At 46.2% G+C, this 121,896-nt stretch overlaps 5 protein-coding genes across 15 annotated transcripts in view; 2 read left to right on the top strand and 3 right to left on the bottom strand.

Annotated features, from left to right (window-relative positions):
• Positions 1–1,552: 1,552 nt before the first annotated feature.
• Positions 1,553–22,215, bottom strand: TEF (TEF transcription factor, PAR bZIP family member). Of its 3 annotated transcripts, none has more exons than XM_082280714.1 (5): positions 21,934–22,215; positions 11,316–11,642; positions 9,610–9,830; positions 8,761–8,972; positions 1,553–6,846 (listed from the first exon to the last, which is right to left on the bottom strand). In XM_082280714.1, the coding sequence occupies exons 1-5, from the start codon at positions 22,034–22,036 to the stop codon at positions 6,825–6,827; spliced, it is 885 nt and encodes a 294-aa protein (XP_082136840.1). In that variant the 5' UTR covers positions 22,037–22,215; the 3' UTR covers positions 1,553–6,824. The 3 variants fall into 3 exon arrangements, with proteins under 3 accessions (XP_082136840.1, XP_082136839.1, XP_082136841.1); XM_082280713.1 differs by lacking the exon at positions 21,934–22,215 and adding an exon at positions 17,265–17,552; XM_082280715.1 differs by lacking the exon at positions 1,553–6,846 and having other exon boundaries at positions 8,657–8,972.
• An 8,275-nt stretch (positions 22,216–30,490) lies between these two features.
• Positions 30,491–77,866, bottom strand: ZC3H7B (zinc finger CCCH-type containing 7B). Of its 5 annotated transcripts, none has more exons than XM_082280180.1 (23): positions 77,636–77,866; positions 71,370–71,430; positions 69,425–69,458; positions 68,848–69,045; positions 67,827–67,985; positions 65,112–65,192; positions 63,578–63,637; positions 62,182–62,224; positions 57,938–58,197; positions 56,127–56,475; positions 55,039–55,148; positions 54,020–54,182; positions 53,774–53,935; positions 52,716–52,921; positions 51,171–51,271; positions 50,309–50,490; positions 46,641–46,726; positions 41,084–41,217; positions 39,398–39,503; positions 38,239–38,347; positions 36,414–36,547; positions 35,465–35,628; positions 30,491–34,707 (listed from the first exon to the last, which is right to left on the bottom strand). In XM_082280180.1, exons 2-23 carry the CDS (start codon positions 71,420–71,422, stop codon positions 34,515–34,517), a joined length of 3,087 nt encoding a protein of 1,028 aa, XP_082136306.1. In that variant the 5' UTR covers positions 71,423–71,430; positions 77,636–77,866; the 3' UTR covers positions 30,491–34,514. The 5 variants fall into 5 exon arrangements, with proteins under 5 accessions (XP_082136306.1, XP_082136309.1, XP_082136308.1 ...); XM_082280183.1 differs by having other exon boundaries at positions 55,090–55,148; XM_082280182.1 differs by having other exon boundaries at positions 55,039–55,145.
• A 3,897-nt stretch (positions 77,867–81,763) lies between these two features.
• Positions 81,764–102,562, top strand: RANGAP1 (Ran GTPase activating protein 1). Of its 3 annotated transcripts, XM_082279968.1 has the most exons (18): positions 81,764–81,830; positions 82,471–82,508; positions 84,080–84,218; positions 85,370–85,497; positions 85,713–85,838; positions 86,411–86,470; positions 87,129–87,308; positions 88,128–88,262; positions 89,426–89,584; positions 89,760–89,873; positions 91,346–91,445; positions 92,155–92,239; positions 92,629–92,776; positions 93,242–93,355; positions 93,673–93,775; positions 95,482–95,570; positions 97,344–97,465; positions 101,782–102,562. In XM_082279968.1, exons 3-18 carry the CDS (start codon positions 84,107–84,109, stop codon positions 101,849–101,851), a joined length of 1,845 nt encoding a protein of 614 aa, XP_082136094.1. In that variant the 5' UTR covers positions 81,764–81,830; positions 82,471–82,508; positions 84,080–84,106; the 3' UTR covers positions 101,852–102,562. The 3 variants fall into 3 exon arrangements, with proteins under 3 accessions (XP_082136094.1, XP_082136096.1, XP_082136095.1); XM_082279970.1 differs by lacking the exon at positions 85,713–85,838; XM_082279969.1 differs by lacking the exon at positions 89,760–89,873.
• A 4,170-nt stretch (positions 102,563–106,732) lies between these two features.
• Positions 106,733–110,036, top strand: CHADL (chondroadherin like; the record flags this gene model as incomplete). Its single annotated transcript, XM_082279986.1, has 4 exons — positions 106,733–106,885; positions 106,978–108,639; positions 109,320–109,486; positions 109,811–110,036. 4 exons carry the CDS (start codon positions 106,733–106,735, stop codon positions 110,034–110,036), a joined length of 2,208 nt encoding a protein of 735 aa, XP_082136112.1.
• A 2,911-nt stretch (positions 110,037–112,947) lies between these two features.
• Positions 112,948–121,896, bottom strand: part of L3MBTL2 (L3MBTL histone methyl-lysine binding protein 2) — a 16,937-nt gene continuing 7,988 nt past the window's right edge. For 2 of the 3 annotated variants that reach the window (XM_082279965.1, XM_082279966.1), the window contains exons 10-17: positions 121,252–121,331; positions 120,572–120,676; positions 119,299–119,446; positions 118,388–118,470; positions 116,470–116,704; positions 115,644–115,709; positions 114,598–114,720; positions 112,948–113,771 (exon numbers count right to left, since the gene is read on the bottom strand). In XM_082279965.1, the coding sequence (XP_082136091.1) occupies positions 113,662–113,771; positions 114,598–114,720; positions 115,644–115,709; positions 116,470–116,704; positions 118,388–118,470; positions 119,299–119,446; positions 120,572–120,676; positions 121,252–121,331 (950 nt within the window). In that variant the 3' untranslated portion in view covers positions 112,948–113,661. The remainder of the gene's footprint in view (positions 113,772–114,597; positions 114,721–115,643; positions 115,710–116,469; positions 116,705–118,387; positions 118,471–119,298; positions 119,447–120,571; positions 120,677–121,251; positions 121,332–121,896) is intronic. The other variant, XM_082279967.1, reaches the window with a different exon arrangement.

Raw genomic sequence — 121,896 nt, 5'->3', positions numbered from 1 at the left:
AATGCCCTTTCCTCATTAGATTGCTGTTTAAGCACCTTTATTTTCACCCATCAGCTGCCAGGAGTGTTTAGGTTTATGTACAAAATAAGCAGTTTGGGACAGAAGATTCATATATAAATTAAAACCATTTATGGCAATACAGTTTTACCCAGCTGCTATACAAGCTTTATTATCTCTTTCATTTCTAAAGAATTTTTCAGTCAGGATGATCTCAAATGCACTTGATGGACTGCTTCAAAAAGCAGCTACATATACAGGAATTATATAGACAACCTCAAGGAGTAGACATCCAAGAGATTAAACAACACGCAGTAAAACTAAGATCAGATTTATATCTTCTATAAATACTATGTAATTTATCATCCATCCCACTGAACGAATGGGACAGATCAATGTCACATCTGAAGACAAAAAAATACTTTTATCCAAGAGGCAACAGAATTTCAGGCCAAATATAGCAGATAGGAGTTCCCTCAAACGATTTAGTTAAAAACTGTATGTGTCTGAAAAAGCTTTACAAGAAGAGTTTTCAGAATAACTTGCACATATGCTTAGCTGTTTCATAGCTATTTTACAGCCTAGAGACACTGAAAGAGGAGGAAAAAAAATAGAAGAAAATAAAAAGAGATGCCATTGTCTCTGCCCACTACGAAAGATGTGGCTTTGTCATTTATGGAACACTACGGACACAGCTGTCACCAGAAAAGAAACTGCTCCAGTACAGCATTAAAGACAAAGTTACATTATGGCTGGAGAAAGTGTCATCACAGGCTAATCTCTTTACATGAAGGCTGATGGATTAATCTCACCTCCTAAAAAACCCAAGCGTTCAGATTTCCTAGCAGACTGCTCATGATTCTCACTCCACTATTTTCTACTTTTTTAACACGAGATAGAAAAGGTAATGAAAGCTGATGAAAGTTCCAGCTGTGTAGCATCCAGAGAACATGTGCTCAGCAAAACCACACGTCATTAATCACTTTCTCTCTCTCTCTCTCCACACCACAACAGGAAACCTGTGTCGTCTATGTACATAATGGAACTAATAAAGATGTAGACTATCTAGGCCACAAATGAGCTTCAGTAACAGTCACTCATTGTTTCACTGCAACTTGCTGCAGTCTGGCTGGAAGGGTGGAGACAGATCTGTGTGACCCAAAAGAGAGAATAGTTTAAAAAAAACACACCCAACAAAAACCAACCAGCTTTAGTTTTCCTCAGTCACTAAAGTTTACAAATAATTTAATATTGCTACTTTCCAAACGCTACTCACAAACAAATCAACTGTCCAGCTAAGAGGATGGGAAGAGTAAAATTATGAATGTAATCAGTGACTACTGTTAAAGAAAGACTGGAAGAGAATCAATTCCCTCAAAATCTTAGTTTCTCTGCTTAAGTAGCTCATTATGATTTTAAAACATTTTTTGTTGATAGAAAGCATCACAACTAGACTAGAATTCCACAACATCAATCTTTGTTTTGATTTCTGTAGTTCTCTAGGAAAGAAATAATCCCAAATCAAGCTACATGAAGCATTAACAATATTCAGGTATTACAATGGAAGCACTTATTTATTACTTCATAGAACAGATTAGTTTTAAAAGTGTATTTACATGTTCTAAGTTATACAAAATACAGTATTCCAATAATCATGTTAATCACCGTATTTCAGACAACTTCACATAAAAGTGCGGAGGATGCATCCATCCCTGATCCTGGCCAGTAGCGAGCAGTCACCCCAGCACGACAGGTGAGAGCTGCTACTGTGCCCCCTCAGGAAAACAAATCCCACCATCCCTTCTCACTGAAACGTAGCTGCAGATCTAGGAAAACATTCAGGCAGGTACACGAGCAAGGTTTGTTGAGACCCACAGACCAAAATCACATGCCTTAATTTACTAGACGTATGTGAAGTACATTTTTAATTTTTTACAGATGTTGTACAGCAAAGGGCTTTTGCTCATGCCTTAGTTAGGAAAATGAAGTAACAAGGGTTTTGGCTATATAACAGGCACCCAAATTACACTTAATATCAACAGCCCTAGAACTACAACTGGATAGTGTGTTAAGGACACAATTCTGCAGCTGACTGCCTGAGCAGAGCTTCACATTCGAGAACAGATCCTGTGAAGTCCACATGGTTCTCTACAGATATAGGGCTCCTCCCATGCAGAAATGACAGCAGAATTGAGGCCTTAAAAGATTGGGGCCTCAGGTAGTAGTTTCCTCATGACACAGCACTGACCAGTTCACATCAGCAGGTCACGTCCCAGTGCAACAGCACACTTAGTTGAAGCAACAGCTATTTCTTTCATGCCTTTCTGCAGTAACTCTCCTCCTTATCTGTATATTCCTTTCACTTCCTTCTGGACTGTGGTAGTAGGACCAAGAGAAGGAGATTCCCAAACAAGTTAGGAGATTGACCTAAACAAGTACTTATCTTCTGTATGATGCTAAACTGAGGGGATCCAAATTGGCCTAAAATTGTAAACAGTGAGGTGTCACTCACTCAGGTCAGACTCTTGCTTTACTCTCCTTTTCCTGCCTTCATTCTCTGCTCTCCTTGCCAAGTATCTATGTCTATCTAGCTATGTATCTTCCTCAAAGGATTCCTTTTTCTCTGTAGGTGTCTGAACTTCAAGAAGTTTGCATTCCAAAAGTGACTCATGAGGGACAGCATACTATCAAACTAACAAATTACATCCATATGACAATTTGCATTATCATGAGTTAAATCACTGTAATTTCTCAATTAGCATTATGTTAGCATCTCCACAGATATTTAGTTAAGCCTATTCTTTCTGCCTTTCTCCTTCATGTGACAGTGGCATATATACAGATCAGAGTAATTATCTGAACATCTAGAAAGCCAGTTAGTCTTGTAGTGCTGCAAAGGCAAACACTAGCACTAACAAATGATTTTGCTCTTTAAGGATTTAGGTGTATGTTGCCAAAAATATGAGATTTATGCACTAAGACAAACGTGCATTTCTCATCTTGTGCTTAGCAGCTAAAACTAGAAGGGTGAATAAAAGCCGATCTGGATTTTACAAAAGTCTGAGATACGTTCTCTCTCACTAAAAACAAAAGCACCTGATCACAAGGAACAAAGCCCTTTTATGCTCAGGTGGCTTACAATACTGAAGCAGCAATATTCTTCTCTGTGCAGGTCCATTATTTCTGCTATCTACAAAAAAATTTTTTTTTCCACATAAGTGGTTTTATTACAGTATTCCTAAAGCTGCTGGCCTTCCACTGCACCTCCCGACTTGAAATTAATTTGGTACAATTAGTAGCAGGCCTGCAGATAATGCTGAAAGTGATTTCTAGTTAGAACACCTGGGCTTTCAAACAGCACAGCAAGGAAATGGAAAATTGTCAGAAAAGACATAAAATGTTACTAGAAGAACTGCAAAAAGCTGCTTAGCAAAAAACCAAACAACCCAAAACCATTTATTCTCCAACACAAGTTTATAGTACACTACTTTTTTACTCTGTCCATGCAGGACCAGAAAAAAAAGAAAGCATCTGAATTTTAAAAACTATCAGTTTATCAACACTACACCTGCAATCTGAGATGTATCCACCTGATCCCAGCACAGAATGCTTCAATAAAGCGAAGACACCCGTGACTCAAGCACTTGCTAAAACTTTACAATAACCACATAAGAGTAAAGACTTTTTCCTGTGGGAGTTAATGAGAGCTTTGTTACTAGCTTCAGTGGGAGCAGATCTTGGCAACAGGCGAAAGATTAAGCTTCTGGGGAATTTTTAGCCACAAACCCACTACGTGTAGATTGGGTCATTGTGTATGAAAGTGATACTGTATTAAATATTGTGCATCATTTATTCATAGCTGGTGTCTGTAGAGTAAAACAACACTCATTGTCCACAAATCTCATCCACAGTTTATGTTTTCAAAGTTAGAACTATGAAATGGCCATGTGGTGTCAATCCACTTCCTAATGAAAGTACAGCTCTGTCAAAAACTGCTCTCTTTCCTGGCAATCCCTGCAGTGATGCTGAAAGGTGCACATGCCCTTTATTCTCTCCCCTTGGAGATGGTCCCTTTGTGGCTGGAATGGGGTAGGTTAGCATCAGGCACACTTATCGCCTCTACAGAGTATGTTCCAAGGCTAGAGAACTTCAAACCCTAACAGTGTAAATTCAGCATCTTTTAATACTCAAATTGAGCTAAAAGAGTATTGGTCTTACGATCACTAAGAAAACATACCCAAGTTATCACTTACAGATAGGATTGTCCTCCTAGTCAAAGAACCAAGATGATATAGCTAATTATTTCAAGAGGAGCAGAGAGCTCTGGAACAATAAACTTAACTTCCTGAGACTGCAAAAACTGAGAAAGAAATTCAGCATTGCACAGGTTTTTTTGTCTGGCAATATCTGCACTCCTTTAAATAGTTACTACCTTCTCATCTATCTTTAAAGATACTGCTTCTTAACAACAACAACAACAAATTCTCCAACTACAGAAGTTGAGCCGCACTCACCCCAAAGTGCGACTTTCCAGTTTTGCAACCCGTAGACACATGAATCACAGATTGTGCAAATCTGCATTGTCCTACAGGGAAGCACAAATGCTTGCTAACAGTCTTCTCTGAAAGAAAGATCTAATGAACATTCACTGTTAGTTTCCATTGTGTAAGCTTTTAAGATAACAGAAATAAAACAACAGAATTGCACATGCTAATGTTACTGACTGAGTATTTTGCTGTTAAAATGTCATGATCTAACTAAATCCTGTACCCCATATATAAGTATTTAAAAGATATTCCTAAGCACAGTAGGATCCAAATGAAGCAACTCCTTGCCCAGTGACTTAGCCTTTGGCTTCGTGATCTGAACAGGAAGCATGACGTTTAAGAACAGCCAGGGCTAACTGAAAATTAAGAAATTATAAATGAAGGAAGTTGCTACATTTACATGCTGTCAGGGTTGTTTGTTTTGTTGCTGGTTTTTAATCCATGGTTTGGGCCTTTATCACCAAAGTAAAGCAAAAACCAGTACATACTGAAAATACCAGTCCACATCATCAATACTTGATACAGGTAGAAATATATGCTGACATTTCAGCAACATGGAACTAAGATATTCATCTATTTGATAAAAATATCCTAAGATTATCTCAGAGCTTTATAATCCCAAATTATAATAATACACTCATAGGTATACTTTGGTAACCAGCAAAAAGTTAAAAACACTTTCTTGACTTCAGTACATTGTCCATTATAAATGATAGGTGAAAAACTACATTTAATATATAAGTTCTTTACAAAGGTTATGCTGTCAAACACTGGTTATGAATCCTGGCTTTTGAATTTTTTTTTTATTAAGTTTACAATATTATCTGCTGCTTCTCACATTTTTCTCTTTGCCTTTCTGTTTTGAAATTAGGGGTGGAACCTCTTGGGTAAACACAAAGTCAAAATAATTGTTCAATATGATAGCACTGAGCTATGCTGGTAACTAGTCATGCCTCATAATTTTGGCACTTGTGCTTCAGAAAGCTTTCAAGACTATTTTTCTTGAGGTGTACACTATTCATCAAACTCCAGGCATGAACACACTCCTGTCTTACAAGCTCCATTTTGGCTACAAGCATGGCCCTGTACTCCTTTCCTAGAAAGTAAGTACTATTTTTCTTCCCACAAAGATCTACCTCTCAAGCTTCCTTAATATTAAGAGCAGGTTCTTGTTATGCTGATGAAACTCTTACAGCGGAACTTCCACCTACTTCCTCCATCTTCTAAACACAATAAACATCTCTGCAATCTGTCCAAGCTTTCATTTAGCCTCCCACACCAGCACACAGGTTCTTACACTTAAACTGCCCATTGTAACTGTGGGATATCATTGGCTGTTTCACCTTCAGCACTGCAGTTCTCCTGCAGTCAAGAGACAGAAAATTGTAATATGGCAGCTAATAGCCATTGTTTTCCTGGAGCTAATGCTCATTTGGTAGTTTCAGATTGCCAAAAGACTTGGGGATCAGCAGCTCAGATTAGCACCTTTTCCATGATTGCTAAATCGTTAGCAGAAGAATAGATCCTGTTTCAGCAAGATACCATAAAGAAAGTGAGCCTCATAAACGAAATAAAGGAAAAGGCAGGTTACAGCAGTGTAGCTGTGGAGCAGGAAAGCAACCGAAGTGGTTTACTATTACATGGGTCATTTGATAGAGGTTTATTACTCTCTCTATGGCACACTGTGGTGCTTTCTGGATTATTTCAGTACATCTGCTGTAATCTTCTGCACTGAAGTCTCACACATTACAGGCTGCTGTCTTCCTGGCGTCTTTAGTTCTGCACTCATAGTACTCCACAATATGCTACACTGTACCAGAAGTGAGCTGCAGCATTAAATAAAATTCATTATACTGCAGGGAAAAGAGTCTTAAAATATAGCAGTTCTTTATATATACAGACACTTTCATTTAAAACTCCCTCTCTTCTTCCACTCGAGTGCCAAAACGAAGAGTCACTATTCACACAGGCTGTCAACAGACTTTGAGACAAGAACTTTTGAGTGTCTTGGCAAAACCCCAGTAGGTAAGCTTATTGTAGTTCATAGTTACAGTGAGAAAGACAGATAAGAAAGCCATATACAGAACTAAGGAGACTTTGCACTTTTCATCATGCCCAGCCCTGGGTAGTCAGATGGGGTACTTGCAGGCAAGGAGGCAGGCAGGGTCATCATCAGTTGTTTGTGTTGGGACACCTCATAGATGTCACTGCTCATTCTGAAGACTGGCGATTCATGTGTGCTTTTTAGTTTCTTTGTTTTTAAAAGTCTTTAAAGTTGCATCACTCGGAATCAGATAAGTCACTTTAAACAAAGCAAAGTGTTAAGTGTGACAATTTATTTATAACATACTTCCCACCATCACCACCACAAACCACCCTGTGAAAGAAAAAACCCCTGCTGAAAGGGTGACAATTTTTAGTATGTTTGAAAGAAATTAGACCAACATTGCATCAAGAGCCACTCTAGTCAAATTAAGAGCATAACAGAGGGGGGACAGTTCAAAGCATACATTAAGTGTTGTGGATTAGCCTGCTTCTCCGCTTCGTTAAGAAGTCAACACAAAATTGCTCTAAACTCGTAATTTCCACATTATGTTTAAAAGACAGGCTAGTCTTTAGCATAGAAAATAAACCCTAATGCTTTTTTAATATGTTTTCAGATTTGAATAGAGGAACTACAACTACCCTCAGTATCATCATCCCACATTTGCTCCTTAACATAAATATTATCCCAGGAAGTATAGCCTAAGAGTTCTGACACAGCCACTATCTGAAGACAGCTTCTCTTGTTAAGAGGACTTCTAGACATATACTTCTGGTAAAGCTTCTAGTTCTTGCAGTTGTAGGTCATGTAGAAGGTCTCAACATCACACACAGCATATTTTTTCTTTTAACACCACATACTGTTGAAGCAGTGCTTGGTGCTGAGAATGGATTACTTCCAAGAGGGCAAGTCATGTGTGCTAATTTCCTATCAGGAAACATGCTGGAGATAGAACCAGCAAGCATGGAGAGACCAGATATGCTGCTACACAGGAGACAGTGAGGTAAACTGTTCGTGTTTATAGTGGGTGTAGCTTATCCCATAGTGTGTTCACGAGGCAAAGGACCAAAACTCTTTCTCAATCTCTTGCACAACAGGTAAGGTGCAGTAAAATAACATTGGCTTGTTTACTTCTTTAAAAAAGCCCCTTCTTTCAAAGCATAAGGTGCTGGCCATGTTTTAACAGCTGGGACTCAAGGTTCAGCCTAATGAGCCAGACCTCTTTTTCTAAATCTCCCTTACTTCTCAGTTAAGTGCAACATGCTGCTTTCTCAGCAGTTTAAGAGGGAAGACCCTCTAAGGAAAAAAAGGAGGGGTGGTGGTAGAAATACAGTTTAGAACCCACATCAAATTACTCTGTCCACATTTGTAAAGTGAGTAATCCACTCCTGTTCTCCCTTCTTGGTTTCTGCAAGTTATCCAGGATTAGAACCTATCAAGACATTTAGGCAGTATTGTAATCAAAACTGCACTGACTCCATTCTGCATAACACTCATGGATTAACCTCACAAAATTCTGTTTTTACATGAGATTGAATATTTTCCTGTCTTCCTGTCCTAAAGGTTCCTCTATTCCTCTTCAACAGGAACAGAGTTCTATACAACAGGTACTTTCTAGTGCCTCTGAATGGGAGAGGAAACAATTTCATGATGCTGCCCAGCAACATCTAATTATATCCTAAAATTATGTTTTACACTTTTACTGGGAGGGGTAGGTGGAATGGAGAGGAGAAAAGAGCAAGAGTTTGAAAATTAAAAAAAAAAAAAAAGAAGAAGAAGAGAGCAAGGAGAGTCTCCTAGGCTCTTTCTTCACTTAAAATGAAGGTTAGAACAGATAGCAAAGCCCTGTCCAGTCTGGAGGGATCCACATTTATTCCTCCAGACAGGTGAATCTGTTCTAATTGTATGACATCGGAAAATGTTCTATCAGTGTTAAAAACAAGGTTGTAAATATGGACACTAATATTTTGGACAACACAATGATCAGGAAAGGGCCTGAACAAGTTGTGCCCACAGAAACAGCATTTGTTTGTGTTTTGTTGTTTTTTTTTCTAGTGTAGATGCAAAATGGCAAAGCCTCCATAAACTTTATTTCTGGGAGTCTCTACAGAAGGCAGAGAAGTCTAAGAGGCTAAAACAAAGAGCCCTAACAAGGAAAAGGGGTGTGCTTACAAGGGTCCGTATCTGGTCTCGTATTTAGAAACAATGTTCTTGCATCGTCCCACTTCCTTGCGCAGCTCTGCAACCTCCGTCCTCAGGGCTGTATTTTCTTTCTCAAGAAAGGCTGCCCGAATTGTGATCTGATTCTCCTTTAATCGCCGAGCATCACGGGAACGCTTTGCTGCCACATTGTTCTTCTTTCGCCTTGTCCAGTATTTTTCATCCTGTAGTAAAAAAAAGATGCCAAACTGACAACTGTTTCAGAGACACCTCTTTATTGTATAATGATATTCACACTGACTGCTATATTGAGCAATGTCCTCCATAGGTTTGTAGGGCTCTGACATCAAAATGGAGACAACGCAGTACTGCAAGATTTCATCTTTACATGAGTCTTCTTTCAGGATAAACCAAGTGCATTGCTAGAACTAAGGAGATTAAGAGACTTGGGTATTAAGAAGCTGTCCAACTGAAACGCTTCCTTTACTTAGTTTCAATTCAGGAGTGAACTTTCACATAAAACCACCTGTTCTGTTGTCTGGGTTGCTTAAATCCAGATTAGACACAATACTGGGTAAATACAGACAATGGCCTTCAAAAGTGCAGGTGATGAGGATTTGACTTGATAGCTCTTCTAATTTCTGTGTATAGCATGATCAGTTGCTCCTTGCCAGTAATTAGCTCATGATACCAAAACCTGCAAAACAGCAAGCACAGCAGTTGGCTTGCCAATTCTATTCTTGGCAGTGCTTCTGCCCAATCATGTAGGTAAACTGCATTAGCTCTGTATGTCAAAGTGTTTGGACAAAGAGTCAAACTTTTATCAAGGCCTAGAAGAGTTTGCAGCAATAAATCTGTTACCTTTTGCTCATCTGGGACAAAAACCTTCTTGGCTTTTTTAATCATAGGTTGTGGTTTCAGATCCTCTTCAGTAAACTTGTGTTTGCGAGGATTGAAGAGCTCACCACCAGGCACACTGGACAGCACTAAATCAGCAGGGTCAGGGTTAAAATTCACCTCAACTTCTACGCAGTCAGGATCAATGGGGCTGGGCGTATTTCTCTCATTTTGTGGTGGGGACTCTGGCAATAACAGGAGAAATTACAATATATTCAGCAGGATGAAGAGAATCAACAAAAAAGCCAACTTGTATGTCTACTTATTGCCCTGTTGTGAGAAGTATTTAATAGTATTATTTGGTGTTTCCCTGAGGCGTGATGGGTGCTGTAATGCTGCTGGTACAGAGACCAAGTTCACAGTCCAGTCTGTAATATAACTCTAGGAACATATGCCAGAGTAACAGACATGAGTAGAAAGATGCAGGACAGGAGTTAATACTTCCTTGGCAAAAATTACATGCTTTCCACACATAAAAAGCACCTTCAATAGCAGTAAGGGAGAAAAGTTGTATCAGCCTGAGTTTTGTACCATAGAAATCCTTACAGAAATAAGCCTGCCCAAAGACCCCAGTCCCTGGGACTTTTAAAGGTCAGACCAGTAGACTTCCAAACAAATGACTAAATAAAGGAGAATTTGTTTCAAATGCAACAGTATTCTTCTTCTTTGCCACACCAAAACAAATGCCCCAACAGACTGTCTCACATTGGTAGTGTTCATATGAACTTTATCATATTAATCTATTGTTTACAAAACTTCATATACCTGAGTTGCAAATGTCAGTGCAATGTGCAGTAGTGATCAATAAATAAGTTTTTCATATACCACCTACAAAAAGCTACACCCTGTAACTTATGGAAGGAGTTCCATGTTACCTTTCTCACAGATTCACAAAAGAGGTCCAGAGCAAAATGCTTTCTGTAAAGCTTGCTCATAAAATAGTACTGTGATGGCTATCATGTTTGAACTCCAAATCTAGGGCAAACTGAACTGCCGAATTCTTTAATAGAGAAGATCTCCATACTACAAATGAAGTTTCCTAGTACCATTTAAGCACAGTTTTGTTTTTTTTGTTCCTCCATTCCCACTTCAAAGCACCACAGAACATCAAACTGCATCATTAAAACACCTTTTCCAAGTGCCTGTTTTCACAGTTCCCAGGCTACCACAAAAAAGACTGCTTGATTGTTTTTCTATTTAACATTATTATTTGAGGTACATTAAGTTCGCATAAGTTCACCCAAGCAGACCAAGGTAGTACAAATGACTTGTGACAAGCTATCAAATCTGTTGTAAAGTAACATGAGAGAGTATTTTCTCAACATGTCCAGCTTCTCACTAGATTGGCAGTACCAAGAAAGCAAATACTTTATGTTGCTGTTTCAGCTCTTCTAATTTCAAAAGCAAAACAGACGGCACACTGATAGACAAACAGACTGCACATTGATAGACACTCCTCCTTTCACAGGACAGGAAGAAGGGAAGAAAAGGAGAGGCAGCATCTTCATGAATTGACACATGAACTAAGGCTCTACATTGAGCAAGTTTGTACTGTTTAACCTGCCACAGCTAACACTGACAGGTTAGCATGTCTCCTCTTTGATCTAAAGAGGCATCTCTTAATATGAGAACAACAGAAGTCCCTCAGAGCCCCATATTATTCCATCTACCTGTGCTGGAGGCTGCCTCAGATTGCTGGTAAACTGCAGTGGAAGAGGACGATGCAGGAGAACCAGTGGAAGCACCAGCAGATTCCTTTCCTTCCAGCTCAGCCACAGGCAATAGTGGGTTCTGGTTCAAATCCAGGTGAGTAGGGCTGGAAGGAATTCCATTCTCCAGCAGGAACTCATCCAGATCCATGTACTCCAGGTGGAAAGATTCGCCATCGTAAGGAATAGTTTTGTCCCAAATGGGTGGCATGAGGGAAGCCGAGACTGCCATAGTGCTGGCAGCTGCTGCCTCATCTTCTTCAAGCTTTATTTTCTCCTTCTCTTTATCTGAAAGATACAAGTAGGTCACTGTACAAGCTGAAACACAAGAGAGGCTCCACGTTTAAGAGTCCAACAAAATCCCCATGAAAGGAAATTCCGTAAGTTAATGGTTCTGCCTCAAGACATGATCTGGAAAACCAGACATTGAAAAGCAACCTTCATGTATGGAATGGTCTAACCCCCTGTGATGGCTGGACCACAGACAGCTGAGTAGCCTTGCAGACCAGCATCTTTGCTGTAACAGCTTACCAACGTGTGATGAAGTGCTGCATGGAGCTTATTAACCAGTCACTGCAAAACAGCCTGGTTTTCACATACCCATCTCAGAAGACAACAAAAGTGAGTGTCCCTAATCAGGATTCCACGGGAAGCCATTAAGAAAATTCTGAGGAAGCAGAGTACCTTATTCTATGCACAAAGAAGGAGGGTGCAGAACAATAATTTAAATACAAATAGGAGGGGAATATGGGTTTTCAGATTACATTTGAAAATCAGTCAAAAGGTCCATAGGACACCAGAGACCTGGATGCCTATTGTTCAGCATTTTAGAAGCCTTTCTCTCTGACATGACTCAGCATGTCCACAGAAGGCAATAGCTCCAAGTGCTGCTCACTATAGATAGCTCAGAGTACCTACATACAATTTTCACTCTTTGGGGAGATGTCTAATAAGGCAAACTCCCACATCCCACCCCCAAGTCACAAGAAACTGATGAATTTTTCTCCATTTACTGTGCTACAGTGCACATATTACAGAAAAATGGCTGTTTCTATGTTCCCCATAGCTACTGAATCTTAACAATTGTCTGGGACAGAATCCAAGCAGAAAACTCAAGTTATGGAATAATTACATAATTTAAGAGATAAAAATAAGCTGTCAGAAAAAAAATTTTAAAAATCCAAGTCATTTTCCTGATCCAGTTCTCCATGCAGTTCTATCAGCAGTGAAGGAGGCATTGCAGAAGCAGTGCTAGTACTGCCAGCACTGAGCCAGCGCTGCTGTCAAAAGGAATGGTCTACAGTCCCACCCTAAATCACCTGCAAACTGGGCATTACCATGGAAGCCAGCAAATACTCAGTTCAATAGAACAGGGACTCCAAGGACATACACTAGACCAGTTTGGATATCCAGTATTAACAGAGATTAGCCCAATAAAATGCACCAATCTTTGGCATTAGGGTTTTCTAGACTGGCTGCAATATGCTAAAGGAGCATTTTTCTTTATCGGGGGTGGAAGTGGGGGTGAAACTCTGCTCTAAATCAGAAAAGCCTATTTATATAAAACCTGTTCTGATAAAAGTGGCATTCCTTCCGCTGTTGCCTTAGCTGGTGTGGAACTGAGACTGAAAGAGCTTTTTATGGCTTTAAGAACAGTGCTGCCATACAAAGTAAATTATCTACGTATTCTGAATATTTTATATAAAAGAAGATACTGCTTTTAAACCAAGCAGCTGAGAAAGTATTCACCAGCCACCAGCTTGGGACCAAGAGCAAGTACCTAAAGGACTCATTAAATTCAGACCAGTGGCTCTAGGACCTCAGCTTTGGTAACATCACCTTGCAGCCTTTGGCTTTCTCCTTGCCACTTCACACTGCTGCCTCTGAACCGCCATCTTCCAGTTCCTATTCCTGCCATAAACTCCTTTCTGCAGACAGTTTTGCAACTTTCCTACCCTTCGCTTGGGCAAAGCAAACCTGCAGGTTAACAGTAATGATGCAAATAACCAGAATGTTTCTAAATAGCTCCTACTTGAAGCTAGTAAAGAAACAGCATCTACTCTATATATAAGGAGGATTTCCCTTACTACTGGAGCACACCCCGCTAAAGTGGAACCAACATTTCACCTGTGAAAAGAGATTGTGTATTTCCCCAACACTGCATAGTGCCCAGCACAACCAAACCCAGATTTGCACTGGATGTTGTGGATGATCTCCTAGTAAAGATATCACCAAAACAAATGCAAGCAACAATAATGAATTCTTTGTAAATAACTATTTTTAATTAACATGATAAAAAACGTGTGAAATGTCAAGTCAAAATGTCGACTGAAAAGAAAAAAAAAATCTTTACTCTTGAAAGCCACAGTACACCATTATAAGTTATGCCAGTTTTAATACAAACCAGCAGCGCTTTTGTTTTGCAACATCTAGTACAACACCTCCAAGTGAGGAGAAAAAAAACCCAGTAAGCGATTATTAGATGGAATATAAGGCTTAAAAATATTTTTCAGAAGGTAGACACTGAAAAGACTACACTACTGGCAAATGTGGCTCTTCTCAGATCTATTAATGCCTTCTGGATGTGCACGATCATCCTGCTGTCCTGCAGTAACCTGGAAAAACTGTGGTTCCTCCAATTTCCTCTTGTAATTGTCCCTGGCTCACAACAGATTAGATCCTTCCTCCACGTGAGAAAAGCATCTGAAATTTTTTGTCCTTTTCCTACGAGTTGACAACTCAGCAAGCACTCGGCCCCCAGTGCTGTCTTTGTTTAGCTATACTGTCTCTCTCTCCTCCCTCACTTTTAACAGTATCTGAAACAAAACAGCAGGAGCTAACACGCATATTGGGAGCCCATTTCAAAGGTGGTGCATAATATGGTAAAACCTTTGTATGATTATTTTTGCATTGATGTTTTCCCATGGGCTTGCTTTCAATTCATTTAATCTTTATTTCTGCCACACAACATCCTGCTTGGGTGTACAATATCTAATGAAACACTAATTAACTTCTTGCATCTTGAGGGGAAGTTTCTGCCTACCTCAGCACAGGGACTTGAAGCATTAATTCTCTTAAGATATTTATAGTGTAAACAGGTATTACCTGAGAGTAGAGCTGCAGTATCCTAAGAGGCTCCATTTGCAGTGATTCAAGGTCACCCTGATAAATCTGGACTGTACTTCTGCAGATGATGGCTCATGTCCAACTTAGCCCCCTCATTCTGCTACTGTGACCTATTAACTGGGCTGTACATCTGCTCTTAACAGTGAGGACACCAGTTTATGCTCAGTGATTTAAGCAGACCATTCCAGTTACTGAACTGCTGGAAATACTGCTGTTTTAACCAGAAGCAGCAGCCTGAAAAGAGCTTTATCCCCCATCCTGGTTTTTCCTCAAAACCAAAAAACCAATCACCAAAAACCAACCAAATTATTTTGGGCAACACATTGTCAAGAGCTATCACAGCCACAAACAGAACAAATACTTACTTGACAAACTTCCCCTTGTTCACCAAAAAAATATTGTCAAATTATACTGAAACCACTATATATATATAGGCTGATTGCTCCACAAATCTTTAGTCCCACTTGTGAGGATGGAACAAGGCACGTTGTAGGGTTCCATATCCCTGATGCTCATTACTGTGATGTTTGCTGAGGCATTCCCCCTGCCACAGCAGCATGCAACTGGTGATTAAGGCATCCTTTGGACAGTATGCAGCAGCTCCTTACTAATAGAAAAGACTTACACTCCTGCTCCAGAATATTAATTGCCTTCCCTTAACCCACAGCACTTTTCCGTTTTTTATAAATATAGAATTATTTTTATTTATTTAATCCTTGCAACGTACACAACAACAACTCCCAGCAAGGCTGGTGAGCTATATACCTGGTACATGGCAGAGCATTCAACGGGATGGCATTCTGCTGGAACTGGCTGACCTCCCTCCTGTGTTGCTCAGGAGGATTAGAAAGCTCGCTTGCTTTGACTGGGTAGTCAAATTACCCACAGCGGTTGGAAAACCCACAGGTAGCTTGCAGAAACTATAAATGGACACTCCAGCTAGCTAATATCATTTCTTACAGAATAAGACAGATGACTGTATTTTTGTCACTAGGCATTCCAGACAAAAGCACAGAGTCTTTTCTCAAAAAGTTTGCTGAAACCGCACCACTGGATTAAGCAAATGAGTAGTTTTTTAACATTTTGAGTGTATCACTGTTAAAGGGACAGAATATAATCAAGAATCCTCTAAAGTCAGTCGACACACAAGTCTACTGACAAGCCTTTTGTAAATTAGGAGTAACTACTTGCTGACAGTTAAGGCATTCTTTCTTTTGTCTTGCATATGCAAACAAGAAAAGTATCCAAGACAAAATAAACAGAAAGCAACAAGTTCCACAAAGTGTGAAGTGAAACAGTACAAGGTGAACTAAGGAAATCTATGGAGAAATCTTAAGAACAAGAACAACCTGAGCTTTATCACACCATGAATGGAGAGGGATAATCAAGATGAAATTGACTCACTAGCAAGCTTTAGAGGCTCCAGCTGAACACCTTCACGAGCTGGAATGGGGTCATCTACTAATCAATCTAGTATCAAATGTTTCTAATTTTAGGAAAATGCACTACCTCACAATCGTATTAATTTCAGAACTTTATGTCTCCGTAGGCCACATCACATGATTCTGGACACAAAAATCACCCCCAAGACAAAGTCACCAAACCCCTATCAGCAAACATGCATGAACTTAAAATTGCTCCTGCTGGCACTAACGTCTTTAAAAAGGACTGGGTGCAGAAATATCTTAAGAAATCCCATGATTTTGTAGATTCAAGATTGCTGCAGCAAGCACCCTGCACCATAGCAACATAACTAAGACCTTTATCACAAGCTTTTTTTTTTTTTTTTTTTTTTTAGCAGAAAGGAGAAAAAGAGTCTCCAGAATCACAAAACAGATTTACAGGGTATATTGTGCAATATAAGACATGCAAGGTAGGTAGGATCTTCACTGGGACCAATCTTGCCAACCTTGCTTATGCTGTGGTTTATCCTGGATGTTGTCTACTATGCCAAAAAATTATTTTTAATCTCAAAATTTGTAAGTGTAAGGACTTATTTTATTATACACCAGTACGCTGGGCATTACAGCAGTGCAGATAATCCTGAGCTTTCCTCGAAATGAAACTGATACTCAGAAAGGCAAAAATACTGCCAGATGAGGGGAAGGAGGAAAAAAAAAAAAAAAGGTAAAAAAAAAGCGCGTGCCATCAGCACCGAAGACCATAAGCACCAGCACTGCTATTTACACAGCTGCCGTCTGCATCACCAGTGGTAGAGAGGCAGCTCCAGCCCATGCAGGACTGCATGTGCACGCAGTCACTCATACCCTTATGGATTATCACCGAACTTAATCTGAGGGGATCTGCTGTTTACTCGTGTCATCGGGCAACTTCCCGGCAATTAAGGTCAAGCAAGACTCAAAACCTTCTCACTGCTGCTCCCAGCTACGCGTCTACAGGCGGAGGAGGCTCCAGACAGCCGAAGGACTAAAACCAGCGTGTCACGTCTCGGCTCCTGCCCACCCCTCGCTCCCGTAGCGTTCGGTTTTGCCCAGCGCAGGCACCTACACGGTCCGGAAAGGACAATCCCTGGGAGGCGGGGAGCGATCCCGTGCTGCCGGCACTTGGCTCGGCCGGCCGGGGAGGCGGAGGGAGGGAGGGACGGGGCGGAGGGAAGGGGCCGGGGCGAACGGCCTCTCCCTCGGGTGCTCCCCCCGCGGCCAGTCCCGCCGTGACCCGGCGGGTCCCGCCCTCCGAGCCACGGGGCGGGAAGGGGGCGGTGGGGGTGGATAACTTGGGGGCACCGCGCGCTCCCGCCGCCCCCGCGCGCGCCCCCACGCTCACCGAGGCGCGCCTCCCGCGGCGGGTTCTCCATCAGCTTCTTCAGCACTAGCGGGAACGCGCCCGCCAGGCCCCGCCGCTCCTGCTGCGCGGCGGCCCCCGCGCTCCCCCCAGCTGCAGTGGGCTCTGGTCCTCCCGCCGCCGCCGCCGCCTCCTGGTGCGCGGCGCGGCCGGGCATACTCCCCGCGGGCGGGCGGGCTATCAGCGGTCACCGGCGGCGCGGGGCTGCGGCGGCTGCCCGGGACCCGGCGGCGGCGGCAGCAGCGGCGGCCAAGCGCGGAGGAAACGGCGCAGGCGCGGCCGGCTGACGCCCGGCGCGTGCTTCAGTATTCATGAGCTCCGGGGCCGCGCCCCGGCCCGGCCTCTCCGCGCCCCGGGATTGGCCCGCGCCTTCCGAGGGGGCGGCCCCGCGCGGACAGGCCCCGCCCTCCCCGCCCTGCCCTCCCCGCGGCCAGCGCGGGCACGCGCCCCACGCCCGCCAAGGCACGTGCGGGGGCGGGGCCTCCGCCGGGCTCATTAGCATCCGGAGCCCCGCCCCCTCCACCTCCCGCGGGCGCTGCGTCACCGTCAGGAGGGCGGAGGAGGCGGAGGGGGCGGAGGGAGCGCGCGTGCGCGCCTGAGGCGGCCGCGACCGGCCGGGGGTCCGTGAGGGCTGTCCCGGCTGCGCGACGTCTGCCAACTCCCTCCCGCCCTGCCCGGGCGCCAACGCTCCAGCCCGCCCTTGCATATCCTCGTTTACGATCCCGAAATCACCTTTCCCGCGTGCCCTGGATTTAATCTCCCTCCGTCCCACACGATGCCCGCAGCGGCGTGCCCTACATAACATGGGCAGGGAGAAGGACTTCACTGCGGTGCTGCTATGGGCGGGCTGCTGGGGGAAGGGAGGAAAGGCTGCCTTTCCAAATTATGATCACAAGAAATCCTTGTGATTCTCCAAGCTGCCTCCTTGCTCTAGCAGCAGGGATGCCGTGCTGGGATTTAAGCTTCTGAACACACGAACGGAGCAAATATTGCCAAGTTCATTCCCGAGAGCACAGACGGATACTGAGGAGCATCTCCCACAGAACTGATAAATTTGCAGAAGGGGCATATGCTGCAGCCACAGTCTTCTCCTGTCAGCAGTGGCTGCTCTTGACTCTGCAGGATGGGCTGCAGCGAACCTACCATACAGTGCTTCGAGCCGGGAAAGGGAAGGGTTGTGCTCCCCTGGGATAGGCTCGTCTGCATCCAACAGAGCCGCGGGAGCCAGAGCAGAGGCGCCGCCATACGTGCCAGCAGAAAAAAAGACATCTTCCTCTCAGGTAGGCACTTGGGCATCTGCTTGGTTCAGCTTCCCAGCCACAAACCTCAGACATTTAATTTAAGTGGCAAGGCACGATTTTACCTGACCCTTACTAATAAACCCTGATGGTCTTTGTGGAGAAAAAAAAAAAAAAAAAAAAAAAAAAGATCTGAATTCTTCCCCACATGCCCCAGGAAAAGGAATGAAGTCACACGGGGTAGGTGTTTTCCTCCATTCTTCTTACTGCAGTGAGGACCAGGGGACATCTCCATCCAACCTAGGCAAATGTGGAGCTGCCCTACCCAGCAGCTACTTCTCTTGCATAGGCTGGGAGGCCCAATCTGCTCCCTCCTTCACAGGGAACCAGTGGGACTCCCGATGCTACTCCTGCACACATGCTGCCCAGCACGAAGCTTAGAAAAGAACACCCTGTTATTACAGGCTGGAATGGTGCAGGTTAATGCATCATTTATCAAGGCTGATAAATCCAGCTGCAAGAAGCAGGCAGAACAGGTCACGCTCCACTGCCCAGCATGCTCCAGGGGTGCTACGTGCCCTCCGTGGACCCCCTCTGCCTTGCCAAGCTCAGCTGGCAGGAAGAAAAGGCACATGCGTGAAAGGGAGATGCCACTTCACAGAGGGTAATGAGACACAGATGTCAGACCACACACGACAGAGGCAGCACACACAGCTTGGCAAGGGGCAGCAAGCCCGCAGTGGTGCTTTTGTCTAGGAAACAGCTACTGATACGCAGTAGATAGAGAACACAACCAAGTGAGGTCACAAAGGAGCAGCTTTTAGGCAAGTGGATGCAGCCAAAGTGGGCCAAGCTGCAGGCTTCTCATTCAGTTATGGCTCTCATGGTCACTTGGTTCCATTGTTGTCAATGCTGGTGGCCCCCAAGGATGATGCTGTGCCTCAGTACTGTACAACACTCTTTCAAGAAACAGGGTCTGTGCACATCACCCCTGCAGAGCTCAATGGCAGCTGTTTTGCTGGGTAATGTCTGTATGAAGGGAGGTTATTAAAACCACTCAGCAGCTTTTATTCCAGGGCTTTTCCCTTTATATTGACCATGTTCTTCCTCCAGTACATTTCCACCCGTGCTCCACTGTGCTAAGGTTTGTTCTGCACCACCATGAGCTGTGACTTTACCTGGAGAGAGTCTAGACTATACAGTGTTAGCTGCTCTTCCCGAAGGCAGGAGGGAGGGAGTTCCTGAGGAGCATTCCTGTGGGTTCCCTCTCATCACCCTGCTCCAGCATTAGCACTGCCCTGCCAGCTTGGAGGGAGGCTGCTCTGAGAGCTTTTCCTCACTGCCTCTGGGGATTTGGTACTCAAGCAATTGCCAACAGAAATCAGGCACTGTACCACAAGCTGTACCTTCTTGGTTAAGCTGGGATCTGCCTGAGATTTTTGCATTTTCTTTCACCCTGCAGCTGAGAAGGAAGAGTGGAGGACAATGAGATGTGAGGAGAGGAATGCAGTGGCCATGGCTGTTACTGCTGGGAGTCTTGTCAGGGCCAGATGATGCAGAACAGCCCAGTTCTGGGGTGCAGCAAGGAGGGAGGCAAGCAACCAGTAGCTCACTGCTGGGGACAGGGTGTGAGCGGGAGATGTACAGCAAGCCCCACTGGGAGGTTTGAATAGCAGAATAGAGCATTTCAGAGAGTGGCCTGAGAGACAGCAAATCCAGATGAGTGCTGTCTAAGTAAGAGGGCCATGATGGGAGTGCTGGCCTGGAGAGGGAGGCAGCATAATAAAGACAGTTCTGAGGACTATGGGAAGTGATGCAGAGAGGCAGGGTGGTCCTGGGGCTGAGGAAGAAAGCTGCCACAAAACAGCACTCTCAGCTGCCAAGTAAGTCGCACTGAGTTAAGACTAAATTATTCTCTTTTCAAACCATTGATCTCTCCTCTACACCCTACTCCAAACAGATAGGTCTTGCCAGCACTCCTCCCTTGGATTAATTGAATCCACTTGGCTGTGGAGAGCAGAGATCCCAGAAAAGCAGCCAAACTCAGCTTAGCCACAGCAAGGCTCTGCACCACATGAGCCGCCCTTGGCTGTTACTGCCTCCTCCCAAACAATTCCACTTTTACCTGGGTACAGTTAGCTTGGAAAACATGCCCTGGTCCACACAAACAGTGGGACTTCATACAGTGTGGTATGTAAACACACCTGTTAGTGGGCAGTCTCAGCAAAGAAGAGAGAGAGCTCACAGGAGGCTGCAGCAGAGCAGTGTGACAAAATGAGCCCCTTAGGGGGTAGGGCAGTTCCCCTTGCCCTATTTCCCTTTCCCATAGGGAGCTGTGCATGTGCCATAGAGCTCACTGTATTACAGCAGGTGTAGGCAGCTGCCTTTCCTGACATGAATGCTTTACTGTCACTGCAACAGCCCTTTCTCCCATTGACCCTGGAGCAAGAGCAGGGTCCCTCTCCACACTGTGTGTCTGGCTTTTCTGCTCCTGGGTCCTGCTGCCCCTCAAGACTGCAGAGCTGCTTGCATGTCCTGACAGCAACTCCCTAGAGAAGACCGAGCTCTGTGCATGTTTGTTTCTGTAAGTTCAACTCTCTCATGTCCAGACATAGGCTTGTTAATGTGTTCCCACACATGCCCCCAGCACTCAGCGGTGAACGTTAAAACACAACAACCAAAAAGCAGCTTCTCAAGGGTGTGCAGCATCCTGTCCAAAACCAAGAGTACTCAAGTTGCGTGGTGGGTGCTTGGAGCAGACCCAGCATTAGAGAAGTGGTCAGTGCAGCATGAGCAAAGTGCTCAGCACAGCAAGAGCCCAAACTAAATAACCTCCTGGGTCCTTTCCATTTGTTTTCTAGGATGCTGCACAGAGAGTGGGAAAGCCTAGGAGTACAGAAAAGAAAATGCGGCCTTTACTGTGTTCTCTACCCCAGCTTTTCACTGATAAACAACTGCAGCGTCCAACAAAGTTTCCAGAGAGTCAGCATGCCCCATGCAGGCTGGGCTCTCTGGACAGTCTGAGTCTGGGAAGAGGCAGTGTCTGGAGGCTTAGTGGTTATTAACCATAGGACAACAACGAATGGCAATCCTGGAAGTTGTTTCTATGTGAGTGTGAAGATTTGTGCCCAAGCCTTTTCCATGCACGAATCTTTGAGGGTTTCCAAGAAGTAGCTGAGCACAGAGATTAAAAGGATCAGGAGCCCAGCACTCTTGACTGATTTTGTAATCAATCCTCCTAGCTGCACAACATGCACAGTGCCAGAACTCCCTGTCTGACTTGGACACTTTGGGGAAACACACCCTTAGAAGGGCTTGCAGCAGACAAGATCTGCCCCTTTCTCACCTTGCAACTGAAGGAGGGGAAGGAGAAATCAAAACAGAAACCCCAGCACGTATTTCCTCAATCCTACCTGTCATCTTGTTGGTCCAGGGCAAGGAATACTCCAGTAGGGACTTCAGGACTTCCGGAAAGTCCAGGGCACTAGGGCCCCCAGGGGTGTTGCAGCTTGACATGTCCTGTCCTGTGCCAGCAGGGCTAAGGGAGGGCCAGGTGCCTGGCCAGCAACGTTACACCTCACTCTCCTGGGTGTTGCGAGCCCCGGACTGGGTTTGCTGAACTACTCTGGCTGAGAAAAAAAACACGGAGGAAGAGAAACAGCCTGGCGAAGACACAGCTTACCCAACTGTCTTCACCTCCCCCTCTCCCACTCTGAAGTGGCCAATTGTGGAAATAGCTTGCAGCCTTGCAGGGCGGGGCCGGGCGCCTGGCCAGCGTGGTTTTACAGGGCCTCTCCCAGCCAATCCGGCAGCAAAGAACTGGGCCAGTTATTTAACTTTGCAAAGGCAGCACCCTTTTCCTTCCCAAGGTGTTGTGAGAAATACATGTGTCGGAAGGGGGAAAAAAGCAATTGTGCGCTGTCAGGGGTACACGTCGGCTGCAAACACAACAGCAAAGGGATCCTCTGACGAATCAGCAACAGCAAAGGGATCCTCTGAGGAGCTCCAAGCTGTGCAGGTTGCTACAGGGAGATACACATGCTGTCTGCATCTGCCTGCTAACTTTTTAGCTAAGATGAAGATGATGACATTATTTGTATGTGATGTAACAGTTACTCTGTGTCCCTCCTAAATTAATATTGATAAGGTGTGCATCATCCCCAAAATCCAGGATTTTTCTTCTTAAGAGGCACAGAATTTTATGAGAAAGCAAACAGCCTCCTCTCAGAGCAGTGATGTACAGGAAGAGAGTTCACGAACCCTGCAAATACCTTGGTAACAGCTGGTTAAGTAAGATCTTGAGCACACAAAGCCCCTCCTCTCCTAGCTGTGAAATTTTAGCATGGAGAAAAGGACTGGAGGCAGGAGGATAAAGGTCCGATCCTCTTTATTAGAACCTGGCGTGCAAAGTAGCATCTTACATGTGCTGGGGTCTTTTCTTTTGCTGAGTGTGATATTTCAACAGAAGTGCCTTATTTCTCAGTTTGTTCCTGTCCACTTTGCCAGGCTCAGCCTTACAGTGCCAGTGTGAGTTGCTAGAAATTAGGTATTCCTACACTGGTCTGTGAGCCACAGCAACTGGACACAGCCCAGCAAAACCATACATGGTGTTTGGTCCCATAAAGAAATGCATTTGATTTAACCCAGTAGAAACCAAAAAGGAAGAATTACCTAGCCAGGTGGGATGGTTGAGAATTTCAGCTTAGCTGGAGAAGCCTTGTGATCTAGATCCCAATCTAATCAGGCTCAGAAATCACACAATAGATGGTTTAGTAGAATTCATAATTATGAATTCTTCAGATTTTGAGTCAGTCATAACCATCAGTGGTGAAACCATTCAGGGAAGAACAGTCCCATACTAACCCTGGACTGTTACAGTGTTCTCCACCCACCCAAAGCTGAAGCCAGCAGCAGACTCTGCAGACAGTCAGTGCATTCTGGCTCCTGGGAACAAGAGACATGATCACATCTCTCCTTCCTGGAGTACAGCCTGCCAGCCAGGAGGTCCATGTCCTTTCCTGAAATCTTCCAGTCCATTCTGGAAGACTGGAGTCTCTCAGTCATGCCAGACATTACTGATGTTTGGAACAGCTACTGTCATATATGCCTAGTTTTGCTTCTTATGACAGGCTGGCAAGGGAAAGTGACTGGGAACATGGTAGCTGTCCAGTGCCAGGTGCAGCTGGACCCCCTGGTTTTGTCCCAAGCTCAAACTTGTTATGAAAGCTGGACAAACATCTGACCACGTGTCTGGAGGGACCTAAGGACTTCACAGCAGCTGCTGCAGCAACTGACTGACATTTATGGCTTCAGAAAATGAAGACATTAATTCAGAGAAAATTAATAGAATCATAGAATGGTTTGGGTTGGAAGGTAGCTTAAAGATCCTCTAAATTGTCACTTAGCAGTTTGAATTATTAGCCTGCAATGGACATCTCTAAGTTTTTGTCTAGAGATTTGAGAGTGATGAGATATACATCTCATCTTGCATTTGCCATGTCCACAAAGTCTCCTACCAACACTGTATGTCCCTCTTGATTCAGAATCCCTGAACAATGACCTCCTGCCCACAAGAAGAGCTTGGGTAACATCACTAGCTGGATGCATCAGCACCACCCTGTCTTCAAGCCCCAGGGAATCAGAACCTATACTATGGAATGGAGTCATAGCAGTGGGGAATGTCTGTCTGCCCCTGTGTCCCCAACATGGAGAACAGAGCATTTGAGTTGCTTTAGTGAATGAAGTTGAAATATCTCTGGAAAGCTGCAGGCATGGCCACAGATTGCATCACTTGTGCTGGCTACACTGTTGTCAGATGTGTTTTTATTGTTTTTGTGATCCCGTTTTAGTGGAGGTGCCCGCAGCTCTGCTCCATCCATCACTCAGAAGCCCAGTCAGCCCATAACACCACATTTTCTCCCAGACTCAACCAGCCATTCAACTTCTACTGGCCCTAAGTGGGTGGCACACAAAAGGAGGCACCTAATGTGATGGAAAAGGCCAAACTCCATGAACACCAATTTAACTGGCAGAGACCAGGGCTAACTTCAGTGTATTTTCTGTAGCTCTCTTGCTGCAGCTACCCACACCACCCAGCAGTGCTGGCTGAACCTCTTGGCACATTTGCCTAAGGAGTGTGTTCAGCAGTCCTGAGGGGAGGACTGCGGGTCCTTCAACATTTACCTTGGTCCATACTCTCCCTCCTTTTACATTTTTATTCAAAAGAATTGGGGTTTTTTTAAGCAACCAATTCTTGTACCTTCCTTTCCCCTGGCCCCTTTGCCTTTCTGCAGTGCTCAGGTGCTTCTGCTGGTATCAAAACATGTAAATGTCTCTTCCAAAACCTCTAATTCTACTCCTGTCTCTAATGGGACTTCTCTGGAGAGCTCTGCCATCAGGCCTAAAGGGAATTATAGAGCAACACTGCTGAGGTGTTGCTAGTAGGTCCAACCTTGCTGGCAGTTTGAAACCCCAGAGAATCTTTTCAGACATTCAGACCTCAGATACCACCCTGCTCATTACAAGGAGCTGGGTAAGGGGGTTCTCTGTGCATGTCTCCAAGTTGCCATCATTGTTGCAGCCCCAGGAGTATTCCCTCAACTCCACAGGGCCACTTTCACAGTGCTTCTGGAGCAGTCTTTCCCCTGTTCCCCCTCCTGCCAGTGTCTTGCAGCCACCCTCAGACTCAAAACAAGAGCCAGTGGCACACTTGTGTGCCTCCTTGGTCAGAAACTCCTGCAGATTATTGCTGTGGGTCTTGTCCTTGGTGGTGGCACCTGGCTGCATATCAATTTATGAGGCCACCACTACAGAAGGGAATTTAATTGTTTCTCAGGTGTATCTGAAAGCACAGCTGATGGGGAACACACCAACAGCAGTGATATTTGACCAAAGAAAGGCATTAGTGGTTATTATTACTAATTGCTGTTATCTCAGCTTTCTCCAATAAGGTGAAAGCTTGGGTTGGTAATCTAATGGAATGTGTCCTCTTAGAAAAGAAAAAGTTTTTGTCTGATTTTCTAAGGACGCAAAGCTTATGCAGCAGTATTATCCATCCATCCATCCATCCATCCATCCATCCATCCATCCATCCATCCATCCATCCCTCCATCCCTCCATCCCTCCATCCCCAGAACATGCTACCCACCAAGGGATAAATACATTTAAATATCTTATTCTGTTTGAAAGATCAGCTAGGATGAGGAGAGTCAAATTAATGCCTCCCCAGAGACAAAATCTGCTGTTATGTGTTCTGTATGATCTGGGGCACATACTTTGGCAGTGACACAGTACAGGCAGTAGCCAGCAGTACTGAAAGGACTTGTGGTGACAGACAAGATGACACTCCCCTGAAGTGAATTTGGAAATAAGGACAAAAACATGTAGAAACCTCTAGAAGCTTTGCAAATTCTGCTGTTCTTGAAGCAAGAGTATTTTCCTTTTTTTTCTCCATTTCTTTCAGTCACCCAAGACCATTCACATTGGCAGCGCAGCCATTACTTGGAAATTTCCATACCTCCTCACGTGAGACGTCTTCTGTTGGACGTCCTACAAATCAAGCCTACTCCTCAAAGTCTGTGTGGAGGCTCCAGGCCCACCCGCAGGGTTTGGTTCTTTCACCAAACTCAGCTTGGTAAGTGGTTTCCTCTTTCTTCTTTTATCCAAGCAAACCCTTTGCCAGAGATCAGTCACTGCCTCTTTACAGACATCCATACAATTTCTTGTTCTTGTACTAGTTCCTAGAACAATTGTACACTCCCCTTACAGCTTCCAGACTTAGCTATTTATTTGCGTAGTGCATTAGGCTTGGTAGGGAATTTTTCTCAGCTTGGCAGAGGCCTACAGACTGAGCACCATGGCCATGCTGAAAGGACACATGCACCACATCCCAGAAAGTTGTCTTCTTCTGGGTTGAGATGCTGCTGCTAGTGCCAACAGACATCTATGGAGCTGCAGCAGTACCCAGAACGGCAGCAGCAGGGAAGGCTGTGGCCAGACCACAGGGGTGTCAGCATCCACAGCAGATTACTTTGAAGAAAAGGAGGTGTTGAAGGAAAGGAGGTGAGAGAAGGAGTGATGAAGCCAGCATGGGAGGGTGGACATCTGAGGGCAAAGTGGGACTAGGGCTCTGCATTGGCTAAAGACGCTGCCTGGTGCCTGCAACATGGGCATGCAACCCTTTGGGTACTTTTGATGGTAGCGACATGCGACACAGACACACAGGCTTGATGAGGCCTCACTCCTCAGAGTCCCCTTCCTACCTCTGAAAGGACTTCCCTCCCCAGCAGGGTATGGCATGCACACACGTGCCTGTGTATGTGTACATATGTGCCTGCCTGTGTCCCTGCATGGAGGAGCAGCACCGGGATTTCCCATCCAAGCGGTGAACTTCAGTGGAAGGAAGTGCCTGCACCTCCCGCCCAAGGCAAAAGAACTTCTAAAAACTAACTCCCCAAAATGAATGCCAAAAAGTTAATGAGCTTTGCTTCCCCACCACCCCCGCCAAGACATCTCCCCCTTCTTGGAGAGCTCACATGGCAGCTGGGCTCACCACAGCTCTGCTTCTCTGCACATGGCCTTCCCTTGTGAGGTGCCATTTGCCAGAGAACTAGGTGCTAAGCAGGGAGAAAACGTGAGAAAGGGCCTTGAGATCACCAGAAGTTGTACTGTCCTGGGCAGGAAGGACACCTAGAGCTGCCTTTTTGCATTTCCCTGCTCTGAAAACACTCTGGCAGCCTGGGCAGAGACAGCTTTGGGAGCTCTCGGAACAAGCCTTCTTGCAGGAGGCAGAGTCTAGCCGTGCCAAGAGCAGCAATAAACAAAGGGGTTGAAAGCAGGATGGGGAAATCCAAGGCCAGTGATATTGGGCCATGGGAGACCACTGGGTGGGACAGCAAGATGCACATTGCTGTGGCTGCTTCCCTCTCAAAACCAAGGCTGTCTGTAAGGACCTGGGCTGTCCGTCAGCCATCTCTTCCTACTCACACCCACTAGGAACAACATGGACCCCAGCAAAAGCAGGGATCCTGCAGCATCATAGCCCAAGAGGTCTAAGCTTGATGGAAAGATACAGGAGTCAGCTGAGCCTGGGGAAGGCATGTGGGCTGAAAGAAAACAAATGACCCTTAGAAAAGCTTGGACAGTTTGGCTGCCACTGATCCCCCAAAACCAAGATGTGAATGGTCTTGAACAGGAGAAGCTCCAGACTGCCTAGAGCTTCTTTTGAAACACTGTCAGTGTATTGAATCCCCACCACAGTTCCCAGGGGCAATGCCCAGCTGTGTTGCAGTTATTCTCAAGCCAGCCTGCTGAGGAAAACTGAGGCCATCTCACTCCCATGGAAGCAGGACTTTCCCTCTCTGCCTCAGAGCTTTGCTGGGGTACAGATGGGGGAGCGTGCCTCGGTATTCAATTAACAAAACTGTGCAGCTCTTCGTTCTTCCTGACCATCTGCCTGGAAGGCCCCAGTGCTATTGGAAGCCCACTGCTAAGGCAGACATAGGAAATCCACTGAGAACAAAGGAAATACGCCAAAGAGCACCTCCAGAGCCGAGTGCTTTTCCAGTTCAAAGCAAGACAAATCTACTCTGGCATCTGGGTTTAGAGATTTTCTTCCCAGCCCTGGGTAATGTCATTTTTTAGAGGATTAATCCAGATGGTTATGAATGACCCTGTTTACTGGGTCTCTGCTATGTCTGTGCCTCCTGAGACTCTGGAAAAAATAGTAGTTTTCTGGGGCACCACCATCCATAAGATAACCTGCATAATGAGCATCCCTGAAAGGGGCAATCTTGGGAGCTGCCAGGGACAGGACTGTTGTGATGGGAAATGAGTCAGCTGGAGCTGTCATCTGGTCTGGTCCCTGCTCTTGTCTTTGCTGCACCTGGATCTGTTTTCAGGAAACACCACTCCTGTCCTAGCACCACCAGGACACACTGCTCCTGTCTGGAGGGGGAACCACAGAGAAACAGGAGGTGACAATCGATCTGGGAAGGGAGAGAGGTTACGTGGAACAGACACGTCCTGTCCTATCCTCTCCCATCCTGGGGAGAAGGAGGTGAGGCTGAATGAGACATGGCTCAGCTCCTGACCAGAGCTCGCAGCTTTCCTGGAAGCCCCAAGGGCTATATGTCCACAGAACCTCTGCCCAGAGCCTTCCCATAGCACCCATCTGAGTCTGTTCGGTGCCTTCCTCCACCATGTATCAAACAGCTTTGTGCTTCAGCCAGCGTGCCCACAGCCTTTCCTCCTGCACTTCCCTCTAACTAGGCACTCCCATCCAGGCCTCTTTTACTATTTAGCTCATTGCTTTCTGCCCCATGTTTTTCCCCCCAGCTGCCCTGCTGGTACGTCCTCTGTGCCCTCTACCCCAGCCTGTAACCATCGCACGTCCTCAGGTTACAGCTCCTGCATGTCAGGAACTCTCTGCTGCTCACTGTGCACAGGACACATGACCCTGTTCCTGGTTGCAATGGCAGCAGCAAACACAATGAAGAGGATGACACCATTTGCATCATCTGCTCTCACTGCCCAGAAATGTTTCTCTATAGTGTGGGTAGGCAGACTCAGTCACAGGATTACTTACTTAGGATCCTCATCTGCAGCAAACTCCCTCTGCCAGGCTGCTCTATGATGGCATGAACCATCTTCTGCATGAAGCCTTCCTCCCACCTCTCAGGGGTTTCTACCCTGCTCCTCACAATCTTCCACAGAACCTGGATTTTTTCTGGCTGATCTGGATCTCTCTGCCTTGTCTTTGTATCTGCTAAAGTTCCTAGGAAGATCTGAATACTGAAATGAACACTCCTTTTCTTCCTCTCTAAAATACAAGTTTATTTCAGTGAAGAAACACTGGTTTACAGCTGAGGCTCAAACCTGCAAGGAAAAGAGGTGTTTTTCTCCTGATGCTTTGTCTGTCTCACAGTTTGACAATTTTGGTTTCAATTGTACTGGAAAAGCTACCCTGAACTCCTGCCAGTATGCCCTCAATAGACTTTGGAATGTAAAAGTAATGTCTCTCACATTTTATGTACTCAACTGATGCACCTTCGAAGTGCACACGTCTCCTCATTCCCCCTGCACTACAAGAATGTGTTCAGGTCTTTTCTTTGACCAGAAGGACATGAGTTCTTATGTCTGTATGAAGGCACATCAAGGAGATGTGTGACAAATCTTGTCTCTTCAGGCCTTGCTGGATATGACCTTCTGGTCACTACCAATTTATACTGCAGTAACAGGGCATATCCATGGGACTCCCCTGTCTTCACCACATCTCCAGTTTTGATTTCATCAAAAATATAGATTAATCTGCATCATGACAGATTAGAAAAATAAAGAATTTAATTTATTAATAAAATTAATAATAGTTTATGAATAAATGTTTTCATACTGACCTCTTCCCCCGGTGCAGTTTCCTCACACAGCATCCTTTCCAGGAGGAACGTAAGTGCACAGACACCTCCCATGGCCCAAGCTGTGTGCAACTTGGTGGATAGGGCTAAGGGCACGTTCCCTAGCAGGGTGCACACTGCCAGGCAAAAGAACTGGCCAACCCAGTTGGACGGCGCAGCCTACACAGCAGAAGAATCTCTAGATGAAGATGTTACAAGACCCGATTACTGGAGGTTTCAAAACACAGGTTACCCAAACACCTGAAACTGTGTGTTGATGCAGAGCACATGGATTCTTGGCACTAGGAGGAAAAGAAAAACATCTTAAATACACCTAAAGTTCACAAGAACTGTGTGTTTGATGAAGAACTGCATAAACTGTTAATATGCACTTAGGCAATTTTCCACTCAGCAAGAAGAGCAGCAGATTATACTTAAAGAAGGGAGAAAGCCAAAGTGGTCCAATGCTTGACGTGTTCCCTTTGCTTCCCTCCTCACAGCAGGGAAACCTGAAAGCAAGATAAAAGTCCTTTGCAGGCTATTTGAAAAACACAAACACACTCTGGATCAGGAGAGGGTTTAAAGTGCACACTTTTATTTTCTATTACAAAGGCTAAAAGAAGCAAGTTTGGTTTTTCTTTCTTTATTTAAGAACAAAAGCAAAAATGTTGTTAAAACATCTACATAATTATCCTGATACTAGACCTTATGAAAGATACTAAGTTCTTTTTTAATAGTAAAGCGTGGTATTCTTAAATTATATTAATACAAAGACATATTAAAGGACTCAAAATCATTACTACCCAGCTCAGAACTGCAGCATCCCCTTGCTATCTTTTCCTTTCACTTGCTAAAACCCATCCATTTTTGACATACAGTTTCATACAAGCTAAGTAGGGTGGTTTTTGTTGGCTTTTTTTTTTTTACTTCTCCCTGTAAAGGCCAGGTTTACTCCAATGTCAGTATCACCTAAAATCCCTGCCCCTACCAAAGAATTTGGGAAAAGATTTTCACTAAGTCCTTCAGCATTTAATAAGTTTCTGCTCTGTATGAATGTCTGTGGTTATTTTACAGTATTTGAGATTTTCTTCTAATATTATAAAATTAAAACATCACTTCCTTTGTTAATAACCCTCAAATTTGGTTCTGTGCTGCAGAATTTTCTTCTTCTCTCACACAAATAAAGAAGAGAGAGTTACCACAGGGTCTTGTGAACACAACACTAAAGCAGCCCCTACAGCTTGTGGTTTATCTGCTGTAGAGCTGCGAGCACTAAGCATTTCTGCTGAGAGCACGTAATGTACTGAAGAAAACCCTCTTGGCTTGATAAAGCAAGCCTGGGAAGTCAAGTGTGAAACTTCTTGCCTTTCACAATGTCCCTTTAAATAATATAAGCAAAGCCTTATATTAAAACTTTACTCGCTAGTTAGCAGTATAATACTCTCTCGCTGAGATGGGACTGCAAGGACATCCTCAAGGGTTTCAAAAATGCACACAGGGAAACCTGTTCCATCTCAAAGTTTATACCTATTTATATAAAACCCTCCCCTCTTTTTTTTATTTCCCTTTCCCTATCCCAAATAAAAGGCTTCATACTTAAACTGGAGATGCTGCGTTTCCTGGCCTGAGTCCTTTTCCTTTACCCTCATTTAAAAGATTCCTTCGATACCACACACATATAATATTATATAGAGCGATATATTTAATACCTGTGTATATATGCTTCATGGAAGGGGTCACATATATACACACTAAAACAAGTCTGGTGACGAAGTACTGCAACACCACAGACCAGGTTATCATATCAGGGAAAACAAAGAGACACTTGATGCAACCCCTGTGATCGTGGGCCTCCCCCACCTCACCTCACCTCACCTCACCTCCTCTCACCCTCTCCCCATATCAGCCCCAGCCTGAACCTCTGAAGTCCCACCAAGCAGCTCAGTTCTCATTGCAGAGAGGGGGAGAGGGGACAGTGACCCACTTGGTAACCTAAACAAGTCATTGCATGAGAAATCACAGCTCAGCAAACGCTAGAGTCACACTAGAGATGCAGGTTTGTTTTAAAAGTAAAAAACAGATTTCAGTGTCCCCCAATCCAGATTTCCTTCCTTGGCATCTGCCCAAGAAGAGCAGAACAGGATAACCCAGGAGCTGATGCCTGTCTCCTCCCATCTCTAAAGTTGACCACTTGAGCACAAGGATGACCAGGAAAGGTACCGTAGCTACCACAAAGGACAGAGGAGAAACTACAGCACCTGACCACTCAAAAACTGCCATGTCTGATACTGCTCACAGCAAACCAGAGACTACCATCCGCATTTTAAGGGAGAGGAAAAAAGCTCAGCAGAAAAGTGGTTAAGTTGCCCAGGAAAGAGGCTGAGTCACCATCCCCAGAGGTATTTAAAAATACATGTAGATGTGGCACTTCAGGACATGGTTTAGTCTGGGACTTGGCAGTGCCAGGTTAACGACTGGACTTGATGATCTTCGAGGTCTTTTTCAACTTAATGATTCTAAGTGCAGAGGCACATTCAGTTTACTTAGAGCATACCACGTCTCTGGAAAGATTCCAGACCAGAATGCAGAGCACTCCACTCCATAACTGGACCCTAACTATCCCAGTGGAGCTGAAGCACCTTCCTGTGCTGCCTCACAGCATGTCCACATCTCCCAGTTTCCACATCCCATCCCTCCTGAAGCTGTGAACCCCAAGGATACGGGAGCAGGGAGGAACAGGAGGACACAGAAATGCCAAAGCACCAAGCAGTTAATGGCCAGATTGTATTTACCATGGATACAGCCCTACCCAAGGGCTCTGAGATTGCTGTCCTGGGAAACTCTGTATGAAAAAGACATCCCTGATGAAGGCTGGGAGGGAGATGTGTTTGTGTTTGAGTGGGTGATGCCATCCATGCATGCAAAACTCCAGAGCACAGCTGGACTGCAGAAGAGAGAAGGAGAGGGAAGCTCAGGACAGGGGACACGTTTACTGCTTACAGGGTGAGACCACCAGAAAGGACTAGGCTGGCATTCAGAGCAGTACTGCTTCTCACTGCTGCCACTTAAAAAAGCAAAAATCCTGTCCCGGAGTTCAGCATTACTGGTTATCCCATCACAGCACACATCAGGCAGCACAGGAGCAGGCCATGGCTGAGTCCCACTGTGCCATTCACTCTCCACCACTGTCCCTGCTCTGCGTCACATCCTAGTTGCACTTTGCATCTGCAAGCTCCCTACCCTGGCTCTGAGGAGGAGGGGGCTGGACCTCTGGTACTGGTAAGCGCTTCCAGCTGGATTCCCATTAGCTAAACATTGCCCATGCTGCGCAGTGGTGTCCTTTTAAATGGGTCCCCACCCAGTTTTTCTGGCAGTGCAGGGAAAAATGCAGCTCTAAGTAACCAGAAACACATGCAAAGAGCAAGAAAGGAACACCATTACCTCCCTCCCTCACTCGCTTCAGGACACAAGGCAACACAGAAACACAGGCTCCTTTTAGTGACTGCCTCCCTCCTGACCAATACTACTGTGTGGACTTCAGTGACACATGGTGTGTCACAGATTCCACTACACCTCCTGGATGGGTTCTCTTCTACTTGCACCAGTCACACCAGCCAAAAAACCAAACCCAAACTATCTGCCCTGAATATCTGCCACACACTGGAAAAGACATCTAATGAGAAGTCACCAACTTGCTTTCTGAGTACAGTCAGCTGAAGTCTGAAGTCACCTATAACCCAGTTCCTGCTGCTGCAAGCAATTTCATTACTTTGCTGCTTTTACCTTGCACTCCTTATACCACACGGCTGTTATCCTCCTCTGCACCAGTTGATGCCTGAGGGCAATACTGACAGCTGGAGCATAAGCCTAGATGTTTCAAGCCAGATCTAGTGGTTTTTCTTCTTTGCACCTCAATGCCTATTTCTTCTGGTACCAAACTCCCAGAAGAGCAGGAGGGCTGCAGCAGAGTAAGTGGGGCTTACTCTGCAGCACTGAGAAAAGGAACGTATGAAATTCATGGTCACCTTTTCACCAGATTTCATAAAATCATACAATGGCCTGGGCTGGAAGGGACCTTAAAGACCATCTAGTTCCAATCCCCCTGTCATTTAGAAGGACACCTTCCACTAGACCACGTTGCTCATAGCTCTATCCAACCTGGCCTTGAACACTTCCAGGGATGGGGCATCCACAACTTTTCTGGCCCTCTCTCTCAGCTTTGTCCTTCAGACCTCTGCAGTCTGAATTGAATTGAAAGGAAGAAGAATGACAGAAGGTGGAATTATCTGATTTGCAGCCCAGTACAAGACTGAATTAATTCCTTTGAATGAAGGACAGGCAAAACAAAAAGATGAAGTGGAAGGAGAATTTGGGGGAAAGAAGAGAGAAAAGATGGATCACAAACTCAGTGAGCATGGCGTCGCTGGCCAACGAGAATCAAATTCACGAATTCATTCACCACTAATAAATCATCGTCTCATAATCTTAAAACAAAAGAAAAGAAAAAGTTCTCTTTGCGAGACACAGATCTCGCTCTCCCTGCTACTGCCACTCGGAAAACCCACCCCGTGTTTCTGCAGCTGACAGACTCCCTCCAGCCCTTACTATACGTCATCCCGCAATAGGAAGTTGTATTTCCCGAAGTCATCATCCCTGGGGCAGAGCAGCATGTCTTTGCGGGCTTTGGCCAGTTTCTGTTTCAGCACTTCCCTCCGGTCTAGCCACTCTGTCAGCTCGTCCTGCCCGTGGGCATAGCGACACTCCTCTCCCTCAGGACAGGCCTTGTTCTTCTGGAACCTGCCGGCACAAGGAACGCAGTCAGGAGGGCACCCCCAGTACAGGGGTTTGAGTTCCCTGTCTGGGATACTTGATAAGGACCCACTGAAACATGCTGTGAACTCTCCTTTTTAAGGGCGAGCTGATTCTCCTACAAACCCATGTGCAATTGGGAAGACATCAAGGCTGGGAAAAAACCAGAGCAGCGAAAAGAACAGTGGCTACAAGGGGATTTAGTCAGAGCACAAAAAAATCTGAGCTGGAACTGGACCAGCAGGGATGAGGAAAAGCCAGTGCACAAGAGAGGAAATGCCAGGTAACCAGCATGAAAGACAGAGCCTTCTTGCTAACCAAAATGGCATTTTTAACCATCACAAGCTTTCTGAAGGCACCCTACGGTACTGATTCAGAGGGTGTGAGACATTCAAACCATTTAATAAGGCACCTGGGATTCCCCCAAGCACTGGGCCAAGGGGACTGTTCAGCAGCCTGAGAGCTGAGCATCCTGGCTATGAAGGGCACAGGTGCAGACAGGAACCTCCCCTTTTCTAACAACACATGCTCAGGAATGTGCTTTTACCCCTCAGTATTGTCGCTGAGCACCTCTGGGATCCAACAGCAGCCTCACCGTCACCCAAACCTGTCATCTCATCCCACTCCTCTTCCATTCAGAAGTCTCTGAGAACTCTGTGAGAGGATGAGGAGGGATGACAGAGGCCCTGGACCTGTTACCCTGGCCCTGCAGCAGCAGCACAGGAGGGAGGTGAGACACTAGTACCTCTCGCAGAGCCGGAATTCGCCCATGGGGAAGCGGTAGCTCCAGCAGCTGGAGTCACTGTCTGAAGTGAAGACCTTCTCCTTGTGCTTCTCCGACTGGATGTGCTGCTGCCATTGCTTCTTGCTGTTGCTGTTTTTCCCACAGAGCCAGCAGTGATAACCCATCTAACCGGTGCAGACAGGGAAAAGGGCCAGTCAGTGCAATAACATCCACATCCATTGGCCTTCCCTGTGCTGGCACTGCCTCTCCCCTCTCCTTCCAGAGCATCCTGGAAGCTCCACTCAGTCTATGACTACCCACACTTCTCTGCCATGCCATCTTTAGGGAATTGTGCTGACACTAAAGTGGAACAGAGGAGATGCTCTGTCAGAGTTTATCTATGGCTCAAACAGGCTCAGGGGACAGGGCAGTTCAGTTCATTGACACGGTCCCCCTGCCCCTGCTGATGGCCCCAGTGGGGTCTCACTGCAAGGTCCCCAGGTTAAAAGGCAATGCAGGACTCTTCAGTAGCACAGACCCTTACACCAGTACCACCCCTGGCATAAGGAGACACATCTGCCTCTAGTTTTCCAAGGCTTTTGTGCCAGCTGTTCTCCAAGCTTCTCACTCTTCTGACAGGCCTGCAGTGGTTTTGACAGCTTGCCCAGGAGCAGGCAGGAACCCTGGAGAAAGGCTGAGCCCATGCAAAAGGGAACCTAAGGGAATCCTAATGACCTGAGGATTAACAGAAAAGCCATTGCAGAGCCTTGCTGACCCCAGGTTGATCTCTTCCCTCTTCAGCTGTGGTGCCCTTGCTGTGCTGATCCAAGCTGTCCATTTAACCTACATTAATACAGGCTCTGTTCCACTAGAGCAATGCAGTCCCTGCTAGCCACACCTGGAGCACAGGAGAGAGGCAGGCTGGCAGCACTGAGAAGGAGGAATGAAGGGTAAGAGATCAGCTTATTACCATGATGTCAGCATAGTCAGTGGGCATCTGGATCTGTTTCTCCCCTTCTCGCGAGGTGAGTGGTGTTCCCTCTCCAGGCTTCCCAGGATTGTGTTTCTTTAGCCACATGTCATAGGTCTGCTGCATATCTAGTACTGCACAAAGGCGACACGTGAAGCCACTCAAGACACCCTCCCACCCTGTGCACAAGCTATGAAAAAAGGACAAATGCTGGGGCTGCCCTTCCCTCCCCTTGCCTGTGCAGCACAGACTGAAGGCCTGTGCCCCATGTCACCTCCTCAGATGAGACCCCTGGGAAAAGGAGCCAAATTCACACCACACTACCTGGCATGGGGGATGTCTTCTATCAGTCAAGGGGCAACTGTGACAGCAGCCACACAAACTTTTCAGAAAGGTGGCAAAGTGCCGCAAGATCTCCTTGGAATTCACCCCACAAGATGATTCTCCATCAGGCCTGATTCTGCTTGACCTCAGAAGACATCTCACCCAGCCAGGAAGCTAAGGCAGGGGCTGGTTTCAGATCCATCTCTTCCTTCTAAGCCGAAGCTTCACCCTCAGCACTAGAGAGGGAGGAGAGCCTTTAAGCAAGCTGGCCACAGGAAGCACTGCAGAGGGGAGGAAGACCTAATGACAGCTTGCTCTAAGTTCAAAACCTGCCCAGAGAACTGCAGTCAAAGTCTCTTGTGCCTTTTGATTTAAAAGCCACTCAGCATACTTCTGGGAAGGGAAATTTGAGGTGGAAGCTTCAACTACACATCTGCCTTTGCAAGATGAGCACCTGAGAGAGGCTATGGAAACACAAATGTTTGCAGACATCGATATGATGCTCTAAGTGTGATGCATTAGCGATTTACTCCTTGCTAAATGGGTAACTGAGGAACTCGAGGCAATTGGGGATAATGAATGCAAAGTCCCCCAAACTGAAACAATGCTGTCATTTGAAGATTCACCTTTGAGCAAACACACCCAGACTGGTCTGATGTGCTTTAAAGGCCCCAGCAATGAAATTATTTGAACTGCAACAACTAACAGTTTGGCTAAACAGAGAAGGACCCTCCATAGAATCATACAGACCAAAAAAAATCAGGGCAGGCCTGAAATCCTTCAGGCTTTCCAGCAGCTACGACAGAGGCAGGTGAGCACCTGGACAACTGGCCCTTTTTTCCCAGCTTCCTTTTAATCTGAATAAACAAGGATTTCTGCCACAGAGCTGGCTGTCCAGGACATGGGCAACCCCTCAACTATCCCCTAAAAGATAGGCCTGCAGAATTAAATACAGACAAGTTCCTCCACTAAGGCACCACCCAACGATGTTCTCATTCAGGATCTCAACTCCACCCCTTTGAATACAATGCCATGAGCAGGGAGTGCCACAGCCCAGGAGCAAGGGATATGAGCAGAAATAGGTAAGATAGTCAAGGCAGATAGAAGACAGTCATGAAAGATACAGGAGCAGCTACAGGCCAGGACTGGTGCTTTGGCAGAGCTCCATATGGAGCCAAGCCTGGGACATTACAGGCAACTGGAGGAACAGCACGGGGTGAATTCAAAAGTGATGCAGAAAGAGAGGGCAGCAGTGAAGCAATGTAAGACATAAAACCAACGTGCATTAGTCCCACAGCAAGGGACTCAAGAGATACATGCACAATTAAGAAAAGAGCAGCTGTAGGCAGACCTGACCCATAATCCCACCTAAACTCATTGTAGCAGCCTTGTCCAGCTCCATCTCTGTTGTCAAGAATATGTCTTAACAGACCCTCTATCCACTGCCCAAATGTCGTCTTCTCTCTCCCCAAACTTTTTGGCCCACATTTTCCCCACTCACTTTTATTTTCCTTCATGAAGGTCCACATGTCTCTCTCCTCAGGGCTGTGGGCAAAGGAGCAGTTGCCCACATACTGGCATTTCCTGCCATTCTGTGCATGGATACACAACTGTTAAAAGACAGAGAGAAAAATTTAGCATCTGCACAATCAGTCCTTGCTAGAGGGGAAAGTGGGTTCAATAACTAGCCGGGGCATTAAATTGCACAGGAGAGGTTGCAAACAGGATATTTTATATATCATTGATTCATGCTTCTTTTCCCCAGTCTCCTGATGACATAAACACACAGGCAGCTCAGCACCTGTTGCCATTTCCATAGGTGACTGGGTGCAGGTACAGGGCAACAGCAGGGAGCAACCTGGACTGACCAAATAGTGTCTCCTGCTGATCAAGCTGCTGGTCCCCAAAGGTGACTCTCTCCAGCCATGTCTGAGTGGGTGAAGAGTGGCCTTACAGGTTGCTTAGACCACACTAGTGCACACACAGCTACCAAGAGTATCATTGCCAGAGAAAATGAGCTTTCCAAACATCATATTTACTGATCATCTCTTCTCCCCCTGTCTTGGCACAAAAGCAGGACCTACCATAGGGTAGGGGGAAGGAGCTTTCTCCTTTCAGGGAAAAAGTAAAGGAGAGGGAGGAACTATCACCACATTTGGGGCTGGGGTTGGGGGCTGGATATCTGTAATTTTCCTCACAGCATGTGGCTTTTTAGCTGAGTTCTTAGTTTTGCTTTCAAAACCCTTTGTGAGCAAGTTTCACAATCTATAGCAGCACAGTCACAGCAAAGGCAGGGGTACACTTCTCCTGAGCATCTCGCCTCTCACCCACATTGAGAAACCCTGACCTAAGGGGAGTCTTAAATTTCATTCCCAAACCCTGTGCCAGCCAGAGATGCATTAACAGTTCTTGTTATGCATTAGCAGCAACACTGGAAACTTGTATTTGTGTGTAGAGTGGTTTGAATGGGTGCTGCTCCTTTTTCTGCTCCATCTTTTTGATGGATGTGTTTTGCTGCCATCAGTCTGTCCTTACCTCCCACCTCAGCCATCATGTGCTTGCCTCCCTGACAGGTCTTCAAGGGAGCAGCCCTCAAAGCACTGCACCATGGTGGAAGGGAAAGGGATGGGGCACCTGGCCATGTTGGGCATGGGGCTTACATCATATTGCTGTGGGAAGTTGCGGATGGAAGGCAGTGGCCGGACTGACACCCACTTCTTCTTAGCTTTGGACATCACCAGCAGGACACGGCGTTCCTTCGTCCAACTGAAGAACAGAGAATAAATCAAGAGAGGAATAAGAAAGAGCAGAACAAGGGTTCTTTACCTCAGAAACCCTTAAATATTGAGAGATGAGCAGATCCTCCTGTCCAGCTTGTCCCTGCACTATCTGTCTGTTCCTAGACACGCACATCTGTGATGGAGAAGACACAAGATGGCTGTTTTAGGAGGACTTCTCCCTGTACATATTACCTATTTCCTGGGGTACCTTTTTTCATAAAACCACAAAAATCTCCCCCAAATCTCACATGGCATCACCACAAATTATTAAACAGCTGCATTCCACCCTTTGACACAGCCAATTCTTGTGCAATCAGATCCATGAAAAACACTTGGGAATATTTTCTGTTTGAAAGGTGCAATAGAAATGCAAGTCATTACAAGCACTGCCTTATGAACAGTGCCAGGAAGTATTAATTCTCCTGCAGCTCCAGCAAGTGATCACCAGGAGATACCCTGAGCAAAAACCCCAGCTCTATTCAGCAGCTGCACAAAGAAGTGTTACTTTTTTCCCATCCCAGGAAGCAATCCTCACCTGCTTACTTCCTCCAGAAACTGCTGCTTCTGTCTCTTCTTCAACAAAAGTGTTACATTTGCAATAGGAAGCTGGACTGTGCCTTTGTGGCTTGTGTTATGGGAAGAGAAGTCCTATAAACCCTTCCATCCTATCCCTGCAGGCTGCCTGGGTGAGACAGGCCAGTTTCCATGACCAAACAGTGACTTCCCAGCCAATATTTCTCTTCTAGAGGGCTTATAAAAGAGATGGGGACACATTTTTTAGTAGGGCCTGTAGTGTTGGGACAAGGGGTAGTGGCTTGAAACTGAAAGAGGATGTAGATTCAGACAAGATATAAGAAAGGAATTTTTTATGATGAGGGTGTTGAAACACTGGCACAACCCAGACAGGTGGCAGTGCCCCAACCCTGGAAACATTCAAGGTCAGGCTGAGCAACCTGATCTAGTTGAAGATGTGCCTGCTCATTGCAGGACGGCTGGATTAGATGACCTTTAAAGGTCTCTCCCAATCCAAAGTGTTCTATGATTCAATGATTCTATCACAGCAAACATTCTCATGGGCCCAAGGAGTCAAGAGGTGCAAACAGACATGACATGCATCACAGAGGAGCAACCAAAGCAATGAAAGAGCCAAGGGAAACTGATGTAAAAGGAAGGAGAATACCTTGAATCATTGCTAATTGTGACCTGACAGACATCTGCAAACAGCTAAGAGTATAAACACGTGCAGAGGAGAACTCTTGTTAGTGACCTTACTAAGAAGAAATGATAGGAACTGGGAGAAAAGGGAATTGTGGAAGCTGGACTGCATGTGCCAGGAGTAACAGTCTGCACGATGCTGGCAGCAAATACACACAGTAAAGAGGGATGGAAGCTGGAAAACAGCTATCTGCAATGCCTGCTATAGTGACAAACACCCTGAGCAGCGAGAGGCCGCTAGGGAACCTTACAGACTCTTCCAAAGATGCCAAATGAAGCCCTGGAGAAGGTAGGATGAAAAATTCCTGCCCTTGAAGAGGGGTAGAGGAAAGAGAAGGTTGCATTGCTCACCAGTGGGGGGCTTTGGCACTACAGTACTTGAGGTCTTTATCTGGCTCCACCAGCTGCCCGTTCCTCCAGCACTGGCCACACACAAATTTCATCTGGAGGTCAAAGGTGCTTGACGTGGGAGTCCGGGGAGAAGCCTGGGGAAAAGAACCACAGCCTCAGGTGAACAGAGGCAAAATGCACCCCCCAAACCTGCCACTGAGACACTGGCAGCTCCCTGCACACCTGTGTGCCAGCGACAAGCCAGATTAAATCAGCTCTCTTTTGCCAGTGTTAGCTGGTGGCCCGATGAAATACCAGACAGGAGCAAAACCACTGCTTGCTTCAGCATGATTTCCTGGGCTTTGACATCTGGCCAAAAGCACAGACAGCCTGGCAGCTTCCAGCACTGACCAGGCCTGGCTGTGAAACCCCTGCAGCGTATCTCTGTGTACAGACAAACTCTGTGAGACCTGCCCCAGAGCTTAATCCCCACTTCCCTGCAGGGAGGGCAATCCATGTCCCACTCTGCCTGTGGAAAACATTTGGTCACACAGCTGGAAGAGCCCCCTTGGGAGGAAGCTGGACCACGTCATAACGCAGGACGCAAAACTTCTGATTTTGGACCAAGAAGCTCATGTCACACCTAACATTTGACACCATGAAGTCAGAGCTGGGTCCTCTTCTAGATATCCTTCCAAGCCGTTTCTGGGCAGGTTTCCATCTCTCACAGTTCCTCTGCATTGGGTTTCACAGGCAGTTAAATCACAGACTCCGGACAGAGGTACAATGCACATATTTCACATCTTCTCAGCCACTGCACTTTTCGCCCCCACCCCACCTGAGAAGGCTGGTTTGGGATTATGACTAATGAATTGTGGAGAAGGAAAAAAAAAAGGAGCCAATCTCATATCCCTGCTGCCTCATGTTTTCTCAGCAAATCTCTGGAAAACTGTTTGCATTCTGTATCACCATTGGAAGAACATGAGGCTGGTGTCTCCAGTTCATTTCCAAACCAAAGAATAAACCCGACTGGATGCCAGTGGCCCTGGGCATGGGAGTATGTGAGAGTACAAGAGAACACCCTGGCCATCGAGCTGGCCATGAAGCACACAGGTCGTGCACCAGCAAAACAATTCTGTGACTGTCAGCCACATCAGCAGCCTGTCCCATCTGCCATGCCTTGACTTTAACCCGAGCATCTCACAATAAACAGACATGCAAGCCATGTCCCTGAAAGCAGGTTTCTGCCAGCAATTGATTAGCAGCAGCATGGAGCCTGGCTGCATCCCTTCGTGAAGGGAAAACAGCAAGCACAGGCAACACAGAATCAAAGCACTTCCCAGGAGACACCACATCAGCTATCAACTACCACTCTGCATCCTCCAGACCTAGTCCTTTGTAGAACCAGAGCTGACATATAAAAGGTCCTCTGTCACTGTGGAAAGCTGACCGAGGAGCTGACCTTGCCTGTGCTGCCTACAAGGGGCCATCAGTTCTCTGATGTCCCAGCCAAAGGACCCTCCGAGAGAACCAGCATCTCTTTTGAAAAGCAGCAGAGATTCTGGCCTACTCATCTGCAAGAATGACCTTTCTGGTGGCTCCCAGCACATGACTCATTCATCACTTGCTGTCAGCTGTCACCTGTGCTGGTGACCACCAAGAACACATCAAAGTGGCTGGCTGTGGGATGAACAGAGTTAAGACCTGGGCTACCATGGAAGGCAATAAGGTGCCTCCCTCTCAGATGTGTGGCCTTTGAATAGAAGTTTTAATCTCCACTTGGTCTCCAAAGGAAATTTCACTACAGCTCACTACTGACCCATCAAACCTACAGGCCTATGGTTACAAAATGGCACTGCTCGCATATTCCCTTTTATCCACCCCATGCTGTCCTCCTGGTGACATATCTCTCAGCACTGCCAGGAAGCTTTGCTCAAACCTACTGACCCAGCAAAACTAAAAACTGAGTGTCTCCAGAAGGGACAAGAGATCAGAGAGAAAGAAAATACCTCTCAGGTAGTTCTGGTAATCTGGGCTGCTTTTTCCACAAATTCTTAACCAAAAGAAGCCCCATGCATTTCTTCATTGAGTCACGCAGACTGCTGGTCAGTCAGTGGGCATGTATGCTCCCAGCGGATTAGGAGCCAAGCAAAAAATCAAAGCGGCTGCTGTTAATGCTACATGACTCTATTTGTAAAGGCAAGACACATACCTGGCAGGCTGCTGATAACCAACAGTGTGGAAATTATATCACATGAGGCTCTAGCAGACGAAGCCAGGCAAAAGTGCCACAGGCTACGGCACCACCCCTTGCTGTGAAGCCAGACAGTATAGTGCTAGCTATGCACCATGGCAACCAAATAAATACAAGTCTTTGGCACGACAGCTCTCCACTTCAGGCTCTGCAGAAAGCAACAGACCCTGCATGGCCACTCATGTCTCCCAGCTTCAGGAACCCCTCTCAGCAACACTGAAATTTTCTCTGGAGGAGCCACATGGCTCAGGGGACTATATGAGGAGCCTAGGTTACTCAGCTGAGTAACCTAGGTTACTCCAACTGAGTGAGCAGGACTTAGATGCAAGTACTCCTTATTGGAGACTTTTTTTCCTCTCCATGCCTAAATTGATAATTCTGAGGTCAGCTTTCATGGGGGTTCTGCAGCTGGCTAGGGGAATAAAAACAAAATAGCTCTTGAAAACCAGAAAAAATGAGGGCTAGAACCCCTCAGTTTGCAGGGATGTGATGGGAGGACATCCAGCTCCCTACAACAGCCCCTCCTGCTGACCGGCTCTTCAATCTGTGGCCACTGGGTTTACTCCTACAGCATCTGCTGTGAGGCCCAATTTGTGGGGCCAAGTGCAAGATCGCCGGCAGGGGCTTGGCAAGCAATGTATCTCAATTCTTCATTTCTTGCTAAGCCTCCTGACCTTCACTGTCACAGCTACTGGGCCCCTGCATGCTGCCTGCCTCTGTTCTCCACAACTGGACAGCCCCAGGTGCTGAGTCCAACTGGCAGCTGTGACAAAACTGCAGCAAAATCCCCCAGAATGACTTTGCTTCCGCTGACCAGAGGGCACTGGAGTGAGAGTGGATCACACGGGATGGTGGGAAGGAGGGGTCTGTTTTTACAGCACTCCTGGGAAGTTGTCTTTGCCATGGAGCCAACTTTGAAAGCTGGAAGGACGCTGAGAAAACTCTGAGTCACGTTAGCCTGCTTGGACAGGAAAAAACAATGGCAAAAGTAAACATCTCTCAACAGATAGCTAGTCCTGCCCGCAGGGTCTTTGGCAGCAAGCCAGGGTCTCATCCCAAAGCACAGCCCTCTGGCTGAGGACGTGCTGTTGCCAAAGCCATGGTGTGCTACTGCAAACAGATGCATCTGACTGACTTGGCTGTCTCCCTGCACAGTGCCAGTGCCAGGCTGCCAATCCCTACAGAGAGCTGGTGGTGCTGCTGGTAGGCACTTTCTGACTGTACCAACACAGCTGCTGCTTTGCCTCTGCACCCTGGAAGGGTGGTGGGTGCAGTCCAGCTCTGTGACAGGCATTTGTGGGGCACAGCCAGACTTTGCCACTGGCCATCAGCCCTAGCACGGCCCACAGGGCCCAGAAACTGTAGCTCTCTGCCCATCCCCTAATGTATCAGGCTCTGGCATTTCATTTCCCAATCCTCTGCCCCCTGCAAGCCCCAGCAGCCAGAAATGGAACCCTTAGCATCCAGATTCCACGTACTTCAGAGGACATGCTCTGACCATGCCTGCTGTGTAGCTTATTCTTCCAGCAGCAGCACCGCCAGCCAAAGGTGAGTTTGAAGCTGCAAGGCTTACAGGAAAACAGCTGTCCATTTATCTTTTTTTAATCCCCTCATTATGCACAGAGAATGGCAAGACAGAGCTTTCTGGAAAATACAGGTAGATTCACAGCAGGCAGGACAGAACCAATCTCTGGACTGTGCTCTTGGGGCAAGGCACACATGTGGAACAGGGATTGCTGATATAAATGCAACTGCTGTCACAAACTGCTGCAAATCCACACTTAGTTTCCCCCCATGTGGAGATTCAGGCCACTGCCTCTGTCCCCACACCAGGCAGAAAGAGATCACAGCCAGCTCTGGTTGCAGGGACCATTCAGATCATCCAGGCTCACTTCTCATATAATACAGGATGTAGAAACTTGTCATGCTCAGCTTCCTGAGAGGCTAGAACATATTCCTTAAGCAAGTCAGACAGTTTTGGGAACTAGAGACCGTGGTTATTCTGGACTGCTGCTTCCCATTCCTTTCCTCCAACCGTTTCAGACCACAACAGCTGCACAGGTTTATTGCTGAGCATCCCCTGGAGGATGAATTCATCTCATGCAGCATAACCAGTGCATAGGAGGACACAGAGCCCACTGCAAGTGTCAGTGCAGTCACCTGCATCTTTCCTGTTGGGCTAAGCTATCCCCATCAGACCTTCCCACAGATGCTTCCCCAGCATCAGTGCCCTACAGCCTTCAGAACACTTCTGTTGACACACAACCAAGACAAAAACCAGCAGCTAAACGTCACACATGAGTAACTCGGATTCCTCTGCTATAAACCACCTCCTCTGCAGGGTGCTTACAGACTGCACTTGGTGCTGGTCTCTGCAGAGGCACTCCTAGGTGACAGGTCTCACACAAAGGTGAAACACTCTTGCTTGGACAGTAAGGCACAGGCCAAGAGATGGCAAATGTAGGCTCACCAAGGCTAAAGAAAGCTGTCAAGTGGGAACAAAAAGGATTTACAACACTTTCCCCACTATTCTCCTGTTCTAATGGCAAAAATTCCCTGTTCTGATGGCAAAAACTGCTTTAGTTCAAACTCAGGACTGGACTGGGAATTGTCCTCACTGGGTGGGCTCTGCTCCTACAGTACAGAAATCCCCTGTGGGGTAAAAAAAAGGCTAAAGCAGCCCTGCCCATAGCCAACAAGATGTGAGAAAGTAAACAAAGAAGAGCCCTTTGCTTGTAACCCCTCTCGCACTGCCCTGGTATGCTCTTGGCAGTGCTGGAGGGTGCAGCCCTCCACACTGAGAGGCAAAGTGGCAAAATAAAGGCAAAGCTCCCAGCCTCCTCCTGGTAAAGCACCACCTGCCCCGCCTCAACAGCACCCGGGCTGCCAGTTGCATCCACTCCTGCATTTAGATCAGTCCTATAGGTCATGAGTCATTCCTTAAGAGTCCTTCAAACTGTTCTATGCTCCCTTGCCACTCCCTTGGCAGCAGGACACATTTGGTCCCCACTGTGTGGCCACTGCCCCAAGATCTCCCAGTTTCACCAGCAAGGTGTCACAGGAAACACCATTCTCTGTGTGTTGCCCTCGGTGACCGGGAGGCTTCACCCTGGCAGGGAACAAAGCAGATAACAACACTGCAAAACAAGGCACAAAGCTCAGAACCAGCACTGCAACCAAGAAAGCTCTCAGCTGTCCTCCACCTCAATGGCCATCCTGGTCTGCCTGGGACCTGTCAGGCACAGCAGTGGGAGAAAAGGAGAGAAAGGGCTGTAACCATTGGGAGCAAAATCAGGCTCCAAGCCTTAGATGGGCCTTACTTACCATGCTGTTGGCTGGTTTGCTGGCATGTGCCTCCATCTGCTGCCAGTACTTCTTAGACTCCTGCACAATATCTTCATGGGTCATTCCTGGGAACAAAAAGGAGACAGAACTGAGCCATACTGCTTTGGCCAAGAGGAGAGAGGGAGGGGTTGCAGGACTTCTTAGTTTGGGCTTAGTAACCCCTGAGGGGCTGACAGCTCCCAACAGTCCCCCTGGTAATGTCAGGACTGAGTTGTGACAGGACCCACCACAGAACATGTCTAATCCCTTGCTAAGGAAGCTACTCTCCACACAAGCCAAACAAAAGGAGAAGAGTTCGGTCTCCTGGGCTTGTTCAGACCTGGCTTTCTGCTCAGGCAGTCTGCAAACGACCCAGACACTGCCTCCAAGCCAGTAATTCTTCACTAGGGTCAAGAGCTTGACCAAGGCTGTCCCCCAACACCATATCACCAGATTGTACCAAGGTCCTAAAGGCAATGCTTTGTTCCTGTTGATCTGTGGTATATGGAGTTTTTGCCTCTAGCTTGGAAGATCACAGATACCCAATGAGACATCTAGCATCTCCAAGACCCCAGAAGTCTCACCTCTTACTTGCTGGGATTTTTAATTAGCCTTCAAGTTGAGGGGGCTCCCCATTAATCAACAGGTGAAGAGGAAAGTTGAAATCCAACACATATAGACACCAAGCACAACCTAGGCAGCAAGGAATGACTGACAGTGCAAAACCAACCAAGAAACAGCTGCTAGTAAGTAACAAGCAAGGAAAGATCTGCAAGGTCTCAGATATTATAAATACAACATCAGACAACAAGAGAAAGGATTGGCCAGACTTTATCAAAGGAATTAGCTCCTGACCAGCTCAAGTGGTGAGGGAACAGCCTCTGTTAGCACCAGCCAGCTAGATGGGTGTTCAAGTTATTAAGTGGTCTAAAGACCCAAGATAGCTGCCAAAACAAACTGAAGCAAGTATCTTGCACAGGCAGCTGACTGCAACAAGAGGGGTGCTGAGGAAGGCCTTGATGCAATATCCCCAGGACACAGACACTGCAAATTTGATTGCTTTGCTAATGCCTACAGCTTTTATTACTGAAGTGAGGTGTTGCCCAGGAGCATTACACAAACACAACCATTGATCTGGGAGACAGCACGTTCCAGAACTTAAGGGCCACTGAACACAAGTTTTCATCTCAGCTTAGGCTGTGTGTAGCTTGGGTAAGTTACAGCATTCCTGACCTCAGTTTTCCTATCTGTGATTTTGGCTGTTCATGTCCCTGTCAGGCAACACTACTGTCATTTGCACAGGGCTTGAACAGGATGAAAAGCATTCAGGGAACTTCACCATTCTTCAAGAACATTTGCTCAGGCCTTTAAAATGGCAGCTATTGCATAGCTGGTACTGCTCACAGATCAGAGCTGTTGGTGAATATTCTACTTCTTAACCATTAATCCCAGAAGAAATGGTGTAGAGTTGGAAAAATTGCAATTCCGTCTTCCATGTCCAAGTACTCCAGTGTTGGACACAATGCTGATTTGTACTTTGGGGACAAAACCTCTAAAGCTGGGAAAACTGCATCAAAAAGTTAACATGCTGCACTGGACCTGGCAAGGAAAGGGCTGAAGCAGCTCCCACCTTCTCCATTCTGCACACCTGTAATCCTTGGGGTGCAGAACCAAAGGGAGAAGCATATAAAGGTCTTGTCAGAAGACTGAATTTCAAACATAGTTCTTGTGACTGCCTTCTTCCAGTTCCAGTTGTCTGAACTAACTCAACAATACAGTCTAGAAATGTGGTGGTTGGGAAAGAAAAACCCTCCCAAATGTGAAAGGATGGTTTCCAATCTACCAGCTTTCCAAAGCATGAACCATTACACAGAAATGATCTGGGAACCAAAAGGCCCATGTGTTGATTACTTATAATACTTCAGCATCTTTTGCAACATCATTAGTGAAGACAAAGAGTCTGTTATTACCACTGGTGTAAGAAGATAGCAAGAGATGTCTGTGAAAAGCCACAGTGAACAAAAAAATAGTCCTGCCTGTCCAATTTTCAGATCTTGGGAACCTTTACTCCACTAATACAATCCTTTATCCCCATGAACAAAGCCAAAAGCTCTGTAATTGCTCAAATGGCTGTGAAGTGTTTCAAATGTAAGCTGCCCTCTTCCTATTCTTGCTGAGCAAATAGTGCCCAAATGAAACTTTCTGCTCCACAGCTAAAACATTCCCAGAGAATGGCAACAACTGCCTTTAATCTCGGTTTCCATAATGAAGACTACACTTAGGAGAGGTAATAAACTATACTCCAGGAAGGCAAACTCACAAGGAAAGCAGACTCATACATACAGCCCTGCAGAAAAATACCCCACAAGATAACATCTCTCCTATTGCTGGAAAAGGTGGAAATAAGCACAAGGCTTAATGATCACCTCTGCAGCTTAACTCACGGCTTGTTTCATCTCCTCAGCTTCCCCTTTGAAATCATTTCTTCAAGTAAAGAAGGCAAGAAGAAAAAAATCAGTCTATTTCTTCTGCAGGATGAAGAGGAAGAAACAGAGAGAGAAGGAAGAAGGAAGCAAAGAAACTTTTTGAATAACAAAACCAAACCAAACCAACAAAAATAAACCAACCATGGGATGGGGAAAAAAGCAAGGTACTTGAATATTAGAGTGCCTGGAGTACAATGAGCAGTATCACAAGCATGCAATGGGCAGCAATGGTGGCCCACGACTCACAGGCAATGTGCTATCTTAGAAACTCCAGAGCTGTAATTTTTTAATTTCCTGAGGCCACGAGTAAATGAGGGCAAATGGAAAGATTAAAGATGGCATTTGCCACAGTGTGCTACTTATTCATCACTGTCCCTCATGAGCTGAAGCCAGGGCCAAGGACTGCACTCAACATCAATTATGACATCAAAGAATGGTGAGAAACATCCATAATGTGTTTCCTCTCTGAAGTACTCCCATTACCAGGCTGGGTGTAGCACTAAATGAGACCCTGTGGTGAAAAAGCATGTAGGTAGCACTGTGGGTGGACCAGTATCTACACAGCCAACAGGAGAGCAGCCAGAGAAAACTTCCAATATGTCACACAAAGAGACAGGACTCAAAGTGCTAGATGTGGCAGTGTCATTATATGCTTTCCCTGAGTACAATCTCTGTAAAACCCTCTCCTGAGGCATGTCATCAAAGGCTTTTTGGGAAACACCAATTATCTTGCTGTTGGTGAATTGGTTTTGAGAAACTGGAGATGCACAGCCTTCTTTATATAACCAACTGCTTTGTCACCTGTACATGCTGCCATTCTCACTGCAGCAGATGTTCACTCAGGAGTCCAACTGCCATTTGCACAAGATCTAAGCACCAAACACCTCTTGGGATTCAGCTCTACCTAATTATAATTTTAATTTATTCAGCTGGTCCCAAGGGAAAGGCTTTCTGGTCTGCAAATTATAACAACACTGTTCCTGTAAATGGACAAGGGCCAAATCACCTCACAGAACACCTTGGTCCTCTCTTCTGTGTCCCTGAGGAGGCAGAGTAAGTAATATGCACAAGTGAGTGACACCGTCTCAGTACTCCCAAATCACCTTCTTCCCCTCTCAACTGGCCCTGGGTACACACTGGAAGAAACTCAGGTATACACAACACCAGCCAAGTCACACTCACCTGAATATTGCTGCAGCAGCCAGACCTTGAGCTCAATGAAACTGTGAGCAAAGTGGCAGCTGTCCTCACGCAGGCAGCCGTAACGCACCTCATGTCGGCACACGTCGAACTGGAAGTGCTCCTGGAACTGACGGATCTTGGAATATTTCAGGGAGGTGGAACGCACAATGTGGACCAGACACCTGCAGAAAAACAAGAAGCACCAGTGGATCAAACCCTCCCCACCTCCTCCTTACATATGACATCTAGACATTTGACTAGGCAGGAAAAGGACACAAGCAAATTGATTCCAGGAGAGACAGATTTCCTCTGGGAAAAGCAAACCCCTGCCCTCCCACCCTATCAAGCCTGGGTAGTTATTTTCACCTTCAGCACATGGGTGATGCTCTGCTTAAGTTCAGAGATTTAGATGTTTCAAAATACACAGCAAAGATTCCAACTCCTCCGGTTCAGCAAGTCCCTACGTCTCAGGTTGCCAGGAACCGAAGGAATGGTATGACTGTGTAGTTGACATGTTTGTTATACTTGTTTTCCTAAACATTCACTACCAGACAGTCAGAGGCAGGATCTTGAGCTAGAGGATCTTTGTTTTGACCTTTTTGTAAAGACCAAACTGAAAGGCAAATTAAGTCAATAGAAAACTCAACAGACTAACTCCAAACGGCTTTGCTGATGCCGGAAATCCCTCAGCACCAGGAGCAAACATGCAGGGTGAAGCTCATAGTGCTATATATCATGATTTGAGCTGTCCTATCTTTGGAACCCATAGGGAAGAAAGGAAGAAAGAGACCAGAGCCCTGGAGTTAAACTGGCTGGACTTGTGAGAGATGGTTCCCATCAGGAGAAAAAACTGTTCACTCACTTGTTGTCATGGAAACTGTGTTTTGCAGAAAGGTTGGAGCAGACAGATGGTGTGTCCTTGGTCCCTTTGCTGATAATCCGGGGTTTGCTGTCAAAGCAAATCTGAGAAGAGAAGAATTAGCATACTGGGAAAATCTTAGAGAGCAGTGAACCAGAGCGACTTCACTTGGAAGAGGAAGAAGAACCCGAGCCAGCCTATTCTAATGTTCAAAGTTAGAAAGAAGTGTGGTGAAAACTTTGTGGTAGGGCTTTAAAATAAAGCAAGTCAATCTCTGGGAAAGCTTCCAGACAACACTTTTTGGCTTATTCTCAACAGAATTTTCCGTTGTGGTTGGAAAAATTTTGGTCAGAGCCGCATATTCTTTCCCTGTTAGACAACAGAACAAGAACAAGGGAGAAACAAAAGAACAGCCACTTCACAGCAAAGAACACATCCTTTTACATGTGCTGCCAACATGGGAAACTCTGTGCTGCAGAGCATTAAGATGATATGAGACAATTCTCAACTGACCAACTCAGGAGCTCTGGACAGACATCAAGTGGGCATTTTTTGCATTATGGAATTCAGATTTCTAAAGTAACCAAGGCTAAATTACAATTCAAAGCAACACCTCAAGATGGAGGAAGAGACAGGTGATCCCATGAGGCTGTAAGCACCTGGTTCAGCTGCAGGGCTAAGGAGGAAAACTCCTTTCTCCTACACAGCTGCATACAGTGCTCACTGTCCTTCTGGGAGCAGGGCACTGGCTGGGACAGGTGGTGGCCTACTCCGCACCTTTAAGATTTCCTTCTTGAAGAATGTCCAACCTTCCTGGACTCCTTTTCCCTCCAGTACTCTTGTCAACCAGGCTCCTAAATAGCCTAAAGTCTGCCCTTCAGAAGGTGAAGTGGCAAGGTGGTAGCTCTGCTGACCCCTCTCCTTATTTCTCCAAGAACTGAAAATTCTATCATTGCATGATTGCTGTGCCCAAGACGGCTTCCAACCATCGTATCACGCACCAGTCCTTCTCTGTTCACAAACCACAGGCCCAGAGGACGCCTTCCCTAGTTGTCTCCCTCAGCAGCTGTGTCAGGAGTTATCTTCCACACACTCCAGGAGCCTCCTGGACTGTTTCCTCTCTGCTGTGTTGTACTTCCAGCAGACACCTGGTAAGTTGAAGTCCCCCACAAGAAAAAGGGCCAACAACTATGAGACTTCTCCCATCTGCCTATAGAATAATTTGTCTGCCTCTTCACCCTGGTTGGGTGGTCTGTAACAGACTCCCACCTTGTTGGCCTTTCCCCCAGTTCCTACCCGTAACCACTCAACCCTATCGTCGTCATCCTTAAACTCTAGAGAGTCAAAACACTCCCTAACACACAGGGCTCCCCTGCTGCCTCTCCTTCCTCACCTGTCCCTCCTGAAGAGTTTACAGCCATCATTGCAGCACTCCAGTTGTACGAGTCATCCCACCATATTTTCGTGGTGGCAACTATCAACATATCAGTGGTCCAGATACATACTGAAGTGATGATGGATGCCTGCCCCCTCCCACCAGTTCTGTACCTCACAGAGGAAGGTGAAGATGCCCTGATGTTCTTTGAGGAGCTTGGCAATTGTGAGGCTGCTCTGCTTGATCCCACCTAGCGGGTCAAAGAGGAGGTCACGGTTGAGGGTCCCCTTCCTCTCCTCCGTCCACACGTCGATCTCTTCCTGGTGGTACGCGAAGGTGCAGTTATCCCCGTACTTACAGTCCTGCTTGTTAAGCATATCTACAAAGCAACAAACAGCACACACCACCACACAGGCAGGGCAGCCCAGTCAGAAACTAAACTCTCTCTCATCTCCTCCCACTGCCCGTGCCTCACAAGGAACTGAGAACAAGAAAACACAGAGCTAAAAGAAAAAGGAAAAGACATCTCCTCCCAAGTTCACCTATATCAAGACATTCGGGAAAGTTAATGAAAACTACTGAATGGTGAGAGTCTCCAGTAATGCTGCTATGGTGGAAACCATCTCAAAACAGAGGCGAGCTTTAATTCAGTGCCTGGCCAGGGACGGATCATGACTTAATTAACCCTTTTAAAGCCAATACAGATTAAGTTCTCCCATAGGCCCAGCAGTAAGGAGCCATTTTAGCTTGGCTCTTGCAATCTCCCCAGTACCTTATTAGGTACTCTGTAATGACACTGCCTCAGGGATCCAGTCTGGTCACACTGTCTGCATGCACGGTGGGATGGGCTGGAGCAAAGGAGCAGGCAGAGAATGCTTTTCCCTAGGCAGAACCACAGCCCTGCCATGGGGCAGCTGGGTTGAGTGGGACTAATGTGAGCACACACACAGGGGACAGGTTCTCAGTAAAGCCCATGTCAGCAGAGCAGCTCTGAGCGCTCGACTGTGTGCAGCACCTCACTGAGCCTTTGGAACTCTTCTGCTCCACCACTTTAGAAGCTGCCTGCTCTTCACAACATAGCAGCTCATTGCCCTTCACTGTACTGAGCCATCCAGTCCATAGGCTACTGATGGGACAGGAGACCCTACAGCCAGCAGGCAATATCCAACAGAATTTGCCTCCAGTCTCCCCTGACACAGCCCCTTCCCGGTGACCAACCGCCACAGATCACCTTTGCACAGATAATAGGATCCTACAAAGTTGGTTTTGGTTGGGCGAGGACGGATCCTCTTCCAGGTCTTGTCTTCTGAGTTCTTCAGCCTGCCCAGCAGGATGTCCCGCTTGCACTTGTGCTCCAAGCCTTCCCGATAGGTGTAATCACCAGCCTTGGGCCCTGCCAGAAAGAATAACCCATCAGCCTGGGGAAAGCCAATTCCTAGTCTGTGCCAGTGCTCTGGTGGCAAAGCAAATGTATCACCTGTTTTGGGGTAGCAGATATGACAGGCTTGTTTGAAAACATGAGTAGATGCCAGGGGGTTCTTCACCAGCAGGGCTGTGTTGGGCATTACTGGTTCTGGCTGGGACAGCAGGTGCTCGGTGGCCTTGGGGACAGCTGGGTGACTCACCCCACCAAGGCTAACCTGAGTGAAAACACACATACCTCTCTGTTCAGCTCTGCAACCATATGGGCAAGAAACCTCTCTAACCCCCTGCCCTGCTCCAGTCTCTCAAAACCTTTTCATTTCCTCTCTCATCAAAATGTTCACATCCGAAATGACATTTCCAGAAGAGAAGCGTGCAACTTTTACAAAGAGAATGAACACTGTGCTATGTTCAGTTCAAATACAGGCCTCTTTCCTGCTGGTAAGAGACCCCAGTTTTCTATCATGAGCCACAGAACAAAATGCCCCCCTCACTCCTTCCCATTCATTCCACTGTAACCTACTCTGCAATGAAAGACTTTTAAATCAACCTTATCCCAACCTAAGAAAAAACCCAAACTGCTTATCAGTCAATCTTCAGGGACATTCACATTGATGTTAATAGGGCCAGCAGGTGATAGGAACTCAAGAATAAGTTCCGTTCCAAGCTTGCTAATCCTCCCCTTTTTCTCCAAGACTGGAGACATAGGACAGAGGCAGAACATCTGGAGAAGGCTCCTGACAGGGGCAGAGAGCAGCAAAGAACTTTAGCAGCCGTAAGTCAAAGTTGACTTGCTCTGCCACATCCTTGAGCATTATGTGGCTGCCAGATACAGTGGGACACCGGCCTCCATGATCCCCTGCTGACCCTAAAACCTTGGTCACACCATGTTTACCTTGGCAATATGCAGTTATGGATAAAAACAGAGATGGAACAAATGTCTTCCTACTGACTCTGGGGGAATCTTTACCTGCCTTGCCACAACATGGGAGGCAACACTCACCAGGGCAGGGTAAGGAGAGGTGCCCAAATTACCTACATCACCCAAGTGACCACTACTACCACCACTACTACCTTGGCTCCAGAGCCCCCTGGGACGTCAGCACGGGGCAGTAGCTCACTCACCACTGGGGCTGGTTTTTGGCTGCCAGGTGGGTGTCGCAGTTCCTGAGAGCTAGTTTCTTCTAGGCAAAAGAAGGGGAAAAGAGGCCCACAAAACAAAAACAATAATTTCACTCTCAGAGGCAGTTCTACTCATAAATGGACAAACAAAAGCTTAATAAATGAATTTGCTTTATTTATTTCATAATGTTTTAATACTTTCTTCCCAAAGCATCTGTTTAGACTTGGAAAAACCCCAGGAAAGGCCATCTTGTCCCAGAAATCCTACTGAACCCAACTCTATGCTGGTGAGCACTGGCATTCCTAAAGTGGCAACCCAAAACTGAGGTGAATGCGAGTGTTCAAGTGCTAACTGGCCAATCTCTGCTGTTTTCAAACTACTTTTGCTGCCAATATACTGCAATACTGGGAACAAGTTACCAAGAAGCAGTCCACTTCCCTCCTGAACAGGAGGGGACTTAGTCTTTGCCCACCATCCTTCACAGCTTTTCTCCTTGTGACATGAGAGTGCAGAGCCCTATTCAAAACGACACCCATTGCCCTGAATCCAGAGATGGGAAAGACCTACCTTGGCCTCTACCATTCTGCCCAGCACAACAAGGTCCTGTATCATCTAAAACAGCCATCACCATTCTGCTCACTTTGTGCAAAATGTCAAAGAGTCATTGAGGAGGGGGGTGGAGGAATCATGCTATAGTACAGCAAATTGTGCCAAGGGAGGTGTTCTGGACACCAAGTCAAGTTTAAATCTCACCACTCATCATTATACACCTTTGTGTTCCTTCCTCCTCTTTAGATTTCACTCCATGCACGTACTGGTTATCTGGGATTACACGCCTACAGCCTTCCTCATTACTCTTGAGTTAAACATAATCAGCTACTCTGTCCAAGACAATTCCCTGCCCTCTTCTACATTTATATTCCTGTTCTGCCACACCAGCAGAGAAAGCTACAAGACAGATGTCCTCAGCATTGAAGGAAATAATTTTGGCATGCATTCCCAGCTAAGGCAACACAAAACCTCATCACCCCGCACCTACCAATGGCAAAGGAATCCAAGGTATCCAGCGACCCCCTGCTTGTCCCAAAGGAGTCCAGGGCATCAAGCCGTGTATCTGTGTATGGAAGCAGATCCAGGGAATCCAGCGAATCTAAAGTGGAGCTGCCACTTCCTCCTGGTGGAGCCTCGAAGGCATCCAGGACAGAGGAGGAGGAGAGCTGCTTGGTGGGATCCATCACCAGGCCAAAGGAGGCAGGTGGCAGAGGAGTGGAGACAGGGATGCTGGCTGTCACAACTGGAGGCAGCAGCGGAGTTCCCCCCGGAAACACAGGAATCAGCTGGGGCATCTCTGTTGGCAGGTTGGTAGGAATGGTGCCCTGGACCAGAGACTTCAGGGGAGCAGGAAGGAGGATAAATAGCAAATTAGTATTGGGGAGCGAAGACTGAAAACAGATGTCCTGGGTTTGACTGGCACAGAGTTAATTGTCTTCTTAGTAGCTGGTACAGCGCTGTGTTTTGGATTCAGCATGGGAATAATGCTGATAACACACTGATATTTTGGTTATTGCTAAGTCGTGCTTATTCTAAGTCAAGGACTTTCCAGTTTCCCATGCTCTGCCAGTGAGCAGGTGCACAAGAAGATGGGGGAGAGCATGGCCAGGACAGCTGATCTGAACAAGCCAAAGGAATATTTCATACCATAGATCATGCCCAGAATATAAACTGGGGGGAGTTGGTCAGGGTCACTGACTGCTGCTCAGGAAAGGCTGGGCATTGGTCAGTAAGTGCTGAGTAACTGTAATGTGCATCACTTGTTTCTCTTGGGTTTTATTCCTCCCTCTCTCTCCTTTTCTATTATTCTTGTTGTTGTTAATATTGTATTTTATTTTGTTTCACTTATTAAACTGTTCTTATCTTAAGCCCCAAGCTTGGGTTTTTTTCAATTATCCTCCTCACTGGGGAAGGGGCAGGAAGAAAGTGAGTGAGCAGCTGTCTGGTACTTAGTTGCTGACTGGGGTTAAACCATGACAACAGAGAGCAACAGGCTCTCAGTGAAGGACTGTACTAGCTGGAGCAAAAGGACACCTGGCAGCTCAATCCACCTGCAGACTTGCCACAGACCTTCCAATTTCTCTGTACTGCAAACAGTCTGGACCAGGATCCCTGAGGTGGTGTTGGGATACCTGAGTTCATCAGTCTGCAAGGCAGTGCCCTGTGCTGGGCACTTAAACCAGCTCAGGTTGAGAAACAATGCAGCTGAGTTCACAGAGTGCCAAGGTCAGGATAATGATCATGACTCATGGCACCTCTCATCAGGGCTTTTCCAACACAAAAATCAGTATATTGCCTCCAGACCCAACGTGGCTCACATAAGCAACACTGGCAACTAAAATCCAACATAAGTATGAATACAGACTGTCTATGTAGCTCCCAGACCTGTTCAAAGAGCTGAGTGCAATCTGCACAAAATACAAGATTAGAGCATGCCCACTGTATAAAATACATCCATCATTCCTGCTTCACCACACTCATTTCTACTCTCAGACTTGCTTCAACTTCACGGACATGAGAGGCCAGGTTGAGGGAGATGTCAGGGGAGGGGTACTTTGGGTATCTTTTGGGAGACAGCTCCCTGAAGTTGCACACAGCAGAGCAGGCTTGGAGGAGGACTCCACACACTCACAGTAGCAGAAATAAAGGAAAGAATGAATGAGTTTTGCCAGAGGAAGAGATAGGAGAAAAGAATTACAGAAAGAGAGGCAGCATGCTCCAAGGTCCTCATGCTCCAAGGACCTCCAAGGACCTATTTGGAACAAAGAAGCAGGGGACCCATGCAGTGCCCACTCTTACTAGAGGGTATGGTGACCCTTCAGCAAGGGAATCCAGGAGGGAGTCTAGTTCTTCCCCAATGATGTCCCCATCTGTGAAGTCCTCCACGTTCTCAGGCACTGGCAAGGGTACACAGTCTGGAGATGGGAGCAAGCTGGCAGCAGGAAGCGAGGTGGGCAAGCCCTTTGCATCTGAGTCAGAGGGCAAAGGGGCCAGCCCCTCGTTCACAGGGATGGAGGTGGCCACAGGAGCTGGGAGGCACTGCAGGTCCATAGAGCAGTCTGTGATGAAAGAAGAACAGAGCCAGTCACCAGGAGAGTCTCTTGCAGGAGGCAAATAGAGCACAACATGGCAAAACCAATGCTGTATAAATCACAGAAAACAAGTACGCCAATTTTCTGCAAGGAGAGGCTCTAGTCTGAAGAGCACTTGCTCTTTCATTTTTGTTCCCACTCTCCAATGGCTCACCAATGGCTGAAATACATTCTAAGGGCCAGTGCCCAGTCTGACTGTCAGGATTTGGCAAGCACATACAGCAGCCAGGAACAACACGAAACCTGTGGCCAAGAAGTTACCAAATTCCAAACTGGCCAGGACTAAAGGCCAGGGGCACATGATCCAATTTCTCTATAACCCACCCCCTGGTGTTTTCTTTAATATTCATTACTAATGCATTTGGCAGAGATCACTGCCCTCTCTACCCCTTGGAGCTTTGATAGCCCAGCTGAAAGCTTGCTTACTTGCACACCCTCTCTAAAAACCCAGGCATCCTAAATGGAAGAAGAGAAAAAACACAAGGCCCTATTGGGAGGAGAGTCAGAGACTGAGTGTTCAGATCAGGTTGTGCTAACAATGTGTCCCAAAAATCCCCATCAGACTCACTCAGCTGTCCTTACCCAAGTAAATTCCCTGCTCTTGAGGTCTTTTCTGATGTCCACAAGTGGGAGGTTGCTACCCATTTTCCCCCTCAACATCTGCAAATCAGCAAATATGCCCTTGGGAACTCATGTGAGGCAGGGTTGAGGCAGTAAAGAGGTGGTGGTTTTCTCTAAGGTTTCTTCCCATCTCCAGTAAATAACTGAAGTAGTAAGATGTTCCCATCATGCAATATAAACCTCTGTTAAGTGAAGTTAAGGTTGCAAGCACATATTCTTCACAGAAGAGCATTTTATTCTCAAGAAAAGTAAAGGTTAAAAAAAATTTCAAATGTTAGAAATTTGGAAAATGCAGCGTTACATTTGCAATTCTCAAGCCAAACACCCAAACTACCTTAATTCTGCCCCTGTGCAGATGTCCTGGAATAAAAGAAAAGAAATAAGACAAAGATGCTACCTTCTCCACCCACTCCTCCCACTGGCTGCGCTGGAGCTGCAACAGACTAAGGCTATAAAAGCAAGGCAAAGTTTGGAAGGAGAGACAACAGCTTTTATTAGAAAGACTGATAAGACTGGGAAAGAAACTAGACAAGCTTCATAGACACAAAACTTGATCCAGCAAGAAATGCTGCATTCTCTCTGTACCGGGTCTGTTCATGCACCCCCACGAGAACTCGGCCATCCCTTTGCATCAGGGACCGGGTGAGTGAGCCCAGTTACTGTCTCCTTGTTCACTGGCCCAGGAATGTGCTGGTGCCTTCTTAGAGAGCTCAGCAAATTAGCAATTCCAGCAAACCCCCAAGTCCTGAACAGAACAACAGCAGAGATGACACACACAGGCATGCCCCTCTATCTCTAACCCCACCAGGAGCAGGGCACCAACCCCTGCAACCTTTCCTCCAGTATTTGTTGTGAGCGGTCCACATGGATGGACCACAGCAAAGTTCATTGTGCAAGGCACTGGAGGCTGAGCCATGACAAAAGACAGGGAAAGCAGGGGAAGTGGCAAGGAACAGACACAGGTCCCTCTCCACATCCTCAAGCATGCCATTGAAGAAAAGCACATGTTGTACCTTATGGGATCCAACACAGGATTTCAGTGCTGCAGCTGCATACATTTCCCATAGGAGGCAACTCAGGAAGGCCATGCATGTCCTTAGTTTTGCAGCTGCCCCACAAAGCAGGCTCAGCTCCAACCCCATTCCCCCTTTCCAATGACTTCTCTCGTCTCATCTCCCTTTGGTGCAGAACCCCCAGCCTCCAGGGAGCCAGCCATCCAGCTTCCCTCATGGCTGGAAGCTTGGCCAGATTCCCTGCAGTACAAAGGGATGGCTTGTGCCTTCCCATTTTTAAGATGTTTAAATCTGGAGTACTGTCAAGATCCCTACAGAGACCAACAAGAAGTTCAGAACATGCCGGAAGGGATGGGGACACGTGCAGGCAGGGAGCAAAAGGGTGCACAATGACAGGGCCCCAAAGGATCCAGCAGTTCAGACCTTCTCTGAAGAATGAATGAGGCCCTGCATTTTCCACTCAGACTGGGAAGCAAAGAAAAGAGGCCCTCACACACCCTAAGAGGCCCCAAATCCATAAAAGCTGAATGCATGACCAAAAGGCAGACAATAACATAGGACCCCCCACAGCTCAGTGCATGTGAAGGGCAAGGAGAAGAGCAGGGATCAACAGGTTCCACTACTTGCAAGTAGAAGAGGGAAGATGTCCACTCCCCTCTCCCTGACCACCCAAATCCTGTCATTCCTTCAGCTACTTCCTCCCAGTCTACTCTGTCCAATCTTTTTTCCAATTTCTCCTTTCCCATTCCTGCTTTCCTCAGGACACCCCATCCGCTGACCTCACTGACCAGCTGTGATACCCACATCTCACATACTCTCCTTACAGAATGCTCATGCATCCTCTGCATTCCCCTAAAGTTTGCTCCATCTTAAAAGAATAAAAGAGCTTTCTTTGTTGAGTAGCTCACAGACACACCCACACCTGCTGATTTCTGCCCCTCTCAGCCCCATGTATTATTCTAAGCTCAATGAGGGTCTTATCCATACACTCCCATGAACCAAGTCTCCCATACCAAGCCCCTCCAGCTGGTAGCTTCTCTGGCCATACACCTGCCTGTCCCCAAGGGGCAAGTACAGAGCTTTTAAAAGCATTGTTTCTAGCTCCACTCTCCAAAACAGCAGTGGTTCCCTAGTGCATTAGCTGGCCGATGGCCATACTGAGCCAGATCTGAGCCATGATCTCTCTGCAGGACTAGGCTGAGTTGATTAACTAGGTGACTTCAAGCAAAACATGCAAGGAAAGGGCTTCAAGAATTTGCATCTTAAAACAAGACAACAACAAAAAAAATTCTTGCTAAAAAAAGTTTGTATCTGAAACTCTCAGGTTACCCAGCACCCACAGCTGTCTTGGAGGCACAACACTCTCAAGGCAATGGGATAACACATAATTCCAGTGCTTTTGCAAAGACTTCCTAGCAGGAAAGGCTCTGTCTGCCTAATCTGCAGCAAAGGTGGCATGCTGCTCTTACACCAAATTCAGATTAGATAAAGATCTTACTGGATGCAGTCATTCACTACTCTGTAGTAGGAGTCCAGTTAATTTTAGCACAGCAAGATAATGTGAAAAACTCTCTTTAATTCACAGAATTCATGATCTCATGTAGCAATCAGATACTGAATTGGCATTCAACAGAGAACTAACATGTTTTCCAAAGCACCCTAATAATGAAATTAGTTTCTTTCTATAAAAAGAGCAATTGCTACTTGTGGTGGTAAGTACTCACACTTAGCTTGACACACAGAGCTACCTTACAAAGGAATAAAGGCTGATGTGCTCAGAGGCAGAACTTCAGAACTCCAGCACACAGGGTAGCAAGCCTTTCTGCAGGGGCAGAGTTAAGGTCACTTGTTTCCCAGCATGAGAATGTTTCTCCTCCTGGATGCCTAACCTTGAACTCAGCTCTCCCTGGGTCCCTCACAACTCCTTTTGTTTTCAATTTCTCCACCTCAACGTCTTGGAAGACCATATGCACTTAGAGCACAAACAACCTTAACTTCACTTTATCTGGACTGTTTTGGCTTGGAGCAGAGTTTCAGAAGCTTTGCCAAGCACAGCTTAAAGAAAGCACAACTGGAGAGAGCTGTGTACCTCAACAAACCGTTTTAATTCCCAAACGTGTCTTTCACTGGGCCTGGACAAAAAGCTGTTTTTGCAAGAAAAACACTCCTGCTTTGCACTACTTTTTCCTTCTCCTAGTCACCAAAGCTGGGAGTGTGCAGAAGAAACACAAACGCAGGTGACGAACCTCTCAAGCCTGCCAGTCTGGTCATATACCATACTGAAGCCACAAAAGTCTGAGCAGAGAGATATCTTTACCTGTTTCAATGTCATCTATTGAGCCCAATCCATTGGAAGTAGCCTGCAAAGAGGATGCAGGAAAAGGAAGAGGAAAAATATTGTGAGAAATTAATCTTTAAGTAGACATAAATGTATATGACCCTTTATTTTCCTTTATGGCCTCTTCCTGTGCTAGAACAGTAAAACCAATGAACTTTAGGAGGCCATTAATCCAAGGAACCTATTCATGTTTACCTTCAACAGCCGACAAACCCTTTTGCTGCAAAGGAAAACCATGTCTGCACAATATCCAACCATGTGAGCAACTCCATACATAGAACAGGGTATTTTACGTGTGGATGACAACACTGTGCCCCAAGCCCCAGGACACACCCATTGGTCAGCCCACTGCATGGGAGATCTGATTAGCCTGATCTTACACAATGTTCCTTTTCTTAGTTCACATATTTTGCAATCTAACAACCACAAACTTCTACAGCAAATTTGAAACAGGAAAATGTTTCTGCCAAGACAACTGATGACTTGGAGCTCAAGGCAAGGAATAAATTGAGTCCATATTTTACAGGAACATAAACAGAGGTAAGTATGCGTGCTTTTAGCTTAAGCTTAAAAAGGCACAAGTAAAGCATTTATCTTGCGATATTACATCTACTACAATGGGTTTTGCACTATTTTCAATTCTTACAAAAGGAAAAGATTTTCAAATTAAAAACTGGGCACAACTATTAAAGAAAGCTCACTGGCCTTACTAGAAAGACATTAAACCAAATCACTGAACAGTGAGAGGTAAACTAGTTCTTTAGTATCCCATCTTGTTGTACAAAATTACAATGTTTACAGTTTTATTGTTCGTTTGCTTTAAGAAGCACTGTGAAGTACCAAACAGCCTGTAAAAACAGCAAGTGCTTGTTGTTGGGAGGTTTTTTTGCCTAGTGGCAGAACAAGGAAACCAGTAATTTCTTATATTTTACCTTAGTATTTGTGCTGCCCTGCCCAGCTGGATCTCCCAGGACAACACAAACAATACTAAAACTGTGTATGTACCTTGCTCAGTACATCACGGGATTTCATTTGTGTATTTCTTCAGAACTTGCACTTTCTGACTTTTACTTAGCATTGTCGTTAGATACGCAAAACTTGAAAACAAAAATTTATTTTAAATGCAAGAGAAAGCAAGCATTCACAATAACTAAGAAAATAAGCATCTTTGGTGATCTAATTACTGACATAAAAAATTACATCAGTAGAAATATTTTCAAAGAAATTAATTTCTTGGCAATATTCCTTAAAAGCAGAAAACACTAATTAAAACAGTTCAAACCTAAAAGACAATAAATTTGCATGTAAATAAAACCTTAAAACATTCTAGTAGCACAATCCATAAACAGTAACAACCACAGGATGCACACTCTACCTGGTTTGACGAATTGACTGAAGTGCCATTACTGAGTAGTGAGAATGTTTCCAATTCCTGCTGCAAGGAAGAGAGCGGTCTTAGAGCAGAATACAGCCTAGGAATGCTCATAAGCTAGGTAAAGCTGGGTTACAGTATGGTTTCCTTCCAAGCACTGCCCAAAAATAAAAGCCACCCCAAAAGGTTACCCCATTGTGACACACGGGTACACGTTTGTCAACACTGAAAAGGGACATATGATTGTTCTGTACACCTCAGAACATCTGACCCACAATCAGGAGGCAAAAAACTTCTTGAAAAACAGAAAGGTTTGCTTTTCATTATGAAATTACTACTTTGGGAAGGCATTACAGTATTGGAGTGAAAGCTGGAACTCAACACAAGAGATCGCAAAGTATTAACAAAATACCAATCACAAAATTTCAAATAATAAAAAGCATTTTGGAGAGTTTAATTTTTATATTTTTAATATACAGGTGGTTTAAGCCCATCTCAGCTGAGTAACATGACAGCAGCAAAAAAGGTGGCAAGGCCAATACAGTGAACAGCTACAAAAAGTATTTCCCCATAAAGTTCCCTTTCTTTGAGACAGAATCATTTGGGAGTGTTGAGAGCTGCTACAAGATCAAGGGGTTTTTCTTGGGTAGGCAAATGACACATGAGGTTTGTTGGGGAGAGGATTAACATGTTACAGCCAGATTTACCCCAAAAGCTCTCTTCAAACCAGATGCCCACCAGTCACTCCACCTCATGCTACAAAGTGCCTCTCTGGAGATGAAACACGCTGTTTGTTTAACACACTGTGCACCTGGGGCCGAGGATGCAAATGCAAATGTCAGTCTCCACTAGTAGCTCATGTTCTCTGCTCCCAAGAACAAAACCTGTGACCAAGGCAGCTTTATGGGAGAACAGCTTTATGGCTAGCAGTGGCCTGACGCCCTCTAGCTCCATCCCAGGGTGCCCATTTAAACACCTACAGCACTCCTTTGCAGAGCCAAGTTACGGATACAGCCACTGGTGTCAATTAGCTTCTGACCAGGTGTGTACCCATCTTTCTCCCAAAGCACAATCCTTTCCCCCACCACAAAGAAGCGTACGCATAGAAATGGTGCAGGAACTCTTCAGATTCACTGCACTACAAAACCAGTCATCCAATGCAGCAGATGATCCCATCCTTCTCATCCTGTAACAGGGAGAGGACTGTAATGCAAAACCTGCTTTGGGATCAGGCCACATGTCCCTCTCCTGCATAAAAACCAGGCATCTACTGCATCGGAAGTTTCTCCTACAGCACCAGCCCGGCTCAGCTGGGGATTCAGAAAACATCCTGGCAGTAGATACAGAGCAGCAATGGGGTTAGAAATGCGTCAAGGCAAAGTGACTCAGAGGGTCAGAACAAGGAGGGTTGCCAGCAGCCTGCTAAAGAGTTTGCAGGGTTGTGTACACGTCTGTAACTGCAGAGCAGCACCTACCACTTCTGCAAAAGTAAATCTGTGAAAGCAAAGCATAGCCTCTAAGACAAAAGAAGTCATACCTGAGGTCTTTTGTATGCTTTTCGAACCCTCAGTCCCAGCTTCTGGGCAAGCTCCTGTCCCAGCTGTGTGACGCTTTCATCCTGGGGATGAAACCATTGACAGGACACTTTCAGTTTTGCCTTTGTGGCACACAGAATGAAATGAAGAGGAATGCAGTTATACACATTGGGCTGCACCAAGAAGCCTCAACTTTAGAAAGCAGCAGGTAGATCATTTCCAGAGCAGCTCCAGGAGAGTCCAGACAGATTTCAGCATTCTTGTCATTCGGTCCTGCCAAGATGCTGCAGTTGCACCAGGAGTTTTGCCCTATGCTGATTCAATGCTGCAGAAAATCAGAATCAAATATCTGCTTCCAACAAAGCACCCACTCTGTGAAAACAGGGTTCAGGAGTCCTGCTGGCAAGTTGGCTGAAGGAGCTGCCAAGGCTGGCTGCTGATACAGCTTCCGCAAGGTCTCCATGCCTGGGAAGGAGCCTGCATGTCCTCCCTCTTTGCCAGCTGCAGAGCTAATAATCAGTTTTGATACGCAGACAGGACTCACTAGTCTGTTCTGCTTGTTTGTTTTTAAAGCTGAAACCAAGTTTCAGTTTTCAACTTACTAGCTAGAAGGCATTTTGACTGTATCCAGCTCCAGTTAAACTGCCTCAGCTTAGTCAAGCAGATCCTTCAGCTTTCCCCATTGTGTGGCATTTTACGGTCCTCCCTGCCCAGTGTCCATGCCCACTCACATACCACCATGGGCCTTCTGCCCAGACTAACAACCTGCCACAGTCTTCTACAGTTATATATCACCAGCAACTGCTTCCTTCTGTTTTCCTCTCTCTCCATGTTTGCAAAAATATTGGAGTACTTTAACAGCTTTTACAAAGAAGAAAAAAAGTATCTGCCCAACATACTGAGATAGCCCTCCTTAATGTTTCAACATCATCTCCCTCATCTCCACCCTTGAAGTCTGCCCTCTTCTCTACTTGCCATGCTGGTCTTTCCAATCTCCTTCTTCCCTGCAGGTTGAGTCCTTTCCCTTTCAACAACTGAGAAGCCTCTGGTTCTTCCAGTCTGCTGTATCAGCAACTTTTCCCTTCAATTTGGAGTGCCATTTTTTGATTGCACTCACTCCCCCACACCCTCAGCACTAGTCTTGTCACCATCATAAAAACAAAATCTAGCTTGTCCATTTCCTCTTCTAAAACACCCCATGCCATACAAAAAAAAGCGTACCATGGAGGAGTATTAACTTCACCACACTGAACACTTCTGCAAACTAGCAGTACTGAGTACCTGCACCCAGAAATAAGTTAACTCTGACAGACAGTGAGCCAAATGAGTGGCATATCCTTTATCACCAGAAGTTTAAAGACAGGCTCTGTTTTGACCACAACAAAGTTCTCAACAATTATAGCAATGCAAGATGGAAGTACCCATGTGCTCCTGAGGGTAATGGAAACAAGACTGAAATGATGGATGGCTTGACTTGCGATTGATGCAGAGAAGGCTTATGATTTCTGTTAAGTAGGTATTAAGACAACGGGGTACATGAATTTACAAGGCTGAATAGTATACAATAGGAAATGCAAATCATTCAATATGGAGTTTTTTAGGCTGAACTTCCCTGACACAGAGAAGTTTGATAAAGTGTCTTTAGACCATGATAACTGTAACGATAATAATGAGAGCTATGTAAACATAACTATATGGTTAAAATATAAACTAAGTGGCTGAACCGCAGTGTAAAATATAGCCAGATATGGCTTTACAAGAACACCTATATTAGATGCTTTTGTTAATCAAAGGGTTTGTTTATAAAACAGTTCCTTGGGACTCCCCAAACATGGTAACTTTAATACCTTTTGGTCACCCTGTTCTGCCAAGTCAAAGAAACTAGAACTTACAAGCTATACAAAAGGAATAACTAACTACTAACAAGGCTTCCAAAGATTGCTTCCATAACACTAATAATAAAGGGAAGTTAACTTCTCCTGCTGAGGTAGATGCATTTTTCTTATAATAACATTACTGTGATGGATCAGAACCAAAATCAGCACAGTGCTCACTTGAATCCATATAGTCACAGTCTGGTTTCCTGATCAGTACTTGGCCTAAGAGGATGCTCAAAAGCACTGTCAGGAAAATATTTAGCTCCTAGTATATGCAGATAGTCCCCTCTGCATGCAAAAATTTACACAACCCTGAGCACAAAAATAACTACAACATGTGATGTCAAGGACACCTTTGCATGTTCCTCAAGAAATAAAAAGCTTGATCATTTTGCCTTAGCAATCAGTAAGTGAAATGTGAGATATTTTTATCCAAAACAGGAAAACCGTACATATTTTCCTTCCAGAGCTCCAGTTCCCATTTATCCCATGCTCCTAGTCACTTCCATTAGAGATATAAAAGCAGCCAATTAGAACACTCTCATGGTTTTAGTTCACCTTTTGTTAGGACAGGGGTTTGCTCTTCACAAACAGACCATGAACCTGCTGTCACTAACTGGTGTCCCTGGTTGGCACTGTCTGTAAGAGGTGACTTGGTCTGAAGAAACATGTGAAGACAAACATCTTTGAGTCAGAGAGGCAGAATTTCTGGATATAAGCATGTACTTGGGAACAGCCAAGATTCCCCTTCCACTATCCTCTGCCCTCACACTAAGCATGTTGACGAGAGGAAGGTTGTGAGCCACAAAAACCAAGATGAGTTGTATGTCAGAAACTTACATGTGGGAGGGACAGCAAGCATCTGCTGTTGCACTCATATGCTTCTTTGTGTCTTCCAAGTTCATTTAAGGAACGGGCTTTCCGGAATAGTGCTCGGATGTTCTCCTTGTCGAGACTTAAAGCCTTCTCGCTGTCTTCCAGCGCCTTCTCATACAACCCCTGCATGGAACAGACCACCTGGAGTCAGCTGAGACACAGCAGACTAACTCCTCCTTCTCTGTGAGTGTAAATGTTCTATCTCTCAGAAGAAAACAGAAATACAGGCAGCAGGTGGAAGTACATATGTTACCTCATGCACAGACCAGCGTGCAAACACACCTACGTTAACAGAACATTTTGTTAAATCTTGCAAAATTCAAAACACTTCAAAGTCAGTGAATGACAGAACTAAGGCTGCTTGAGCAACCTTATCTTGCCTCCCCCTCTACCCTGGGCATGTTACACTTGAAAATCTTTAATTATGTGACTGCTTGCTAATTTTCAGGGGACTCAGTGTCATTACAAACAGGATGGGCCTGCTCTGGGGTTGTGCCATAAAGGAAAGCTGTTATACGCCTTAGTAAAATGGAAGCACGCAGCCTTTTAGAGCCTGGGTGTTTCAGAATCCTTTTCCATGTGTATGCTGCAAGCTGCTTCAAGACCCAAAGACTTCCTACTGTCTTCCAGTGTCTCACAGGAGGAGGCAAGAGCCTCCAGAGCAATACTCAAACAGTATTCCAGAAAAATACTTGCTCAATACCGGAAGACATTGGATGGTACTACCTCCTCACCAATGTGGACCAGAACTGCATTGTCAGTACCTTAGGCGTGGCCCCCCCTCCTCATATCCTTCCTCTGGTCTCACAAGACACAGTGCAATTGTGAGGAGATAACAGACTTTTCTGTGTGTTGTTGCCTCCCCCAGTTTGAACAGGGAGCAGACAAAACCAGCTGAAACGCCTCTTGACATCTTTTCCAGCTGCACAGCACTGCAATCATGATGTTCCCCTGGCTCCTGGGGACGACTTGGGAAAGCACTCACCATGGCAAAGTAGCAGGCAGCTCGGTTGACATGTAGCTTGCAGAGGAGTTCCTTTGGGATGGTCACCTCATCAGAGGCTGCGTAATCCGCCACATTCAGCCCTTCTACGTACTGCACCAGGGAAAGCTTGAAATCCTTCTCTCGGAACAAATCATTGCCCTCTGCAAACAAGTTTCTCACCAGCTTCTGCAAAAAGGCCTGGGCAGCACGGAGAGAACAAACAGACTCAAGTGGATATTCAGACAGGAGAGACTTCCTAGTTTCCCATTCCTTTCCATATCTTTTAGCAAACTTCCTGCCCACTAAGATACTCCTGCATCCCTACTCTCCTGCAAAACATCAGGATTTTTGGTAGATGAGAATAATCCTGTCAAATCCCCATTCTTGTTGAACATCAAGTGTCTTCTCCTTTCCCTGAAAGTTGTCATCATCAGAAACTTAAAACTTTAAGTCACAGGCAAATTGTGACAGACCATCCTATATTCTTCACTTTTGGCATGTAAACTAATGGCTGTGCAACAGAACAAATCTTGCTAACCAGAGGGCTCCCAGCGTCAACAAACAAAATCTCCATTACCTCATAATCTTCTTGGCTTAGGGGTAATGTGGACCTGAAAAAAAAGAAGAGAAAATATTCATGAAACAGGCATCCATTCAAAGAAGGGCTTTTGTCTGATGAAGAAATCATTTTTCTGGTCCCGTGTTGGTGATCTCAGCAAGTTACTGAACATTTTATCACTGCAAAGACAGCTGAGGCAAAGAGAACACAGTTAGGGAGCATTATGCTCAGTGACAGTCACAGTGGTGTCAAGTGATGGTCAATTCTCAGAGGGATTTGAGACTAGAGGACTCTTATTCTCATTTACTTTCTGTGCATACACGATCCTCTATAATGTGCCTTCTGACAGTCACCTAAAAAACCCATCTTTAATAAAGTCCCATGAGAGACTGCCATGAAGAATACAAGTGTATTTTATGTGCAGCTGGCTGTAATGAGAGGCACCAGAGTGGCACTCCAAGACCTCCTCGAACCCTTTGTGAAACCAGAGACGTACAGAGATAAATGCAATCACTTTTCTCTGCCTTAACTTAGCCACATGCCTTTAGGCCTACCCCACAAAAGGAAGGGGGAAAACAGTGCAGATTCAGGAGACCATTTAACTCCAACTCTCTTGGCCAGGGCTACGCCACAAACACTGGCAGTGCTTGTGTGGAAAACACCTACCCCACAACAACACTGAGACTTAAGAGAAAGGTGATGTTCTTCAAATTGGACCACCCAATTCATCCAGACTTGGTCCATGTATGTTTATTTTTTCTCTTCAAGGACAAATCAACAGGCTCTAGAGGAACCCTTAGCACCTTTCACAGTTTTTCTCACCTACAGTGCATGCATGATCTTACTGATTACAGAACATATATTTTTAAGATTTCATCTAATCACTCCTTAAAACTAAGTACAGGAAATGTCATGGCTTTGTAAGAAACATTCATGCTGCTTACAAACTTGGACTCCCTCTTTTGCATCAAAACAAACCAACATACGGCACTGTTCCTGGTTCAGAGTGCAAGATACACCCCAGATGCAAGAACTGCACCTCATATTTCTAAATTATTTTCTTCCCCAGAATCTTGTGCATTTTTGTAAGTGCTACCAATGTAAGTCTCACAATTCCCTCTCCAAAACTGGGTTATCAGCCCCATTTAGTCTTAGACTGGGATGAAAATATCATGGCCATATTACAGGATACAAATATGTAACGTGGAAGATTTGGGGGAGTTTCCTACTGTAGAGGCACAGATTTCAGGCATAATAATTGCAGGACTCAAAGCAGAATTTAAAAAACCCCAAACCAATCTGATTAAAATCTTACTACTGCCTTACTCACCATGGAACCAGGACCTGAGTTTGAGACCTCTGCTAACTCAAACGCTGGAGGGAGAAATACTACTTCATTTTGTAAAGAAGTACTTGAATTTGTAACTACTACATAAGCAACCACTTCAAGTTCTACAAGGCCACATGATATTCATAGAAGAGTGATCTGAGACATCTACCAGGCTGTCAACTGTAAAAGAGCCCAGGTCATCTATTTTTCCTATAGGTACCATATGGGGTACCTAACAAGTTATGTACCTTGTTTCCCCACCTACAGAACTGAAACACTATCTCCCTTCCTAACAAAGGTGGGATAACCTCGTCGAGAGAGCACTTTGAGATCTTCATGCTGAAGATGATGTAGAAGGTCCAAGCACTATTAGCATTAGGCTGACTATAAAGATCACCCTGGAACTCCAGTGGAGGGCAAAACCAAAGGATATTAAAATGACAGATTTTCAAGTTTAGGGAGCTAACAGGACAAGAAACACCCTGAAAAATCACAGTGAAAATCCTCAGGACAGTATCTCTTTCCCACGCAGCAAACTCAAAGCAGTGAATAGGAAAAACACAGTTCCTGCAATCCTCGATAGAAAGAAAACTGCCCCCAAATCCACATGGAACACTGAGATTGTCCACTTACTGAATGAACTGAAGTCCTTTATCTATTTCTTGTTTTCTCTTCTGCCTCTCCATTATAGTTGCTGCAGAGAAAGAAGAAAAAGAAACAACACAAAGTGAGTCATTTTAGGTCTTGCTGGCAATTAAACAGCACAGTATTTTGTTTGTGCCTGAATTTACTACTAACAAAATGTTCCAGACCAGATGCCCTGAACAGCGAAGCCCATGATTTATCCACACTGCAGATACAGCACGGCAAGCAGCTCACTACTAAGTATCTGCTTTTTCTCACATGCCACTGACAGGATACATGGGCAAAGAGGAATTACTTCAATTTGAGCTCTCTGCTTAGGCTGCCAGTAAATAAAGCAATGGGAACCAACTGTTATCATGACTGCCTTCTAGGAAAGGGAAGAAACCCAACACCATCTTTGCCTGCACTGGCAGTCATTTCAGGAATTTGTGCCGAGACCCTCCCATGATAAGCAATTCTGAGCACTATTTATCTGGGACAGATTTAAACTGGTTTACTGCACAGCATATGAAACAAGTTATCTACATAAGGTATATGGAGGTACAGCACAAAGGGAGATGCAAAGGAAGGAGATGGGATTGCTTGCTGTGGTCCACATAAAAGGACAGCACTGAATCTGTGCAATGGGGATTTCATGCCTAAAATCAGCAGGTAAGAGCAGCACAGACTGGGGAGCACTTCTTTGGTGTGGGAACAGAACCCTATCCTGCAGCGTTTTAAACTGGGGTGGGCAGCACCTTAGGAAGGCTCAAGAGTTATCTGCACTTCATCCTCTGCAGTTCCGAAGCAAATTTTGGAATGGCTCCTCAGTGACCTTTCTCCAAGGTACACAGGTGTGTCACACAAGAAAATAATAATAAAGGGGAGAAAGGATGACACTTTGTGACAAAACTGAGTTGCTGGTGACAGCAAATTTCACATCAACCAGCTCTGACCACTAATAATGCTCAGCATTTGAGGAATAGGAACTTGGGGACAGAGGCAGAAAGTACAGAAACACTGAGATGAGATGAGATGAGATGAGATGAGATGAGATGAGATGAGATGGAGATGAAGACACAGTACCTTCCCATCCCAAGACCACCTCTGAAAAGGTACAAGAGAAACTAAAGTAATTGCTCCACCTCTACACTACAACAACTTGGAGAGCATTATCATCCAGCTCCCTTTTACATTAAGACCAACCCTATCATTCTAAGATACCTTGCAGTATCAATGACAGACTCAGTCTGAACAGGGTGAAGGGGCCTTTAAGGTACATAAAAATCAATCCCGACAACTCAGCAAGCCCTTATTGATTGTGCTCTGTGCCACGCAAAATGTAGAATTGATACCTGCCCTTTACCAAGAAGAACTGGGGGAAGGGGGAAAGACTGGAGTGAGAGAAAGACCAGAAAAAAGTGGCAGCAGAAGGAGGCAAGAGCTTGAAAGTGACACTGAAGTTTGTAAGTCATCAGACATTAAATTTGGGAGCAATCTGGTTCAAGCAGCAGGTAGGAGATTTTAAGCAACTGAACTTGGAACAGGATGGGCAGTGCAGCAAGAAAGGGAAAGCCAACAAAGTGAGGGATGATCAGCATCTCTACAAAGGCATTTAACAGAAGTGATGGAGAAGAGCTGATATACTTCAGTACAACACCAACAGAAGGCCTACATTGATTCATAAATAGCCTGGATAATGAGCAATCAGGAAGAAAGAAGGAAATTTAACAAGGAGATTGTGAGGTTAATATGATCACTAATGATACAGGCAGACAGGCTTAAGAGGTGGACAAGGAGAGAGAGGTAATTAATTCAATTTTTCTCCTTGTATGAAATTCTGCAAATACAGAGGAAGTAAGAGAGAACAGAGAAGCAGAAGAGGAGCAGTAGGAACCATTTCCACAAAAACAGCAGTAAAAGACATGAAAGAGGACAGAGCCACCCCAGAGCACTGTAGGAGAACTGTGAGGGCCATCAGAGACAAGAGTGAGGAAAGAGTCTCCACAGGAAATGACAAGAGAGGAACTGTGGGGGAGAAGGCAAAAGAGTCAAGTGGACCCTCCCAAAGGCTCATGGGGAGAGCACAGGGAGGAAGGAAGAATTTCTAGCTGTCTGGTCCCTGAATACACTAAAGGCTTGAAGTACTCCAAACAGCCTCACCTTGGACCCCCACCTATGCCCCTCTGTCCACAGTCTAGGAGCTCCATTTCAACCGAGGTCCAGGTCTTGCCTTGTCTGAGCTACGCTGTAGGTGAACTTGTCCTCAGTTCTATCTCTGGGACAAACCTCAGACCTCCACTGCAGGCAGCTTGTCTCCAGTCCTGTCTCTGGCACCAACTCCTACTGCTGGACTCGGTGGGTGGACCTTCATCACCTCATCTTCTTTGGGACTGTGGATGGACCACTGCTACTGGCATCTAGTTCTGACTACACTGTTCAGGTGTGGTGGGACTGTACCCTGTGAGTGAGGGCACTGCTGGTGACTGCCATCACCTTCACTTGTCCTTGCTGGAGGTGCAGCCCTGCTCCAGCTGCTCCCTGACACGAGTCATACTGGAGGAAACAAAAGTCAGGGAAGTGAAGCAGCAGCCCACATCTCTGATGAAAAGGGAGACTATTGTCGACTGTGGGGAGAACAGTTGAACACTAGCTGGTCATCACAAAGTCAATGGAGCATTCCAAAAATGCCGTGGCACACCTTTACAATTGTGTATATCCACAAAACAGATCACCACCTTGAAAAGCTTCTCATACACATGGTCTACTTCTGTTTCTGAGCTCAGCCTTTAAAACACTCTGCAAGGAGTGAAGAAGAGATCAGTACCTGTTCTTACAGCTACCCTGATCCTGCTGCTAAAACATCCTACACAGCAGGATGTGGGTCTGTGTTACAGCGAGAACTGATTACTGTTGCTTGCCCAGAGAGAAGGGCATTCAAACATTACTGACCTAAACCTGGAGTGCAGCCAAAGGATTACTGGGAATGGCTACAGAATGTCTCCTTTCCAGACTTACCCAACTCTTCTTGCATCCCAAAGCTCCCCTTCCGTTTTTTCTCTCCTCACCACTATTGCCACTGCATCCAACATGAGTATCTCCACCCTTGCTTCATGGGGATGGCTGACCAGCCCATTGCATCTCTGTAAGTCCCACAATACACAGCTACAGTTTGATCCTTGCTACAAAACCCTTGTAAAAAGCAACCTTCTGTGCCCTGCATGCTGTTTATGCTCCGCAGTTCTACACTCATCTTCCAGAGTGAATGCTCTTCAACACAGAACCCTCCATTGACTTCTTCAGACATAAACCACAGGCCTGATCCCCCCTCTAGACTGTTGCTTCCTGGTACTGCCCCACATTCCTCCCTCCTGGCAAGCGGGTGACCAGCTTTCTCTGCTAAAGGTCTGTCATACCTCCAGATTTATGCCATGACTTTGCACATGAGACTCATCCCCTCATGGCACCACCTTCAAAGTGTACACCATGTGCTGCCGCCCCAACAACTTCTTGCACACCTCTCAGGAACAACTACCTTTCTTTGCCCTTTGATGTCACTCCACACCAGCAATCTCCTTCACCTGTGGCAGACCCCTCACCTGTCCTGCCTGCCCCAACCACTGCAGAAGGCTGCCATTCAGACTTCTCTTTTTGTTCCTCACACCTCCTCCCCCACCACCTCACCAGCAAACTCAGTCACTTGTCTCCCCTCATCGTTCCAGCCTCTTCACAGTGTTTCATTTAACACTCAGACCAAGCCATGCACTTGTTACACCAGCAAATCCAACACAGAGTGAGCCACCCACATGAGCAACACTTCAGTTCTGCTGCACACTCTACCACAGCTACTGCATAATTAATTTTAAGTGCAAAGCCTGTTTAGCTTTTGTTTTCTTGGTCTTTCAAATATTTTTAGAAACACAGTAGAAAACATTTTATGAAGCACTGTGTCTAAGCGTCCCTTTTCTCCCTCCCAACCAAATCTCTCTGTCCAGACGTGTCCACTCAAATCACCAGCAAATCCTGAGTATTTATATCTCCACTACAAAGCTCTTATCCTTTCAGTCCAGAGACATTTATCCTCTCTGGTCCAGCATCTAGAGAGAACTTTATTCACAGTTCATCAATAAATTACAAACCATTTCCTAGACAGGAATAAATACTACAGTCAAGTAAAATGGTTTTTTTGTCTTCAGAAAGATGCATCAGCCAGTGAACTAGGTGACTTAATCACAAACTGGATGGATATCCTCTAGATGGGTAGATGGTAGAAACACGAGATGAACTGAAAGACTTGCATTTATCTTATCAAGAACACAGATGTTATTCATAACCCTGCCAGAGTTGAATTTGGACAAAGTTTTTCATACTGTATTTCTGAGATGACAATGAGTTGACACTTGACCGACTTCCAGGCGTTGACTGTAACATTTCAGCCAGAAATAAGTACACTGAGATGCAAGTGGCAGGTTGTAGAGCTGAGACTGGAGCTCCCCAGGAAAAAGGCTCCAGGATACACTGGTCTGAAACATGGCTGCAGTTTGGCCACCTCAGTGGTGCAGCAGAATAGATAACCAGGCACACGTCAAGCAAAGGACAAACTGCAGAGCCCACTACAAACTTGGGCTCTTGCTCACTCCTGCAGCTGCTTTCTGCCATGGCCTACTCCCTGGGTTTGACTGCTTCTCACAGCCAACAGCTCTCAGCTTTCCCACCACTATGTTGTGCCCACCAGGCCGGACTTCTCTGTCCCTCCATGCACTGGCCACCCTAAGGTACTTCCATGGCCACCATCTCACATCCCAGCACCCCACTAGTGCCACTTCTGCTCTGCAGGACCACTGGGGTCACTGAGGTGCCACCAGCTGCACCCAGCAATATTCACTGCACCTAGTGAATGCAGAGCAAGGTAGCAACAACCAGCTCACCCCTCAGTGAAAATAAAAGCAGTGACTCTAAGTTTCCCTGAGAGGAGGATGGCAGTGGGGGCTAAAAGCCTCAATTTACCACCTCAGCCCCCATGACCCCATTTTCCACTTCCTTCAGCCTTGTGTTTCACACATAACACCCTCGTACCACAGGCCACCCTTCCTCCTGCCCCCACTGCAGCGCAGCCGAGGAGTAAGGAGAGGGCTGTGGGGTGACGCTGCCTATCCCTAAGCTATTTGCTCTCGGTTTCCTACCCACCCAACTCGCATTCCCCTGCCTCATTTGAAAAACTAAATCCCGGGGCTGGTTCCCACACGGGTGGCGCGGGAGCCCTCGCTCTCCTCCTTTCCCCACTGCCAGCACTAGGCCGCCGATCCCCGGCCTTGCGTAGAGGCCGCCGCTGAGAGAGGCGCCACCTCGGCGGCTGGAGCCGAGAGGGGCCGGCGGCGCCCCCCGCACCCCCGCGGCTTTGCCGGACGCCGGCACCCCGGCATTCCCGCCAACGCGGCCGTGCTGGGAGGGGTCTCCCGCGGCAGGAGACTTCCAAGCTTCCCCGGGAAAAGGAAAACAAACCAAAACATACTCTTCCTCCTTCCCCACCCCCCATCCGCTTAAATAAAAATCACGCATCTCCAAGAGTCTGGGAGGCAGCTTTAAGAGAAAAAAAAAAGAAGAAAAAAACCCAACACATAACATCCCTTGCCACCCGGAAACTGTCTAAAACATTAAAGAATTAAAACCAAAACAAACAAACAAAACCCAAATAAAACCAAAACACAGTCTTCTTATTTGATAAACTTTAGAAGACCCTACGGAAGGTGCCTCTAAAAAGCTATTCCAAAGGGCTTCTCTGCCGTTTCATGGGGTTTGTACCAAACAAGAAGGGGAAACTGCAGCCTAAATACAGACCAGAACACACATCTCGAACCTACAAAACACAAACAGGCACAAACGCGATTAATACTAAGTTTTCCATAAAAACCCAGGGGCTTTTCCCCTAGCTATCCAATTTTAGACTACTACTACATTTTTTTCCAGGGGGTGGGATTAGGATCTTTGACAATATTTTTTTTTTTTTTTTTTTTTGCAAACCCCACATTTTTGGCGGAAGAGGGTTTAGCTTCAAGATCTCACCCGTATTATTTTTCACCACTTTTTTTTAAAATTTCCAATTACACAACCTTTCATCTATGCAGTTACTATCTGAAACCTTTACTTTCTAATGAAGCAACATCCAGAATTTCTTGTTTCTCAAGTCCACCTCTTTCTACATACACAAACACACACACGCACAGAATTGATTTAAGACAAAAATAATCCCCCCAAAATAATAACAAAGAACTCACCTCTCCTCGGGTTTTTCCCCCCCACACTACGTATAAACTTTCCTTGATAAATGGTATTGTATTACTAGAGATATTATTAATGTATTATTACTAGAAGTAATAATAATAGTAAGTGCTATTTAATTATAGAAGGCAGCATTCTGCTTCTGGATCGGCTGCCCCTGCAGCTCCCTCCATGTGCCTCCTGATCTCTTTACTTTCATTTCCAGGTCTCGCTCTCGCTCGCTCGCTCTCAGCTGCACCAGCAAGAGAAAATGCCTCCCTGCATATCCTCTGGGCCCTAGAGGCTACCGCTTTCCATTACAAAAGCTCACAGATCTTTCCCTTGTGGCTGGTTTTGAGATTCTTTAAGGTGACTTAGGCTTAAAAAAAACCCCAAAAAACCAACTAAAAAATAAAGCGCTTCAGCAGTCGACTCTCCGTTCTAATTTTAATGCAACCTTTTTTTCTTCCTGGTTGTCTTTGCTGATATAAAAAAATATACCCCAAGAGAAAGCAAATCTGCCTCTGCAGAGGGATTGCATGCATGCGAATGCAGCGAGGAACTGAATTATGAGACACCCCCCCCCCCCCGGGATTATCACATACGTGAAGCAGTGACCCTTCTGCCCACCCGTTTATGTTCACTGGACGGGGGCCAGAGCTATCGCTGATGGCAGAGCAATTATCTGCTCCAGCCAGACCTTACGTACTCCACCCTGCACTGCTGAGGGGGGTCCCTGTATATAAGATCGTCTGAAAACATAAATCTTTGGGTGGAAAGAAAGATGCAATTAAAAAGAAAAACAACAAAACAACAAAACAACAACAACAAAAAAAACCCAAAACAAAACAAAACAAAAAAAACCCAAAAAAACCAAAAAAACCAAACCCCCCCAAACCCCAAAAAACAAAAAAAGGCTAAAAAAAACCCAAACCCAAACAAAAAAAATTATATATCTCAATTAATATTATATTTTGTACAATTGAGTATTATACAATCTACATATATTTTATATATATACACACACGTTATATATATTTGTAACTGCATATATGCAGCATGTGTATATATAAAAACCATATTAATATTACGTTTTATATGATTGGGTATTACACAATCTACATATATATTATATGTATGTAGATGCATATATATTTTTATATTTATGTATAGACATGTGAGTTTAAACTCTTTTTGGAATCAGACTTTTGGCTTGTTTTCATCCCAAATCCCTCAATATTTCCAGAAAGTGAACTGACTCTCCATAGGTTGTGAAGATACCCAGACCACCTTATGTGGGGGGGTCACCCATCCCCACCCAGCTGCACTATCGCTAACTTCAAATAACCCTCTGGAATCAGTTTTATGCTCATCTCTCAGTACGGCCTCCCTGGCAGAATAGTTTCCCTCTCCTGAAAGGATTCTGTCCACCATTGGATTAATAATTTCCTGAAAGGTTTCTGTCCACCATTAGATTAATAATTTCCAGACTGACGCTGGCTTAAATTACCAGTTTTTTTCCAATGTAATCAGTGACATGTTTACTCCTAAATGTCTCACTTCTCTATTTACAGTGACCCACAAGAATGTCACCTTGTGCTTTGCAACTATGTAACTCTGACAAGATTAAAAGTTAGATAGACGGTAACATCTGAAGTGTACTAAACTTTCTTGGTATTTAAAACATGTTGATCAGAAAAGGAAGGAGTAGGATTGGAAAGAATAGGATTGATTATACTGAGTAGGATTGGCTTCTGGCAGCATTGTCAACACAACAAACTGATAATTTATGAAATATAGGCTGTGAATTGTATAGTGTACCTCATGACACTGGATAACGCTACTAATGCTCTTCACAATATTTTATCATAATGCACATTTTTAGGGATTGATTTTGATCCAAAGATTGCTACTATCCATGGCTAAGACAATCTTTATTTTTATTAACTCTTCAGAAGATTTGTTATTTCCTAATTTAAGGTGGTGACACCGTGACAATGAGTAGAACCTGGGCATCTGGAGCAGATGCTGGGCAATATGTACATTAAATGACAAACCTGTTTGATGGGGTGGTTTTGGGCAGAAGAAAGGTGAAGCAGGTCTGGAGGCAGAAAGTAAACACAGGGAGAGCAGATATGCCAGAGCACAGTGGGAGGGCAGCCTCACGGCGCCATCACGAAATGACTCACAGAGCCCGGGACACCTTCAACCCTGCAGCACCTGTGAAAGGAAAAGACATCACCACTGGATGAGAAGAAAGGTTAAGACAGGATGAGGAAAAAGGGGAACAAAACCAAAATGTACACACTATCAAGAGTTATGCTGGAATAAGCACTAGTTTTTAATTTAAGAACATTCATTTTCAAGACTGCATTTCTCAATTGAATGTCATGTTGTGCTTTCCTCCATCCCAATTTCCTTTGCCTGCAAGACTGAGATGTGTCCTGCAAGGTCATGATTCGACATGTAGTAAAATCTTTCTTTAGTGTTTAACCTGAAGATTTTCACAGTTTGCAAGCATGATCATTGAGGTCTCAATCTCATGTGCAGGTAGCAAGAGTCAAAACACTGCAAACCCCTTCTACAAACTAGATACAGTGTCATAGAAGTTACTTTGATTTGTAAAGCTATTTTTAGGAAGAATGAATGTCTGGATCTATGCTACAGCGGCATGGTACACCTACATTCCAGTATATGCATCTATAGTCAGTGCCTTTATTCTTGCCCCTCTGGCACACCCAATATTTGGGAGAATGACAGGGAAGGGAATCTGATGTATTTGATAAGATCCTGTTTATTACTAAAAATTGTGAGGAACTAATATCCAGTGCCAAATTTCTTGCTTATATTTTCCAGGTTCCAGCTCCTTCTCCAGATCACACTAATTTACTCCCTCATCAGCTCTACATATTCTGGCAGCTTTATGCTTCTCACATACAACCATAGTCTACTGTCTACGTGGTTCTTAATTTTCTTCAGTTGCAAAGGAAACTTCTCTTACTATTTATGAGGCTGGTCACCAAGCACAATCAACTTTTCTTTTCTTGGGTCCATACAAGCATTTGCTGTTGCTTATTAAAACCACTGCTGGGAAATTTGTGAGACTGGAAAATGCCCCTTACAATGTTCTGGGACTAAATGGTAGAATAAATCCTACCTATGGCCCACCTCAATAGTGACCTCACCAGGTATCTGCCACCTGAAATGGTACCTACATCGGTGCCTGTAGGTTGCAGAGAAGGGACTGAGGTGCTGTGCAAACCCACTGCAGTAGCAGGCAGGTCTGTGCACAGCTCACCTGGCCTCATCCGATGTACTTTCATTTCTATACTTAGGAAGCAAATGTCATTCACAATGTGCACACAAAGCTGTCACACAAACCAAGGGGTTTTTGCATCCTTAAGCAGGAATGACTTTGCACTCCAGGGTGAAAGCGACAGGATGAGAGGACATAGTCTGATGCTGTACCAGAGGAGGTTTAGGTTGGCCATTAGGAAGAATTTTGTCACAGAAGGGGTGACTGGGAATTGGAATGGGCTGCTCAGGGAGGTGGTGTTGTCACCGTCCCTGGAGGTGTTTAAGGAAAGACTGGATGTGGCACTCAGTGCCATGGTGTGGTTGACAAGGTGTTGTTTGTTCATAGGTTGGACTCGATGATCTCAGAGGTCTTTTCCAAGCTAACAGATTCTGTGATTCTGTGAAATGCCTTCCTTAGCAGAACAGTCTGACAGTAATATGCCAAGTACAAACTGGAGACCCGCAGGGACATTATCTAGGCGAGGTTTCATATCAGAAGGTGCTCGTGTCCCATGTGCGGGCTTGCGGGAGCTCCCCCCCAGCGACATTTCCGCGAACGCGGGTTCCGAACGTGGCAGAACGTTCAGGCCGCTTGGCGGGGCTGCCGCAGCCGGAGCTGAGGGAAGGGGCAGGACTACAGCTCCCGGCGTGCCCCGCGGCCGCCGTCGCGTGCGCCCCCTAAGCCCCGCCCACGCGCGGCGCGGCGCGGCGAGGCCGGCCGGGCTGCGGTGCGGCGGTAGGGCGCGTCCCGTGACGTCACGGCGCAACAGCCAATCCCGGAGCGGGGAGCAGAACTGCCGGCGTTCAAATCCTCCGCCTCCCCCGCCCGCCCCTCACCCAGCGGCCCCGGCGCGGCGGCGGCGCGAGGCTCCCGCGCCTTCCCCGGCAGCCACCGGCGGCGGAGCCCCCGAGGAGGTGAGGGGATGGGATGGGAGGGGCGGCAGCCGCCGCCGTTAGCGGCCGGCGGAGGGGCCGCGCGTGAGATGAGGCGATCCCGCGGGCTGACGCGCTCCTCGGCCCCGCCTGCGGGGGGCGCTCCCACGCGCAGGCGGGGGTCCCCCATCGTGGGCGCGGGTCACGCGTGTCTGTCCGCGGGTCCCTCTCCACGCTCCCCCTCCCCGCGCGGAGCGGGAAGGGGCGTTCCGGCCGTGCTTTGGGCCCCGTTACGTGCGGCCGGCGGGGAGCGTGTGGCCGGCGCTCGGCAGCTCCCGCAGGGGAAGAGAGGAGCCGTCGGCCGCCCCTGGAGCGAGCGACGCGGGGAGGCTGTCAGGGGCTGGCGGGGCGGGGACCTCTGGCTGTCGCCCCGCGCTGCCATGCCTCTCGTTGCTGGGCGAGCAGCAGGTAGCCGGAGTGTTGTCTGTTGGGGTCGACGAAGTGTTGTAATTAAAGCATTCGTCTGAACTAACTTTTTTCATCATCAGGAAGGATAAAGTTTCATACAGCCTTTAAGTGAATAGGAAACTTGTCTTCAGGCATTTCCAGATCTTGGTTGTATTTGCCAAAGAGACTAACTCTTTCTTTTTTTTTTTTTTTTTTTTTTTTTTTTTCCCCAAAGCTTTCTCTGCAGGAGAATTAACAGTGAAGAGACCTCTGGTAGGTTGACAGTTGGCTGTGGCTGACGTGTGCTATAAAACATGCTTCAGGATGTGATGCTGGATTTGTATGTTGAGATTAGGAGGTAGTCTGTGTGTAAGGTGAAGAATGACAAAGGAGATTCAAGGAAAAGAGAAGCCAAGAGGATGAGTACATCTGTAAAGAAGATGATCATAGTAGAATGGAACTGGTTTTTAAAAGTAAAGTTGTTAATTGAACTAGGTGAACAGACTGACCTCTTCAGATGTTCACTTCTCTTCCTGTCTGGTAAAGTCATGGTTTGGAGGATGTCCTCTTTTTTCTTCCTTCTCAGTGTTGGATTGGCAAAGGCTGGGGGTGTCCACAAGTTTGGTGTCAGTGTGGTCTGGTAGGAGTGGAGTAAGTTATGTGGGTTTCTTTGTACTGGCAGCACCTACCTGAGAGGATAGTAATCCTAGAAAACTTAAGTTCTTCAGCCTTGGAGATCTTCCCCTCTTGTTTCCAAAAGCAATATTAAAGTTAAAGATCCCTGAGGAGAAGCCATACTCTGGGGAAGCTGGAGGCTTCACAGATGGATATCAGGAGGAAAGTATGTATATACAGCTTCTGTATAGGGGATATTTTAAAACCAGTGCTGTTGAGCTCAAAGAGAGAGTGTGGGGTCACTTCTAAATCAGACAAGAATGGACGGGAACCAGTGTTCTGTAGCAGGAATGAAACTTCATCCCTTCTGACATCTAAAGTCTGTTTAAGTGTGTGGTTTCTAAACATTAGTTATGTGTAGTCTTTTATCCCAGTGGAGGTAGTGGGATAGGAAATGTGCTCAGTTGATCCTACTGAATGGATGGAGGCCAGTTCCTTCACACAGTTATTAATATTCATTAAATAATGCTATGCAGATGCTACCAGGCATGGCTAGCTTCAAACTTGTGCCTCAAGGCTAAATATTCACTAATTTAGTGAATGTATTCACAGTGTATTCACTAATACATTGTGAGTATAAGATCATCCTGTTTAATGTGTGATGAATTTGGGTGGAACATCTGAAAGGAAAGAGCACCCAGAAAGCTGAGGGAGTTTTGTATGCAGCACACACATTTTCAGCAACTCGGTGGTTCTGGAACAGTGTGCTGACAAGAGCACTACTGGGGATATCACTGGAAAGGAAAAGCAACTGTGTTCATTCTAGCTTGCTTTGGAGAGCATGGGAAGCATGCAGCATATATAATTAAAGGATGGGGTTTGAGACAAGAGGAATATTATATTGTAATTGTTAGTCTTGCACAAAGAGTAATGTCTTAATGTGGCCTTAATCCATAGTTTTACCTACTGTTTATTTATGAAGTATAACAACTCCATCAAAACCCAAGTCTTGCCAGTGTTGGAAGAATCAGCACCATCTGACTGGCTTTGGATTATTAATCTACCTTAGCTGTCTTAATTGAGCTTTGGGGAAAGTATTGATGACACTGAAAACTCAATTAGATGTCTGAGTAACAAAAACCACATTAGTGTTCAAATAAATATTATTTGTACAGATTATGTATTGTAGTTAGAAAGTTTTTATGATGACAGTTTCTTTTAACTGACAGCTCTCAACTTTTGGAAGAAGCAGGAAAATGGCATCAGAAGACATCACTAAGCTTGTGGAGTCACTTGCCAAAACCAAAGTGGGTGGTGGACAGTTGAGCTTCAAAGGCCAGAGCCTTAAACTCAACACAGCTGAAGATGGTAAGAGAAAATACCTTTGTGCTTGGGAAGCATCTCCCTGAAGCTGTAAAATCTTGTGGTAAACCTTCTGCTGATCCTGCATGGACAAGTTGTAATGTATCTGTGATGCAGGGGTCCATCAGCTGCTTCTGATAGAAACATTTCCTTCCCTTCTGGTACCCTGCTTTCACCTGGTGCCCTGGCAGTGCTGCAGCTGCTGTAACTGGGGTTTGGGTGCCTGGTTTGCAGTTGTTGTATTCTTGGTGTTCTAAGTGATTTTCACAGTCACTGGGCATTAGAAGTCAGTGCTCCTTTTAAAAGCAGTGAAGAAGTGCATCACAGCTCTTGGAACAAGATGTGTGCAGAGGAATGGGCTGGTATGTTAGCCTGCTGCAACAGCTCACTTTCTTTCTGTCTTGGTGTATGTGTGTTTCACAATAAGCCTTACAGTGGCTGCTAATGTAAATATCTGGAGAAAATGTATATATTCCTATATCAACGTTTCTGCCAAGATAAGAAAACCAGCATGTTTTTCAGAGAGGCTATTTGCTGTAGTGCTTTTTTTTTTTTTTTTTGCTGATGCTGAAGGTGGAGCATTTTATGGATTGGTTTAGTAGTTCAAAGGCACTGAACTGTGGGGAAGGGCCTTGGAGCTTGGGAACAATAACAAGTGCCCATTGGCAGGAGAGACTGCAGCTTGCTTCTTTGCCTTGCATAGGATTACTGTAGAGTTAAATTGTTCCACCCCGACGTGTTTGCTAAACAGATATTACTTTTGCCAGTCAGTTGGAACTTCCTGTTGATGTGACACCAATTCCCATCAACTTTTAACTTAGTCCTTGCACTTTTGTAGGGACATATACTCTAGCTTTTAAACCATGTGCTGAATGGTAGAGGAATTTTATTTGGGAAGTAAAGAAATTAAGTTTTGCAAATAGGAGGATGTCTATCACAATAAAATGAGAAAATTATGAGAAGGAAGGGTAGAGAATGAAGAATGTTCTCTCTGGTGACCTGACACTTTAGCTCTGTTCCCATTGCTGTTTCAGGGTGTTTTCACATGTTGTTCAGCTGTTTTTGCTAGAGGTTGAGCAAGTATTACTGGATCTGAGGGTTACTGTGGTAACCAAGACAGTGTTTGAAAGACCAACTAGATTATCTGCTTCTTGCAGCTGAAGAAGTGATCAAGCAAATTGAGGAATTTGATGGCCTGGAAGCCTTGCGCCTGGAAGGCAACACAGTGGGTGTGGAGGCAGCAAAGGTTATTGCCAAAGCCTTGGAGAAGAAAAGTGAGCTCAAGGTGAGAGTCTCAAGTGGGGAGTAGTCAAGGGGAAGAAATAATGTGGAAATACTGAAGGCCTGTCTAGGCTCTTCCTACAGAAGCCTGCCTTGAGTTACCTCCAAAGCTTGCTTGGTGGCTCTTCCAGTAGGAAGAGCAACCTTATGAAAATACAGCATAACCTGGAGACTTTGGGATAGTGGGAACACCTTCTGCACTCCTAACTTCCTGTTTAGAACACTTCCAATCTTGAAGCTAGGAAGCTGTATGAAGAAGTACCCCTACTGAAGGCAGCATCTGTAAGCCAAGAGCATGGCAACAAAATGAAGTTCTCTGGAAAGCTGAGTCAGATCTTCTGGAGAGTGAATCTTCAGTGAATGCCTGAGTAGCTAGGAAATAATGGAGGAAATGCAACAGGAGGTTTATCTTTGCCCAAGCTGCGTTTCCTACTGTTGCTCTGGCCTGATGTTAAGGGGATGCTGTGCTGCTAGAGATGCTACACTGTCCCTTGAAGGAGAGTGGTATGAAACATTGATACACATTAGTCATCAAAGTGTGGCTTTTCAAGTAAGTTCAGATTGTTGAGCTTCATACCTTAGTAAAATCGGCATTCCTAATGTATTCTTCTGTTTCCTGTTGCTTTTTTCTGTGGTAATTTTCTCAGCAGAAAAAATCCAGCTTGAACAAAACCAAGAATTCTTGTGTATATATAATGTTTATGGTGTGCACTTCAGTTACTTTGTCCTTGCAAATGAAAGTGATTGTAACACTGATTCTTGCAGCTCTTTAGTACAATCAAATGACAACCCAAGGGAAGGGAGACAGCATGAAGCTGTTCCCAGTGATGTAAAGCAGCTTGTATGTGTAAATGTTTATTACAACTGTGTTGACCTAAATATTTTAGTGGGTTTTATCTGTATGCTTCTTATTTTAGAGGTGTCATTGGAGTGACATGTTCACAGGGAGGCTAAGGTCTGAGATCCCTCCTGCTTTGGTAAGTAAAAATGAGATCTGAGACTTCTGACTAATATAACCTGTTTTCTCACCTGTCATGCTTTTTGTGGGAGTCTGTATTTTGGTACAGAGCTGATCCTTCTCTGTGCTGTTAACACGAAATGTCTCAGAATAGGTGAGTGATTCTCTTTTGCTCTTCCTGTATGAGGTGGAGAGGAGTCGATTAAGTGATAAATACAAGTCCATGCTAGTGAAGGAGCTTTTCACTGGGAAAAACATCTTTGTGACCTAACAGATAGAATGAAAGTTAAGCTTTCTAAATAAATCATATGGCTTTGTCTTCTAAGACCATTACAGACCTCTGTCTCCTTGAGTCCTGTGAAGCCAGAACATAAGCTCAACATGATGAAAACAGTATTTCTTTCAGCAGTGTGGAGGGGGAAACTCACTTTGGAAAGCATTTGACCTAAAGGGATAGGATACTGTCTTGGTAACTGCTTTATGGTTATCTTTAGCTTAATTTGTACAACTTCCTCTCTGGATTTAGCAGTAAAGTTTTATTTCCCCATGCAGCTTTGCAGAATGTCTTCAAAGTGGAAATTTTTTGCAGCATCACTGTCACACCTAGCCACTGCAGTGATGCTGTCACTAAAAGTTAATCCATTCCCTCCCACCCACTGCCATCTGTTTCCTTACAGATCTCTTTGGGAGATGCACTCATCACTGCTGGAGCCCAGCTGGTAGAGTTGGACCTGAGTGACAATGCCTTTGGGCCAGACGGTGTGCGTGGCTTTGAGGCTCTGCTGAAGAGCCCTGCCTGCTACACTCTGCGGGAACTCAAGCTCAATAACTGTGGCATGGGCATTGGTGGTGGCAAGGTAAGGGTTGTCTCATCTTTGGTGACTGCCAACTCCCCTGCTCAAGGCAACTACACCAGGTTCTTTGGGCTTTTGTCTGGTCAGGTTTTGAATATGGAGACTTCACAAGCTCTATGAATAGTCTATCCCAGTGTTTAACAACCCTCACAGTAATAAAGGGAGTTTATGTTAAAATGCTGTTTTCTCTGCACTGGCTTGTGTGCATTTGTGTCGTGACTCTGCCTTCTTAATGCTACCTTTGCCCCTCGTCTTGTTGTTCTGGGCAGATAGATATTATCCATATTTACACATGGATAATATCTCCCCTAAAGCCTTTTCTTCTCCAGCCTTAATAATCTCAGGGGTCAGTAAAATTCTCCAGTTCTTCAATCATCCTTGGCCCCTTTTGCTGGACTCACCCCAGTAAATCTATGTAGGAGCCTGGTATTGGACACTGTGCTTGGATGCATTTCACAGGGCTAAGTAGAGGAGGATCTGACCTGCTGTGAGTGCTTTTTCCCAAGGCAGCCCAGTAGAGTTCCTTTGCTTCAAATGTGTATTGGTAGCTCATGGTCAACTTCCTACCCATATATGCTTGCCTGATTAGAATGAAAATGTTCTTGATGGCTCTGTGTGTTTTAGTGTTGCAAAACTATCAATTCTTGCCTGAGACCACAATGTGCAAGTGTTGCAGGTAGAGACAGTTTTATTGTATACCCTATTCTAGAAACAGGTAAGTTTCAGTGATGCCCAAAGTATTTCTTGAGAGTGGTCTACAAAACACAGTAGGATTCCTGTCGAATGATCTGGGGGAGTATAATCTGCTTGTTTTATCTTTAGATACTGGCAGCCGCTCTGAAAGATTGTCACAGGAAATCAAGTGCCCAGGGCAAGCCTCTTGCTTTAAAAATATTTGTGGCTGGCAGAAATCGTCTGGAGAATGATGGTGCCACTGCCCTGGCTGAAGCCTTCGGGGTGAGTATCAAACTAGAGCTGCTTTGACAGCAAATTGGAGCAAGGTATGATTCGGTGCTAGTGTTGATGCACACAGAGTTTGCCTCGTCTTGGAGGCAGGAGCTGGTGGTCTGTTCACTAAAGTCATGATGTTTCTTGCTGCTGAAACTGGTGTCTTCAACAAGTGGAATTAGAGTTGGTGACTGAGTGTTCGTGACCTAAATTTCCAAACATAACTAGTAGCTGTGTAAAGTAGTTACCTGAGGGAGAAATAGTAATCTCCTGAGTAATTTAATAGTTCTGTTCCTTTTCCTCTCTCTGTGGTAATGGTTGTTGACGGGCACTGGGGTAAGGTATCCCATCTTGTCCTCTTGAGTGCTGCTTTGCTCATTCATCTGGCAAAAGCAGCCCAGTGTCTTTGCTAGGATCATCTGATAAGAGCTTAGTGTTGCCTGGCTTTCTCTAGCTGTCACTGACCTACTTGCACTTTTGTGGGAGGAAGAGAATTCACTGTGGTTGGGACCACCTTAATTCCCTTTTCTTACCTCAGTTGCTGCTAGAAGTTACTTCTGAATTATAATGCATGTTGTCAGGCATATTGACAATGATATTGCAGGTTGGAGGCTGACTTATTTCATAAAGAGCTGCCTAGATGTGGTTTTGATTAATCAGTAATCATGGCAAAAATAAGACTTTTAAAATACTTAGGAGTTGTGTTACAATGTGATTCATGGAGAATCAAGATTGAATGGCACTACCAAAATGGGGTTAATCATTGTGACATGCTGTTTAGTCCATAAACAATATTTGTACTAACTTTCTTACATGCTTGCCTCTGTGGTCAGGGCAAAAATGTAGATTTTAATTAGAAAATTAAAGTGATGTTGTGTGGTCTGTTTTAGTGTTGTTGAACTGCAGGTGAGGAACTCTTAGTTTTAAGTTATTTAGAGTAGGCATATAGGACAATGATACTTGTCTCTTTGAATCAGGGCTTTGTGTTAATCTGACACTTGCCATGTGTCTGCTATTGCACTTAGATTTGTGACAGAATTGCTGGTAAATCACTGTAGAAGAACTGGTAGAGTTTTGAAACTCAAAACAATTTTAAGTCCTAAGAATGGAGCAGTATACTCTTGAGCTGAAATATGTTTAATAAAAGCTGTTTTATCTGCATCCTTTTGTAGATCATTGGGACTCTAGAAGAGGTCCATATGCCACAGAATGGAATTAACCATCCTGGCATAACAGCACTGGCACAGGCCTTTGCTATCAACCCACTGCTTAAGGTTATAAACTTGAATGACAACACCTTCACAGAGAAAGGAGCTGTGGCCATGGCAGAGGTGAGTTGTTTTAAGCAGCTGTTTTGAGTTTTGTCTCAAGTCTAGTTGGCATTAACACCTTTGGATTGGTGGAGCTGCATGTCATGCTGCAATGGGAAAGATGACATTCCAGAAGTAATAGGATGTTCACTTACTTGCATGTCTACTTTGAATTCTGTGCTGTCTTGCTCTGCAGACCCTGAAGGCTCTTCGGCAGATTGAAGTGATCAACTTCGGGGACTGCCTGGTGCGTTCAAAGGGTGCTGTTGCTATTGCTGATGCTGTTAAAGAAGGGCTTCATAAATTAAAGGTATTGTCTGCTTGCTGTCCAGCTCTTTTGAAAAATGCCGAGTTTTCCATTTCACGTTTTTCTGTTCATTTTGCTACTGCTGCTGATTACTTTAAAACAGGATTCAGTTCTGTGCCGGTTCTGTGCTCGCAACTGAAAAGCAGCAAGCTGTGCTGTAGATCAATGGCCTCCTACCATCCAGCTAGGGCTGTGCTATGTGGAGATGTACCAATGATCTGTTTAGTCTTTGCTTGATGTTTTTGCAGCTGTTTGCTCAACTCAGCAAGTTCTACTCAAGAAATCTAATAGTGGAAGTACCTGCTATTAGAATTCCCCAGAGCTTCATGAGTGGGGACTGACATAAAGGGGACTTCATGAACAGCTTGTAGTCTCTTCAGCATTTCATAGCTCATACAGTTAATGCTTTTTCTTTGTTAGAGCATCAATCAAAGGTCCAAGTATTTTTAGTTTTTTGGTGATACCACAGCCTCCTACATCAATATTTGCACAGGACTTGAATCTGACAACATTCTGGATAGGCTGAAGTCAAATTAATAACATAAGCAAACTAGGATCGCTAGAAACACCTGCCATGAGTCATAACTGCCCTGAGACAGATGCTGAACATGTGATTCCTAATCTTGCTGTCAAAGACAAAAATTAATATCTAATTATGTGTATGAACGTGGTACAGAAAGAAGTAAGTTCTTTGTGGTGTGTGATCCCTTGCTTGGGCTTCTGCTGGTTCTACTGGAACTTGTCTGAATCTCCCAAGAAAAGTTAAGTAATGGGGTATTGAGATGAACAGCCAGAGGTTAAATTCTTTTTTCTAGAGCAGAAATGGTTAAGGGAGGGCAGCATGAAGCAATTGCAGCTGATTCATTCTGTTCAAGGACTGCTTCTCTTCTGCTGTTAATATTCAATCCCTTTTCAGGAAGGGATTGATTGAGCACAGTGGGGGATGGTGTCTGGCTGTTGAGTAACTTTACTCTCACTAGTGCACATGGTTTCTTTGTTGGCTGGGTCTATCAGAAGTAGTACCACTCATGGCTTGTTTTTTGAAGGCCTTAACTTGTAACTGAGGTGTCAAAGGAAATGTCCAATCTGTTTAGTACAGTAGCTGCCCTTCCTCTGTTAGACTTACTGGAGTGTGAGTTTTGGAGTGCTCCTGTGACCCTTGATAAGTGAAGTTCTCCAGTCAGCTGACAGCAAATCTGAAATGTCTGCTGCCTTTTAGGTGAGCAGTGATCTGTAGGTATTTTAAAATTACCACCTTTAATAGTGCTGCTCTTAACACCAGTATGTTTCAAAATTCCCCTTTTAAGTATATGAGGTAGGAGTATGTCAGGGTTTATATTCAATTAATAACACTTTTTTTTTGCTGGGAGCCACTTCAAATGAGTCTTTCCGGGACACTTGTGAGGACATGAAGTTTATTGATATGATAGATGTTAATAGGAATTCTGCAGATAAAATGTTCTTCTGCTTCTTAGGAACTGAATTTGTCTTTCTGTGAGATCAAACGAGATGCTGCTCTAACTGTTGCTGAAGCTGTTGAAGATAAGACAGAGCTGGAGAAGTTGGATCTCAATGGTATGTAAGTTTGCTAGATCAAAGTATGTCTGGTTTGATTCCAGTGAGAAACCACTAGGAAGAATGTTGACAGAACCACATATTCTATTCTTGCAATTGTCAGCATATAAAAACAGTAGCTGAACTTGCATGATGTTGGGACAAGAAATGGCTAGATCTTTAAAGTTTTCTTAAACCATGAACTCAGTTAATTGTTAAGCATTTTTGATAGACCTCATAAGGTGGAAAGATTAGGCTGATAACTGTACCTTTTTTCAGTAAAACTCTAATTATTCAGTGTTACCTCAGACTCTTCATACTTGGAAACAAAAACCTTTGTGTGCAACTCTGCAGAAGAGTGTGAGAACTTTGGCTTTTTCTGTTCATACCTTGGGTCACTGCATTTCACTGGTTCTGTGCTGTGTGTACTTCTTTTAGAATCACTAAGAACAAGAGCTATTTAGAAAGTTAACAGGAAGTCTTTCAAACATTGAAACATTAGGGCATTTTCATCTCCAACCATTGTATAATGTTGCTGAAATTTGTTTAACAACTGTTTGCTTCTGTCTGATAAGTGTGGTTTGTGTTGCTGCCTCTAAGGTGTTGTGCAGAAATGGCATATAACTGTTTAATTTCAGAAACAAGGGATAGACAAGAATATACAGCTAAGTCCTCAAGAACAAACTTGTGTGCATCTGTCAAGTCTGCTCCCTTTCCTCTATCAACCTAGGTAACTGTCTGGGAGAAGAGGTATGTGAGCAGCTCCATGAGATCCTTGAAGGCTTCAATATGGCATCAGTGCTGGGATCTTTGAGGTAGGCATGATGCCAGAATTTAAATCAGAAGTTTTCTGACAATTCTCATCAACACTCTTATTGATGTATCTCATTTTAAAATAAGAACTCTCTCACTGCTGATAGATATTGATCTGAGTGTGGAGCACAGCCAAGGATGTGTCTTAAACTTGTCTGGTTTTCATTGATGGACTTACCTTAGCATTAGTTAGATTTTGTTGCTCTTTTCTTGCTGTTCTCAACTGGGTGACTGATGATTGAGTGTCTTCTTGGTGTGTTGTAGGTCAGATGTGCTTCTTGCAGTAGGACTTTGAGGAGAGGCTGCTCTTTTGTTCTTGAAAAGTTTTGAGTGCCAGTGTATAGGAATTCCAAGTGTGTAATTAATGGAATGTGTAACATTCAAACCTTAGTGATGATGAAGGGGAGGAGGAGGATGAGGATGAGGAGGAGGATGAAGATGAGGAGGAGGAGGAAGAGGAAGAGGAACAGAAACAGCTGGAAGAAAGAGGAGCAGAAGAACAGGAGTCACTGACTCCTAAGAAGATAATTGATTCACAGGTAAGCTTACTTCCAGATAGATTCTTGTTTCATCAGATGGAGGAGCATAAAGGAGGAAATGAAATCCTGGTGTCTGAACTTGAAATGCTGACAGGCACATTCCTGCATGGGCTGGCACTATTGTAACAGGGAGATAACATTCAGGAAATAAAATGGATTAGTTGAAAAGTGTGTGTTGTAAAGTGTGCATGGTGTACACATGCATGGAGGGAAAGGCTGAGTAGTGGTTGTTGCCAAAGTGTTCCATGTTCAGAAAGTGGTGGAGACCTTGTACACGCAGTGGCATGCCCTTGTGCTACCATATCCTGGCCATTCCAACTCTGGGCTTAGGTCAGCCTCGGGCTGTTTTCAAACAGAACAAATTCTGACCTGGTATAGCTGTGCCCTGACCTGTCCCATCTGTTTTTGCTGAACCAATTTATTTACTTCCAAGAATAAACTTGAGATGGATTCTGCCTGTTTCAGGCTTCAACTCCAGTGCCATCTCCTCCTGTGGATGTTGCCACGTTCCTTGCTTTCCCATCACCAGAGAAGCTGCTGCGACTAGGACCAAAGTGCTCGGTGCTGATAGCTCAGCAGGTAGGTGCATTGGTGCTTGTCTGGGCTTGATTTTTCTCTCAAAATTCTTTAATTGTCAGAGGTGATAGCTTGACCTAGATTTGCATCTTTTCTCCAGTGATCCAGAAGAACCTTATGGAAGTAGATTACACAGTTAATGCTTAAACTGGCATCAGAGCTTCTACATAGAGTAATTTTGTTTGTTGCTTGTGCCTTCTCATATGGCCAAGGCAAAGCTGATGTCAGTCAGCTGAAGGCTGTAATTCTTGCCACAGCCCTAGTAGAGACCCATGTTGTGTAGCTGTCTAGCAGTGAACTGATATCTATTTCTCTTTCAGACAGATACATCTGATGTAGAGAAAGTAGTTGCAACTCTCCTAAGGATATCCTCAGTCTTCAAAGATGAAGCCTCAGTGAAAACAGCAGTACATGAAACAACAGGTGACTGGGCCTTTCTTCACTTTCTGGTGTCACCTGGTTCAGTGCCATAGACACCACTGCAAGGTGGGAAAAGGCCCCTGTGGGCCAGGCCATTGGGCCTTTTTGTCCCTAGTGGATAACAAAGTGCCAAGCTGTGCCCTGCTGTTGTGTGGAGTGGAAGATTCATTCTGAACCTGGCATAGTTTGTGCTTCCAAAGCTGGGCAGTGACTGTTGTAGTGAGCCACTGCTGCCCTTACGGGATCTCCTTGATGCTGGGCTCTCAATAGCCAGTAGTTCTGGGTTTCAAGGTCAGTTACCTTTCCAAGGCTGTTTATTTAAAAAGTGTTTTGTAAAAAGTAGCCTCCCTAGTGTAGTGTTACAAGACTGTAAAGAGACCTCCTAATTGATGTCTCCCTTTATCAGTCTGAAACATCTTTAATTTCTTCAGGAAGCAGAGATTTCCAACATGGGGCAAGATACAGAAGCCAATCTTCAAACAAGGGACCTTTTCTCACACTATATTGTGGAGTAGTAATTTGGGTTAGGTCTGATTAATGTGTGGACTAATAATATCCCTTCATGTTTTTGCTTGGAAATAGGAATTTCCAAACATTCCTGGGTATCTGAGCACTGCCTTTCATCTTTTTTTTGAATCCCCCAGGAGTTCATTTCTCCCATACATGAACTACCAATCAGTATTGTGCAAAAGAGCTGGATTAATTATTTTTAAGACCATTTAAGGTGGTGTACTGTGTGTTTCTCTAGTTTGAAATTTGTTTGGAATTCACAGACATGGTGAAACTGTTGTCTTACAAACAGTAAAACAATAGTTCTCTGCAGCTGGTTATGGGTCCAGTCAGTGAAAAATAGTCAGTTGGCACCTCACTGAGCTAGTGCACCTTGGCTCATGCCTGTTATGGGTTGTCTCCAGTAAAAAATGGAACAAAGGATATTACTGTTGTCTGAAGTGTTTGTGTATATCTTTATCTTTATTCCTGCTTCTTCAGGAAGATAGAACCTGACAATTACTTTCCTTCCATAAAAGTAGCCATCAGCTGAGAGTGAGGGCCCTGGTTAATGTCTGGCACTGTTCTATGTCAACTCTAGTTAGAGTTCTGCCCATTCTAAGAAAACAGAATTGTCAGAGGTCAAAAGTGGGTTGCCTTGCCCACCCTGTAGACATGAGAGGTTAAAGCACTGGTTTGCCCATTGTTTGTGGCACAGTATTGGTCTTGAGGGAGCCCAGAAAACAGCTGAACAAACTTTCTCATTGTGTTCTCTCATTCCTTGTGGTTTCAAATGAAAGGTGAGTTGTTGCTGGCCTTTAAGAAGTCAAGGCTCTACCTCTTGGTGCTCTAGTTCATCTAACTGTGTTTATATGCATGTATGCACATAACATGCATGCTCAAATGCACCAGGCAGAGCATCTGGTGGTGCATAGGACTGGGGTGTACTGCATCTGAAGCTTGGCAGTGTGGGAATTCTCATGTGAGCTTTGTGTTTTGTTGGATTTTTTTGAATTTGGTTTTTTCTCCCTTATACTTAAGGGGTTTTACTTGTCTGAGTGTTTCAGAGCTTATAGCTACAGAGACAAATGAAGTCTTAACAGATACAATGTCACAAAACTCATTTAACAACTGAGTTTCTCTATGGTCCATCTTAATCTTAAAATCCATAGGTGTCCTTTTTCTGTATTGCTAAAAATAATATGCTTATCTCTTTTTAGATGCCTTGATGAAAAAAGCCTTCAGTTCTGCCACATTTAATTCAGATGCATTCATCACAAACCTCTTGGTCCACATGGGGCTACTTAAGGTGAGGAAGCAGGAAAGAGTTAAGTCATGGTCTGTTTAGGCTGTTGAAGACCAGACTGGCAGGATTTTGGGTAATTATGTTGCCATGGAAGCAGCTGGGTGCCTGTGCATGCCTGATGCCCAGGGACAATGGAAGTCTGCAGGTCCAGCAGAAACTGCAAATTGCGAGGTTGCATTAGGATGAAGAATGTGTCACCTTTTTGTACATCTCCTGCTTAATGTGCTCTGCATTCTCTGGCCTCCCCTGAAGGCAGGGAGGATCAGGTAGGGCAATAGTGCTGCTGCTGGACTGTGGTGTCCATAAAAGCCATGTCAATATTATTAGTTAATGGTGTCCTTTAGGGCATTTCTTGAGAGCATGTCTCAACAATGTTTATCTGCTTCTCATGCCAGATCAGTGGCATTCAACTTCATGCTTTGGAGACTCTTTGCCAAATGCTGGTGTTATTAGTTACAAGTAATAAACTTATTGTGAGAAGATTGAGGGTCAGTAGGAAACCTGTGATTTGCACAGAATTAGTAGCTTTATTTTCAGTGAGGTGACTGTGGAGAGGTTCTGTCTGCAGACTTAAACACCTTTGCCTGCGTGTGCTACAAGGATTAGTGTTTTTCACTGCCTCAGGACCTGGAAGCTGAGAATGGAAACTTGGACTAACACAATTCTAAACTACAGAAAAGCCATAATCTGTTATAGCAGCCTGCTATTAAATAGGTTTATGAATGTCTTTCTGGTAATATCCAGATTGGGTTCCAGACCCTTGTTGACATGCACATATGACTTAATTTCCTAAAAATCAGTTTCACCTCTCTCTGTGTTCATTGTATACTGGACCAACACTGAGCTTCCCACTTATCAGAAAGATCAATGGAACCCAAGGTGGCAGAATGCCTGTTCTGAGGACTGCCACCTACCTCTTGCCCATATGGAAAATAGCAATATGCATGAGGCACAAAGCACACACCTGTGCTCCAGAAGAGTTCTTTGAGGCCAGGAAGTGGCACTGATGATAATGCCCTGGAGGATCAGCCTGCTGATTGTCATCTGTGATATGCCTAATTCATCACCAGCCCCCTACATGTGGGGAAGGTACATACTCCATTTTCAGTCCTATGTAGCTGGAAGCATGTGAGCAACAGATATTAATACTGTGAACTCCAGCAGGAACACAGGTCTACGTCCTGTCTGCAGAATGAGGGGTTTTGTTGAAATGCCTGTGGAGAAATAAATGAGAGCAATGTAAGAGTTGGGATATGTAGGGTAGTATCACATTAGGAGTAAGAATAACTTGTGTCATGTAAGCGAGGGGATGACTATTGGCTTTATCTTGTACGTAATTGTGAGACCAGTCCTGGGAACACTGCATCAAGTTCTGGAGGGAGCCTGATGAAGAGCTGGAGATGGTATAAAAATGAGCTACAGAATAATACAAAAAAATTAAGGCAACTGAATGCTTCATGGATTGAAGTCTGGTGAAATTCCTCAGGAGAATACTTTGACACAGAGCATCTGAGAAGATTTGGCTCTTTCACTTGGAGGTTCACTACTTCCCTTTCCCTATTACTACTGCTGTCAGTTGATAAGTACTAGAATGTTCTTGATATGTTTTTTCAGGTGCTGGTGCTGGGAGACTATGGAATTGGCCACTTTGTCTTGTACTTAATCTAGTGACCAGCTTTCTCTGCTACATTCAGCAGAGAATTCATTGTCTGTGAATTACAGTGGGTTAAATCAAATCCCAGTTGTCTGATGTCTGACTTCTTGTCCATTTCTCAGAGTGAAGAGAAGATCAAAACTGTTCCAAGCCTCTATGGTATTCTTATGACCTTGAACCATATGGTCCAGCAGGATTATTTCCCTAAATCCCTGGCCCCAGTTCTCTCGGCTTTTGTTACAAAGTGAGTATTGTATCTGCCATGCAGTCTTCTCTGTGGGAGCTTGTGGAACTGTTTGAGGGTTAATAACTACATGTAAGCTGTTGTGAAAGCCCACTAAATGCCGGGTCTGAAATTGAGAATTAGTATCTTAATGGGTCTCTATTTTATCTTGTTGACTGCAGTATGTGAGGTTCAGAGATAAAAACAAAATCTTAATCCTAAAGAAGGAAAAGTGGGAAGTTGGCTTTGCAAGGAAGTGGCTCTGAAGCAGAGACTGCTAATGCCTCTCACAGAAGAGCTGTTTTGAGCTTAAGGAAACCTGCTGGGTACACGGGTCTAACTATGCCCTCCAAGTCATCCTTCAGAGTTAAGAGGGTCAGCAGGGCTCTACCAGTGTTGTCATGCTGTGAGACACTGAACACCAGCAGATGAAACTGCAAAACACAGACTGAATTTGTTTTTAAATGGAACTTCCTACTGTGACAGCAACCAAGGTAGTGATTTTTCTGAGAACTAAATTGGGAGCGTAAGTACTGAAGAAGCTGCCTGTACTTAATGTTGTTACTTCCACTATAGGCATAGAACCAACCCCTGTGCCCACCAGCTTTAGCTTTTTTAATGTATTAAATGGCTATGGAAACCATATCTCTCCTGAATTAAATCAGTGTCAACTTCAGCATTGATGAGATTTAGGGGAAAAGACCCCACCAAATAGATTTGCAATAGGATTCCATGCTACTGTTCAACAGTCAGAGGAGAAACAGTCCAAAAATGTCACTTTAGGCAAAGCAGCAGAATCCTGAAATCAGTTTGGAGCTTGGTGGCTGGCTCAGCATGGACCATGTGCTGTGTAGGGTGAGAGCAGCTTTCTAGCAGGTTGCAGAGTGAAGCTTAAGCCTTCTCAATTTCACGGTATATGCAGCTGCTTAGGATCCCTTCCTGGTGAAAGGTGGAGGCATGAGATAGTTGTGGTCAGTATGAAACACAGTAGGAATGCAGTCAAATATTGGTAGTCTGTCTTGGTTCCACTGGGCTTGGAAGCTGGCCAGTTATGATAGGGGAAAAGAATTTTTCCAAGCATTGGTGTGGCTGAAGCTGTCAAAGCTGATATGTAACAGTGGTTTGTGTCCATAAACACCAACCGTGCTAAGGTCAGTTTTGGAAAATAAAGTATCTTGTTTACACATGTGCGAATGCTACCTGGAGGCCCTTCTTGTGCAGCACTTTGCCTGCTGTGTCCTTTCTTTGTGCTGATCAGGTTAAGGCAGTTACAAGCCAGTGACCATATGCTTTACCAACTGAACAAATACACCTCCAACTCAATCATTATAGGTTTAAGCAAGAAGTACCAGGACTTGCCTTGTGAAGTTACCCAGACACATCACTGAATTTCTGCTGTTTCCTACACTGCTACCTTGCTCTTGCTTGTTGATCAAGCCCCAGCCCTCAAAATGGAATTTAAATTGCTGGAAGCTGAGAATACAGAAGAAGGATTTTGGTTCAGGGCATTTGACTGTCCTAATTGTTTATGTCAAGCAGTGCCCAGAGGAGCCTCTTAACTCTTAAGCATCCTAACAAATTTTGTTCAGAAAAGATACTTGTCTCCCCTCTCCCTGTATGTGTGCATGTAGCCTTCTCCCAATAAGTGCTTTTAAGCTGTAGATGATGCTGTATGTGACAAAGAGTGAAATTTTGGTCTTCATGAATTCATTAAGAACCTTTTGAATCCAAAGCCAGCAGTTCACTACAAGAACAAGAGGGGAGAGTCTCTTGGTGAAAGTATGAGATTGTTCATAGGTTCTGCAGAAGCTCAGTGAGAGCCTCTCTCAGTGGAAGGCAGACCTGTGTGCCTTCCTGTGGTATGTACTGTGCTAATGCCAAGCCTCCACTGTCCCTGGTGTTACGAAATTCTTCAAGCTGAAGTTTTCTGCCTTACGAACATGTTGCAAGCTGTGATTTTATAGGGAAACTTTTGTCCTGTGCTGCATAATGAAGGCCACACTAGATATAAGCAATCTGTCTTTGTTATATGAACATAAGCATTTCTTACAGTGCTTTCCCTAAGGACAAACAGCTGTGTGAGCACTGCTCAGCAGTCACTGAAACATCCCTGTGTTATCAGCACTGCTTCCAGCACAAATCCAAAACACTGCACCTCCTGTGAAGAAAATTAACTAGCCCAGCCAAAACCATCACACAGCTTCTCAATTAACCACTATCCCTTGTCTCTTCTTGGAATTCAGCCAGAGTAAAATTGCAATCCTAAAGTTAAACCTTACCTAGTAATAGAGCTCATCTGGCCTCTGTTTCTGCAACAAATCTACATCCACTCTGTCAAACCCATGGTTCCTTCACTTCACATACCAGAAAACTGGTATGCATTTTTGTGGTATTTTCTATTTATGTTTTCTCCTTTTGGTTTGCAGTTAGCTCTTTTGGGCTTTTAGAGCTGTAAAGTTCTTGTAGCTGCCTAGGCCAGAGCTCTGCTGTCTTTTACTGCAAGGAGCTTCTGGAGTAGTCACTTACCTTCTTCCTTTTGTGACAATTTGTTGTTGTAGGCAGTGTTCTCAATTCAATAGTAATTACAGAATTACGGATACAGACTGTAAACAGCATCCATCTTACTCTGCTTGCTGTCAAGCCTTATTTGAATTTTTTGGACGCAAGAGGGTGCTGTGAATCCACATGTGCTTTTCCGTAATTTTTTAGGTGGAAATACTGAAAATATGTGGATGTCGTCTGCCTGCCCACTTGTGACTTGCTGGAGGTGATGGGGGTTTTTGTTTGGTTGGTTTTTTGGGGGTTTTTTTATGCTGCTCCTTGCTGGTGAATTGCATCACGTCACTGGTCTCTTTGAACAGTCTGTAGCACAGAGTGGCAGGCAGATGGCCTCCTCTAGCAATAAAATCCTCCTTATTTGCTGTGGAGTTTAGTGTTGGGAGAGGGGGCTGAGGGATCTTGTCTGTGATCAACATCAGCAGTCCAGGTTCTCTATTTCCAAAAATGGGCAGCTGCCTGGATGGAACCAGCCCCCTCGTTGCAAACAAGGCTGGGTCTTCCAAAGATGAGGGCTGAAATACCTCTCCCAGCCATGTTGAAAATAAACTCCAAGCTGTAATTCTGTGACACTGTGTGTTCAGTGCAAGGCATTGAATGACTCTTGGCAGGGGGAATAAAAAGGGTTAAGTCTTCTCCAAGATGTGCTTCTGTTAAACGGCAGCAGCCATGGAGTGCTGTACCAAATGACCTCTGCAGCTCTTGTTCCTGTGCTATACACCTGGAGGTGAACTCCTTGCTCCTTCCTAGATATTCCACTCTTTATTTCAGCTCACCCTTCTTTCCCAGATTGAGTAGGCTTTGGAGTTTTTCATTGTTAAAGGTTATTTTGCTGTGGTGAGGTGGGAGAGAGGTAAAATTAATGATTTGCACTCTCAGAACAGTGGAAAACATTGGATTAAAATTCTTTGGCGGAAGTTCCCTAGTGGATGGATAGAGACTGGTAGAAGTTTCAGTGATGCTGAGCCAGCAATTAGCCTGCAGAAACAGAAATATACATTACTGGGAGGCGATGGGAATGTTACAGAAATTTAGCCTCACGTTAACCCTTCTTTGAGTGTAGTCCCATTGTTTACTTTCAGGGAAAAGATTATTCTGTGTAAGTCTGATTACCTCTTGCAACCTCTGTCTTGGGCCCTTTTAGGTCATGTTCTGCAGGTTCTGTGGGCTGTTTGTAAGGCACCCTGAAAGGTGGCCCAGCAAAGCCAGTCAGGTGCTACTTGACCTCAGGGAAGGAGAGGACAGGAGGTTATGTTGCCTTTTTAAAAGACTTAAAAAGTCCCAAGACCAAAGTCACCATCAGATTATAGATAGCAGATGACTTGGTGAGAAAAGATTTAAGTGCTCAAAAGGTCATCTCCTGTGTTTTGGGGCTCTAAACAGTGAAACTTTATGGAAAATCTCATTGCCAGAAGAGAGGGAAGGGGGTTTCCACCCCCACCTCCATCATTCTACCCAAAATGAGACACCGGGCTGCAGACATAAAAGTCAGCAGCAGATTGTTTATAGTTATGAAAATAAAAGTTCTGATTCTTGGCAATTGTGTTCCTGACTTGGACTTAGCAACAGGAGAGAAAGTTTTCCACAGCAAGCTCTGAAGGGGAAGCAGTGATCTGGGCAGCAATGATGGAATGGTTTTGGAAGAGATAACCGAGGGTAAAATTTGTAGGTTTTGGGGCATACATGCCCAGTGCATTGGAAATAGTGTTTATTTGCTCAAAGGCAGTCACAAAGCCATTCTTCAATTCTGTATTTTAAATCTGTCTCTCTTCTTTCCACAGACCAAACCGTGCTCTTGACTCCTGTTCATTTGCTCGCCACATGCTCTTACAGACCCTCCACCAGCTGTAAGAGACAGGAGGTGTGCCCTTCCTTCCTCATAGGACTGTCATCAGCAGAGCTCGGAGCTGTGTAGTGGGAGAGGATCCCAGAGGCCGTACAGACACACTGTCCTTTTTTTTTCCTCCCTGTAGGAAGTCTGTCCTTCCTTCTGCTTTCATAAACTTGAACAAATCCTGCTGAATTGTCTTCCTACTCCTCTTGAAGTGATTCCCTGGTCTGTAGGGCAGGTGCTTACGCTAAAATAAGTCCGTACTGCTGTGAGCTCAGCATGAATTGAAGAGTTCTCCATTTTGGTTGCATTGTCAAGGGTGTGCCAAGACTAACACGGGGCCCAGAAGAGCCCTCATCTGGATCAACCCACTTGGGCATTTTATTTTATTGGACTGACTCCTGCCTTATAGCATTTAGCACTGTGCCATAGGGAGGCTCTGCTGCTGCTGCCCCGCTTCTCTGGGCCACAGGGGTGCTGCTCATGGGTCAGAGGGGTGAGGTGTGATCCCCTCTGGTTCTTCTTTCAAGTCTGTTGTCAAAGGCAGTGTGTGGCTGATTTTTATTTTAATATACTCTTCCCCTTCTGCTGTGGCTTGGAATATTTGTGTAGTGGCGCTGATCCTGGTGGCCATTGCTTAAGGGAGCAAGCATATTTTATTGTAAATTTTTTTGCTGTTGCCTGTGTTGTTCATTCTTCCTGCCCTTTTCCTTCTCACCCTAATTAAATAAGCTCGGTTTGGAAATTAATACAATCCATGAAATTCCTGTGGAATGTGTTCCCTTTCTCTTCCCTTTGACAAAACACCAGGCCTGTGTGTGCTGTTCATGTGTTTGAAAGCCAAGCCTGTGTAAGAATATGGAGAGAGAAGGCTGCGCTTTTCTCTTCCACTGAACAAGTAGCAGCAGATGCTACTAAAGCTGTCTGGAGGATTGTCCATGTGCCCATATGAGTCTGCGATACCTGCCTGTACTGCTCCTGAGCACACAAAATCACAGGCTGGTCCTGCTCTATCTTCTTCCAAGCCTCTGAGACTGAACACATCTCTTTAGGCAGCGCAGAGTTGTTCCTTCCTTCTCTATTTTCAGTTGGAGACTGTTCATCCTCCCTTACCATGGACATGCAGGATAAATAGTCCTGGGAAGAAGGCAAGGAGATGGAGTTGGCTGTCCCTTTGTTGTGAGAGGCAGTGTGGGCCACAGCTGGCACATGCTTGGCCTTGGTGCAGGAAAAGCTTGGTGTGAACTGACAGGGTGTGCAGCAGCATGGACAGAAAAAAAGGCTTGAGACACTGGACTGAAATAGTATGTGATATGTGCCAGATCTACTTGGATACACCCTTTGCTTAAATTCCTCCAGTATGTGAGCCTGTTCTGGTGAAACTGGGGTGGCTGGGGGAAGTTTGGTGTGGCTGTGATCCAGCAGACTCAAGAAAGCAGTGTGTCTTATCATTCTGGTGGCAAAGTGCTGGCTTTTGTGTAAGAGCAGTGTCCCCTCATTAAAAAGAGGCTGCCCTAAGGCTAAGAGCAAAATGCATTCCAGTTTCCCAGGCTGAAGCTGAACTCCCCTGTGTCCAAACTGGTAAAAATCAACTGAAGGTTGATTTTTATCTGCACCTACAGGAGTTTCAATCACTGCAGTCTCAGCCCTGCCTTCTCCACCTCATCCTGTCCTTGTTAAGTTTTTCTGTGAGCTCGAGGGTAAAACAGACAAAAAAAGCCTTTTTAAAGTAGTTTCTGTAAGTCTTGAACCTAGTGTAGCTTTCCTTGAAGCTTCCTAGTCTCTTGCTGCTCTTTGTGTCCCTCTGCTGTGGAGAAGGGTCATGAAGAAGAGGAATGCAATGCAGAGCCAAGCCATGGGGTCAACCTCTACAGGAGTCCATCTGCAGTGGGTCCCATGGATCATGTTGTGTGGCAAGCTCCTGTCTGTGCAAGGAGCCTGGAAAGGCCAGAGGGATCTGCTGCTTGCACAAGGACCTGTGTGCCAGATTGTGGAGGGAAACCTGTGCAACAAGCTTTGAGTAGCCAAGCCATAGCAGCAGGCAAGCGTAAGGGGTTGATCCCGTAAGGTTTTTCAAAAGCAAACAATATTTAGAAATAAGATTTTCACCTGGTATTTTGTGTCAAGATGAGATCTGTAGGAAAAAGGGGGGGGGTATAAGGATAGAATCAATTGTCTCTGCAGAAGACAGATTTGCTTCTAAATAGGACATGGACTCAGAAGTCCCTTAAAATTGCATTATGCTTCTGGATTAGGGGGGAAAAAAAGAGGCTGGGAATTGCTGATTCTGGTTTCTATTAAAAATTGCTCTCCAGAGGATGACTTTCCCTGTGGTGCCCTGGAGGAATGTGGGGTCTTTGCAGTGCTGCTTCAGCCTGTCTTGTGCAGCCATTTCACCCCAAAAGCACTGCTGTTGTCAGATGGATTTTTAGTTTGAACTTCTTCAGCCCAGCAAGTCAGGGACGGTGCAGAGCTCTGCATGGAGCAGTTCTGGGCACATCTGGGAGCAGTGAAACCCTGTAGCGGTAGTAATGGGATCCAGCTCCTTGCAGAGAGAGGTCAAACAAATGGAAAGCAAAAGTGTCTGGCCTGGCAGAGGCAGGTTAGGCCCTCAAGTGGAAGTTCAGGTGTGGTGCCTTCATGTCCCATGCCCCATCAGGGAGAGTAAAGACCAGCTGCCTCCCAGCAGCCTCGGTAGAAACTGAAGCTGGTGAGATCATTGCTGGGTAAATGAATAAAATAAAAGCCTGGGGTGAGGCTGGGGAAAGGCCAGATGTGACATTCAGTGCCTGGTATCTCATCTCCCCCTCTCCATGGTTCTTCAGCAGAGCTCAGGCCACTACCAGGGAGGTTTTGCTGTCCAGGCTGTTGTCGAGGCAGGGGAGGGTGCTCCTGGCCAGGGGAGATGATGGAAGGGCCAGGCAGAGGGGAGCAGAGTGAGCTGGACAGTGGCCAGAGTTGTGGTGGGGGTGATGGTGGATGTGGTGGGTGATTCCACATTGGCTGGCAGGTGGGGTTGCTGCTGAGATGCTGGGTGGCCAGCGACAGGTCAGAGAGGTTGTAGTTCTGGTGGAAGTGGTCAAGGTTCCCCAGACCACTGAAACTGCCTGGCCAGAGCCACTCTACCACACTGTCCCTTAGGTGGAGGTCAGGGCTGGCTGGCAGGTCTGGGAAGAAGCCAGTGTCCATACTGGGACATACTGGTTCTGGCAGCTGAGATTGCTGAATAGGGGAAGGCAATACTAATATCAAACCTTCCAGATTTTTGTCAGGCTGCAGATCTGCTCCTGTTCCCCGGGAGAGTGAAACAACGGTCTGGCAGGAAAATGAATGCCTCCATATCCTTCTGTAAGCTAATGATGTGTCATGCAGGCACTGCCACCCCAGCTTCTTCTAAACAAGCAAAGAAACAAAATGAGGAGAGTGGAGGGGCTGTAAACGTGGCACGACTGGTCAGCTGCCTCTCCTTTTGCTCAGGCCTACCACTGCCATTGCAATTCTGGCTAGATGTCACCTTTCTGCCCTGCACCTCTGTAGCTCCTGTGACTAATACAGCCAGGAAAGGGAAGGGAGAGCCCGGGAAACAGTGAATACAAACACCACATGGGCTTTGTCGGGCTGGTGCTCCCAGCCCCCGGTGAATCGAGGGGGAGGCAGTTGTCTGGGTTGCTGCCCTCTCTCCAGGGGTGGCTTACCCTTCCTCCCCCCGTCCTTTTCCTCCTCCCACGTTCCTGGCTCTGCCCGGTGAGAGCTGCTGGGAGAGCAACACAACGGGGCCCATTCAGTTCTCACTTCTGCAAGGAGAGCAAACACTGGTGCAGGAGCTCGGCAGCTGCTAGACGGGGCAGGGGACGCTTCCCTCTCTTCGCCACGTCTTGAAGTCCAGGTACTCCCAGCCCTGGGTGTGTGAACCCTCCAGGTGTGTGGGAGGGAGTGATGGGATGATGCCTGGCATGTGACAGTGCTCCAGGCACAACACGGGGACTGAGTTTGGGGGCATTACATTGGCGTCACTGGTGGGTGGGTGCACAGGAGGGGGCTGCCCCAGTGTGTGTGTAGGCTGCAGCAGGACTAGCTGTGACAGCAGGAGGGCAGAGTTGGGGCATGGGGCCACAGGGGATGATGAGCTACAGGGGGCATGGGGCTGTGCACCACAGTGGCTTCACAAGTTAGAGCCTTGCAGACCCCACTGCTGCTGTCTCAAAGCTTAGGGGGGTGTATTGGTTGTATCTACAGCTCGCTGCCTCCTCTGCATTTGCCCCAGCCTTGGCCTCTCTGTGGTACCTTCTCCCCAGGAGCTCATTCCTGCCCAGCCAAAACCAACCCGTCCTTCCTGCAGCTAAACAGTAGAGTTCTATTCCAAACACTGCTATGAATAGCTTGGGGGGGGGGGAACAGGGAGCTTGCAGGGTAGGAAGCAGATGTCCAGCATGGTGGAGACATGGGACATTTGCCATTTAAAGAAGGGTAGCAGCTCAGAAGCCTGTGTGCTCACATTCCCTGCACATACCTGCTTGCCTTACAAAGCAATTGTAGGAGGGATACCGATAGCTTGTTACAGACCAAGCAATCTTAAGTTAGTGGTATGTGAAGAAAACAGGAGGGTGGGGTGGGGTGGGTGTCTGCTTCAAGCCAGTTGCCTGTGAGTGACCTGCTAGCTGTGACCTTCACTTTTCATTCCAAGTATTCCTCCTCTCTTTCTTACACTCCCTTCCTCGTTTACTACTTGTGAAATCACAGCATGAGAGCAAGAGCAAGTGAGATCTGCCCCACTGGGTCACAGCAACAGCCCTCCTGGCACATGGGGTGCCAAGCAGGTGATGCTGTTTGGGGACGCATGGGAACCCAGCCTCTCTCCTGGCCTTACTGCTGTCTCTCCCCAGCCACAGGTGCCCTCCAACATGGGGCCATCCTGGGGGATCCTCCTGCTTACAGCGGCCCTGGGGGTGACAGCTGCTACCCGCTGCCCTGCACCCTGTGTCTGTGATAACCTCCGTGCCCATGTCCTGTGCCTCAATGGGAGCCTGATGGCCATCCCTGACACCATCCCAGAGGTGGGCAAGGGAAAGAAAGGTCGAGGGATGGGGAGAGAAGATAGGTATGGCAGCCCTGGGGTAACTCAGTGTTTTATTTGTGTGACCAACAGCTCACCAAAAAACTAGACCTTCGGGGCAACAATTTCATGGTCATCCCAGCGGGAGCCTTCCTTGCCACCCCCTACCTCACACACCTAGACCTGCAGCGTTGCAAGGTGGAGAGGCTGGAGGAAGGGGCTTTCCGGGGTCTGGGGAGGCTTGTCTACCTCAACCTGGCTTCCAATGGCATAGCCCTCCTCTACCAGGAGTCCCTGGACGGGCTCTCCTCCCTCCAGCAGCTCATTCTGCAGGGGAACCGCATTGAGGAGATCCAGCCGGGTGCTTTTGGCCATCTGGGGTCCCTCACTGTCCTCGACCTGAGGGCAAATGCTTTGGTCTACCTCCCAGACATGGTCTTCCAGGGTCTGCAGGTTCTTAGGTGGCTCCGGCTGTCCCACAATGCCCTCCATGTGCTGGGCAGTGAGGCCTTTGCTGCTCTGCCTGCCCTGCGCAGGCTGAGCCTGGACCACAATGAGCTGCAGGCACTGCCTGGCGAGGCCCTGGCCAGGCTCGATGGGGCTACCTGGCTAGACCTGGGTCACAACCCCATCACCTATGTGGCTGAGGAAGCCCTGGCCATGGCCTCGCTGAGGCACCTCTTCCTGGACCATGCCTCCCTCCAGGATGTGGCACCCGATGCCTTTGCCCGCAGTCCCCAGCTTCGTGTGCTGGACCTCCGTGAAAACCAGCTGCAGGGGCTGCCACCCCTGGCTGGTGCGGGGGGGCTGGCGAGGGTCAGCCTGGATGGGAACCCTCTGCTCTGCTCCTGCCTCCTGCGTCCCTTCCACAAGTGGCTGGCAAGGGCGCGGGTGCAGGCCGAGGGTGCCTGTGCTGCACCACCGGCCCTCCGTGGCCGGTCCCTTGACTCCCTGAAGCCCCCTGAGATGAGATGTGGTCGCCTCTGGCCACCCCCTAGCCCCACCACACCACCAGAGCAGCCAAGGACAGCTGGCAGCAGGCAGTGCCCCCGGGAGTGTGTCTGCTCCCCTGATTTCCATCATGGGTCCTGTGAGAACAGGGACCTGCGAGAGATCCCTCAGGACTTCCCTGGGGACACGCACCTTCTTGACCTGCGCCAAAACCCCTTCAGGACCGTGCCACCAGATGCCTTCCCTGGCCTGAAGGAGCTGGTGTCGCTCCACCTGCAGAGCTGCAGCATCAGGGTCCTGCACCCTGGGGCGCTCCGGGGGCTGGAAAGCCTGGTCTACCTGTACCTCACTGACAACCACCTCTCCACCCTGGTGGCTGCTGCCTTCGAGGGGGCCCCGCAGCTGGCCTACCTGCACCTGGACCACAACGCCTTCACCCGTGTGCCTGCAGCCGCCTTCCAGCTCCTGCCCAACCTCATCTCCCTCCATCTGCAGCACAATGCCATCAGGGAGCTGGAGGAGGGCGACCTGGCCGGGGCCAGGGGGCTCCGCTGGCTCTACCTAGCTGGGAATGCCATCAGGCACATTGCCCCTGCTGCCCTGGCTCCTGCCAAGATGCTGGAAAAGCTGCAGCTGGAGGGAAACCGCCTGTTGGAGGTGCCCACAGCAGCCCTGCAGGGCCTGCCTGCCCTGAGTGAGCTGAAGCTCTCCCAAAACCCCATCAAGCACATGGGGGACAGTGTCTTCCTGCCGGTGGCCTCCAGTCTGCAGCACCTCTACCTGGACAACATGGGCCTGGAGCGGGTGAGTGTGTTATGGGACTCCCAGAGGGCAGTGGCACCACAGGGCGCATCACAGGTTCCACTGCCCAGGGCTGGTGGCCCCTATAGGGGCATCCGGACGTCCCCGAATTCCCAAGCCTTCAGGAGATGCTCCATAGCCTAGCTGGGAAGCCAGATTTCTTCAGGCTCAGCTGTAGCATTGCCTTTGCCTCAGCCTTGCTCCTGGCTCCCCTAGGAGAAGCTTACTCCCTCCAGTCCTTAACACCCAGTTTCAGTGGGGTCCAGACCATTCCCTAAATCACCTCCTTCACCCATCCCTGGCCATATTCCTCCTTCTCTTATTACAGGCTGTCCTGCAGGACTCTTCACTGCTATTACCCCAAATATCTCCATCTTCTCAAGAAAGTGGTATTAGCAGCACCCTCATAAGAACTGTATCTTACCAGCACATGGTGATCACTCTGAGGCCTCCTGCATGTAACCTTCGGTCTAAGAAGACTGAACAGGAGCTTAATGAGTTCCAAGATGTGACTGAAACTGCTTGAATTAAGTCCCCCCTCTTTAAAGCATCTCTTTTGTGGGGCCACCAGGTTCAGGACAGGTTCTCAGGCCCCCCAGGATAGATGATCAGAAGTACAAGGGCAGAGATTTGCTGCCCTGCCTCCATCAGCATGCCCCTGACTTACTCTCCTTCCATTGCAGATTTCCCCTCATGCCTTCACTGGCCTCGGTCCCAAGATCAGAAGCCTCTACCTGGAGAGCAACAAAATGAGCAACATACCTGACATGAGCAACTTCACAGGGCTGGAGATCCTCAACCTGCAGGATGTACCTTTCCACTGCAATTGCCAGCTCCTTCCACTGCACAGGTGAGTGCCAGGAGGGGGGAACAGCCTCAGGGATCTGCCTGGGGGGCAGCTGGACCTCCCATGCTGAAGGCACAAGCTCACAGCACACTAGCCATTTTTGGTCTTTTCCTGTGGTGGCGAGATGTAGCACACACCTCTGTGCAAGGATGGAAGTTGCCTGGGCTTTCTGGGTGTAGGGAAAACAGCAACAAGCTGGGGTGGGAAAATACTGAGATATTCAGAGGTCGCCCAGGTGGTCTGGCCTTACTTTGAAGTGATCATCTACTTATGGGCTTTTGCCTTTCCTTTTGCCCTGTCTCATTCCTTTCCCTGCCACATTTCCAGGTGGATCAACAAACTCAACCTCCGTGTAGGGGCCACCTGTGGGTCCCCTGCAGAAGCCCAGGGGCTGAAGGTCAAGCTTTCCACCACTTTCCTAACTTGTCCTGGCTGGGGCCGAGGTGAGGCTGGGGAAACCAATCCTAACAAGACTAAGACTGCAAGCAAGCCCAGGAAGAAAAAGAGGTCGGGAAAATCTCCAGCCAGAGGCTTCAGTAAGAGCAGAGCTTAGGGTTTAAGGTGTTTAGGACATGTGCTGGACACAACAGGGCCATACCTACAGTCTGCCTAGAGCAGTTTTTCTAGATTTGTTCCCACCATGGAGAGATGGATATTGCCCAAAGCACAAAGGAGAGCCTGGTGCGACCAAAACAATGCTGATTTGCCAAAGATGAGGGGTTTGGTTTTGCAGGACACAGAGGCATGTTCTGTAGAGTCTGCAGCATGCTTTGGTGATACAAACACTGAAATCAAATACTTACTGCTTCTTTCTAAGCCATGTGGAAAAGCTATCCACAAGTTTGGTTTTGGTTTTGAGAGCACTTTCACAGCTTCCAAAATCATAGAAGAACCCTGAGTGGGACTGCGACCAGCACCAACCAGTAAGGTCCTGCACTGGTGCAAATCTTATACTAGAAAGCTTAAAAATTATTAGTGAAAATGTTACCTTAATTCTCAGCAGTTCCTCAGAATTAAAACAAAAGCAGACTGAAACCTTTTTATTTCCTGCAGAATTCAATCAGTGATCCAATTGGTGAAATGGGGTCAGTGATCTGTAAGTGCTTCCATGATAAGCAATGTGCTCAACCTATTCCCTATGACTGCATAGGCTGGGACCTCAGGCCCCAGAAGTTTGCTTAAATTGAAAAGGCTTCAAAAGATAAATTTACAGATAAAGATACGTTTCGACTAACTCTGGATTTTGGTTGCCTGGAAAGCAATACACAAGCCTTTGGCTTCTTCCTGAAGCTTGTCACAGGGCTTTAGGGTACAGATTGTAGATCAAATTTACAGTACAGCTGTTAAAAAAATTGAAAATTCAAACCATGCTCCAAATCCTCTGCAGTTCTGGGTTAAAAAGCAAGGAGTGACAGAAGCAGACACAGTGCAGATGAGCATCTGTTTTTGAGGCTGGTGCCATGGAGATTTTGGCTTTTGTGACAATGGTGTGTGCTTTAATGATTGTAGTATGTTAGGGAGAGATAGGATCCACCTGTCTATAAAGGGTAAGAGAATTGTTGGCAGCAACTGGCCTAATTTGGTGAGATGGGCTTTAAACTGAAGAACTCAGTGCAGGTGAGGTCCAAAGTCCCATGGCTTCCTCTGGGGAGTAGATAATACCAATCAGTGCAGTGAAAGGTGTTCCTTGACTGTCCCTCAAGTTGAGCATCAAAGAGCTATCACTGAAGGTGTTTATGGTTGTGCTCCTTCTCAGGTAATTCAGTTGCCTGATGAAACCAGATGTGAGGGGGACAGTATCAGGTTCATTCCTGGCAAGCTGGGGGATGGTATGAAAAGATTAGAGGGACAGGGTGCTAGTGAGATCCCTCTGCAGGTGATTCAAAAGAGGTACCAGACACAGGGGGAGCACACTTGCAGTCTTACAGATGTGAGCCAGGGACTCCTGAGGTTACAGAAGCCAACAGGGATACAGCAGGGAAATAAAGGAATTAAGGGGTGTTCCTCTAGGAAGGTGATGCAGCCTTTACACCAAAGCACGCAGCATGGGCCACAAACAGGAGTTGGAAGCCACCATGCTGCTGGAAAGTGATGATCCTTGGTGGGACAAACTGTGTGACTGGAGTGTGACTACTGATGGCTATGAGCTGTTCAGAAGAGACAGGAGAGGAGGGAGAGGTGGAGGGGTTGCCCTCTACATCAGGAGGTGCACTGAGTGTCAGGAGCTGTCTCTGAAGAACAGCCATGAGCAGGCCAAAAGCCTGTGGGTAAAAATCAGACACTGAGGCAACAAAAAGAACCTTGTGGCTGCGGTCTGCTACAGCTGCCTGACCAAGGGGAGCCTATTGATGAAACCTTCTTGCTCCAGTTACAGGAGGCATTGTGCTCACAGGCTCCAGTCCTGCTGGGGGACTTCAGCCACCTTGACATCTACTGGGAAAGTACCAAGGCAGGCTGTGGGCAATCCAGGGAACTCCTGCAATGCATGGAGAATAGCTTCTTGAGCCAGGTGGACTTCTGTAAAGCTTTTGACACAGTCCCCCACAATTATTCCCTCCAAACTGGAGTGATGGATTCCATGGGTGGACTGTTTGGTGGATTAGGAATTGGTTGGATGGTTGCCTTCAGAGGGTAGTGGTCAGCAGCTCAGAGTCCCAGTGGGCATCAGTGACCAGTGATGTCCCTCAGGGGTCTGTATGGGGACCAGTGTTATTTAATGTCTTCATTAATGACACAGACAAAAGCATCAAGTGCACCCTGAGCAAGTTTGCAGGTAACACCAAGCTGAGTGGTGCTCTTGACTCACCTGAAGGATGGGATACCATCCATAGGGATCTGGACAGGCTCGGAAGTGGGTACATGGAAATCTCATGAGGTTTAACAAGATCAAGGGCAAGGTGCTGCACCTGGGTTGGGGTAACCTCCATTATCAACACAAGCTGGGGGACGAAGGGATCAAGAGCAGTCCTGCCAAGGACTTGGGGGTACAGTGGATGAGAGGCTGGACGTGACCCAGCAATGTGCATTCACAGCCCAGAAAGCCAATCAAGCATCAAAAGATGAGTGAAAGCATCAAAAGCAGCATGGCCAGCAGGGTGAAGGTCTCTGCTGAGACCCCGCCTGCAGTGCTGCATCCAGCTCTGGGGCCCTCTGCACAAAAAGGACATGGACCTGTTGGAGCGAGTCCAGAGGAGGCCACCAAAATGATTAAAGAGATGGAGCACCTCTCCTTACAAGGAAAAGATGAGAGAATTGGGATTGTTCAATTTGATAAAGAGAAGGCTTCAAGGTAACCTAACTGCAGCCTCCTGCTGACTGAAGGGAACATACAGGCAAGATGGGACAAGACTATTTACAAGAGCATGTAGTGACAGCACAAGGGGGAATGGGTTCAAACTCAAAGACATTAGTTTTAGATTATGTATTAGGAAAAAATTCTTTACTGTGAGAGTGGTGAGGCACTGGAATAGGATGCCCAGGGAAGTTGCAGATGCCTCATCCCTGGAAGTGTTCAAGACCAGGTTGGATGGGGTTCTGGGCAACTTGGTCTAGTGGAAGGTGTCCCTGCCCACAGCAGGGGTATTGAAACGAAATGATCTTCAATGTCCTCTTCTAACCCAAATCATTCTATGATTCTATGAAAAAAGGTCTCGCTTCTTCAGGAGGCATCATCATCTCTTTTTTTTTCTTCACCTCTTTCCACTCTTCCTGTCCTGATTTTCTTGGGGCTCGCAGCGCTTAGACCGGAGTGTACAGCACCAAAGTCCTATGGGAGCAGCACCTTTCCTGACATGTCCTGCACTCACCATGTTGGACAGCAGCTTATCACCTCCAGCCACAGCCAAGAACCCAAACTGCCCTTTTGTGCTCTGGCAGCCTCTTTCCCTGTTTTGAGCTTCTGCTCCAAAAGGTGCCTTCAAAATCAGGCATGCACAACCACAGCAGCAACCCTGGTAATGCTCCTCAGCATGCCTGCAGTCTTTCTGCTGTTTCCCAGGGCTTAATATTACAAGTCTGGGGGAAATTTTCTTGCACACCAGAAAAGCAGAGTTGTGATGCTGCAGAGTGGTCTGCTTTAAAAAAGGAAGGCCCTTTTGGTCCTCTGCTTCCCTTTGCCAGGACCTTCCCTAAAGAGCCACAAGGTGAAGCTGCTGTGGGCAGCTGTGGGATGCTCCAGATCAGTCTGTGTCCTCCTGCTTTATGCTGCTGATGGGAACAGGAAGCTCTGTCTCTCCAAATTCTGCATCTGAAGGGTCAATGGTTTCTTCTTTCACCCGCACAGCAATGACTAGCAAGAGACAGACAGAGAGAGGGAAAAATAAGTAAATAAAATCAACCCATGTTGACTCTCACTACCTGCAGCACCTCCAAACCAGCTCTGTTCAAGCAGGTCAAAATGCCCCAGGTCCTGGGGCCAGTCTACTTCCTGAGGGTCCCTCACCACAGGCAGCCCCCTGTCATGCCAGTGCAAATCTATCCACGGTCACAGCAGCAATCAGGATGGGACAAAACCCTGGCAGGATTCAGCTGCTGGCTCCCAAGAACTCCTACGGGAGGAAAAGCTGGTGTGGTCCAGTTTCAATCTGTCTGGGTTCACACAGGGGAACTTAAGGGAACAGGAGGGACCTTCATGACTCTCCATTCCCATGTGCACAAGGCACCTCACCCACCCTCCTCCCCGCTACCCACTAGGGTTGGCAAGTGACCCAGCTGCTCTTCTGGTCACTGCAGCACGAGGGGCTGTGTTCACATGCTGCAACAGCCCTTATGGGGATTGGGATCTGACAGCCACCTCTGACATACCCATTTTGTCTCTCCTGCCTGACCTCACACAACCAGACTGCTCAGCAGGGCAGCCAGGCCCTCAGCAGGCAGTAGCAGCATTGAGATATTGAGCAGTACTGGTCCCGCCCAATCTTCTTGGGAAGAAAACTTTTCTAGGGAAAGCAAGCAAATGGTTTTTTCTACTCTCTGGAGTATCTCTGGAGAAGTAGGGAAGGACATTTGACATGCTGCTGCCTTTTCCTGCCTGGAGGCGCCCATGAGTTAGTGGCCAAGAGGGTGTATGGGGAGAGGTGAATGTGGCTGTGGGGTAGAGTAACTCATTCCCTTACTCTCATCAGGTGTTGGCTCTGGCAAAGCCTGGCTAGAGACTTTTGCTTCTCGTTTTGCATTTGTGGCAGAAGGCTTCTTGACAGTCTGCTTGATGCTCCGGGCTTTGGCAGGTAACTTTTTTCCTTAACAAAGAGATAACAGAGTATGAGCAAAACTGTGTTTCTTTGCCTCTGGAAAATCAGCAACCCTGCTCCTCTGAGAAACCACAGACCAGGGACCAGCACAACTGAGCAGAAAGCTACATGGTCATTAGCTGCCAACTGGTTATGCAACAGAAATGGCCTACTGGAGAAAAATTCCATTGTCATCATCTCAAAATATGCTCTTTCATGTTCTCCTTCATTAAAGGCAAGGCGCTTCAGCGTGTGCTTAACTTCCAAGGAGCAGGTCCTCTTGGAATCAGTGTAGAGTCAGCTTTGCTTACCTGTCTGGGTCTAGTCCTAGGCAATGAGCATATTTACTGCAAGGCGCAGACATTGTAACTGTAATGTTCTGGTTTTAGCTGACTTTTTCATTTAGGTTAAAAATCTTTATATTCTTTAGGTGTCCTTTCCCCTCCACCCCCCCAGCAAGGCATTTCTTGTCTGTCTACATGATTTGCCACAGCTACTGCAACAATTACCACAACAATGACAAGATGAAACAATAAAATGGTTTCTACTGGCCTCTTCAGCCATCTTAAGGCCTTCTTTCCCTCAGCACAAAGCAGGGTTGCTCTCCAGCTACCCTGCAGCAAACATCTCCTTCCAATCAAGGACACAACAGGGAAAGAAGCACAACCTCACACCTGGAAGCAAGTGCCATATATACCTCGGCCAACAGCAAACAGACTGCAAAACAGATCCTTCCCACACACAGCTCTCTGCTCTTTAGGTAACAGGGCAGGTAAGAAGGATGAAGCTGTGTTGGCAAACCCACAGCTGAGTGAGGGCATCCACAGCAAGACAAGGCCTCTCTCTCCTGCTCTGATGGGACATGGACAGGCTTCCTCTAACTGGGCCCAGCCTGCGAGCGAGCGGGAGGGCACTAATCAAACATCACTCACTCTTCTTTCCATAGGGTTTCTTCTTCTTCTTGGGCACCTCCTTGGCCTTCGCTGGAGTTGTGCGCTCTGTCATGGAGACGAGAGGGAAACGAAAGCCAAGTCCCATAACCAGTAGGTAACTGGGATGAAGTGACATAAGCGAGAAACAGATATACCCGTCCCCCCAAGCCAAAGCCCTCTTCCCAAGACAACCAGTTGAGGGGAAAGCAAGGCTCTAGTGCAGTTGCTGTCTGTGCTTCCAGGTGAGGGCCCAGGGTGGCAGGCTGGGGCAGCACAGGGGAGAGAGGCCAGTACAGACTTGGCAGGGGCAGTAAAGAAACTAGATTCATAGTTTGGGATAAGAAGGAAAACATCTGCAAAGGTGAGGCAGTGGCCTCCCTGTGACAAGGGAAGGAACGAACTCTTGAGAGGATGCTCTTACCTTTTACAGACAGAGTCACAGAGTTGATGAGAAAAGGGAGCGTGGGCTGAGCTCCCACTGCTACCTGGCTAAGGTCATAGATATGCTTCATAAAAGGGAGCTGTGCAGGGATAGGACCACCTGGAACTCTACCCAACTTCGCAGGAGCAATTAATTCTCTGTTGGTGTGGGGGAACAGGGAAAACAGAGCCAACCTCAAAACTCAGGCTGTTTTCTCCCCATCAGACTCCTCCCTCTGCCAGCTGCTAGAATGTAGCAACAGAGGAAGGTTTATGGTAGCCAGTGCAAATCAAGGAGGCCATTTGCTTCTCCCTACAAGGCCCAAAAACCAAAGGAGCCACTCGGAGCAGGAGGAAGGAAACCTTTATCTCTAGCATTAGAAACCACAGTAAAATCTTCACTCACCTGGAACCACTGGTGGTTGAAGCTGGTAGCCTGTCAGCTCACACCACCCCACAGGATAAATGTCTGGAGACTCGCAGTCCACCCACTGGTCATACTCGTTGTCCCAGCCATCAAAATGGATGCTAAGGAGACGTTGGACCACACGCTTCACTGTGGCCACACAGATGAGTCGGGGCTCCATCAAGTCCACTGCCTCCACCTTCATGCCTGCCTTGAAGCCATGGTTTGGACAGTCCTGGGTGCATAAAAAATGAAAATGTGAAAAAAGAAAAGCCAAGGCCACTGCACTCAGTCCAAACCCGTACCTGGCCAACAGCACCCTCGCACAGGCTAGCCTTCAGCCTAAAGCAAGCAGACAGACAACAAGCCCACAGATCCAAAAACAGATCCAAGGCCAGCTGTGTCCTTAGTCAATCTCAACCCAGACTTTAGAAGCAAGATCCTGACCTGGGGGGAGCAGCAAGCAGCAGTTCAGGAACACACAGTCAAACAATTACCTGACATACCCCTGGTGTATCAGAAGACCAGCACAGGCCCAGGTACTGCACCAGTTTTGCATGCCAGCCACACATCCAGAGGCAATGAGCAATGAGGAGCCCACCAGGAGACTGGAGCTCACAGAAACACTACAGAATCACAGGTCACACTCAGAGGGACCAAGATATCTTAACACCCACAAAGGCAGGACACTGCTGTCCCTACTTGGAGAGTACATACTCCTGGGCCTTGAGCTCTCCTTAAAGTGCTGACTGTCAGCAAACTGCAGCCCAGTAGAGATACTGCGTATTGTCTATCCTGACTTCAGGGAGGCTTTTGACACTGTCTGCCATCAGTACCTCATAGAGAAAATGATTGAGCTATATATGCTGTGTGCCTGAACTATACAGGAGACAGCAAGATAGATTGAAAACTGGCTGAGTGACTAGGGCCAGAGGATGGTTATTAGTAGCATGAAGTCTAGCTGGAGGCTAGTAATTAGCAGTGTACCCCAGGGGTCAATACTGGATCCAATCCTATTCAACATCTTCATTACATATCCCAATGACATGTCAGAGTGTCATGTCAAACCAAGCAAGCTTGCTTGTGGCAGAAAATTGGGAGGAGAGACAGAATATACTAGATAGTTGTGCTGCCATCCAGAGGTACCTTGACAAGCTGGAGAAATGGTAGAATCCCGTACCTGTGGAGGAAGAATCCGAGGCACCAGCACAAGCTGGGGGCAGACTGACTGGAAAGCAGTTTGGTAGAAAAGGGTCTGGGAATCCCAGTGGACATGAAGTTGAACATGGGCCAGGGATGTGCCCCTGGGACAAAGGAGGCTAATGGTAGCCTGTTCTCAGCAGATCAGTGGAAGTGATCCTTCCCCTCAGCTTGGCGCTGACAAGGCCCCACCTGAATTGTTCTCTGATACAAGAGAGACATGGACATACTGGAGAGAGTCCAGCAAAGGACAAGGAAGATAATGAGGGAACTGGAGCATTGTATGAGGAAAGGTTGAGAGAGTTGTGACTGTTCGTCCTGGAGAAGACTCAGGGGTACCTTATTTATGTGTATAAATGCCTGAAGTGAGGGTGCAAAGATGGAGCCAGATTTCTCTCAGTGGTGCCCAGTGCCTGGACCAGAGTTAACGGGCACAAACTGAAACACGGGAGTTTCCCTGTGAACATCAGGACACACGGTCTACTGTGAGTGCCAATGAGCAGTGGCACAGGTTGCCCACATGGTTGTGGAGTCTCCATCCATCCAGAAGTCATCTGGACGTGGTCCTGAGCAACCTGCTACAGGTGACCCTGCTGTAGCAGCGGTGTTGGACAAGAAGCACTTCCACCTCAGTGATCCCACAACAGACAGAGCTCCTGCACTCCTCCTCCCTTACTTCAAGCATCCCCACCCATCACTTCTTCCTGGCAGCACTCACTGTGTTGAAGAGCCGTGATGGAGCAGGTCTTGATTTGGTCTCTTCCAGGTAACGTTCCCAGCTGAAGGTCTTTGCATCGTGCCCTGCAGCAGGAAGAAACACTAAGAGGTAAAAAGGTAGTCACTGGGTAGACCAGTTGGGGAAAAGGCAGAGTACGCAGGAAGGAGGCATAGCAACTGGTTGCAAAGCAGGTTCATGAACCAGCACATACAGCCTGATCTTGGACATGAACCTAGTGCATGGATTCCATGGGAGTCCAGCACCCCTCTCCAGCTGGCAAATACAGAAAAGTGCAAGCTGCAGCTCTGAACATCTGTGTCAGCCATAGACGCAGACCACAGAGAAAGGGGAGGAGCAGCAGCAAGTAGGAAGTAGTATGTTCAAAACACGCCACTAAAACCAGTCTTCCTCCCAGCAGCAGGAACATCAAAGGAAGATGGAACAGCACTGCACAAAAATACTGCAACACAGAAATTCAGAGCAGGCCTTTTTGGGTATGGCTAGATGAGGCAGTAAAAACTGCTAGGGTGATTGTCTCTTAGGAGTTTGAAGAAATACTCATGTCTGATCTATTCATAGAGAAAGGAATAGAGATGACTCTGGACACTTGAGTACTGACTCCTGCAGCAATGGCTCTACTTATCCCTTCCCACCCTCCTTGTCCTTTAAAACATTTTATTCTGTTCAGTTTGGGGATCATACACCTGTCCCACTGATCTGCCAGGAGCTAACCAAGACTTGGTATATGGGCAGAGCTCAAAGAGCCTGCCTCTGAACTAGCCCTATCTCCCTGAAAAACAAGCAGACTGGGACCTTGTTTTGATTCATCTGAACACGACCCCTCTCAGAAAAGCACCACCCATCAGACTTTGCATGCAGGTTTGTACCACAGGGCGGAGTCCAAATCTCACCTTTTGGAGGGGTCAGTTCGATGTTGTTCCTCTTACAGAAGTTGGCGGGGAAGATGGCGTGTGAGGAGGCGTGATAGCAGAACCAGTCAGAGCCATCATCAGATGTGGCTCCATCAATGCTGATCATGAGATACCCATCCAAGAGAACCTGAGATGGGAGTGAAGGCATGAGTGTAGAGCTTTGCTTACTCTAAAGCCTCTCTTCCTCACAAAAGATTCTCTCAAGAGTCCCCACAGATCGATCACAGTTGCCACTAGATAGTAAAATGCAATGTTATATGCCCCAAACTTCTAGTATGTTAGTCAACACAAGCTAACCCCCAATGCAGCAATTTCTGCAGGACTGGGACCAACACTAAGAGCCTTGTGAAAGGACTATGTGAAAAGCCTTAAATGGTCAGGAGCTCTGTTCTCCCCTAGAAACACTTTATTGGTAGCCCAAAAACCCTTTACACCAGCCAGATCACAAATTTGTTACTGGGTAGAAGGGAAGGAGCACCACCCTTGGATTTGCTACTTCATACAGCAACAAGAGTTGTCCCATCCTGTCACTCACTGGTAATTGGAGCCTACCAAAGGTGATAGGCATGCTTGTCCCAAACTCTTCCATTTCCAAGCAAAGACTGAAGGGAACATTTTACAGACACGAACAGCTCTCCTAGCATCCCACTGCCAAACTCCAGGTGTTAAAGTCCTCAGCTTGGGTTCTGCAAGGGCAAACAGCTTCCTGAGGAAGCAGGAAAAGCCCACATTGATGCTACTTTCAACACTCAACACACTTCTCTGAGGGAACCTGGGCAAGCAATTTACTTCTCAAGACTAGCACAAGAGTAGAACTTACTACCACCTCATCAAGGGAGACTGAAAGAGACACATCCATCCTCAGCTTCCTCATGCCATTCCCCACATGGAGGTCCCTTTCTTTCCACAGAGGCCTCTCTATGCGCTCTCAGAACTGGAGAACAAATCTTCCCTACTGCATGCCCAAAGGTGGAAAAAGGGTGGCTGCCAGTCAGACACACTGGACACTAGCTTGCAGACCAAGCATGCTCATCTTCATGCTGTCCATTTAGGTACACGTGGATGACAGCTTGTTAGACCTCTGAGGTAACCCCCAAGTTCCCTCCACACAACAGCTGTCCACCTCTCTTGACAGCCCTCTCCTCTCCCCTACCCAAAATCTTACCTGGTCTTATTCATTTGAAAAGACCTGAGGAGAAGCTGCATTATCTCAAGTAAACACAGCAGACCCCCTTAGGCCCACTGAACTTACCTTGCAAACAGTGGCCACACAGATGTTGCCCAGATTCAGGGGGTCAATGGCTTCCAGTTTCATGCCTCGCTCAAACCATCCACCTTCAGAATAGACAGCCCGTACCTAAGGGAGACTCTGGTGTATCATGTGCTGCCAGGGGTATGGGACAGTCCCATCCTGACACCGAGCACAGCAAGTGCAAATGGGATTAGAACTTCTTCACTTGGCTCAACTCAAGTTGGGAGGGGAAAGCAAAAATATTACAAGAAATACAAAGAGGCAGCCAAACCAACACTATGTTTCTGTCAGCAACCTCTTGCCACAGTTCTGGTCAGTCAGAGAGCCAAGCCCAGCTGCGGCTCCACAACAAAACAAGCCTCCTTCTCATCTCAGCTCTTACCAGCGTGATCCAGTTCCTTGTTGGAACTGGTCTCTCCCATGCAATCCTCTTCCCTCTCCAACTCAAAGCTCCTTTGCTTGCCCTTCAACTAAGTCCCTCGATCTGTCACTCTCCTTTAACTCTTTCAGCTTTCTAGTTTGACCTGCTCCTGCTTAACCACAGCCTTGACACCCTTCGCTATAAGAAAGACTAGTGAGCCACCCTCAACAACCCACACGGCAGCATGTATGCCCAAGGAAGGAAATGCTGTCACGACTTCCTTTTTTGTGACCCCCACAGAAAGGCAGACTTGTTCTACCTTCTTAAACAGATAGGGGACAGCATCACAGTAGATCTTCCGGAAGGTGGGATGGTTTGCCATGTCATTACGTTTTTCTTCTGTGAGGAATAGAAGAAAGAGAGGTAAAAAACCTGCAGCAACTGCAGTAAGAAAACAGACTGGTTATTAATTTTCCTGTGAGAGCTTAGGTGCTATAAACCCCCTCACTATGAGGCCACTTAATGAAAAGAACAGGTCAGTCCTTCTACACTTCTCATAAAATGGGCTGTGATGAAGGGCTTGCTCAAAGCAGATGACTCAGCTTCCTGAGCACTACTGGTAACACCTCTACATACAGCTGTAATCACCAGGGAGAGGCAACAAGGAATGGAGACGCAACCTAAAGGATCAGCAGAGCTCAAGTCTTGCTTTTTTCTGCCAGCCTAAGCCGATCAACAATTCCTCTTGGTAAAGTCCAGAAAAACACAACCTGATGGGATCCAGTGTTACAGAAGCCAGCATGAATTTCCTCAAAAAGACTATAAACATCTGTCATGTTGCAAAGTCTGCATTCTCACACTAGGGAGACAGACTGCCTGCTTCACATAAGAAACTCTACAGTCCCCTGTCCTGACCTGTGATCATGGGGCTTTTTTATCTACCCCGATAAAAAACCAGCAGACA

This window comes from Coloeus monedula, assembly GCF_965178545.1.
Source record: "Coloeus monedula genome assembly, chromosome: 4".
NCBI classification, from domain to species: Eukaryota; Metazoa; Chordata; class Aves; order Passeriformes; family Corvidae; genus Coloeus; species Coloeus monedula.
This window is presented reverse-complemented; position numbering and strand designations above follow the sequence as displayed.

Coding starts and splice junctions, on each gene's coding strand:
- TEF (XM_082280713.1), bottom strand. CDS start 17,439: ATGCCCGGCCGCGCCGCGCACCAGGAGGCGGCGGCGGCGGCGGGAGGA. Junction 8,973..9,609: donor TTGTCCCAGATGAGCAAAAG/GTAACAGATTTA, acceptor TTTTTACTACAG/GATGAAAAATACTGGACAAG. Junction 6,847..8,760: donor GAGACCAGATACGGACCCTT/GTAAGCACACCC, acceptor CTTTGTTTAAAG/TGACTTATCTGATTCCGAGT.
- ZC3H7B (XM_082280180.1), bottom strand. CDS start 71,422: ATGGAGAGGCAGAAGAGAAAACAAGAAATAGATAAAGGACTTCAGTTC. Junction 54,183..55,038: donor CAGGGGGCTCTGGAGCCAAG/GTAGTAGTGGTG, acceptor GTTTTCACTCAG/GTTAGCCTTGGTGGGGTGAG. Junction 46,727..50,308: donor GCTGCTGCAGCAATATTCAG/GTGAGTGTGACT, acceptor TTTTGTTCCCAG/GAATGACCCATGAAGATATT.
- RANGAP1 (XM_082279968.1), top strand. CDS start 84,107: ATGGCATCAGAAGACATCACTAAGCTTGTGGAGTCACTTGCCAAAACC. Junction 86,471..87,128: donor CTGAGATCCCTCCTGCTTTG/GTAAGTAAAAAT, acceptor GTTTCCTTACAG/ATCTCTTTGGGAGATGCACT. Junction 93,356..93,672: donor CGGTGCTGATAGCTCAGCAG/GTAGGTGCATTG, acceptor TTTCTCTTTCAG/ACAGATACATCTGATGTAGA.